The sequence below is a fragment of the Hoplias malabaricus genome, chromosome 7, assembly GCF_029633855.1.
Source record: "Hoplias malabaricus isolate fHopMal1 chromosome 7, fHopMal1.hap1, whole genome shotgun sequence".
Taxonomy (NCBI): domain Eukaryota; kingdom Metazoa; phylum Chordata; class Actinopteri; order Characiformes; family Erythrinidae; genus Hoplias; species Hoplias malabaricus.
In genome coordinates this window covers 8,942,312-9,086,490 of record NC_089806.1, presented here as the reverse complement: position 1 = coordinate 9,086,490, position 144,179 = coordinate 8,942,312, and the positions used below count along the sequence as shown (strand labels likewise).

Genomic DNA, 144,179 nt, shown 5'->3' with positions numbered 1-144,179 from the left:
AGTCACCCGGAGGAAACCCAGGCGGACACAGGGAGAACACACCACACTCCTCACAGTCACCCGGAGGAAACCCAGGCAGACACAGGGAGAACACACCAAACTCCTCACAGACAGTCACCCGGAGGAAACCCACACAGACACAGGGAGAACACACCACACTCCTCACAGACAGTCACCCGGAGGAAACCCACACAGACACAGGAAGAACACAACACACTCCTCACAGACAGTCACCCGGAGGAAACCCACGCAGACACAGGGAGAACACACCACACTCCTCACAGACAGTCACCCGGAGGAAACCCACGCAGACACAGGGAGAACACACCACACTCCTCACAGACAGTCACCCGGAGGAAACCCACGCAGACACAGGGAGAACACACCACACTCCTCACAGACAGTCACCCGGAGGAAACCCATGCAGACACAGGGAGAACACACCACACTCCTCACAGACAGTCACCCGGAGGAAACCCACGCAGACACAGGGAGAACACACCACACTCCTCACAGACAGTCACCCGGAGGAAACCCACGCAGACACAGGGAGAACACACCACACTCCTCACAGACAGTCACCTGGAGGAAACCCACGCAGACACAGGGAGAACACACCACACTCCTCACAGACAGTCACCCGGAGGAAACCCACGCAGACACAGGGAGAACACACCACACTCCTCACAGACAGTCACCCGGAGGAAACCCACGCAGACACAGGGAGAACACACCACACTCCTCACAGACAGTCACCCGGAGGAAACCCACGCAGACACAGGGAGAACCCACCACACTCATCACAGACAGTCACCCGGAGGAAACCCACGCAGACACAGGGAGAACACACCACACTCCTCACAGACAGTCACCCGGAGGAAACCCACGCAGACACAGGGAGAACACACCACACTCCTCACAGACAGTCACCCGGAGGAAACCCACGCAGACACAGGGAGAACACACCACACTCCTCACAGACAGTCACCCGGAGGAAACCCACGCAGACACAGGGAGAACACACCACACTCCTCACAGACAGTCACCCGGAGGAAACCCACGCAGACACAGGGAGAACACACCACACTCCTCACAGACAGTCACCCGGAGGAAACCCACGCAGACACAGGGAGAACACACCACACTCCTCACAGACAGTCACCCGGAGGAAACCCACGCAGACACAGAGAGAACACACCACACTCCTCACAGATAGTCACCCGGAGCAAACCCACGCAGACACAGGGAGAACACACCACACTCCTCACAGACAGTCACCCGGAGGAAACCCACGCAGACACAGGGAGAACACACCACACTCATCACAGACAGTCACCCGGAGGAAACCCACGCAGACACAGGGAGAACACACCACACTCCTCACAGACAGTCACCCGGAGGAAACCCACGCAGACACAGGGAGAACACACCACACTCCTCACAGACAGTCACCCGGAGGAAACCCACGCAGACACAGGGAGAACACACCACACTCCTCACAGACAGTCACCCGGAGGAAACCCACGCAGACACAGGGAGAACACACCACACTCCTCACAGACAGTCACCCGGAGGAAACCCACGCAGACACAGGGAGAACACACCACACTCCTCACAGACAGTCACCCGGAGGAAACCCACGCAGACACAGGGAGAACCCACCACACTCCTCACAGACAGTCACCCGGAGGAAACCCACGCAGACACAGGGAGAACACACCACACTCCTCACAGACAGTCACCCGGAGGAAACCCACGCAGACACAGGGAGAACCCACCACACTCCTCACAGACAGTCACCCGGAGGAAACCCACGCAGACACAGGGACAACCCACCACACTCCTCACAGACAGTCACCCGGAGGAAACCCACGCAGACACAGGGAGAACCCACCACACTCCTCACAGACAGTCACCCGGAGGAAACCCACGCAGACACAGGGAGAACCCACCACACTCCTCACAGACAGTCACCCGGAGGAAACCCATGCAGACACAGGGAGAACCCACCACACTCCTCACAGACAGTCACCCGGAGGAAACCCACGCAGACACAGGGAGAACACACCACACTCCTCACAGACAGTCCCCCGGAGCGGATTCGAACCCACAACCTCCAGGCCCCTGGAGCTGTGTGACTGTGACACTACCTGCTACATTTGCAGTTTTTCCAGCTTTGTCTCTCTGAAGCAAGTCTTTCCTCTTGCAGGCACCTCAAAACCGGTCAACTGGCACAAGCCGGTCTATGAGCTGGACACTGACCCAGAGAACAACGGCTTTATTAATGAAGACTTCATCGTTTGGATGCGCACGGCTGCCTTGCCCACATTCAGGAAGCTCTACCGCATTATTCAAAAGAAGAACAACATGACGCCCACGTTGCCCAGGGGCAACTACACGCTGGAAGTCACTTACAGTATCCTTTCAGTATAACGTTCACATGGACAGCTGTGTTGTTCTTTTGGGTGTGTTGTAGTTAGTGAAGAATGTTACCGTGGTGTTGCGCAAAAACATATAAGTGTGTATCTGGAGCATGTAGTCGACTCCCACAGGTACTGATTTAAAACATATTTATTATAGTCAGAACAAAGCCTTAATACCTTAAATATTTCCACCACCTCCAGCTTACACTCTGCCAAAACGTCTGGACGAACACAACGTTAGAAACAGCCCAAATTACCTACAATTCATTAACTTGCGCTAAAAGTAAAACTGCTTTTTTTGTAGATGCGAGTTGCTGTTATTTCTTCCTAACGGTCACATCGCAGATTATCCCGTGAACAGCTTTGACGGCCGTAAGCGGATGATCCTGAGCACCATCTCGTGGATGGGAGGGAAGAACCCTTTCCTCGGCATCGCTTACATCACCGTGGGCTCCGTGTGCTTCGTCCTCGGAGTGGTGCTGCTCTTCATCCATCACAAATACGGCAACCGCAACAACAGCTCTGACATTCCCAACTAACTCCTCTCTTCCACACGCGCGGTGAATCCACTGCTTACCGCCTGAGCTCATCTCTGTGTGTGGTGTTTGTGTGTGAATCGTGAGCTTGTCATCACCCAGAAAACTGGTGACGACCTGATTATTTATTTTTCAAGATTATACGGATGCTCTGGCTTGAGATATGTTTTATTCTGTTGTCTCTTTGTTCTCTCTGTGTCTTTCAGGCGGTGTCAGTCGTGTTTATTAAGGCAGTGCTGTAACTTCAGTGTATATATTTGAATGCAGGCGAGCGTAGCCTTGTACAGATCTCCGCTTTAGAATTGCATTTGAACTGGATGAATGTATGTGAGCTTTATTTAACTGACTCTTACTTCTTGCTGCCTAAAGGAAGCAACGTAAAACACATGTAGAGCTTTCAGAAAAGGTCATGTGTTCTATTATGAAATTGGTAGGGCCAGTTTTCCAGTCTGATGGGAAAGGGAAATACCATTAATGAAAAAAACAAAACAAAACACCCTGTGTTTGATGCAAAGCACTGAGTAGCACCCCCTTATGGAACAGGTCGAGTGAGTGAGTGAGTGAGTGAGTGAGTGAGTGAGTGAGTGAGTGAGTGAGTGAGTGAGTGAGTGAGTGAGTGAGTGAGTGAGTGAGTGAGTGAGTGAGTGAGTGAGTGAGTGAGTGAGTGAGTGAGTGAGTGAGTGAGTGAGTGAGTGAGTGAGTGAGTGAGTGAGTGAGTGAGTGAGTGAGTGAGTGAGTGAGTGAGTGAGTGAGTGAGTGAGTGAGTGAGTGAGTGAGTGAGTGAGTGAGTGAGTGAGTGAGTGAGTGAGTGAGTGAGTGAGTGAGTGAGTGAGTGAGTGAGTGAGTGAGTGAGTGAGTGAGTGAGTGAGTGAGTGAGTGAGTGAGTGAGTGTTCGTTCTTCTAGAGGTGCTCTGTATTTAAAAATAGCCTCATTCGATGTTTCAGTACAAACAAAATAATCACAAGTAAATTGATGTGAAACTTTTAACTGCAGAGAAACTCGCTAAAGAGCAAAATGTGGGGGTTAAATTAGGACATTTTTCACTACTGCTATTATATGTAATGTTTATATTGGTAAACATAAATATGTTTTCCTTGGATTCGGTTTATCCTCAAATAAATAAAAACCTTATCAAACCCCAGGTTATATATTTGTAAATTGTATTAAATAATTATCTGAGAGTTAGCTTATAGAGGCATTAGACACCACCCACTGTGAACAACTCGGACTCAGTAAGGTCCTCGTGAACAGAGCATTTCACTCCAAACCACATCAGTGATTTGTTTTAGTGATTTAATTATGCAGACATTTTTAGCAATCGGTGGATTACCTCTTTAATCCTAAAGCTGGACAAAAACAATAGTCCAGGACTAGGTTTAACACACATCCAGAACGTTTGCCCCTAAAGGTTTTAATAGGATGGTGATGGGATTATTTTTTACAAGAACTCTTGCAGCTTGCTGTTGTCCACGGACTGACATTCGACGAAGCCCGATTACTCAGTTAACCAAATAACTCAAGCCAAAGGTCATTCTGTCCAATAGGAGGAGAGGAAATGATTATTTCTGTTGAACTGTGCAGCCTTGTCTCAGATGTTGGAGTCTGCACACAGCTTGTGTTATTGTAAAGCACCACATGACTTTCAGGTTTGTTTTTCCTGTTTCGTTTTCAGTACCGTTTTGGGGGATTTGATGTGGTTTTAGGGTTTTATCTGTGTCTCAGCTTGTTTTCCTAACGTTGATGTGTCTAACTGTTACTTGCACTTTAGACTTGCCATAGATTTTAAAAGTCATTGATTTGTTTTCTTTTACAGAGGTGTTTGTCTTTTGTTTCTGAAGATGTGAAATAAAGAAATAGAGCCAAATCTGCTTTTGTGGTTTTTGGTTTGTGTGAAGTCTGCACTGGAGGTGAACATCAGTACAATAGGATCCACTGATGTAAATGTGTTTAGTTAATTTATTGCTTTTGACCAAAAAAAATGTAAATAATACCTTAAGCTCATCACTAATGGTGTGGGTTTTTGTGGGGACTTCCATGGCTTTGTGGACAGTGTGTGTTTTATTGACTTCTCTGCCATCCACATCTGTCTTGTATGACACAACATGAAGAGGAGAATCAGGCAACAGCAACAACACATTGTTCATTCATTCATTCATTCATTATCTGTAACCCTTATCCAGTTCAGGGTCGTGGTGGGTCCAGAGCCTACCTGGAATCATTGGGCGTAAGGCAGGAACACACCCTGGAGGGGGCGCCAGTCCTTCACAGAGCAACATAGACACTCACACACACACCTACGGACACTTTTGAGTCATCAATCCACCTACCAACGTGTTTTTGGACTGTGGGAGGAAACCCACACAGACACAGGGAGAACACACCAAACTCCTCACAGACAGTCACCCGGAGGAAACCAACACAGACACAGGAAGAACACACCACACTCCTCACAGACATTCACCCGGAGGAAACCAACACAGACACAGAGAGAACACACCACACTCCTCACAGACATTCACCCGGAGGAAACCAACACAGACACAGGGAGAACACACCAAACTCCTCACAGACAGTCACCTGGAGGAAACCCACACAGACACAGGGAGAACACACCACACTCCTCACAGACAGTCACCCGGAGGAAACCAACACAGACACAGGGAGAACACACCAAACTCTTCACAGACAGTCACCCGAAGGAAACCCACACAGACACAGGGAGAACACACCACACTCCACACAGACAGTCACCCGGAGGAAACCTACGCAGACACAGGGAGAACACACCAAACTCTTCACAGACAGTCACCCGGAGGAAACCCACACAGACACAGGGAGAACACACCAAACTCCTCACAGACAGTCACCCGGAGGAAACCCACACAGACACAGGGAGAACACACCAAACTCCTCACAGACAGTCACCCGGAGGAAACCCACACAGACACAGGGAGAACACACCACACTCCTCACAGACAGTCACCCGGAGGAAACCCACACAGACACAGGGAGAACACACCACACTCTTCACAGACAGTCACCCGGAGAAAACTCACACAGACACAGGGAGAACACACCAAACTCCACACAGACAGTCACCCGGAGGAAACCTACGCAGACACAGGGAGAACACACCAAACTCTTCACAGACAGTCACCCGGAGGAAACCCACACAGACACAGGGAGAACACACCAAACTCCTCACAGACAGTCACCCGGAGGAAACCCACACAGACACAGGGAGAACACACCACACTCCTCACAGACAGTCACCCGGAGGAAACCCACACAGACACAGGGAGAACACACCACACTCTTCACAGACAGTCACCCGGAGAAAACCCACACAGACACAGGGAGAACACACCAAACTCCTCACAGACAGTCACCCGGAGGAAACCCACACAGACACAGGGAGAACACACCACACTCCTCACAGACAGTCACCCGGAGGAAACCCACACAGACACAGGGAGAACACACCACACTCTTCACAGACAGTCACCCGGAGGAAACCCACACAGACACAGGGAGAACACACCACACTCCTCACAGACACAGGGAGAACACACCACACTCCTCACAGACAGTCACCTGGAGGAAACCCACACAGACACAGGGAGAACACACCACACTCCTCACAGACAGTCACCCGGAGGAAACCCACACAGACACAGGGAGAACACACCACACTCCTCACAGACAGTCACCTGGAGGAAACCCACACAGACACGGGGAGAACACACCACACTCCTCACAGACAGTCACCTGGAGGAAACCCACACAGACACAGGGAGAACACACCACACTCCTCACAGACAGTCACCCGGAGGAAACCCACACAGACACAGGGAGAACACACCACACTCCTCACAGACAGTCACCTGGAGGAAACCCACACAGACACGGGGAGAACACACCACACTCCTCACAGACAGTCACCTGGAGGAAACCCACACAGACACAGGGAGAACACACCACACTCCTCACAGACAGTCACCCGGAGGAAACCCACACAGACACAGGGAGAACACACCACACTCCTCACAGACAGTCACCCGGAGGAAACCCACACAGACACAGGGAGAACACACCACACTCCTCACAGACAGTCACCTGGAGGAAACCCACACAGACACGGGGAGAACACACCACACTCCTTACAGAGAGTCACCCGGAGCGGGACTAGAGCTGTGTGACTGCGAACTGTATTTCTTTAAATACTCTGACTTTATTCTTGGCATTATACTGACTTTTTTCCGGTTTTGGTCTCAGAATCATTTCGGCTTTATTTCTGCCCTAATTCTCTGAATTTTTGTTCTAAATGCTGTGGCCCTAAAACTCCTTCGCAGTAAGACACTCCTACCCTCTTGTAGATGTAAAGAACAGTAGCTCATCTGTTGCTGCTCAATTTGTGTTAGTCATTAGTGATGGGAATTTCGGCTCTTTTTGGGGAGCCGGCTCTTTTGACTCGGCTCTTCATAAAGAGCCGGCTCTTTCTGCTCCTAAATGGCTCTTTGTTTTACCACTTATTTCCACTGGTACAGAACAATATTACCTACATTTTACATGACTATATGGACAAAATATTATTGTTCAATATTAAAAATAATAAATAGTGTGGCAATGGCCAATTGTTTTTATGGCTGTCTCGTAATAACTCACTGATTGCACTCACACATTCAATTGTATAAATAACTGGATTTTTATTTAAACACCTTAATAAAAAATCACTTGTAAACTCTGAAATACAGCCAATGGAACCCAAAAAGGTAGGTATTACAAAATAGCTCATTAAATTAAATAATCATCCATTTCTTGGTAATAAAATAAACAAATACTCTGCAAAGTGCACAACAGCAGCATTCAACGGTAAAACAACCACAACTGTCAACAAACATTTAACTGATTTAACATTTTCTTAAACTATTTTCTGGAAGGCAGATTGGCATTCAGGAAAACCAAGTGTCTCAGCTCGGAGGGGTTGATCCGGTTTCTTCTCTCTGTCCTTATCTGCCCAGTTTTTGAAAATACTGCTTCTTTTCCTTTCGGTCATTTCTCTCCCTCCGGTTCTCCCTTTTCACGTTCCTCCTGCTTGCCACCCACCCCTCCCCTCCCTGCTTTGTGGTATAACCCTTCGCTGATTGGTACCTTTGCTTGTTGTTCTCTGATTGGTTGAATGACAAGCCTTAGAAAAAATGGCTCGGTCTTAGACGGGAGCCGGCTCTCATCGTTCACTTACAAGAGCCGGCTCTTTGAACCGGTTCGTTCGCGACCGACACATCACTAGTAAGAAGCAGTACCCAGACAGCGAGCATATATCGGTCCAATGGCATAAAAAGGCTGGCACACCACTGACTGCTGGTCCACCATCGGACCACTCAGATTACTGTCCTGTACAGGATAGAACTCATTTTTAATCTCCTCAAACAGATTTTACATTCACAGAGACTTTTATTCTGGAAAACAAACTAATACAAATATCACCAACAACTATGACAGATATAATAATGAGTATAAGCCTGATATAAAATGATTAAATGATAAAAATGTTGACACTGTGCTGATTAAAATGATTTACTAATCTTATTTATAAAGAATAACAAAAAGAGGAAGGAAAAAATATAAATTGGACTGTGAATGGAAAAGTGCTAAAATGTGGCATTTTGTCTAAAATTCTGTTTAATCCCCAGCGGTCCGCCCAGAAAATGCTGTGAAAAACACTAGTGGACCTCCAACTTTGCCCTCAGTCGGTCAACAGTGGTTCGCCATCTCCTTGCCCTCAGGCCAAACACACATTGGTAGATGGATTGGCAACTCAACAGTGTCCATAAGTGTGTGTGTGTGTGTGTGTGTGTGTGTGTGTGTGTGTGTGTGTGTGTGTGTATTGCACTGTGAAGGACTGGCGCCCCCTCCAGAGTGTGTTCCCACCTTGTGCCCAGGCTTCAGACGGACCTCGACCCTAAGCTGGATAAACTGCAACACACTCACAAAAAAAAAACAGTTGGGGTTTAAGCAAAATAAGACTAAATGTTGAAATTCTTCTGGATGATTCCACAATTGGCATTTTAATTATTAAAAAGTGATGTCATCAAGACTGAGTAAAGAAGGATCATCCACCAAAGTCTTAGTGACCTTGTGGGATCTTGCACAGATACATTTTCTTTAGAAAGTCTATCAGTACGTCCCAAAATTGTTGGGACAGCCCTCTTTTTTGCAGAGCATTTTCATTTTATCCCTGTTATATTTTCCTATTTTATGAGGGATTTGCATGCATCAAAAATAATTTAAAACATGCTTTTATTTATAGATTATATATTTAAACAATAATAATTATAAAGTGTGTGTGTGTGATTTAATAATTCTCCCGGGTACGTTACCTCACAGTGTTCACTCTTTTGTTGTTCTAAAGTAAACAGGTCAAAGTCAATTGACCCATAAAAAAAATAAAAAAATAAATAAATAAAGCTGACAAGGTCTTTTCTGAGAACCCATAGTGTTTTACTGAGTGCAGTTGTATGTGTGGACAGAGTTAATTCAATACACTGCTGTCAAGAAACCTTCAGTGCACCCTTACACTTCACAAGTTAATTACCACCACCTTCACTGTGAAGATAAACAGTTAAAAATATTTGTCCTCTAGTATTTGAATGTTATTTCACCACTGCTGGTCTTACACTGCAGGTAGTGTCTCTGCCATACAGCTCCAGGGTCTCAGGGTCCTGGGTGGGATCCTCTCCTGGGATCACTGTGAGGAGTGTGGTGTGTTGTCCCTGTGTCTGTATGGGTTTCCTCTGCATGCTACGGTATCTTCAGTCCAAACATACCTTGAAAGGTGGAGTGATATGCAGAACACAGACCTAAATTTGTTTTGTTTAACTGGGTTTTGAGCAGATTTCATTTAGAGCATAACTAGTTCTTTTTAGGGCGGCACAGTGGCGCAGCAGGTAGTGTCACACAGCTCCAGGGACCTAGAGGTTGTGGGTTCGATTCCCGCTCTGGGTGACTGTCTGTGAGGAGTGTGGTGTGTTCTCCCTGTGTCCGCGTGGGTTTCCTCCGGGTGCTCCGGTTTCCTCCCACAGTCCAAAAACACACGTTGCAGGTGGATTGGCGATTCGAAAGTGTCCGTAGGTGTGAATGTGTGTGTGTCTGTGTTGCCCTGTGAAGGACTGGCGCCCCCTCCAGGGTGTATTCCCGCCTTGCGCCCGATGATTCCAGGTAGGCTCTGGACCCCCCGCGACCCTAAATTGGATAAGCGGTTACAGATAATGGATGGATAGTTCTTTTTAATGAGCAGGATTAGTCCTCTTTAACTGAATTTAAGGTATTATTATTCTCGTTTTAACTGAATAAAGAACAGAATCAGGCCTGATTCTATTTCACCATTTGGCACTACCCCTCTGATTTTGTTTAGAGTGTCTCAAATCTTATTGGGATAGAGGGGTATGACCTAGTTAGGGCTACACAGCTCTGGAGATTTTTCAGAAAAGAATGCTTCAGTTGGAGAATGCCTTGTGAGTCATAGACAAAGTAGCTGCTCAGGTGATCAAGCAAACTTACAAATTGAAGTATTTTCCACATTTAAAAATTTGATTACATTGTATTATCTTAGTCTTGGTAGTTAGCTGTACATTTCCAATTCTGTCTTAAATAGTGAAGCAGTTGCATTCTTGCGCATGAAGCTACTGCAACATTTAAGGTAGAACTGTGAGATTGGAGCAAATACCAGTCACAAAAGAAAAAAAAAACCTGAATTCATTTTCATATCACAGAGTGGGGGGAGTGAATTGCTACACTACAATTTTTACACTTCATCACCAGGACTTATGTTATTTTATTTTACACAGTTCTATAATGAAAGACTACAGATATCCCCCCTCTCCTACCTCACTTCTACCCTACCTTTTTTCCAGAGAGTTTACAGAGCACTGTCAGCAGCCTGCTACTGAAACACTGTTGTTTTTTTTTATTTGTTTTCTGATGAATTACCAGGTACATGAAGTGTTATAACATTTTGTAGATTTTAACCACTGTACCTTGTTACTCAGTTTCAAGGGTCGAGTGGCACTCAAACAAGAGGCAGAGGTATAAATGAAGCAATAGATTTGGGCGTTAGTCCTGTTTAACCAGATAAAGAAATAAATGATTCCTGTTTAACCTGGATATAAAATAATAAACAATTAAATTTAAAGAACTGAATTTATAATTGAATTTGTCCTGTTTAACAGGATTTAAAACAGAATATGTTCAGTTACGTTTGTTCAAGTTCAAGTTCAAGAGTTTATTGTCATTTCAGCAGTATACAGTGTGTACAGTACACAGTGAAACGAAATAGCGTTCCTCCAGGACCAAGGTGCTACATAAAACAACACACAACATTAAAGTGCAAAGCTAGTGCAAACATAAAACAGTGCACACACATCAGGGGAAGTTTTCCCATTTAATACATGATTATAGGGTATTATTATATAATGTTTAATGTTGTTTCTCAAAGAGTAATGTGCTACTGAGAGATGCATCTGACTCGTATTGTGTCTCATTTCAAACATTAGATTACAACCCCATTTCCAGAAAAGTTGAAACACTAGACAAAATATAAATATTAACAGAATACAATAATGTGCAACTGATTTAAACCCTTTATTTGATTGAAAATAGAACAAAGACATAATGTTTTTCAACTTAAAATAGTAAAGAACTTGGGGATTTCTTCATGTCTGACACATGAAATCATTAAAAGATTCAGAGAATCCAGAGAAATCTCTAAATGAAAGGGACAAGGCCCAAAACCAGTATTAGCTGGCTGTGGCCTTTGGACCTTCAGACAGCACTGAACTAAAAACAGACAGATTTCTGTAGTGGAAATCACTGAATGAGCTCAGCAACACTTCTGAATTCACTTCTTGATTTTTCTTAGACATTTTACTATTGTTTGAATCTGACTTTGTCATTCTAGAGTACATTCTTTTTACAGATTTGCACTAATAATTAAAAAATAAAAATTGAAATAGAACTCAAGATTGAATTTATAATATTTTGAGAAAATAAAAGCACTGGGGACCACACAGTGGCATCTTGTTCTGCTTGAATATATACACTGTGTTTTACAGTAGGGAGCGTGAAGTGCAGAGAAACCTGATACTCGCTGTAAGGCACAGAGGGAATCTCCAAACAAAAAACACCAGAAACAATTTTACTGAGATTTATTCACAAAAACAAACCAGTGGAAAGTTTTATAAATGTCATAAAGGACAGAAAAGAAAATAATAAAGAGAATATCTATAGTTTTATGTAATTAAAAACTAGTAGTTCAGTTACTTTATTCTTGAAATATTTACTGATTCTCAAAAGATTTTGAGATTTAAAAAAAGTGTTACATGAATTTCAAATATTTAAATATTTTTTTTGTTATAAAACTGTGTGTTTTAAAACAAACTTACATTATTCTTCGTTATTTTAATAATGTTCAGTTTCCAAAAGCAGGGAGGGAGTCAGTTCCATGTACATATTTATATTCAATTGCCTAAGAAAAAAACAGCATCCACCGTGATGTGCAAGGCTAACAATGTTTTTTTTTTCTTTAAAAAAGTGTTAGGGAACTGAACCAAGAAATGTATCTGTGATTAAGATCTTTACTGAATAAATACCAGAACATTCAGGATCTAGTCAATGTGTGTAATTTTGGTCATTATGAGATTAATCTTATATTGACTAGTTTTAAATTACTGCATGCAGCACAATATAAACATTTAAAATCTTCAGGGATTAATTCTGATCTTGTTATTCTCAAAGAAAGGAGAAAGTCAAATCATCTTAAAGTTATAGAATAACTGGCTTTAAATGGATAAAATAATTGAAATCAAGTAAAACTGTCTAGAAATAGGTTCAGTGAGTTTATGATGTTCAACCAGCAATCTCAGAATCACAGATTTAAGATCATTATTTAACATTCATAGAGTATTCCCAGTAAACAAGGAACGTCCCTGGACGTTCAAAATAGTTCTAAAAGTAGTCTGTCCGTCAAGGACATATTTTAAACGTCAATGGACGTCCAAAATCCATCTTAATAAGTTAGTTAAGTGGTGACCAATCGATAACGTCAGTGGATGTCCAAAACGCGTTTTATACAAGTCATTTATTTCGGGACCAATTAATAACGTCAATGGACATCCAAAATACGTCCAATAGTCGTCTTTTCAATGTCTGTGTTTGGACGTCTTTTCAACTTTCATTTTCAACCTTAAGAGAACGTTGATTAGACGGCCGTCATTACATTATTTCAACGTTGAATCAACGGCTAATTGTTTACTGGGTTGGACATAACTTTAAATTCTGACTGACAGCAGGCATGAAAGTTTTGATTGAATTTATTGGTAAATCAACTGTGGGCCCAGTGCTTTTTTATTGTTGTTGTAAATTAATTTCTGTAGTGGTTCCATGTCTGTTTTTACTGATTTTGGAAAAAACAATATTCTCTATGTCTCTATTTTACTGGTGTTTTACTGATTTGGGTGGAGTTTAGAGTCTCTACAGGGTGGGGTTGTTGATCTTGCCCATGAAGAGGATGCTCTTGGTGCTATCCTCCACAATAAACACCAGGAAAGGTCTGTTGAGTTTAACTAATGGTGGCCTAGACTTGATCGTTATCTCGGTGGTTGTGTAATCAGCTGCTTCAGTTCCCTTCTCATCCACTTCAAGAACAGCTTGATGGAGGACCTGTGTGGAGAGAGGGATGACAATTTATTTCCTGTCCTAAAGATCCAGATATAAGGTCATGAATATTTTCCTAAATTCCTGAATTTGTTCAGTCAGCCGACTTTGTAAACAAGGAAAAGTAATGCACTCTGTGTCCAAAGGTTTCTAACATGAGAGGGGACAATCAAATAAAAGCACTTTAAAGTGTATCCTGTGCTGGACTTGTGTAATGTGGCCTCTTTTTTTTGGTGCTGGTTAGTAACTTGGCTGAAGAATTCTGTGTAAATATTTCAAGAATTAGGGACTGGTTAATCCCACAGTATAAAGAATTGCAGCAGTCTATTCTACAGGAAATTAATGCAGGAATGGTTTTCTCCATGCCAGAAAAACACTGAGAAATGGTGGATGTTATTGTTTCTGCACAGAACTCATTTTGAGACTGAACTAGGAACTACACAAATATGAAGGTGACACAGAAGAAATATTGAGCAGAAACTACACATATATTAAGACACAACTGCATAGATATTAAGCTTATTTTATGTGGTAATGAGAAAAAATATAATATACAGACACTATTTGTAAGGACAGTTCTAACAGTGTTGAAGAGGGAACTGCAGATTCATGGATTTACCTTGGAAACCTTCAGTTTGGTCTCCTCACTGATCCCAGAGAAGTCTGCAGTGTCTGAGAATGCACTGACCATTCCCATTTCCCTCAGAGTCTCAGTGAGACAATTAGAGGAGGAGATGGAGAACTTGGGCATGAAGAGAAACAGATCGCTAGAGAAGAGGAAAGACATTTTCAACATGAGAGAAATGTTTATGCAAAATTTTGGGCTTTTTTATAATTCTTCAACATACTTCATACATGTCATTGACTCGAGACAGATGGATACATGAATACAAATAAGGTGGAGACGGGGTGGAGGTGGGAGTGAATTTGTCAGACACAGAAAAAACGTGAGTTTGCAGGGTATAATCGGGCTGAAGGGAGGAGACTGGGCTTAGTCCTACCCCCCAAAATTATGTTATTGTCAGGATCACTGGGCAGAGGTGGACGCACACGCTAAAACACACTGACTTTTATTTACAAAATATAACAACAGAAAGAGACTCTAGCATAACAGACAGAAAAGAAAGACTGAAACAGAGAGACTTGGACAGAAGGACAATACATGGAGTGAACTAAACTGAGATACAGATACAGACAAACCTGGACTGAGAACTAAACAGACAGAAAAAGCTAAGCAGACTAACCTTGACACAGAGAGCTAAACAGAGATCTAAACCTGAACACGGAGAACTAAACAGACTGAATGGTACTGACAGACAACGAGAGACACAAGGAAAGAAACAGGCAGAGAACAAACCCAAGGGCGGGACAGACAGACTGGGACATGGGAACAAGGGAACTTAAATACATAACACAGACAAGACACACCTGTGACAGATAACGAGGGGGATGGATTACAAATAACACTGACAAGGAGGAGGAACAAAGGTGGGACTTGGGCAGAGACATGCACAGTAACAAACATGTACATGTAATGTGCTAAGAGAGCACATGGCGGGGAAAACAGACACGACAGGACAAGGGCGTGACAGTTATTATATAACTTCAAATGTAAATAATTCCAGGGTAAACCAAGCAATATCAAATAGATTTAGTTAATGAATTGAAGTGATTCAAATATACTCACAGTAAGAATTTTGTCATAAACATAAAGAATATGTAACAAATTGATTTTTGACGAGACAAACAGACTAAGGAATGAAACAACAACGGTGAAACTGCAGAGACAGAAAGACTAGACTGAGCAACATGATGATAGGCAACGAGAAACGATGACAAAGGAAACGAATGACAGGAAACGAGTAACAGCAGAGACAGACAGACTAGTCCGGGAAACATGATAACAGAGGAAACACCGGAGACAGACAGATTTGGTAGTAATATAAATTAGGAAACGAATGAAGAGCAAACCAATAACAGTGGAAACGAATTACCGTTAAGAGGAAGAGAGACAAGAGAACTTAAATACACGACGCAGACAAGAGACACCTGGAACAGATAACGAAGGGGCAGGATTACAAATAACACTGACGAGGACACTGACGAGGAGGAAGAATAAAAGCAGGACAAGGGTGAAGACACGAACAATAACAAACAGAGCCATGTGTTAAGAGAGCACATGGCGGGGAAAACAGACACGACAGGACAAGGGCGTGACACATAGTTTGCTGTGTTTACTTCTTTTGATTTCAAAGTACAACATATGATTTTGTTATTTTTTTTTCTTCAAAAGTTCCAGTTCTGTGATAACAGGAACTTACCTACTATACAGTTTGCTGTGCCATTTCTGGAGATGGTCTTTGCAAATGTGTTTCTCCAACTCTTCCATTTTTCCCTCTTTGGGAAGAACGATCATCATGGAGGTGTTGCCTTTGTAGGGAAGCATGATGACCCAGGTATAGTTGCCATAATCATAGTAGTGGTCATAGTATCCATGTCTCCTCATCATATCCACAGGTACCACAGTGTCTTTATCCACATGAAAGTCAGCTTTGTGGATTCCTTCCACATGAAAAGGCTTTTCCCATTTACCTTATATGAAAAATGGAATTCAGACTTTGTTTATCATTGTACATTAATTACAGTTAAAGTATATTACACACATTTGGTGTAATAGAAGACTACCATACCTTTGAAGTAGATGTAGTTGATGAGCAGCATCACTGTGTCCTGGTCCAGGGTCTTAATCATGTCAGTGATCATATCCTTGGTCTTTTTGGCGATGTACTTGTTGAATTCCTGCACAGCGACATCAGGCTTGGAATAGTCCACAGCGAAGGCCTCTCCTTGGTAGAAATGCTGAGTGTCCTTCAGAAACTTGTCCAGAGGTTTGAAGCCTTCACGGATGGCTAATGCACTTCCTGCCTCCAGCTGCATGGCGTCCTGGCTGTGTCCCAGCATGTGGAGTAAGTGCTCAAAACCTTCATTGACTTGATCAGATGTGAGATTACTGTAACCCAGAGAGCTGAAAATCTGGGAGTGGGTGTCACCCTTGGCTCCCAGAGCCAGCATGGACAGAGCCAAGGAGATGCACAGTGGAGAGAAGAAGATGTTCTTGCCTTTGGATTCGGGATCTGCCGCTAGCTTCTTGTAGAGGGAGAAGGCAAAGTCTGCGTTGTGGGGCGAGAGTTTGTGGCACAGGTCGTCTCCTCCCTCATGGCTGGGGTGAGGTTCATCCTTTCCATGGTGGAGATGTTTATCATGATCTGATGGTTCATCATGTTTATGGTCATCTGCTGAAACCACCATCAGCTGGAGGACAACCAGGAAGAATATATTTACCCACATTTTATCACCTGCAGAGGAAACAGAAAGAGGTTTGCTCATATTTAGCCTCTGAACAGAGTGCCACAGGAAAGTCATTTACAGTATGATGCTCCTATCACTTAGAACAGAGGGAGACTTAATCCTGTGTATGTCGATGTGTGGGAAAAAGGGGAGCAAGCTTTCAAGGGGTGGTGTTGAAAGCTGTTGAGATAATTTTCCATAATCTCCATCTGTGGAGGAATTTCCGTGATCCAGGGGAAAAGTAGAAGCCAGAAGAGCGCGAGTGGGTTGCTGAGTGTTTTAAACATGTTATGTTACACACAGCACTGCTTTAATGTTTTAATATAGATATGTAAATATATGTAAAATATACTATATTTTAAAGGTTACTTCAGTCATGGATTAATAGTTTTCCTGCTGATGCTGGGAATTGAACCAGCAACCTTCCAGCCTCATTGTCAAAATAGATTGGAGTCAAGGGAGTATCAGGCTTTAGCAACACGCAGTTTTAAAACAGTGTTCCAATGTAGGCTCTATTCTTTGTGCAGCAGTGAGTTTGGGCAGATACTACATGTATCACTATCATTAGTATTAACACTTCCATTATCATTTACTTAACAAACAGTGGTCCTTTTTATGTCTCGGCACTACCACAGAGGGGTCAAATGCAACAAAGCAATTACCCCTCAATAAAGGTATTTCTTTTTCTTCTCTTTTTATCCCTATGTCACTGGAAGTCCAACTTCCTTATGGAGAGACAACAAGCAGTGCAGATAGGCAAACATGTCTCAAACATGAGTTCCCAGTTTGTGTTCAGAACCCCTCCTGCTGTATTCACTGTACACTTACGTGTTTCATCATTGTGTGGCATTGGCTCAGCCCGATTCGACTTGATGTCGTTTTTCCTGGTTGTTTCCACTATAACTCCCCTATGAAATGTAGCCAGTGACATTGCAAAATGGGAACCACAGGCTTTGAAAACCACAGCAGCAATGGATTTGTGTTTTCACATGTTCATTTGAAAAAGAAAAAAAAACATGGCTCCACACCCCAGTTCTCAGAGATCAGCAGAGAGTTTTCCCTTGTTTTATGTCTGATTCTCACTGGAGGAGATTAAACTCTTGGAGAACTGATGTCAGTGTAATAACCTCCTTAACAGATGTGCTGATAGTGGACTGCAGTAAGAAGCAGTAGAGGAACCATCGACCTGTGGATATCGGCGGAGAAGTAGTGGAAAGTGTACCCAGTTTAAACTACACTAGAATTTACATCTTTTGACAATAACAACATCTTTTTAAACACTGGCTTATATCGGTAACTCAACACACAAAAAGTTGAAAAAAAAATACAAATGGTAAATTTTCAGTTTTCAGATTAATGTAAAAAATATTGAAGAAACAATTTACAAGAAAAAAGTTAGTGTTCTACAGAATAGCAGTCCACACCTAAGCTTTTATTAAATAAATTAGATGCTGAAACATTTTTAGGAGATTGAATAGCTGTAAATTCTGGAACTTTTGTATATTTTAATTATTATAACTTTTGTAATTTGTAATAAGTAACATTTTATAGCACTATTTTAAAGTAAAACACAGTTCCTTACCCTCTGTGCAGGAGAGTTGGGCACTGAGTATCAAGAGACAAATCAATGTTGTTTTAAAACATTAACTAATACCCGTCCTCCAATCCTATGCTTCTATCAGTTGTTGATGAATGAGGGCCTTTGCCTCTATTTTGGGCTTAAAATTTTAGTCTGATGAACAGAGTGTTCTCCTTTTAATCTAAACCCTAGACGACTGTTTTTATTATAAACATATATTCATTCTAAATTGTATTTTAATGCTGTTTTTTGATGATTGGACGGAAGCTCACTTCACTTCATAAAACGACTCTTCCAAAGTAATGACAATAAAAATATATAAATATAATTTTTTTACATTTTCGGGACATTTCAGGACATATTTTTTGGACAAGTACAGAAGTCTTAGAATTTGTGAGCAAGGAGAGTGAGTATTTGTGCCAAACATGAGAGCAGTGTGGGGCGGCACGGTGGTGCAGCAGGTAGTGTTGCAGTCACACAGCTCCAGGGACTGTCTGTGAGGAGTGTGGTGTGTTCTCCCTGTGTCCGCGTGGTGCTCCGGTTTCCTCCCACAGTCCAAAAACACACGTTGGTAGGTGGATTGGCGACTCAAAAAGTGTCCGTGAGTGAATGTGTGTGTGTGTCTGTGTTGCCCTGTGAAGGACTGGCGCCCCCTCCAGGGTGTATTCCCGCCTTGCGCCCAATGATTCCAGGTAGGCTCTGGACCCACCGCGACCCTGAATTGGATAAGGGTTACAGATAATGAATGAATGAATGAATGAATGAATGAGAGCAGTGTGAGTCAGTTTAAATTTCACTGTTTCTGAATGAAAGGCTGCAAAGAATTCAGGTCATTCACCAAGTACAGTTCAAAATGTTGTGAAAAGCTTCAGGGAGTAAGTGGAAATCCCAGTTTGTAAAAGCCAGCAGGGAAAAGCCAACATTTCAGGTTGTATTTGGGGAAAAAGATTTTAGTGCCATCATCCACACTGTTACTAACGAAAGACTAGCATCTGTGATGGCACGGTGGTGCGTCAGTTCGCATACTATGAGTTATTAATATGTGAAAGATACATTTATGTGGAGGCTTGTTTTTATTGGAGTGGTATCTGCTGCCATAAAGAGGGAATCCTTTCACAAGAACACCATGTGACTTTCACCAGAGTTTGGACAACAACCACAAAAAAATCTAACTTCCTTTTTCAAAGATTATTAAGATTATTATAATGCAAGACCTTGTAGTCTATAAAGTAGTCCTTAGGGTGTTAATTTCTGTAACACTTAAAGGAAGTTCTTTCTATTCTGTAGCGTACATTTTTAATTTTAATGTTCAACGATTCTGTTGCTCCGGTTTCCTCCCGCGGTCCGGGAACACACGTTGGTAGGTGGATTGGCGACTCAAAAGTGTCCATAGGTGTGAGTGAATGTGTGTGTTGCCCTGTGAAGGACTGGCGCCCCCTCCAGGGTGTATTCCCGCCTTGCGCCCAATGATTCCAGGTAGGCTCTGGACCCCCCGCGACCCAGAATTGGATAAGCGGTTACAGATAATGGATGGATGGATTCTGTTGCATGCAGCCATGAAAAGACTTCCGATGCTGAGACAGATACCAGAAGGTTTAGATGCCTATAACTTTGTGAACATCTTGGGGAAAAACCAGGAGCAATGCCATCGTCTTTTTGTGATTGTCAACGTGGAGAAGGTCGACTAACTTGTTTCACAAGAGTTCTTTGTTACAATGGCAGTAAAATTTGGGCAGGATTATTTAGCAGTGATCGCTCACTAAAACATGAATGAAACACAACCAAGAACAACCTTTTGTGTTTTTGTTAACTGTGTTTTTCACTATTTTATTATTCAAGATGCTGATCCTGAAGGCCAAGAGAAGTTGACTGTCCCTGAGGTGCTGCAGTGGTTTACAGGACAATCTCACAGGCACCTGCTTCTGTCAGAGCGAGGAAGATTTAGAACAGTGTTCCGTATTGACCTTTATTGCCTAGACCGCATGCCACGCCATACTGTGTGCTATTCACTTGTGAGTGCATGTACAAACACCATTACTTTCCCTACAGCTTATCTCAGCAGTTTGGATGAATTTCAGGAAAATGTGTTGATTTCAATAACATATGGTGCAGGATTCTACAGGATCTGACTTCACATTCTAGCTTTTAGAAAAGCAGTTAATATCAGGGATGTAAGCCCTATTCTCTTCGATTGTATTCATGTAGGTAAAACAACTGTATGGCACCACTGTTAAACTTAACCAGTGTTTAAGCCCTCTATATTATTTCAACAATTCAGTAAGGTACACTAACCATTTGTGGTATCATTGAAAGCTAAACCCTGGTCCTGGACGCCCACTGCATATTTTGTTTCTCCAGCCCATCCATAAACTCTTTCTGAAGTGAAATGGGTGTATTTGGTTCCACAAAACACCATATGTGCAGGACAGTGGGCTTCCAGAAACGGTTGAGAAGCCCTGACTTCTCAGTTCTAACACTGTTTTTAGCCTTTGTTTTTTTTTTAAATATTCCGCCTCTGTAGATTCATTCATTCATTATCTGTAACCGCTTTCCCAATTCAGGGTCGCGGTGGGTCCAGAGCCTACCTGGAATCATTGGGCGCAAGGTGGGGAATACACCCTGGAGGGGGCGCCAGTCCTTCACAGGGCAACACAGACAGACACACACATACGGACACTTTGGAGTCACCAATCCACCTACCAACGTGTGTTTTTGGACCGTGGGAGGAAACCGGAGCACCTGGAGGAAACCCACGCGGACACAGTGAGAACACACCAACTCCTCACAGACAGTCACCCGGAGCGGGAATCGAACCCACAACCTCCAGGCCCCTGGAGCTGTTTGACTGCGACACTGTGTTTTGGATGCAGCCCATTTCCCAGAGTTGGTTGGGGGTTAGGTTTTGCTCGGTGCGAAGAGGATGGTTGTCCCAGGCCACAGAAAAACTTTCTAGTTCTGCTTGGAGCCGGGGCAAGAAGACATACTGTGCAGCAAATAGGTGACTGCTGTCAGCTGGATCCAGCAATCTCTCTTCCTCCAGACTGTGGAGTACATTGTAGTAAGTACTAGTGACAGCCACCCACAGGTCTCTCCACAGGCGCTCTATTCGGTGTAACACACACATATAGGTAAGGCTGGAATTGATTTGGAGCTTAAATTCTGTTAGCTGATTTCAGAGATGTCTGACAATATCAATGCAAATAATAAAACAATTATTGACTTTTTGTGTCTAAATGTGTATTATATAAATTGCTTTATATGCTACAGTTTATACTTGGGTGCCTTGTGGACTTTTATGTATAAGCCTGACATGAAGCTGCCTCTCCCACAGCCACGGCCCATAAACATCCATCTAGCTATATCCACATTTTCCCAACCTTGGTCTGCTCTGACCCTAATAACACAAACATTGAATAAGTTACTACACAGTTCTGTTCTTGGATATTTACATCTGACAACTCCAAATAACCTTTAGTAAGGTCACACAGGTTATGTGAAGGCTCGAGCTGCTGTATAGATTTCCATGAGCACAGTTGGTAGCTAGAATAAGGCCTGAGTTCAGATATTCTCCAGGTCTGAGAATTTGTTAAATTATCTCAGGTCCAGAGAAGGTGGTGGTGTTTCTGCATCTTGTTCATTTTTAGTCTCTTTTTTCGCATAGTAGAGTTGAACACACCTTCGTGATCAATAAAGTATCTAAACTTCAAAGTGTAGAATACCTAATGTAACTTCAGATGAACACTGTCGCATTCTAAATATTTCACAAATCTATTTCTCAAAACAAATCTGCAGCCAATATTCACTTACATCAGCTATGTATTGTCAAAGGATTTTTAAAAATTTAATTTATAGTTTATAAACTAAAGTAGGTTTTTTTTTTTAATTAAGGTATGTTGTCCCATAGGGCGGCACGGTGGTGGAGCAGGTAGTGTCACAGTCACACAGCTCCAGGAACCTGGAGGTTGTGGGTTTGATTCCCGCTCCGGGTGACTGTCTGTGAGGAGTGTGGTGTGTTCTCCCTGTGTCTGTGTGGGTTTCCTCCGGGTGACTGTCTGTGAGGAGTTGGTGTGTTCTCTCTGTGTCCATGTGGGTTTCCTTCGGGTGCTCCTGTTTCCTCCCACAGTCCAAAAACACACGTTGGTAGGTGGATTGGCGACTCAAAAGTGTCCGTAGGTGTGAGTGTGTGAGTGAATGTGTGTGTGTGTGTCTGTGTTGCCCTGTGAAGGACTGGCGCCCCCTCCAGGGTGTATTCCTGCCTTGTGCCCAATGATTCCAGGTAGGCTCTGGACCCACCGCGACACCGGCCTTGGATAAGCGGTTACAGATAATGAATGAATGAATGAATGTTGTGCCATTCTCTTAACACATTTACAAAGGTTGGGCGACACTATTTTATTCTATGCAGTGCAGTGCATAAACCAATCACAAACCTATTTGCAACACCATGATTCTCCACTGACTGAAGAAAAAACCCTAGGCAGTGGATGCCTTATTGTGTGTCGCTGCTCCTAGGCACAAGATCTAAATGAACAGAACATAGTTAAAGCAAATATTTAAAATGTGGTTAACAATGTGCTTGTTAGTACACAGTCAAGTCAGAATATTATGAACACACCTTGTATCTATACCCTTTGTGGATGTTACTGGCTCCACAGATCATAGGAGCACTTTGTAGTTATACGATATCAGACTGTAGCATGTCTGTTTCTCTGTATATGTTTATTAATTTTACCCTGTTCAATGGTAAGGACCCCCATAGGACCACTACAGCTGGCAGAGACCCTGCCATGGTCGAAGTGTGTAACCAACTATGTAGATGTGTCCACTAGGGTGGACAGTGAATGGGCACAAAAAGGGGATTAATAAATTATGTAGAGAAAGGCAGACTACAGCCTGATATTGCAGAACTACACAGTGCATCTATATGATCTGTGCAGATGATAACATCCACAAAGAGTAGTTTTACAAAGAATGCTCACAGTAATGTGACTATTGTAATTGTGCTGTTTAATTGTTCTTGTTCCATTTCTTTATTGCAGTGTTTCTTGATCCTGGTTCTGGGGAGCCTCTGCCCTGCACATCTTTTTCTGCTTCCAACACACCTGATTCAACTAATCAGCTCAATAACCAATCCTTTCAGAGCTGCAGTTGTTGTGTTAAAGAGGGCAATACACTACAACGAGCAGGGCAAGGGGTCCCAAGGACCAGGATTAAGAAACACTGGTTCAACAGCTTTAAGATATTTGCCAAAAAAACCTAATTTGTAAAGAGGATCGATCGAATTTGACTGCAACTGTGTTGCAACTACGTAAAGTAGAGGGTGCCCTGGACTACAGATGAAAAACAATGCTCTTAGACATGTTACATATTAAGAAAGTAAAATTTGTGAGAAGCCATTTATAGCTCCAAATATGAACAGTCCATATATGTAAAAAGAGCGAAATGGTCATGGCTTATGTGTGGTGTGTTGTGTTACAAACCGGTTTCTAAGAAAGTTGGGACACTAAACAAATTGTGAATAAAAACTGAATGCAATGATGAGGAGGCGCCAACATCTATTATTTTATTCAGAATAGAACACAAATCACAGATCAAAAGTTTAAACTGAGAGAATGTATCATTTTAAGGGAAAAATATGTTGATTCAAAATTTCATGGCATCAACAAATCCCAAAAAAGTTGGGACAAGGCCATTTTTTACCACTGTGTGGCATCCCACCTTCTTCTTACAACACTCAACAGACGTCTGGGGACAGAGGAGACCAGTTTCTCAAGTTTAGAAATAGGAATGCTCTCCCATTCATGTCTAATACAGGCCTCTAACTGTTCAATCGTCTTGGGCCTTCTTTGTCGCACCTTCCTCTTTATGATGCTCCAAATGTTCTCTACAGGTGAAAGATCTGGACTGCAGGCTGCCATTTCAGTACCCGGATCCTTCTCCTACGTAGCCATGATGTTGTGATTGCTGCAGAATGTGGTCTGGCATTATCTTGTTGAAAAATGCAGGGTCTTCCCTGAAAGAGATGACGTCTAGATGGGAGCATATGTTGTTCTAGAACCTGAACATAGTTCTCTGCATTAATGGTGCCTTTCCAGACATGCAAGCTGCCCATGCCACAAGCACTCATGCAACCCCATACCATCAGTGATGCAGGCTTCTGAACGGAGCGTTGATAACAACTTGGGTTATCCTTGTCCTCTCTGGTCCGGATGACATGGCGTCCCAGTGTTCCATAAAGAACTTCAAATCGTGACTCATCTGACCACAGAACAGTCTTCCATTTTGCCACACTCCATTTTAAAAGACCCCTGGCCCAGTGCAAACGTCTGAGCTTGTGGAGCTTGCTTAGAAATGGCTTCCTCTTTGCACTGTAGAGTTTCAGCTGGCGACGGTGGATGGCACGGCGGATTGTGTTCACTGACAATGCTTTCTGGAAGTATTCCTGAGCCCATTCTGTTATTTCCTTGACAGTGGCGTCCCTGTTTGAAGTGCAGTGACGTTTAAGGGCCCGGAGATCACGAGCATCCAGTAGAGTTTTACGGCCTTGACCCTTACGCACAGCAATTGTTCCAGATTCTCTGAATCTTTTGATGACCTTATGCACGGCTGATGATGAGAACTTAAAAATCGTTGCTATTTTACGCTGGGTAACACCATTCTGGTATCGCTGCACTATCTTTCTGCGCAACAATGGTGGAATTGGTGATCCTCTTACCATCTTGGCTTCAGAGAGACACTGACACTCTGAGAAGCTCTTTTTATACACAATCATGTTGTCAATTGACCTAATTAGTGTTAATTGGTCTTCCAGCTGTTCGTTATATGCTCAATTTCCTTTTTCCAGCCACTTATTGCTACTTGTCCCAACTTTTTTGGGATTTGTTGGGATTTGTTGACACTGTGAAATTTTGAATCAACATATTTTTCCTTTAAAATGTTACATTTACTCAGATTAAACTTTTGATCTGTCATCTATGTTCTATTACGAATAAAATATTGACATTTGCCATCTCCACATCATTGCTTTCAGTTTTTATTCACAATTTGTTTAGTGTCCCAACTTTTTTGGAATCTGGTTTGTACAATATAATCTTTATATTAATTTTTTTAATTACAATTTTTATTTTATAATATTTACATTTATGTTCTTTGATGGATTTACTTGCTATGTACTAAATAATATTTAGTGGGAGCGTAAAAGTAATTTCATGTATGTAATAAAACATAACTGTTGTAACTTTTAGCTGGATCCACTTCAGTACAGATACATTCTTGGGATCATCAATGTGAACTGTCACTGGACACTGATGGTAATGTTTTATGGCAGTTTGAATTAAATTCTAATAGCATTCTTAATGAACTGTCATAGCTTGTTCATGCAGTAGTTCATTCATTAATTAATTCATTATCTGTAACTGCTTATCCAGTTAATTTTTTTTATTTATTCTGTCAAACATTTTTTCAAGTTATGTTTATATAAGATTATTAATTTCAAAACTAATTTTAACATGTTAAAGGTTGTGATCCCATCACAGAAGAAGGTTCTCTACCAAGATCCACTAGGAGAGAATACTGCCAAGCTAAAGAAGTGTCAAGAGGTCACAAGGTAAATCTAGTACTGGTGATGCTCTGTGAAAATGGGAGTGTTTAATGTTTTTCTACATTTCAACTTAGTAATTTCTAATTGAATATATTTCAGATCATTTATAAGACAAAAGGGCCTGAACGTGTCCAGTTGGGAATGCAACTCTGTTTCACATCCATGCCAAAAGGACAGCACTTCCTGTGGGCCCTTTGTATTGAAAGTTAGTATTACTGGACATGTGAAATGTAATGGTTTCTAATTCAGATTACAAATTCAAACTTGTTATATATTTGATTTAAAAGCAAATTTTTTTGTCTAGGTGTCTCGCAGCATGAGAGTAATTTTCTCATTTACAATAAAAATGGGCAAAGTCATATATTTTTTTGTTTACTTTCAGTTTGCTGAATGAAGAGAAGCCTGTTAACTTCTGCACAACTGTGAAAGGCTTGGAAGAGTTAAGGAAGGAAATAGCGACTGCTCTTCTTCAGAGTACTGGTTGGTGAATCTATTTAAGCATGAAATATGCAGTTATTTTACTTCTTTAAGTGGCCCATGTTCTGCATTTTTGTATTGTATACTCTTTTATTTTATAATCCACTTGAAATGGTTGTGCTGTTTTATAAACTATTAATTTTTACATGACCATTTCATAAACCATCACTATCCTTTAAAAGTAAGCACAATGTTTTTTATCAAAGCAATATTTGTAAATGGCCCCAGGCTGAAACATTTCTAATAGCTGGCGTTCATGATATCACAAAAACAAGTAACACACAACAGTCTGATTAGTTTACTTTTGCAGATTAGTTTCAATATATAGACATTTTGACAATTTTAATAAATTAACCTACTACATATAATTTCATTTAAAACAAAATTACGAGAATTAATTTACTCATAATATGGGCCCTTTAATTTTGTTTTGGAGCCACACTGAATTATATAGCCGCTGAAAGTTTAATCATATTCTTTTTCACAAAACACTTTCAACATCACTTGTCATGGTGTTTTACTAGATGACCTAAATGATTTGTATCACTTCTGTGGGGAGAGGGAAAACACCCAAGAAAACACTGACTGGGTAATTACAATTATTTCATCTTAATCTTTTTGTTATTTTATTTACAAAAGTGTACAATATAATAAAATATAATTCTGATATTAGCTTATTATTCTAACGACCAACAGCCATAATGTGAAACTTTAATATATTTGTATTTAAACATTCAGATTGGATGTGAGCGATGCCCACGATGGTATCACGTGAGCTGTGTAAGAATGCCTGCAGTGGACACAGACTACATCTGCGATGCTTGCCACATACACTGAACATAATTGACTGTTAAAGAGTTGTAAATAGTTATGATTACTTGTGTGTATTTTATGAAACATTTTATTCTTTCTTTGTTTTTTATTTGGAGTTTTTAATTGGATTTATTTATATATATTATATGTTATTGGGGGGTAATTGGAGGGATAAATGTTAAAAGTTGTAATATATAATGTATTCAGTAAAGAGGACAATATAATTTCTAAAAGAAATGTATGGTTTTGTTGTTATTTGTATAATAAATATCTTTCTGGTATAGCTGCAGTTCTAAGCAAAATGAAATTAAAGGTGGGGTTTAGCATAGACTGTGCCAAGCTTGGATAGATGAATTCATTGGGCACCCCTGGCTAAACTGTGCGTAATTTATTTTTAAAAAAGTTACACATCCTCTACTGTAACAATACTTCTGCCCCTGCTGATGCACAAATATTGAATATTTTGTGAATTTAACATATGACTAAATGTAGTAATAATATTGAGAGAAATGCACTCCCTCTAAAACAAATCACCTCATTACACAATTACCCCATCTACACACCAAAGCATGTCACCAAAGTAATTTTTATGTGTATTAGGCCTTACAGCTCGTTACTTGTTACACCTACAGCTGGCAGGTGTAACAATAGCATTGCCAAAATAGTACTCCGCCTTCAAAAATCCCCCTATATAAGCTACAGTAAAATCCATTTGAGGGTAACTTCTACACACCATGACATTTCACCAAAACAAATTGGAAGTGTATCAGGCCTTACATTCCAGAGATAAGAGGGGAGTATTATTTCGGCAGGTGTAATGATAGCATTGCCAAAATAGTACTCCCCCTTGAGATATCCCCCCTATATAAGCTACAAAATGCATTCAGTAATATGGACATTTAACATATGTGGGGCTTTACACACCACACACAGAAAAACATATTTGGAACCCAGTTACATGCAACCGTGTTAACAGGATAGAAAAAGAGCATAGTTAAACCAGCAATTTCACCAGCAAAACCTAAATGAAGCAGTTTACCCGAGCATTTATTTCATGCTGATCTAAACTGACGTTTTTAACCAGGGGTTTGAGGGTTTAATCTGAAGACTGTGCTTAAATATATACTTTCTTTCCTTTGACAGATTCTTGTTTAGGTAGTGCAATGCTTTTTGGGTTACTGGTCTCATAATGAAATGTGTATAACCCAGCTCAGTAAGCACAGTTGATTTGCTATAACACAGCTATTGTCTGAGAATATTTTTTCATTCATTCATTCATTATCTGTAACCCTTATCCAGTTCAGGGTCGCGGTGGGTCCAGAGCCTACCTGGAATCATTGGGCACAAGGCGGGAATACACCCTGGAGGGGGCGCCAGTCCTTCACAGGGCGAGAATATTTTTTATATAGTTTAATGATTTCTTTTTAAAAGCTCTGAATATTACAGGATGTTAGACAATGATGAGAGATTCCCTTGGTGGTTGGACAAGGTTGTGTAAAAAATAGGTTGAGTGTAAAAATAAATAAATAAATAAAAATGAAACTAGTGCTTGATGCCACTGTTTTCTGTGAGTGAAAATAAAAGATTAACAATTTTTTTTTATAAACAGAAATAACAGGAATCGCGAGCGTAACCCGTTAAGTCCGTGTACTGCTGCGTGGGCCGCGTGCACGCGAAGGGGAGTCGGATTCTGGCAGGGAGTCTGTTTTCGGCACAACACCTGTTCTTTTGGCTCGGCTCTTCATGAATGGCTAAATGGCTCTCCCAAATGGCTCTGTTTTACCACTTATTTCCACTGGTACAGAAGAATATTACCTACATTTTACATGACTATATGGACAAAATATTATTGTTCAATATTAAAAATAATAAATAGTGTGGCAATGGCCAATTGTTTTTATGTCTGTCTCGTAATAACTCACTGATTGCACTCACACATTCAATTGTATAAATAACTGGATTTTTATTTAAACACCTTAATAAAACATCACTTGTGAACTCTGAAATACAGCCAATGGAACCCAAAAGTAGGTATTACAAAATAGCTTATTAAATTAAATAATCATCCATTTCTGGGTAATAAAATAAACAAATACTCTGCAAAGTGCAAAACAGCAGCATTCAACGGTAAAACAACCACAACTGTCAACAAACATTTAACTGATTTAATATTTTCTTCGACTATTTTTTGGAAGGCAGATTGGCATTCAGGAAAACCAAGTGTCTCAGCTCGGAGGGGTTGATCCGGTTTCTTCTCTCTGTTATTATCTCCCCAGTTTTTGAAAATACTGCTTCTTTTCCTTTCGGTCATTTCTCTCCCTCCGGTTCTCCCTTTTCACGTTCCTCCTGCTTGCCACCCACCCCTCCCCTCCCTGCTTGGTGGTATAACCCTTCGCTGATTGGTACCTTTGCTTGTTGTTCTCTGATTGGTTGAATGACAAGCCTTAGAAAAAAATGGCTCGGTCTTAGACGGGAGCCGGCTCTCATCGTTCACTTACAAGAGCCGGCTCTTTGAACCGGTTCGTTCGCGACCGACACATCACTATTAGTCATGCCTTAGCCCTCTAGTCCTCCAATACTGCTGTTGTCTGATCCGCTTGTGCTAGCACCACACACATTAACATACCACCACCACGTCTGTGTCATTGAGAATGATCCGGCACCCAAATCATACCTGCCCTATGGGGGTCCTAAGCACAGAAGAATGGAATGAAAGGGGACAAACAAAGTATACATAGCAACAGATGGACTAGCTCTGTGTTCAGAGGAGGTGATAAAATCGACATTTTTATGTTATGGATGATTGGTGTGTATATTATTGGGAACTGGCTTCCATATAAAATGTGTTTTCACATAGTTTGGGCGCAGGAGTCATTATTTTAACATGACATACCTAGTGCACTAGTTAGGGCGTAGGGACTATGGGATATTTTGAGACTTCCCCCTTTGTTTAATACTGTAAGTTCACCTCCAGACCTGGAGGGGGCAGCAGAGGAGTGATAACGGCTGAACCAGAGAGAGGCTCATTGCGGTGTCCTTGGTCTGAGAGAGAGAGAGGAGGATGAAGGCTCATTTGACGGTGAGAAAACCAACAGTAAACGTCTCTGAGTGTCTTTATTATAACACTAGCCTATGATTAGCTCTTCTCGCAGTGTGTACTGAGTCTGAGAGCAGGGGTTGTTTACGGAGAGGGTGCATTTTTACCGGTTTAATGTGTGTCAGGCCTTAAAGGACAGACCGAGCAGGAGGAGGAAATTCACTCTCGCCTTATCAGTCAGATATAGCACAGTCTTACATCATTTTAAAGGCGCTGTAAAGGAATCTGTTTCACTTTCTAACTACTTAATGACTGTAAAATGGGAAGAACATGGTAAGATAGTTGTTTTATCAAAGACATCAGCACAGGTGCAGTCTGGACGTGAGGAAATCTGTTCATAAAACCACGCTCTGTGTCTGAAACTCTGTAAATGTTGTTGTGGTTCGCCTGCTGGAGGTGACCTTGACCAGTGAACTATTGGTTGGGATTTAGGGACTGTGACCTTTGGGAGGTGAGCTGCAATGACCCAGACAGGTACTCTAGTGAAATACCTTGTGTAACTTTAAATCAGGTTTCATAAAGTAAACAGGTTGGCCTCAATAAGTAATGTGCGCTCATACTTCATTGCTTTTTATTTATCCATCCACCCATTATCTGTAACCCTTATCCAATTCAGGGTTACGGTGGGTACCTACCTGGAATCATTGGGCGCAAGGCGGGAATACACCCTGGAGGGGGTGCCAGTCCTTCACAGGGCGGAAACTCACGCAGACACAGCGAGAACACACCACACTCCTCACAGACAGTCACCTGGAGGAAACTCACGCAGACACAGGGAGAACACACCACACTCCTCACAGACAGTCACCCGGAGGAAACACACGCAGACACAGGGAGAACACACCACTCTCCTCACAGACAGTCACCTGGAGGAAACCCACGCAGACACAGGGAGAATATCAAACAGACCATTGGTGGTGTACATCAAATTCACTTAGTGAAGTCCTATTTCAGGGGCAGGAATATTATTATCCATTTCAAACGCCTACAATCACAACCTGTCACAGCTTGATAGTGGACATTCATTAATTAATTCATTCATTATCTGTAACCCTTATCCAGTTCAGGGTCGCGGTGGGTCCAGAGCCTACCTGGAATTATTGGGTGCAAGGCAGGAATACACCCTGGAGGGGGCGCCAGTCCTTCACAGGGCAACACACACAAACACTCACACATTCACTTTTGAGTCGCCAATCCACCTAGCAACGTGTGTTTTTGAACTGTGGGAGGAAACCGGAGCTGATGGTGGACAGTTTTCCCAAAATGATAATGAGGAGGATGGTGATCATCCTTTGGACAAATCTGTTTTCATGATGTTTATTGTGTTGGGCGTATTACTGGGTTAATAATAGTGTAGCGTTTACTCGTGCAAGGAACAAACCTACTTTTTACTTTGGTTCCCTATTTCTTTTATGTGTTTTATGAAGTTATGTGTGTTCATGTACCAGTCTGTTTAATAATTGAATATATATCTCTCCCTCTCAAGCTTCAGCCTTGTATTTTAGACCAGAATGAATAAAACACACTTCTGTTCTTGTGCTGAGAGGTTCTGGATGCTCTAGAGATATTCCAGTGCACTGCAGGGAGTGTAATTGGGTTTTAAAAAGTAGTGTGTGTGTGTTTGCGTGTTGTCAGGCGCTGCAGGTGCTGGCTCGGCGGACCCTCACCACCTCCACTCTCCGCCAAGTGGAGAACAAAGTTCCACAGAAACAAAAGCTGTTCCAGGTACGTGTAGCGTATTACTTCCTCCTAATTCATAGTTTACAGCCTTTCAGATTTGAAAGTGTTTAAAAGCAGAACCACCAGGATTTTATCCATTTATGAGCTCCCCACCTTTTTAAAAAAGACCTGCTTTGTTGTTTCCTCATTCCATTTGAACTGAAAGCATTGGCTCTGGCGCAGTTTCACTCTGTGCGTGCCAGTCGCAGGTGTTAGAAACGTTCTCTGTGGCCAGTTCAGCAGGAGATGTGTTCCTGATAGGCCTGTCCAGCAGCTTTGAGGCAGGCAGTGTGTTGGACTGAACTGTGTATATTCTGCTTTGAGGATGCAGCTCACTGTCAACCTGTGGCTTGATCCACACTTAAGGGTCACCCACCAGAATCCCATTTACACACATTAATAACCTCCAGGACCAAGGTGCTGCACAGAACAACAAACTACAAAATACAACGTAAAGTGCACGTGTGCAGTAGCATGTGAAATGATGCAAGAAGATTTACAATAAATAACACTGAGACAGTACTATAAATACGCTAGTCAATTTTCAAGACAATATTCTCGGTACTTAAATCTCAGAACGTCTTACGTTTAGCACAATCATCGTAAGGTTACAGACTCAGTATTGTCATGACCAAAAGAAGCTTGGTAATTATCCGTAATTATTTTGCTAGCACTTATATAACTGCAGTTTGCCAATATCAACTGTTAAAGGGGACGTCTACGATTGTGGGGAAATGCTGTTCTCTAGTTTGTTTACATTCAGAAGCTCTGCATTATCCGTCCGTTTGTTTGAGGAGTAAAAACGACTGTTTGGGAGTGGATGAAGTGTAACATGTCTAAGTTTGTAATCACTGTTTGAATTACCACAGAACCTCATTTGATACTGGATTTTAGTTTTTGTAGCACTTTAGCAATTAGCTTTCCTTCCCGAATTTAGAGTCAGATCCGTCTACAGCAAAAAATAAGTCGATATTACTGACCTATGGAGCAGGACTAAAGCATTATCCTCATCTCAGTTCATGCTTTTCAACATTTGGTGTTTTACTCATTGTCTAAAATCCTCCAAAACGGTGCTTTTTCAGCTGTGAGCACAGAGAGAATGCCTAGCATTCTGGACAAAGGCACTTGGGATTTATTATTTATTTTATTTTTAAACCTAGTTACAGACATTGGGACTTCATAAACACGTTAGATCAATTTCGAGAGCAGCAAATGGTGAGGAAATATCCTATGCATCTTATAAAAAGTCAGGATTGGCCAAACCATACATCAGTCTGACTCTACTTCCTAATGGACGTCTATACAGTTGACATTTGTCTCATTTTTCCTTTTCCATTGTTTTTGCAATCAGACTGTTCCTGATTATTCCATTGCTGTCCTTTAAACCTAACTTTGAATTAAAATTTCAGGTCAAACGTTCAAGGCTTTCTCAAAGTCACCTGCTACTTGATTAATAGCAGCTGGGGAACTGACCAAAACACTTCCCGATGTACTAGGAAGTGTCCTTCCTTTGACATTTGGACAGTCCCCGATCGCTAAATGCATGTCATCAAATCAAATGGCTTATCAGTAATGTAGGGTTCATTATGCGCTGTTAGAAGACCCTATGTGTGTGTGTTTGTGTGTTCACTTCATACTCAGGTCTATTACACTTGAACTGAGTCCGACACATAGCTGGACAGATAAGTATTTCTTGTCTGAACAAGGCATTAATCAACTAACCTGAGCATGGTGTGTTTACCTGTGAGTCTAATGGCTCGGATTAATCTAGCACAAGCAGCAGAAGTACAATCTAGTGATGCACCGATGTGGTACCACCCGATCAGTCCTGTACTGACCTTGAGATTGACTGGGGTTTACAGGTTCTTATTAACAGGGGACATTTTTTGAGGTGGGTGGGGGTGGGGGGTGTATTATGAGGTGGTTCTTTGGTCAAAAACTCTGTTCTTTTGAAGTATCTTTTCTGGAAAAGTATGATAATAGATGTTGAAACATTGATGGGATTTCCATTCCCATACTAAAGATTTGTGAGACCATGTTGAAAGTTTAGTTCCCTCCAGTCCTAATTTGGCATTGAGCATGTGATCCCTGCATTTCAGAGATCATTGGAGCTGTGTATGCAGAATTGAACGTTTGTGTCCAGAATAGGAACATCTTCAAGTAGCTGTATTCATTGAATAAGATGGTGTTAAAAACCTTTGGACATGCAGATCGGTGCATCACTAGTAGCATCACCTGGCTTTAAACACAGCGTAAAAATATCTACTTCACGCTTCTAGTTGTCTTTGAAGTAGGCTACACATCTTCTAAATTTACCATTGGTAGAAATGCTATTACAATGATGGTGATGGAGAAAAAAGCACCTCATTGCTGTCTTTTTCTTTTTCTTCTTGGGTTAAAACTGTTTGCTCTACAGGCGGATAATGGCATTCCAGTTCATTTGAAGGGTGGAGCTGGCGATGCTGTCCTGTATCGTGCCACAATGGGCCTCACTATCATGGGTAAATACTGACAACCTACTTTTAGATAGAACCCTGTCTATGGCTCTGTGTGGAGAGTATATCACCAAAAGACTTGAGGGTTTTGACACTCCTGACCAGTAAACACTGAGTGACTACAGGTGCATCATTACACTTTTAAGGCATACTATTTATATGCTGAATATTAAAGGTGTACTGTGAAATGTAGTCGATCTACGACATGATGAATATAAAATGTGAGACAGAGATTCTGTGGCAAAGTACACGAGTTACTAAGTTAGCTCTTTTAAATATCAGATCTCTCACAAACAAATCATAATTAATGATTTATTACAGCAAATGGGCTTGGTTTTTATCATTTTAACTGAGACTTGGCTAAACGAATGTAGTGCTGCAACTGTCTTAATGGAGTCGGCGCCTCCAAACTTTCATTTTTTTAAATGTATCTAGTGCCAGTAGAAAAGGTGGAGGCCTAGTTGCTCTGTTCCATGGTTCTTTTCAGTGCAAGCAGTTATCATTTGGTGACTTCACAACATTCGAGTACCTCTGTGTAGTTCTGAAAGGGACACCACAGATGTTACTTGTAACTGTCTACAGGCCTCGGAAGTACAGAACATACAGAGATGCTGTCTTTTATTTCTACTGATGTACTGCGGATGTAGCGTTGTCAGATCACTACTGTGTGTTCTTTGATATGTGGGCCTCACCAGTCATCACGGGCAGAAGGGTTTGTGTCAAGAAAAGGATTATAAAAGACTGCACAGCTACACTCTTCATGGTTAAAATGTGCACTACACCATGTGAACAATCCGACTCTGATGATCTGCTGAATAGTTTTATTTAAAAAAATCGTAAATGTTATGGGTGAGATTGCGCCAGTTAAAGTGAAGGCTATGTCTTGCAAACAGAAAGCACCATGGAGAAATGCTTCTGTTATTCAAATCCCAAAGAGGGAATGTCGCAAGGCAGAATGCAGATGGCGTAAAACAAGTCTTCATATTCACAAAGAAATCTGCAAAGATAGGCTACGTGAATACAACGCGACAATATGCAAAACACGACAATCCTATTTCTCTAGCATCATCAACAACAACACTAACAACAGCAAAATCCTCTTCACCGTGGTCCACAGACTTACTAACTCACCTACACCAATGGCCCCTGAATTTGTATCAACTGAGAAATGTAATGAGTTCGCATTCTTTTTTAACACTAAAATCCAGAATATCAGACGAGTGATTAGTACATCTTTATCCAACAATGAGTCTGTACCCTCTCCATCACCTCATAAAGACTCCTTAGTTAAAATGTCAGAGTTCAGTACTGTTAATAATGAAATTAATTGAGTTAGACACCGTTGGTCATCGCAAACCATCCACTTGCAGTCTTGACACACTAACAACCAAATTTTTTTAAAGAGTGTGTTTCACAGTATACCAAATTCCAGTCTTTGTTCCGGTCTAGTCACAGCACTGAGACTGCACTAATCAAGGTCATTAATGACATTCGCTTAAATACAGAGTCTGGAAAGGTATCTCTTCTATTACCTCTTGACCTCACTGCTGCTTTTGGTACCACTGACCATAAGATTCTTATAGATAGACTCGCAAACTGGGTTGGACTCTCAGGAACAGTCCTGAAATAGCTTGTTTCATACCTGCAAGGCAGGAACTACTTTGTAGACATAGAAAATAATACTTCGGAGAAAATGCCTGTGGTGTCCCCCAGGGTTATGTTTTTGGTCCACTTTTGTTTAATTTATATATGCTTCCTCTTGGCCAGATTCTACAGGACTATGGGCCTTTCCTATCACAGCTATGCAGATGATACTCAGATTTACATGACCCTGTCCCCAAATGACTCTGGCCCAGTTGACTCATTAAGCAAGTGCCTTGAACACATTAATAACAGGATGGGACACAACTTTCTGCAGCTGAATACAGATAAAACGGAGATTATTCTATTTGGGAACAGCAATGAGAGACAAAGATTGGCTACGTATCTGGAATCGAGAACCCTCAAATGTCTCTTAAAGAATTGGCTCTTAACATTGGTGTATTAATGGACTCAGATCTCAGTTTAAATCTCGTATTAAAACACTTACTAGATCAGCATTTTTCCATTTTAAGAACATCAGTGAGATTAGAGATTTTCTGACTAAACCAGACCTGGAGAAACTTATCCATGCTTTTATTGATTACTTTAATGGCCTCTTAACTGGACGTCCCAAAAAAAAAAACATAAAACAGCTTCAGTTTATTCAAAATACAGCTGCCAGAGTTCTCACTCGGAGCAAAAGAAGAGATCACGTCCCGTCCCGTCCCCCCCATCCTCAAATAGTCTGTTACAGAATAGATTTTAAGGTGTTATTACTGGTCTACAAATGTCTTAATGGGGTAGGACCAGCGTATTTATCAGATCTGCTACAGAGATATGAGCCGAGCAGAGCTCTCAGATCTTTAGGAACTAGTGCATTAGTCCTGCCTCTGGTCAAAACTAAACATGGAGAGGCAGCGTTTAGCTCCTGTGCCGCTCTTAAATGGAACCAGCCGACTGAGAATATTAGAAGAGCCCCGACTTTAGACACTTTAAAGCCTTTAAACATTCCTATTTAAACAGCTTTCAGCTCAGTTTAACATACTCTGCAGTTTTTTTAGTTATTTTCTTTTATTGTATCATTTTAATCGTTTGAATCATTTTTATCACGTACACTTTATGTATTTCCTTTTAATTGTTTTAATGCACTTCTATGATTTTTATTCTTGCTTTTAACTTTTTTTTTTTTTTTCCCTATAAACGCTTTGAATTTCTCTTGTATGAAAGGTGCTCTATAAATAAACATTCCTTGTCTTGCCTACTAACGTTTTAAAGTGTTTTTTTTTTAATGTATAACACGTAAATCAAAATTCAAACATTATCCCACTCAATGACTATTGTAATTTTTAATACTAAGCAAAAGTTACCATAAAATGACAAAATAGCAGGAGAATGTAGGCAGCGTATATAATTTGTAATTTCAAATTCTTTAAAAAGCTTTATGTTCAAGTAATAAACACTTTGGGGGCAAATGTCTTTGAGCAAATTTTGTTTTCTCGAATGTAAAATCATGTGTATTTGAATTTACTTTAAAAAAACAACCACAGGTGTCACCTGATCAGCAATGTCCAAATCTTTCATATGACTGTACATACAGCCCTGCTGTTGTTGGTTCGGCTGTTATTAGTAAAACATTAAACTCCTACGTTAGATTGTTCTTACCCCAGTTTTTCTACACACTGCTGATTTCGTCTGTTTGTCTGTGTCTCACAGGAGCCTTGATCGTACTGTATGAGCTGGGCAAGGCGGCACTCCCAAGGAAGAAGGAATAATTCATACTTCTGGATTTAATTCTGACTAAATGTCCATGTACAAGTTGTAAGGAGTATAAGGATGTATTTTCATGGAGTATATTTATTCTTTTCATAATGGGACCAATCTACATGCAGTGTAGCGGTGGACAATAAACTCTGCCTCCCATGACACTTTGCCCTTTGTGTGTCTTCATGGAAATTGGTGCGAAATCCTGTTCTATGAGTTGACATCTTCAAAATATTTATCTTCTCCAGTGTTCATCGTGTATTTCTCTTAGTTAAACTCAATGTCATAGCAGTATTTTATTTAAAATGCCACCTGTAGATTGGGCAACAATATTGAGAGAATAATTAAGATAAATATAAAAAAATACCAAACTAATCCTGTGGAACAGCACTCACCCAGGTGTAAAATATTTACAGTAGCTGTAGGGTTAACCGTTTGGTAAAGTTAATATAATCATTTTTTAGACTTGCTTTCTCTACAGTTGTTTTAGACGGGAACCAATAACACACATTTGGTTTATTGACTACAAAACCACCCATAAACATGTGTTCTGACGTTCGTTCATCCATAGTTTGTAACCCCATATTTCTGATCTGGGTCATGGCGGTCAGAAGCCTGCTGGGCACTGTGTTCATAACCCTTTTCTGTGGTTACTCTCTGTGACTGCTTTAAGAAATTAAAATGTGTTAACAGGAATATTTCCTATGGATGGACACAGTAAAGCTTCAATTCTATTACAACTGAATATGCTTCAAATCTTCACTGGTATTTCTTCTTTTCATATAGACTTCACTATTTTCATCAGTTAATGTTTTCTCAAGGAAAGTTATGAAAAAGTACTGGAGCAATGTCCAGGGTGTGTCCCTGCCTTGCGTTCAGACCCACTGCAACTCTGAACTGGTTTCGGATAACGAATGAGAATGTATTTTCACACAGTATGGCTGATGGCCTAAGAGAAGAAAACAAGCTGCAGATCACTAACTTTTGTAAGTTGTGTAAGTGTGGGGAAAATGGAATAGAATTAATACAGGTAGCTAACTTATTTTCATCTCCATATATTCTTATTTTCAGCATATATCGGTCCACTGGCATAAAAAAGCTGGCACACAACTGACTGTAGACCACTGCTGGTCCACCATCGGACCACTCAGATTACTGTCCTGTACAGGATATAACTCATTTATAATCTCAAACAGATTTTACATTCACAGGGACTTTTATTCTGAAAAAACTAATACAAATATTACCAACAACTATGAGAGATATAATAATGAGTATAAGACTGATATAAAATGATTATGCTGAAAAGGTTGACACTGTGCTGGATTAAAATGATTTACTAATCAATAACAAAAGAACCCAATGAAGGGAAAAAATGTAAGTTGGACTGTGAATGGAAAAGGGCTAAAATCTAGCTTTTTTTGTCTAAAATTCTGTTTAATCACCAGCGGTCCGCCCAGAAAACGCTGTGTAAAACACTAGTGGACCTCCAACTTTGCCCTCAGTGGGTCAACAGTGGTCCGCCGTCTCCTTGCTATCAGGGCTGTTTTGTGACAAAGTGAATCTAAAGAAGATATTTCAAAAATATTAAATTATTGTTACTCCAGGTGTGATTCTATTTTATACTTAAATTCTTTCTCTCTCTCTCTCTCTCTATATATATATATATATATATATAAGTGTATATATATATATATATATATAAGTGTAAGCAAATATGGCTAACTGTTTTTGGTCTGCAGCACTCGCTTCAAATTTAAACTTCAACGGTCACCTGAACGCCTCTGACTGATCGCAGTTAGTGATGTGTCGGTCGCGAACGAACCGATTCAAAGAACCGGCTCTTGTAAGTGAACGATGAGAGCCGGTTCCCGTCTAAGACCGAGCCATTTTTTCTAAGGCTTATCATTCAACCAATCAGAGAACAACAAGCAAGCACCAACCCTCCGACCCTCCGAGCTGAGACACTTGGTTTTCCTGAATGCCAATCTGCCTTCCAGAAAATAGATTAAGAATATGTTAAATCAGTTAAATGTTTGTTGACGGTTGTGGTTGTTTTAATCACCACCGTTGAATGCTGCTGTTGTGCACTTTGCAGAGTATTTATTTATTTTATTTCCCAGAAATGGATGATTATTTAAATTAATAAGCTGTTTTGTAATACCTACCTTTTTGGGTTCCATTGGCTGTATTTCAGAGTTTACAAGTGATTTTTAATTAAGGTGTTTAAATAAAAATCCAGTTATTTATACAATTGAATGTGTGAGTGCAATCAGTGAGTTATTACAAGACAGACATAAAAACAATTGGCCATTGCCACACTATTTATTATTTTTAATATTGAACAATAATATTTTGTCCATATAGTCATGTAAAATGTAGGTAATATTGTTCTGTACCAGTGGAAATAAGTGGTAAAACAAAGAGCCATTTAGGAGCCGAAAGAGCCGGCTCTTTATGAAGAGCCGAGTCAAAAGAGCCGGCTCCCCAAAAAGAGCCGAAATTCCCATCACTAATCGCAGTTCTTCCGATGAGTCCTCTTATTTAGTCTGTCTGAAAAAAATGTAATAAGGATTAAGAATTTTTAACATAATAATCAATGTAACTTTCATAGTTAAAATATTTTAGTCGAGGTTGCTTGTAGTCTTCCTCGTAGCCTCACGGTCATCGTTTAAATCCAATATATTTGGAAGGTATTTCACAGAAAATTCACCTTTACCTTTATTTAGTATCACTGTGTTTGGGTCTATGAATGTAGCGATAGTTAGTCCACGCACGGCCACCCCTCTGTCCCCTCCCTGCAGAAAGTCTATTGACAGGATTGTTTCTTTAGGTTTATGATGAAACCTCGCTGTCTCTGCAGTTTCAAAGCAGAAATGCCCACGTTGTTAGCTAACTAGATAAAACATGTTGTTCATTGAATGGTGTATGTAATTTAAAACTGAATGGTATGTGGTACTTATTTTTGTTTAACTGTTAAGGGTGTTTTGATAGGTTTGGATAGGGTGACCAGACGTCCTCTTTTCGCCGGGCATGTCCTCTTTTCGGGACCGGGATTCCAACACTCCATGATTTTGCCGTTCACAGTTTTTCCCCTGTCCCAATTCTTATAATAAGCCCTAATCCCACTCTTGAAGTGTGCACTTCGATGACGTTGTTGTAGGTGAGCAACGAGGGCGTGTCGGGATCAAGTGTTCAAGGGGTCGGAGCTCAGAGCAGAAATGAGACACACTTCGCCGCGCGCACCTCCTTGGGCTTACATCACTTTCAGACGAGCTCCGCTCCACATCAGTGTTTTACTGGAGCCTCGAACAGAAATGTGTTGAAGGTTGTTAAGGTAATTTATCATAGTCTCTTCTTCCTATTTGGAAGCGTTTCTGTGTCACAAAAAAACTGAAAGTCGTCACTTCTGTCCCTATAACGACACAAATACACGGACACACCTGACCGTTACTGACCTTCTGAGGTAATCCAGTTACATCTGCGCAGCTTTTCTGTTTAACATTAACTTTAGTCGTGACAGGGGAGAGACTGATTTATAGTTCTCACATACAGCACGTTTTATCAGCCAGGCTTTATAAAATATAAGTATTTTTACATAAATGTCTGGATCCCAGCGAAGCTCTGATTATTTATCAAGTCTGTACCTACCTTTGGTTGATACAATGAGGTGATTGCCTCATTGGGACCTGAAGGTTGTGGGTTCGATTCCCGCTCCGGGTGACTGTCTGTGAGGAGTGTGGTGTGTTCTCCCTGTGTCTGTGTGGGTTTCCTCCGGGTGACTGTCTGTGAGGAGCGTGGTGTGTTCTCCCTGTGTCCGCGTGGGTTCCCTCCGAGTGACTGTCTGTGAGGAGTGTGGTGTGTTCTCCCTGTGTCTGCGTGGGTTTCCTCCGGGTGACTGTCTGTGAGGAGTGTGGTGTGTTCTCCCTGTGTCTGTGTGGGTTTCCTCCGGGTGACTGTCTGTGAGGAGTGTGGTGTGTTCTCCCTGTGTCCGCGTGGGTTTCCTCCTGGTGACTGTCTGTGAGGAGTGTGGTGTGTTCTCCCTGTGTCCGCGTGGGTTTCCTCCGGGTGACTGTCTGTGAGGAGTGTGGTGTGTTCTCCCTGTGTCCGTGTGGGTTTCCTCCGGGTTACTATCTGTGAGGAGTGTGGTGTGTTCTCCCAGTGTCTGCGTGGGTTTCCTCCTGGTGACTGTCTGTGAGGAGTGTGGTGTGTTCTCCCTGTGTCTGCGTGGGTTTCCTCCGGGTGACTGTCTGTGAGGAGTGTGGTGTGTTCTCCCTGTGTCCGCGTGGGTTTCCTCCGGGTGATTGTCTGTGAGGAGTGTGGTGTGTTCTCCCTGTGTCTGCGTGGGTTTCCTCCGGGTGACTTTCTGTGAGGAGTGTGGTGTGTTCTCCCTGTGTCCGCGTGGGTGTGTGAGTGAGTGTGTGTGTTGCCCTGTGAAGGACTGGCACCCCCTCCAGGGTGTATTCCCGCCTTGTGCCCAATGATTCCAGGTAGGCTCTGGACCCACCGCGACCCTGAACTGGATAAGCGGTATGAACAGAAAATAACAGGTTTTCAACGATAATAAACTGTTAAGAAATGACAAAAATACTACTTCATCATTTTTGCTCAGGGCCAAATGTTGAATGGAAAGGAATCTGTCCAAAAATGCATTTTTTTTATCGTGTTAAAGAGTTCATGTACTAAATTTCCAACCTGCCCCATGTGTCCTCTTTATTGAAACCTCAAATATGGTCACCCTAGGTTTGGATATATTTGCTCGTTTTTTCCAGACGGAGACTAAACAGGGTCCTGAATGAAGGTTTTCCATTATAAAGAATAAAAGTCAATGATTAATTTCATCCATGCCTCAGTCTATACACTTTGCTCCACGGTGCATTTCTCCGTGTGGTCGCCTGGGGGCGCCCTCTTCACATAAATGGACACATCCAGCTGTAATCTTCCACTGCGAGGGAGAGGAAAAAGGTTTGTATTTGATTTTTGATTCTCATTGAACTGTGATAGTTAAACCACTGATATCGACCAAGGACTAATTAATGTTCCATAAACACTCACAGAAAACGTTTATTTTAGTCAATCATTTTAAACAACAGAGTATATTTTTATATATTGAAGTAACACTCATTATTTTATATTCTTAAGCTGTTATTACTTCATTTTATTACTAAGATGTTTTCTATTCAAGGTTCTGATGATGTCTGGTTGTTGACTGCAGCTGTTTACAGCATTATCTTCCAATGACGACGTCCTTCCAGAGACGGTTCTTATAAGTGTTTTATAACCCAGTGTAACAATGATGTTTACAAATTTCCATTTCTGTGTGTGTGTGTGTGTGTGTGCAGTGAGGGTGTCTGCAATCTAGAATGACTCCAGCTTTTATTCCTCCAGATGACCTGCATGGGACTAACGCACACACGCAGATGACCATCACTCCAAAGGAATGCAGCTAAAGTTTCCAGAAGTGTATCCCCCCCCTACACACACACACCCCCTCCTTACTCCAGGCCGTTACAAAGCCTATCAATCCGTGGCAGCTCTCCACAAACCACTGGATGTCGTAAGAGCTCGCACTAGTGAAACAGGAGTTGGGGCACAGCCCCCTATTAAGTAGCAGATTGTGGCGAGATTCTGCCCATTTGGAAACAGGCTTCCTATCTGGGACGTCCCTGGACGAAACCCCCCCTGCTCCTCCTCCAGAAACCATCACACTGCAGCGGGGCATCTCTGAAGAAACCTGTGCTTTTTCACAGTAACCACTAAAGCAAGACAGACAAGGGCTGTTACATCAGGTCAGAATCCTCTTGATTTTGTGAGACTCTGTGATGAATTAGTGATTGTTCTTTTCTTTCTTTCTTTCTTTGGACGCGGTCTAGGATTTGGTAAGTGCCGACTTGAGGGTGATGTTCTGTGCAGTGTTAGAGCTAATACTTTAATAAGAGCTGATATTATGTTGGGGATCTCTAAAGCTCTTTTAAATACTGGTGCTGAATATTTATGAGTCTTTATTATTTGCCGGTTCCTGGGTATTATATCAGTATTGTGTTACAGGACATCAAATAAATGAATGAACGAAGGTGTGAATGTATTACGACACTCACATGGACTTGGACTACGTGTGTTGGAGTCATTTATGAGTTAATTTTGTGTGATTTTCCACTGGAACGGGAGCTTTTTAAAGTAATTTAACGGTGTGTAAGAGTGGAGATGAGGGGTATTGTAGGTAAAAGAGTTTTTATTAGTGATTTTACGTGTTGAACGAGACTCTTAACTCTGTTAATATCTATAAAAAGTCTTTAATAATGAGTTCCATGTGAAATGTGGGGTGTTATTGCCGGATTATTTTTATGGCGTCTCTTGAAGCCGAGTCGGAGGTGTTTGGGGTTTAATTTGGATTTCCAGAACATTCCTCTTGGATTTCTTATCCACGTTTGTAGCTCTGTTCCAGCTCCAGACTCACCTACGGCAGGGGGGATGCGGATCAGTCGCATCCAGGTGCGTCAGTAGCTGGAACAGAATTAAAAATGTGAACTAGATTAAGGTCTGTGAGGAGTGGGCTGAAGTTGATAGAGATATAATACAGTGTTTGAGAGAGAGAGAGAGAGAGAGAGAGTACACAGAAGAACAGTTAAAGAGAGAAAATGTCATGGAAAGGAGAGAGAGAGGAAGAAAGGAATTCATAGAAGAGAGGAGACAAAAAAATGTTGAGAAAATGCTGAAAAATGTGATGAGAGAGAGGGAAAATGCAGAGAATGGACTAAACTCAGTTAGAGATATTCAGAGAGAGAAGGTGAAGAGAGTGAGGCATTGGGAGGTAAGATTGAGACTAAGAAAGAGGGAGGAGAAAGAGAGGAGATTGTGAGACAGATTGGAGTTGTTGGGACTAATGCAGGAATAGAGTGAGGTAAAGGGAGATGGATGGGGAGTGGATTTCACCTGGTGGCTTGTGATTTTCAGTCTGTAATGGACCTAGTGCTGTTAATAACTGCATGTGTTTGTGTTACAGAACATTCATGCGCTGCTGAGACAGACAGACATTAATGATGAAGATGAGGGCGAAAGTGGTGTCTGCCTTCATCACTCTGACACTGCTGTCATCTCTCAAAGCTCAGAGTCAAGGTAAAGAAATACTTATTTATCTCTCTTTCTTCTCTCCTTTTCCCCTCTCTTTCACTTTTCTAAAATATCTCTTTTAATTCTTATCTTTTCTCTCCCCCTCCACTCCCCGTCCCCCACCCCCACCCCGTCTGTGTCTCTCTGTGTATCTCCAACACTCCTAAAGTCTCCTAAAGTTAGTTTTGATTATATTTCTCTCTTAATTTCTCTCTATTATCTTTTTTTAATTACCCTTTATTCCTTCCATATTTGTGTTCTCTCTCTCTCTCTCTCTCTCTCTCTCTCTCTCTCTCTCTCTCTCACTCTCTTGCTCTCTCTCTCTCTCTGTCTCTCTCGCTCTCGCTCTCTCTCTCTCACTCTCTTGCTCTCTGTCTCTCTCTCTCTCTCTCTCTCTCTCTTGCTCTCTCTCTCTCTCTCTTGCTCTCTCTCTCTCTCTCTCTGTCTCTCTCACTCTCTCTCTCTCTCTCTGTCTGTCTCTCTCTCTCTCTCTCTCTCTCTGTCTCTCTCTCTCTCTCTCTCTCTCTCTCTCTCTCGCTCTCTCTCTCTCTCTCTCTCTCTCTCTCTCTCTGTCTCTCTCTCGCTCTCTCTCTCTCTCTCTGTCTCTCTCTCTCTTTCTCTCTGTCTCTCTCTCTCTCTCTCTCTCTCTCTCTCTCTCTCTCTCTCTCTCTAAACTTCGAATCTTAAATTTGTAAAGATTTGTTTTATTTTTAATTCTATTTTAAAATCTGTAATCATTTTTTTATTCCGTTTTTGGCTGAACTTTCTTTCCCAATTATTATTTGTTACCAATTCAATTCCACCCCCTCTTTAAGTCTCACACACACCCTAAAGACACCTGAGACCAACCCACCACTTCCTTTTTGACTGCAGCTAATGCAGTGCCACTGAATAGCTTAAAGCCCTGGAGGAAAACACAAACTACCCTGATCTGCCACAGATCTGTGCGGAGATATAGGGACAGCCAGTGAGTTTCTTTAAGACTCCCATCCTGGGATAGACGAGGCGTCACCGGGGATCTCCTCATGACTGGGTCAGCCCACTTGGGAGCACTCTTTATTCTATTTGTCTGTGCATATATTATACATTATTCAGTACTTGTGTCCTGTTGAATGAGTCATGAATTATACCTTTAAGACTCTCTGTTGTGAGGGGACCAATAGCTAAGGCTTATTTAGAGAAGAAAACCATACAAGCTGCTGTACCACTCTGCTACCAGCGGCGGCGTTGGGAGTAATCTACATCCTGCAAACAGGGTTGTAGTGTTTCATCTTGGCCACTAGGTGGAGGGAGTTCAGTACTGAGATTGATTTTTTTTAAAGCAATGAAAGGAATGAATAATTCAGTGTTAGAACATTATAATAAAACCGATGAGCTCATACGAAGAGCTGTCTATGTCTATTTTTGTGACCAGCAATCATATAAATATATATATTCAGAGTAAAGGATTATATTCCACAGCCCAGGACAGGTAATCTATATCATGTGGCAGATTTTTTTTTTGTACTCTCTGAAAAGGAAGGAAAAAAAAAATGTAAAGCTACGACTGGACTTTATCACAGTTGAGCTTCAAAATGAAGCATTGCTGGTGTTCAGTGGAAAGCAGGATGGAACATTTTACCGCTTTCATCCACGATCACGGTCCGGAGGCCAACTTTCCCCTTCATCTTTCTCCGTTCTTATGGAGCAGACTGACAAAATATGAGTTTCACAAATCATGGGTTTTTCAAAGAATAAAGCACACTTCCAGCATTTCTGACGTCTCCCTGTGAACAAAGGAGTCCTTTTGGTAATAATCAGGAACATCTGATGTATATGTGATTATGATTCCTCGGTCTGAAGCGTTGATCAGGCCTAAGGATGATGATAGTTATAAAAAAACAGTTCCATTGGTGATGGAGAGAAAGCTTCATTAATCTTTCTTCTAGGAACGAGAAAACGTGAGATGACTTAGTGAGTCATAGTGAAATACTGTCTCAACATTGCCTCCTATGGGTTAATGTTCTTCTATAAGGCTAATTCTCCATAAACAGGGATGGGCATAGCTATAAAAATATCGAATAAAGTAGGTTAATGTTTGTTTATTTAATAATAGATATGGCATTTGAATATGGCATATGCGGACTACTATAAAAAAAAAAGATATGTAGATGTTGTAGATGATTCCTCATAGGTCCATCATTCACCCATTCACCCACTCACTCTCACACAGCTTTTAAATAGCCAATCCACCATCCAACATGTGTTTACTGACTGTGGGATGACACTGGAGCACCCGGAGGGAGCACACCGAGGAAGAAAACCCAACACTCCTCACAGACAATGACCCGAAACAGTGATTGGACCCACAACCTCCGGGCCGTGGAGCTGTGTGGCAGTGACCCTCCCTGCTGTGCCACTCACTGTGCCACCATGCCTCTCTGTTTGAATTATATTAATCTAAAAAAAGCCTGTACATGGTAAAAACAAAAGCCCATCCCTCGTATTAAATACGTAAGTGTTGCTCTAAAATCACCCGCGATGAATGGCCTGCACTAATCTAGACAGTGAGTAATAAGGTCGTGTGTGTACGAGGAGCTGAAAGCTAGGGGTTGAGGATTTTGGGGCCCAATTGGAATCAGAAATGGAAGCCAGCACCAGAGTTGAGTTGGTCAACCAGGTTGGTGGATTTTATTTTTAAAATGTCCCTGCCCTGGTCAAGCTTTGGCTTTGGTCACCATTTGACTAGAGCCATGGCTTCACAGAATATTTTATTGTGATATTCTTAACCTACATGCACATTCACAGGCACAGGAAAAACACACAGCTGTACTCTGCCAGATCTGAGTACAACAAAACAACATACCAAGAATATCACTTTGAAATATTTGGGAGTATGTTCTAAGTGTAGTTCGTCTTGTACATGGAACCTACAAGTTGTTGCAAACAACTTTTCATGTACATGTGCATTGGACAGGTCCTGCCACTGTCTGTCCAATGTGACCAACAACCCGCTCCACCTAGATCCTTTTTGTTTGTTTTCTGTGTGTTTCGTTTCGCACATCAGTCGCCTCGTGTGTATCTTCGTTTGAGTCGTGTTGTTCGATATAACTGTGGAAAAGAACGTACACGAGTGTCGCTACTGACCTCGTGTATTCTTTTATGAGGTTTGCAATGGATTGTCATTCTAGTTTAAAACTGTGAGCGATATAAACCGACATGCTGTTTTCAATTGACACCTGTCCATTGTACAATCAATTTCTCCATATGTTTCATTGGAAACAGTTATACAGCAGTTCACCACAGTACGTTCAGCTGTGTTGGACTGGCTGCTGTGACTGCATGCAAACTGTGAAATACTTGGCATTGTTCGGGTCTTTGTGGACCCCTCGTTTTGGTCTGTGTGTGTGTGTGCTTGAGTTAGTCTGTGGCCTGTCTGCGGCCAGACGGCTCAAACAGATGTCATTTTGATCCAAAATGGCGTCGCTTCTTGTTTTTTCTTGTCGTTACTCCTCCCCAACAATGAACTTGCCAACTTCGGAAATGAAGTGTTGATCGTTGGGACCTCTGTGTATTCTTATCTGAAATACATTCTGTTTTTAATTTGTTCTCGACATTGATTGAGCTACCTTTCTTTCAGCTGTAATGTCTCCGTCGGATTTGAGGTTTAAAATTTTAAATGAGAACACGGTACAGATGACATGGAAGCTGCCCCCCACGAGGATAGAGGGCTTTAGAATACAAGTGCTGTCAGATACTGGTGAGTGGTCGTTCACGTTGGGTTTCAGCTTTGATTTAACAACCAAGTAACTTCTGACAATCTATTTGAAAGATGATTCAAGTCCGACTACATCTCATTGTTCTTGGTTCTGCTCTCACCGTAGATGTAACTGTGAAAGAGTTTACACTCCCTGCCTCTGTGACAAGAACATCCATCACAGACTTAACCCCTGATGTGGATTATGTAGTAACCATACTTTCATATTCTGGATCAGAAGAGAGTTTACCCATATCGGGTCAGATTACAAGTAAGTTGTGTGTTGGACGACTGTGTTCTGTGTTCTGTTCTTTTCTTTTGTTTTTTTTTATTGCACTTAATTAATTTTTATTCTTTGTTTGCTCCTAGTTCAGTCGAGTGGCTCTGACGGGAGTCCCAGAAGGCCTCAAGTTTCAGATGCAGTCAGTAAGTGCATCTGTCTTTTGTCTTTCATCCTCTTTTCTCTCTTTCACCACATTTTATATTCATGGCTTCCCTCAGCCTCTAGGCTCTTTCCACTCATGTGTCACCATTAGAAATGCTCCACTCTGTTTCACTACTCTGTGAGTCTTGATTTCGTTGAGCTTGTTAGTTTGGCTTGATAAAGTGAGTCACTCAGCGTCTGAGTTGGTGGGCCCCTCATGCCTGGCCTGAATAAAGCCAAGGTCACTGAAAAAGTCCAGAGAAGTGGAAATTGTTATAGCGTCTCCCTTTATGAGAACAGTGCGCTCTCCTCCTCCTCCTCCTCCTCAACGGATTCTTCACTTTTCCTTTCCTTCTCGAGACAGAGGGGACACACCAGCAGCTCCCACACCGATTAGTCATGTCGGGTTTAGTTAACTGTGAGAGTTTTCTCCTAAATATACCTGATCGGTCAAGACAAGGTTAGCATAACGTACAGATACTTGTATACCATGCAATTCCTACTGTGCACACTGCATGCATAAATAATCAGACCTCAAACCATGTCAACTAAGTCCTGTAAGTGTATAGCTCAGAGCTAACACAGCAGGAACTGCGAAGCCTGAAATTTGTCCATTTTAAGCAAAGCTGTTTGAGATTACTTTACAGCTCAACACAAGTAAAATATGTGATGATTTTGGCAGGCGGCATGCACAGTGGTGGCCATTCAGTGTAACAGGCTTTAATTATGTTCTGCTTTACTCTCACAACTCCAAGGCCAAATATAAGTATCTAATCATCCACACCGAACATGTTTTGCCTCATTGGCAAACTTTGAGGAAAAGGGAAAATTTTTGTAAATTTGTATAACTTTTGCCAAGCTTTTACTGTAATCAACAGCACTGACCAATAAGAACCACTCAAATGGTTTAAGAAAATATGAGAAATTAGACTCCATTTGGAAGCATACTGTACTAAGAGTTAACAGGCGAGGTGATTAAATGCTTAGGAATTTTTTCCAAATGGTGTGAGTGAGTCTGTTTGGGTTAGTGGGGAGTGAGCTCAGCAAACGCTACAAGACACTGGAAGTAATAATTACTCATTTAATTAAATAAGATATTGCACAGGAGAGAAATTTTTCTTTGCACACCGTCACCTGGAGGCTTTACAGTTTGAAATATCCCACACTTTTGTTCTCCAGCGAGAGCGTTCAATAGAAAGCTATTAATTACCTTGTGTGAAGCGGCGTAGCTTGGCTGTGGAACACAAGCAACACAGGGGTTCTCAGTTTTATAGATGGAGAGTTGGGCTTTTTTATAAGCAGGAAACAGGTTGAAATTGTTCATGGTCTGCTGAATTTGCTTTTCCATATGAGCTCCAGGGCCCATTCTGGAAACGTCTTTATTCAAGTGATTCTTCTGAGACTCGTAACTCAGGATAACACACTTCCACTCAAGAGCGGCCATTTTGTGGTGATCAGTCTGAGTTGTTCTGCAAGGGTTGATTATAAGGGATATTATATGTGTAGCAAAAAAGGTAATACACAGTGCACATCCAACACACATCTGTTGTTTTTTGGGCATGGCGTTGATGGACAGATTTGTACCATAATGCAGTGTGGTGAAATGTGGTAAAGTCTTTGCTAACACCAGGTTTACAGGAACGTTTATGTTTTTTAATCTCCTTTGTGACAGCGTATTTACTTTCTGTAGTTACGATGGAAAGAACAGTTTAGAACAACAGAATAATATATATTTTCTTTGTTTAGCAGATGGTTTTTTACACGAATCGACATTGCCATGCACTCTTCAGGATATTGCTCCATATAAACCATGAGGTTTTAATGATTGCATTCGTTTTTCCTTCTTTAAATGTGACCAATAACCTGCTCTTTCCCAGAATGTCCAGCCAGCGCAGTGGCTGACCTTGTGTTCCTGGTGGATGGCTCTTGGAGCGTGGGACGTGAGAATTTCAAGCACATTCGCAGCTTCATGTCAGCTGTGGCTGGAGCCTTACACATTGGAGAGGACAAAAGCAGGGTGGGAGTAGTTCAGTACAGCACAGACACCCGCACAGAATTCACCCTCGATCAGTATCTCAGACGAGCAGAGATTCTCCGGGCCATCAACAACCTGCCTTACAAAGGAGGAAACACCATGACTGGTATTTAACACATGTTTACACACACACACACACACTTGTTTTTGTGTTACAATTGAACAAGGACTTTGAATTGAACTTAAGCCATATGTGTTTGTTTATTAGATTTCTGGTTAAATATGCTATTAAATATTAAACCAAGGCAAACATATTATACATGCAATACTCCAGAAAGAAACATTGCTGCCTATGTGCAGTTAACTAAAGATCACGTGGAGAAAGGAAAAACACAGTGTTTTCCAGCATAAGAACCTTATCCCATCTGTGAAACATGGTGATGGTAGTGTCGTGGTTGGGGCCTGTTTTGCTTCATCTGGATCACCATGTCTTGGCGTCATTTATGGAACAATAAATTCTGAACTATACCAGCGGACTCTAAAGGAAAATGTCTGGACATCGGTCCATGAAATGAATCCGGGTCATGTAGCTATACAACAAGCCTAAGCACACATGTCCTTCTACCACAGAATGGTTAAAGAGGAACAAACTTCATGTTTTGCAATGACCAACAAACGTCCTGAACTTGTATTCCAAGGGCAGCTCATGTGAGGATACCCACCAATGTCCCAGAGCTGTTCTGTAAGCCACAATGGGCTTAAAGTCCTCATAGCCCCTGTGCAGCATTGATTTTTTGTTTATTTTGTTTTTGTTTATTGGGGAATGATCCAACGTTACATGCATGTGTAGTGGCAAATGTATGAGAACATACCACACAAATATAAAATGTAAAATTGGATCATTCCTAAATAAATCAATAATCAAGGAGTAGGTTGTTGTCTCATTTGCTTAACTTGATATAATTTTATAACTAAAGTGTAAAAATATGATGATTTACTGGTTCATATTCACGCAGAAATATAATAACCTCTCATAGTTGTAGCATTTTTCTGTTTTCCCTACAGTGTCAGGCAATTTGTGCCTGTAAAATGCATGAGAACAGAAACAGCTCACTCATTTATGCAAAACCATGCGTGATATTTGATTTTAATTGCTCTTGAATATCCGCTGGGCCCTTGAGCCAATTACTCTGTCAAATCTGATGATGGTGAAGGAGTCACCTGCAGAGGAAATGTATTCCGTCTCATTTATGAAAGATTGATAAAAAAAGACTGAAGACTTCAGCAAAAAGTCAGATCAAATATACATTTTTTTTTATCATCCACACACAAGTGCACACGTGTACAAAGGCCTACGCACACAGTGTGATTTCTTTCTGTGCTATCAGGCAGATTGTGTTGTGTAATAGCAAGTCAGTTTTGGGCTGTCTCATTTGATCTCATGGCGACTCTCAGCCAAACGCTGAGCCAAAAGACACTCATAGCCTTAACCTCCCTCTACACAGATACTGCACTATCCACATGATTGTTGTGGCTTTCTTCAGACATGCGGTTCAAATCTGATTTGTAAGCCCATCTATATTGAGCAGTAAAGATTGTCTTCAGTTTGAACGACCATCAAAATGAATCAGTGTATGGAGTCATTTTTTTCTTGTGTTAAAATGTAGTATAAATTATGTGCATTATCGTTTATGTTTATAAGACATACTACTACTACTAATAATAATAATATTTCACACTTATATAGTGCCTAAGGTTTCTTTACAATGTTTGGGGGAAATAATACAAGTTTTAGAGAGTTTTTCTATATGTTTATTTGATGTTGTCTCTATAGGTGATGCCTTGGACTATCTGCACAAGAATATTTTCACTGAAACTGCTGGCGCCAGGAGCGGATTCCCCAGGGTTGTTGTGGTGATCACGGACGGAAAATCACAGGACCCAGTTGAGGGCTATGCTAAAAAACTGAGGAACAGTGGGGTTGAGATATTCACTTTGGGTAAGCCTCTTTTTTATAAAACGTCTCGGAGCATTAGGGAATTCCATGCTCCTCGGTACTCACACTTCACACTTTCCGCAAGGAATCGTGAAAACCTTGAGCAGTCAAAGACAAATCAAATGGTTATAGAAGAGTTTGTCCTCAGGACTATCATAGTTTCCTACATGAAAGGAAAAATAAGCTCCTTCCAAATGTTTTCCATTGACCTAACCTCCTTATTTCAAAAGGACTGAATGGCACACCATTAATCCAGCTGGATTTGCTTTGAAAAGTGGGAAATGATAAGCCGCTGCTTGGTTTCACGTGTTTATAGAGTACAACTAGTTTGAGGCGTTTGTTACAGCTGTGGAACCTGAAAGAAGTTAGTCACGTTTGATGGTTTTCACATGCCGTAAATTCAAAGTTCTTTACAAGAAGCACTTGAGAGTTACAGGTGTTGACGTTTAAAACATAAACGAGTAAACTCCTTGACTTTGGCAAAAGATCAGAATCAAGACAATTGTGTGTTTTTATTTTTTCCTGATTTTTATATGGCCCCATGTGCTATATGTTTAACATGTGTTTTTTCTTCCTTTGCCAATTAGGGATCAAAGAAGCGGATGAAGAAGAGTTAAAGCAAATGGCTTCCACGCCGTACAGTACACATATTTATACTGTGCCCAACTTTGATCTGATTAAGAATGTGCAGAAGTCCCTAACCACACAAGTGTGTGCTGGAATAGAAGACCAGCTAAGCTCTCTGGCCAGCGGCGACGAAGGTAAAAAAAGAGATTAAATCAGAAGAATCTCATGAACTTGTTGTTGTATTTCACTCAGTTGCATGTAGCTGGCTGTATGTAGTTCACAGAGTGGCACTTTCAATGTGTTATAAAAATCTAAACCACATACATTTTAAACAATGGTGATAGCTAGATTATATGTAAATTATGAAATAACTATATAGAACCTCAATGGACGATCACTAAAAGAATCAATGGACTCATGAATGTGTATTTTCATTCCCTTCTCACTGGTGCAGTGGTGGAGCCAGCCTCAAACCTCCAGGTAACAGAGATGGCCTCTAAATCCATGCGTGTCACGTGGGATGCGTCTCCAGGTGAAGTGACGGGTTATAAACTACAGCTGGTCCCAATGTTGGCAGGAAGCAAGAGGCAGGACCTTTATGTGGGTCCCACTCAAACCTTTGTGAACGTGAGAGATTTGACCCCAGACACTGAGTATGAAATCAGCCTGTTTGCCTTGAAGGGCCTGAACCCCAGCGAGCCAGTCATAGCCATGGAAAAGACCCAGCCTGTCAAAGTCTCAGTGGGTGAGTGCAGAGTATAACACATGTACATACCTTCCACTCGTGCAAAACTGACAGGCAGCACTGTTGATAGTGCTGTGATCTTTTCTTCTGAGAGATCTCAATAAACTCTTAAATGGATAGATGTATTTATTTTTTTTTTAATGCTTAAGAATAATTTGCAGTGCATGTCTGTTTGTAAAGGACATGCCGCATATCAAATGCTAAACCAATGCTTTGTCTTTCTAGAATGTTCTCTCGGTGTGGATGTCCAGGCCGACGTTGTCCTATTGGTCGATGGGTCGTACAGTATTGGCCTGGCCAATTTTGCAAAAGTGAGAGCTTTTCTAGAGGTGTTGGTCAATTCATTTGACATTGGGCCGAGGAAGGTTCAGATCAGCCTGGTGCAGTACAGCAGAGACCCACACACTGAGTTTTATCTGAACACACACAGTGATAACAGCGCAGTGGTTAAAGCTGTAAGGACGTTCCCATATAGAGGCGGTTCCACCAACACCGGCAGAGCCATGACCTATGTGAGGGAGAAAATCTTCATCCCGGCCCGAGGAGCTCGGCCCAACGTCCCGCGAGTGACGATCCTCATCACTGACGGAAAATCTTCAGATGCCTTCAAAGATCCGGCCACCAGACTGAGGAACAGTGATGTGGAGATATTTGCTGTTGGAGTGAAAGATGCTGTGAGGTCAGAACTGGAGGCTATTGCAAACCCACCTGTGGAAACCCATGTCTACACTGTGGATGACTTTGATGCCTTCGAGAGGATTTCCAAAGAACTCACACAGTCCATCTGTCTGCGCATTGAGCAGGAGCTCTTGAACATCATCAAGAGAAGTGAGTAGACCCTGTTTAGTTATGGTAGTGAAAGTCTGAATTCATCATAAGTTATTTTAGGGTCAGTTTCCTAGATCCAGATCAAGTCTAGACAGTAAGCCTTTTATGGTGGTGATTCATCATTGCTAGTTCAAATTAGTCCATAACTAGGCTTCATCCACGTCTGGGAAACCTGGTTAAACTTTCAGCCTGATACTAACCTGGCCCGAGGTCCACTTTCAGCATTCAGGATTTTCCTACTAGTTTATAGCATTTTACCTAATGCATTTTGATAAATTAGAAACAGTTGCATCCAAATACCAGCCATGTGTCAGAGTCTCTGAAACAGTGGCATAATTTATAGTATTTCAAAGCAAAAGTTTGACCATAGCTAAAGAAACATATGGTTAGCCCTCTGCTGTTATGCTTTTCTGTTCACATTTAAACTCAGACTAATAGAAACAGACAGGAATCTTTGAGCCATATGGTAATAATTATGCATGTCACAAAAAAGAATCTAAATATTCATCTCGTGTGCTTTTTTGTTCTTTCTGACTAGATAAAAATGTGGTACACACATGTAAAGACAAATGACTGGTGCATGTTGCAGTGTATTTGCCAAATCTTAGTCACTCTGTATTACAAAGCTAGAGAGTTATTCATCTATGCCAGCGTATTATGCAACTAGCAGACGTCTCTTCTCAACATTATATAAAGCTTATATAATGGTAATTTACGGTGAATGTAGCTTATTAAAAGGCTTATAGGAGGTGGTTACTTCTGACAGTTTGACTGAGGCCTCGTTTTGTGAATCGTCACTGTGTTCCAGGACTGATCCCACCCAAGTCCCTGAGCTTTTCTGAAATCACCTCCAGAAGCTTTCGGGCCTCGTGGGACACAGATGCGGTCAATGTCGAGTCCTATCTGGTCAAGTACAAGCCTGACACTGATCCAAATGCAAGCTACACCTCTGTTTCGGTACCAGGGAGCACCACCACAACAACGTTAGTGCATCTGACCCCACTGACCAAATATGAAGTCAATGTCTATGCCCAGTATGATAAAGGGGAGAGTTTTCCTCTCACCGGCTATGAGACTACACTAGAAGGTCAGTTCTTTTTTTTTTTTATAAATGTTTCCTTTGACTGTTTATGCTGTAGATGATTTAGGTGTTTAATGAGTAAAGATTCTGTAGCATTTGCAATGGAACCAATAAGCAAATCTGATTTGTGTATTTGGGACATGTTTAGAGAAAACCCTAACTCTGACTCAAAGCAATCAGATTATGTACAACAGCAGTATAAAATAAAGTCAATCATTTTGTGGTCAGATATATCATAGCTGTCCAATGAAAACAACAATTTTAGTTTACTCCATCTTTTGAACACAGCAGCTTCACATTTTTGTAAAAGCGATGTCATGAATGAACCAATAGAAATGCTCCAAAATGACGTAGAATAAAACCACTTTACATTGATTTAATGCCATTCTCCCACTCAAAAGTGTCTTTTCTTTGTCCTTTTTGCCACAGAACAAGGAACTGTACGTAACCTCCGGGTGTCTGAGGAAACCACAGACAGTTTTCGTGTGTCTTGGGCAGCCGCGCCAGGCCCTGTGGTCAGATATAGACTGACCTACGTTCCAGTGAGCGGTGACAGCCCTGCACTCGAGACAACCACAGTGGGCACTGAAACCAGCATCGTCCTCCAGCAGCTTTTTCCCCTCACCACCTACAGAGTGAGTGTGGCAGCAGAATACCCATCAGCCACTGGAGCGCAGATGCACATTGATGGCACCACTAAAGAAGGTGAGTGGCACAGTGGGATAGACGTGATGCGTATTTTCCCCTCGTAATCATTTTATGTGCCTGATGTCCCGCAGGTTAAAAAATTCCAGCCACAATGGCATATCATTAAACATTCAGGAAGCACCTCCAGCGTTTGGGGAATTTTCCCAGTGAGAGACACAAAGCACAAGGAGATACATGACTAACGTAGCTTTTAGATGGGAACTTATTTGTGTGTTTTTTGTTAATTGTACTATGATATTCAACTTTGCAATACTCATATTGCAGAAGGCTGTAAAATGCAAATATGACTGTGATCAATAATGATGCATTTTGTTGTGTGCTTTATATTGATCAAAAATAATAAGGGCCCGTGTTTAACCACATTACATTATTATTAATTCACTAACGTTAGTGTTCTCCCTGTGTCCGTGTGGGTTTCCTCCGGGTGCTCCGATTTCCTCCCACGGTCCAAAAACACAAGTTGGTAGGTGGATTGGCGATTCAAAAGTGAATGTGTGAGTGTGTGTTGCCCGGTGAAGGACTGGCGCCCCCTCCAGGGGGTGTTCCCGCCTTCACCCTCAGTGATTCCACGTGGTCTCTGGACTCACCGTGACCCTGAACTGGATAAGGGTCACAGATAATGAATGAATGCAAATTTAAATGCTATATTAGTATTTTGTTCATGCCATACAGCCCTAATTGCTGACAAAATGTGTCAATTAGCACAGTGTGTCTTTAAAACTTGGTCAGAGAAGTCAGCACTAGTTTTAACTCCAAGCGTGGGACGTTTGGCTGTGGTATGTTCACTGAGGGACATAACACACATGGGTTTAGATGTTCCTCTGTGGGAGGCTCCAGGTGATGAAACGTTACCCAGGAAATGATCACACTTGTTAACACGGGAGCCAGCTCTCAGGGGGAAGCAGACGGAAATAAACAATATTGATGTCCATTCTCCAAGGCAACAGAATTCCAAACAACTGCTATCACGGCCCGATGCAGCTAGTGTCTATGGTCCAGCTGCTCCTAACAGGGCGCTTTCACCAATACAGCTGTGATAATTTCAGCCTCTGTTAAAGGCAGCAGACGTATCCCAGGGTATGACTTCGCTGAACATTTTGTCCAACTCTCATTTCATAATGTTTAGACTTTCTCCATATTGTGTACAAGGGAAAAACGTTTTCAGCTTGCCTTTACTGATTCCTCAAGGTTTGAGAATTTTGACATGGATAAACACTTCTTCATTCTTCTATGTATTGTTTGCTCAAGAAATCATAAAACACTTTGGGAAACATTCTGATCGTATCTAACGGTAGAACAGTATTTGATTAGGTCCACTGACACCACTAAATACAAGAACCTGTGTTTGTGTCCAGCGGCACGTGACGCTGTCCATCAAAAACATATGTGAATTGGAAATCCAAGAATATTTAATCAAAGATTATCCTGTCCTCAGGTTTCTTGTTCTAATTATACCCAATAATGGACCAGTATTACAGTTTTTCGCCCTACGTTTTCTCTTTGGTGTTGGTTATTTGACCTCATGTACACTTGGTAACCACTTATCTTAGAGCATGAATGCAAACAAGTGCAGTTAACGCAATAGCAATGCTTATATGTGCTATGTTTGTGACTTGCAGCTATAGGCTCCCCTCGGAACCTGAGGGTGTTTGACGAGACACTGTCCTCCATGCGTGTTGCTTGGGAGGCAGCTCCAGGCAGAGTACAGCAGTATGTGGTGTCCTACCAGCCTTCAGATGGTGGAGAAATGATGGAGGTGCCAGTGAATGGACAGAACACTGAATCCCTGCTCAAAAACCTGCAGCCCGACACTGAATACCAGCTGTCTGTCAGAGCTCAATACTCCTCTGGTCTTGGTCAGCCACTGGAGGGTACTGGCAGCACTCTGGAAGGTGAGTGATGCATGTTCACAGTGTGTATATGTGGTTCCCCCCTAACCAAGATGAAATGTGGTGTACGGAGAATGGCAACTTTCCCTTTGTACAAGTTTGTGTCTAAAAGATTACACATGTCATCTGCACTTCCTTAAGGAGCGTTTGATGCTGTCAGTTCCAGAGACAAGATGCTTTCAACTTGAATAATTTCTTTTGGAACAATATTGTCTCACAGTTGCACTAATTTTCCTTTTTTTTTCCGAAGTATCAAGCACTGCTTGTTTTCGGTTTTTGAGGTGTTGACATTGTCTTAGACAGGAGTTCAAAACAAACTGAGCCATCTGGAGACTCCATGGCAGAGCCTGACCCTCAAGGCAAGCCTCTAGGGACTCAACATCAAAAACATAGCTGCGGGACCTCCTAAATGACATAACCAGAAACAAATATATAGCTGTTTGGTTTAGCCTTGGTGTTAACTTGGATGTCAGTGAACCGTGGTATCAGATTGAAGGTCAGATTTCAGAGTTGACAGACAGGGTCAAAAGGGGCAAGGGCCTGAGAGGTTGATTGGCAGTGGAGCTTATAGGCCATCTGCTATATTTAAAGCAAACAGTGGGTGTGAGGCCAACTGTGACAACAATTTCCTCCTTAGATCTGCAAAGATGTGTTTGTTTTCTAAAGTTTAATGCACTTCATTAATACTAAAAGCTATTGAAGCTAACTTGTTATTGGAAGCATGTAAACTACTCAACCGAACGACTGATTTCTGCCACTGTTGGGAGCGAGCCTCTGTTTTCTTTCAAGTGCGAGAGCCCAGGAGTGAGGAGCGTGGAGCAGAACTATTTTTGCTTCATTCCTTTCCATCTCTGTATTGTTTTTGCCTTGTTTACTCAGTGCTCTTATTTCTTTTTTCTAGTTGCGTGGTTTTGCTCTGTTTAGCCTTATTTTAGTTCCTGTCCTTAGACATAAGAAGATTACAGAAAACTGGGTTGTTATATTTCACAGTTTGTGAGCACTATTCATATTCGTACCTTTAATTAGAGAACATAATTGTAACTTATTCTATTATAATTGTAGATTTTTAAATTGTTTTTAAATTTAAAGAGTTCTCCGCCCCGTTTCATCTCCAGGACTTTTATTATGTTTTTTATATGACACACTTCTATAGTTCTATAGTGAAAATGTACAAATATTCCCATCTCCTTCTGGAGAAAAGAATGTAACGTACCTTTAGGGAACACAACTGGACTTTAACAGCACTGATGTATCTTTAAAGGGACATTTGCACTGTTTGTAGCTTTAGTGACTAATAATGTACCTCTACCGTACCTTTTTTTTGAGAGTGTAGGAGCTTCAGAACCCCTAATGCTAATGTGCTAATGAAATATTACTTTCACAACATGTTCCTGTTAAGTCCCTATTTTTATTTTAAATTAAAGTAGAGGAAAATAAGCCTCTAACTCTCAAACCTCGGAAGGGTTAACAGAAGATAAATCTCCCAAAAATACTGAAATGCATTTGTTTGGGCCATCCCTAGTCCTGGCTGATTGACTTCATTCGGTGTGAAGGAAGAATTTCTTGTGTAAATTATATTTTTTGCCAGATTGTTGCTTCAAGTGCTTTTGGTTTATCCTGACTGGAGGGAGGTTGTGTGTGTGTTCGGGGGGGCGTGGATGGGTAAAAGGCTATTTCTTGAACTTGTACTCATTGTCCTTGCTAGTGCTGCACCCACAGCTGAACTCTGGCTTGGGTGGAGTAGTGGGAATTTGGCCTGGCCTGGCCTTGCCTTGTGTAGAAATGTGCATGTGTGTGTGTGTGTGTGTGTGAGGTGATGGTAGTGGTGGTGAAAGGGGGATGGTTTGTGGTTATGAGTCATTTTCTCCTGGTGCGGCATTACCTTGTGAAGACTTGCTCGGAATGCAGCAGACCTGTCCTCCATCACCGTCTGATTGCACCGCTGCCGACAGTCTGGCCTTTCTCCTGCCTTAAACTGTTTGTTTAACTGCATGGAAGCGATTGGACCAGTGGCCATCGAATCCCTTTGATTATGACATATGTGTGATATTACCGCCTTCCTTCATCCATTGACAAACAGAGTAAGTGCTGGGCTGGGCGCTCTCACAGATGCTTACACAATCCAGTAAACATGCAGCTGCTGGAAGAGAGATACTTTAAAATGGCAACAGGAACGACTTGGTTTGCTTGAGAGATGCTTTCAAAAATCAGGCTTCCACGCCTTGCTGGGAGAAATAAGTTGAGGCTATGACGTACTTCAGCCCTCCCTAGCTGTTCGGATAATAGTGGTTGTTTTAGTGGGGATTTGACCTTTAACCCTAGAGCATTGTTAAGGTTCACTGAAAGAAGGACCAGAGGCATCCACACTGGAGAGGTGCAGGATACAAATATGTGCTAAGAGAATAACATTGGATCCATTAATGCTCTCTTGGCAACACACACTTATCAACTCCCTTAAGTACTTGCCCTGTGGAATAAGAGGCCTTATGTTGTTTTTTACTTCTGTCCTCACCTTGCTAAACATGGGAAAAGTCTGCCAAATCGCTCTGGAGAGACTGCAGAAATCACTTCAGGATCCCAGTTACAATAGGAGGAAGAAAAAGTCAAGTTTGTGGAGATGTTTGTGATGACCCTAATACTCATCCTTGTATGGGAACTTTCTTGAGCCGAAGGGTCATTTCGACAATGTACAATAACAGAGTAATGAAACAAATGACTTATATTATCTGTGCGGTGAAGACTGTGGTGTGAGCTACACCTGAACAAGTCTAAGTTTCTCTAGCAGTTTTCTGATATTAGTCTTTAACCTTAGGATTTGGTTGAAACACCAGTCTCGGGAGCTCAAAGCTACTAGGAGTCTAGAAGATTTTGCAGAGAAAAACCCTCACCAAATCATTGCTGATGGTTCTGGGTGATTTCTCTGAGCTTCGGGAGAAGATATGACTTGCTTTGGATGATAAGGAGTACATCATTTCACCAAGAAAATATCACTGAATTTCCTAAAAACCGAATCAGTCTCCAAAGACTCCTGACCATGGCCAAAACATTGTACATAGTCATTTTGTTCAACACCAACAAGACACCTCACATTGACACTGTGTGGTGAAACGGTTTCTGTTTTATTTGAATTTAAAATTTGGAGAGGAATGGAATCAAATCTAGAGAAATCTAGAGATGTTACTCTATTAGAAACTCAGAGGGCCAAAGCATATGGGATGTGTTACCTGTGGAACACTTCAAAGCAGAGAGAGAGAGAGATTTTTCCAAAGGGAAACCTGATTTTTTTTGACTACCTGTCTCACAAAGTGAAAAGGAGATTGGTGAAAAAATGTGATTGGAAATGGAAATTAGATCTCAATCAGTTTGATCAGAGAGGGCAATGGTGCGCTCAAGGTGGCTTCCCCCAACATTTATTGCATTTCTCAGAGCATTTAATGTGCCAAAGTTGGGCTTTACTCCCTGCCTTTTAACCCTAGGGATGTAATTAAAACAAATGCTGCATGCATTTTCAGCACATACACTTTCCTGTGGTCAGCTCATGGGGGTTGACCTCAAAAACGCATTATTGCTGCTGCTGCAAATAGTTCCAGAGGCTTAGCGTTGTGAGTTTGTGTGTGTGTGTGTGTGTGTTTGAGTTCCATAAAGTACTACAAGGGCAGCTTGACTTTTTAAAGCAAGCAGTGTCTGAAGTAGGTCACAGCGACCTTCCACAGATTTCAAGGTCATTTTGAACATCTTGTACAAAATACCTAAAGTACCACATGACTGGCAAAGACTAACAGATCATTTTAAGGGAGTAAATAGATTGGTAAAAGTGTTCACCATTTTCCATGTGTTTTATCAGCCATCATGTTTGTAGTGTCCTATGTTTGCTTCTTCAATTTTGTGCTGAAGCCACAAGGCTAATGCACCTAACCAGCCATGGAAACAGAAATAAAGAGAAATGTGTGTAAGTTTGATTTTTTGATTTTTAGGACATGTTGTTCTGCCTAAGTATGCAGTTACTAAAGACACAAAGAGGGAAACAGTGTGGGAAGTTGGCTTAGAAACGTGGTCTTGAAGGGTGTCTGAGAAGAGTGTCAAAGGGTTGGCCATGTTGATCAGTTTTGCCAAATGAAAAAAATGGCCACAGGATTACTGGCAGGAATGTGGCATAATTTATCCCTCTCTCTGCCTCCAAACCCACACTTTTGAAGCTTTGAAAGAGTGAAAAATGAAGTCTCTTTAAGCTGGCAGCTGTGCACTAGTCTGTGTGCGCTGCTGCTGCTGCATATGTGCAGTAAAAATAAGGAAATTAACATTACGCCAGAGCAGGAATGACGGCTACAGTGTAAAAATTGCATGATTATTTTTGGCCACTGTAGCTGGAAATATTGGGTTGGACATCAGATATAGCTTGCTTGCTGTTCTTTAATTAAACACATGCTTAAAGTAAATCTAGCTCCCATATTCCAGTTTGAAAAACAAAAAAAACTTTCTTCCATGTATTTTAAACTATAAAAGAAGTCACATCTTTGAGTTTAGTGGCGGACTCTTTCAGTTTCTGACCAGCACAGGCAAGAACTGGAGGAAAAATGAACTTCAAAAGAGAAGGCCTCCTCCTATACTAGCTCTACTGCCAGGCAAGTCCTTTAGCCACTTGTGCCGTCATGTGAGAACATATTGAATCTATTCAGCTAGTTAGCTCATTAGCAGCTGTGGCTGAATGGACGTTTCTGTAGGACACTCAGCATTTGTCATACTGGAGCTCTTTACCCATGAATCTGGAAAAGAAAACGTTGCTATTAAGTTGTGAGGAAGACGGCTAGTTTGAATGTGTATGTATTATAATTTAAGGAGGCATACACAGTTTTCTATCCATGTATAGGGTGACCAGATCTGGGGGGGGGGGGGGGCGGGAGACTACTGACGTGCAGTTTGACCAATTAAATGTTTACAGAGAAGGTTATCGACCAATAACGGTAGCTCTACAGTCAGACCGTCCAATCAGAATATTTTAGGCTACTTCACTACTCAAGCGAACCAATCGGAGTAGGGGAGGGCGGGACTAGTTTGTGAACAAGACGCTTCTCGAAGTTCTATGTAAGCTCTAGAAAAACAAAATGGCGGACGTTTGTGAAATTCTGCCTGGACATTTTTTGAAGTCTAAAAAAGAGGACATGTCCGGGTAAAAGAGGATGTCTTGTCACCTTATCCATGTAGGTATTTGTTCCAAATTGTATTAAGTAGAAACTCTCATTTTGTAAAGAAGGTTAAAGCCTTATAGCATGGTGAAATAATGACGTTACACAAGCATGAGTAAAAGTAATCACATTAAATAAGAGCATGTGTCAAATGCTGTATATGTAAATGGGCATATTTTATTCAGCCTCACAACTGGATCCACCATGATCTAAGCTACTTGGACTTTTATTGATAATCTCAGTACATTACCAGGTAGAACAGCATATTTTGTTTCTGAACTGATGTCATACATTGAGGCCACACACCCTGATATTTTCCGTCCATTACACCATATACTGGATATGTAGAGCAGATGTTTGAAGGAAAGGGAAAAAAAATCTGATAGACTTCTGTTTACAAAACCATATGGCAATGCGTCTGTAATCAGTGTGTATGTAAGTCTAGTACTGTATGCTAACAGTGTTGATCAGAACAGGGATTTTTCTGTGCAGGTACTTTGACCTAGCTATCATGTTTGTCTGACTTGTATAGAAACAAATACTTAATGGAATGTTTGTGTCCACAGCTCCCAAATGTAATTGATTTGACAACATGTGTTTGGTTTTAAAAGTTTGCTTGTTTGACATAGGCCTAATAGAATTCTGATAAAATAATATTTGCTTTAATATTTGTTTAGCTGTTTTGATTTTTCAGCTGCAACTAATGCATTTCTAATAAACCTCTAACTACTAACTGATTTGTGTGGCTGTGTTTTGTTTCCCTCTCTACAGAACTTGGGTCTCCCCGAGACCTGATAACCAGTGATGTGACGGACAGCAGCTTTATGGTGTCTTGGTCTGCAGCCCCAGGTCGAGTAAGGCAGTATCGTGTGCGCTGGAAGTCGCTGTTCAGCGACGAAGCTGGAGAGAAGGTGGTTCCAGGAGATGTGACTAGCACTCTGTTGGAGGGTTTGAACCCAGAGACACAGTACCACGTGTCTGTCTTCGCATCTTACGGCCTTGGGGAAGGAGAACCGCTAGTGGGAGAGGAGACCACCGACAGTATGTTTTATTTCACCTAAATAAAAATCACCTGAAATAGACTTGAATAAATGGAATGAGGAAGACGTTGAAATCACTGAGTATATAACAGTCGGCCTGCCATTCCTCATCATCGTTCAGTCTTTGCTGTATGAATTTGGGGTTGGAATCTCTGTGTGCTGTGGGGATTGTTCCTCAGTGGAAAATGTGAGATGATGGTTGTGGCCCTGTTGCTTGGGAGGAGGGGGATGGTAGTGTCACAGAAACGGAGTCAAAGAGTTTTAAAGCCATGCGTCTGTACACTGCAGCTTGTAATTTGGGCCTTATGTCTGAGATATAGTGGTCAACTAGTGTCAGCCACAGAGGCTTCGCCAACAAGTTGACAGAGAGCCTAATACATTTAGTGCATGGATCTGGCTTCACTGTCAAGATTCTCCTGCATTCTGATTGGCTCTGCATATCTACCTAAACACACTTCTGTGTAGCGTTTTGTACTGGCTCTGTTACTGGTCCAACGTGAAAGACTGCCTCCACATGTGATGCCAAAATAGCAGACGTCTGATTGGTCCTTTTCAATGTCAGTCAAATTTCTTTTCCTGCTGAAGAAGGCGGTTCTTAGCCTCTCCCTAGAGAGTCTGGCAACCCAACACTAGTGGTTAACAGACGTCTGCACACAAGATTCTTCTCCAAATCCACACAGACATAGGGGAACACAGCAGTGGAAACTTACATAAGCTTCAGAATTTAACACTATACAAATAGACTTTTTTAAGATGTCTTGTGGCTGTTTTATCTACCTTAGCATCTCTTTGGGGTTATTTCCTTTTGGGAAAAAAAAGTGCATCCCTGTGCGGTATGTACATTTGAGCAGAGTTGACCCTGTGATTAAGCATCCACAGGTTCACTCAGGTCAATCAGCATATTGCAAAGTTGGATTGCTGTAAGTTTTCCGTTCATAATAGTCCTCTCATTAAAGTCTTGTACTCTGAGTATTTTCTTGGGAGCAAGAGTAATTTGGATGAGATTGCCTCTGTTTTATTTGCAGTAAAGAAGATGAGCAAAATAGTAGTTTCTAGCCACGAAGAATAGGAAATTAGCTACTCATTGCAAATGTTTTTCTCCTCTAAACAAATAAACTCAAACTTCATGTGACATTTCATTTTAATTATGCTCTTATTTAACAGGAGAAATGTTGAGTTTATTGTTATTCCGGAAGTTGATATCAGTTTGCCTCCCTGGACATTTTCAGAGGAGCACAAATTTATTTTAATTAGCATAATGAAAACCATGCAATGTCAACGTGCTTCGAAAAACAAAAGGCATTGCCTTTGTCAAAACAGTACAGTCCTTTTCCCACAAAACTATAAATCAAGTGCATTTTGTCTACTTTTTTCTGTCTTCTCAAGCTTCTCCTGCAAAATTTCAAAGGAGTATATCATGAATTAGTAGAAGTAAACTTTGCGTTTGTCTACAAAGTCTTGTGCACACTGAAATATAAATCCAGTGTATTGCTCCTAATTTACAACTAATTTTCTTTTTATATTTTCCAGCTTCTGCTGCAGCCAAATCGCTGTCTGTGACCGATGAGACTGAAAGAACAATGAGAGTAACGTGGCAGGCTGCTCCAGGACGAGTGCTGAGCTACAGACTCACATACTCACCCCAATCAGGCGGCAGGGAACAGACAACCAAAGTGCCGTATAACACCACCACAGCTGTCCTGAAGCGACTGCAGCCCATGACCACATATGACATCACAGTCCAGCCCGTCTACAAACGTGGAGAAGGCAAAGCAAGGCAAGGAGTAGGAACAACACGTACGTTTGGCCCATAATTCAAAGCCCATTAGTCACAGATCTGTGCTAGTACTTTTGCTGTGTCAGGCTGCCATGTGTGTGTACCTGCCGATAAAGCCAGCGTCATATACATGGTCTTTTTGCACTGTAATTAACAGCAATATGTTATAGATTTATGACACATTGCAACTTTGAGAATTGGGGGAGTGGATTTAAAGCAATAAAAATATATTTAAAAAAATGTAAATTACAGTTTTCCCCACAATTTATTATCAGCCAAGATTTCTTTGATGTCTGAAGTTGAAGTTTGCACTGGAACAGTGAGGATGGTAGGAAAACAATTACCACTGTACAGTTTGCCTAAATCATCATATGCCTCAAATCAGTGGCTAATAATAAATTATAAAAAGTATGTTGTGGAGATAAAAACTTTAGTAGCAGGCACCTTGGAGCCCGGATTTCTCAAGGACATTTCTCAAGGACTCGGCACAGTTTGAGACAATTGTGTGATGGAAAATCGACATTCGGAACTTTTAACCGACATAATCTTGTCTATATCGATTATATACGTTTTTTTTTTTATTCGGTTATGTCCCCAATGTGTGTTCATGTGCTGTCCCTTTAAAGCCACGCTACCATGCTGTAGTCGAGTGATTCTGCCACATGGAAGCAACACAGAGGAGAACCTAGCAACTCCAGCAGCTCGTACCAAGCGTCTGTGGTTTGGACGTGTTTTGCTTTGACTTTAATTAAGACGACCCTGAACAAAAAGAAGTCAAATGTATTGAGAAAAAACAGTTTCAGCGACCAAAGCACAATCACACATCAAATATAAACAGCGCTCAGAAAACAACAGAGGAACGAGCTCCCAGCGCCATTAGAAAAAATATCCCAGCTTTAACACTGGAGCATATTTACAGAACACAGGCCTCGTCACTGAACTATGAGGCAAAAATACTCAAACAAAATAATCGTTCATTAATTGTAATCATAGTGAAATGTACAATTAATCGTGATATTGATTTGCACTCATATCGCCCAGCACTAGGTCGACTTTAACATGAAAGATGTCATGGCTGATTGACTTGTTTGGGGAGAGGGGAAAATTGCATTAATTCAATTTTTCACACGTCTATCATTTTTAGCTACTTTTTGTTTTGGGATCTGTGTAAGAGTCTGTTCTCCTGCTCATGAAGAACTTGCAGTGTTCAAGTGACTGTTGGCCATTGATCTGCACCATGATTGCAAATGTTGTCTCTGTTCTCATGCAGTGTCGCCTTACAAAGCGCCAAGAAACTTACAGACATCTGAACCAACTAAGACTAGTTTCCGTGTGACGTGGGACCCTTCACCTGGCGATGTTCGTGGATACAAGGTCACTTTTCACCCTTCTGGTAATGAGTTCAAACAGGGAGAGCTCCTTGTTGGCCCATATGACAACACCGTTGTTCTGGAAGAACTCAGGTAATGTGAAAAATCTCTGAGGAGTTTATTGTGGGAAATTTGAATCCAGTGTGAATCTATAATTTATATGGATTTACACTGACCGTATTAATTTTTGGAGTGATTATAATCCAGTGTAAATCTGCCGTTTTTACAGTCTGAGTGGATATATGAGAAGATATTTGAATGCAATGTGAATGTATAATGTGACAGAATGACAGAATAATTCAGAATTGAATCTATAGTGTGTACAGTCTGACAGAAAAGTTGTAGAGTGAAGTCCAAACATCGTTTGGGTTTCTAATACTGTTGTTGTATTTCTTTTTTTCCTTTTGTAGAGCAGGAACTAAGTACTCAGTGGCTGTGTTTGGAATGTTTGATGGAGGTCAAAGTGTGCCATTGGCTGGTGAGGAGAGGACCACCCTTAATGACCCACCTGAGCCTCCGACTGTGGACCCTCCTGGTAAAATCACTTTATCTGAGCTAAATGCAGGGATTTAGGAAAAAAAACCCAGCTGCATCCAACATGTTAGAGACTTTATACAAGCTTTATATAAACAGATAAACCCTAACTGGTATATTATGCACATTCAGACACTCAGATATTTTTGTGTGGGGACACACAGCTACTCAGTGTTATATACTGTTGCTGTGCAAAGAAAAGAAATGTATCTCCAAAACAGGAATTGGTACGGGAGAAGGAAAAAAAAAACCTTCTTAACTTTTAACGGTAGTCAATGGAGACAGATTTCATACCGAGTAAATTTGGAGCATTTCTATTGGTCCATTCATTATGAAAGGTGCTTTTAAAAGTACTATAATTAGGAGAGAAATATACATTTTTCATGAAATCTGTTCTTCTTCATATAGAAGAAGATGCTGAAGCCAATTGCACTCAACCATTTATCAATAAGTCGTTAGTTATTGCTCACAGGGTATAATTTATTTGAAATAATATGTGAATTTACACTGGTATGTGTCATACATGGAAATTAGTTTTAGTTAAAAAATTAATCGTCCAATAATACAACAAGGAACAATCACACAAGGGCACTGGCTGCATCTTTGGTTTTGCAATGTTCACAGTTATTAATGATGCTTAGATAACGATTGATAGAGGTTAATTAGCTATGCCTCATTCCATTTAGAATAACACGATAGTCCTAACTGTGCCACAGCAAACAACTAAACCTGAGGAACATACCGTCTGTATCTGGGGGGCAGAGAGAGAGAGAGAGAGAGAAAGAAATTCAGAGAGAGAGAGAGAGAATGAGAAATGCAGAGAGAGGGAGAGACAGGGCAAAGGGTGTAAGAAGAGGTATAATATGATAGAAATGAGAGATTAAATAATTAAAGAAATTGTGAGATTGAAAGGAACAGAGAGGAAGGAGAAGTGGGGGTGGGGGTATTTTGCTAGCTTCTTGCTGGTTCCTAGCCCTGCATGCAGCTAGGAAAATGTTATGGTTCTGTTATGAGAGCCTTGTGAGATGTTGACCCTGGGCATGAATTCCTCCTGTTATAAAGAGCAGCTATGTTGCCCTTATGCCCCATAATGTTCCAGTCTCATGGCTTGTCTCAAAGGTTGCCACAGTCATGAACAGATGAAGAACTGCAGCTGGGCTAAATCAGTGGAAACAGCCCCCTGCAGAAGTGATTTGGCATTTAGTGTTTAATGAACAACAAAGAAATATAGTGTGTTCTTCCTTTTTATTACTTCTTCTGGAGCTTTTTTTCTTTAAAACCACATTGAACAGAACGAGCAGAGAAGATGAGTGGATTTAGAGATATTAGCTTCATTACAATTTACATAAACTCAGGATCTAAATATAGAGGGATTTACCTGACACAAATAGCCAAAGCATTGATCTGCTGCATATCAGTGCAACTCTCTCCTTAAAAATAAGGGATGATTTAAAGTAGAACAATTGAGTGCATATTTAAAAAGAACAGAAATATAGTTACCCACAATCCTCACACAGCAAGCAGGCTTCTGTTTTTCCAATTGAATGTCGTGATGGATGATTCAGTGTCATATAAATTGTTTTCACTTTCAGAGACAGCAACTGGTCATAGACATTTCTGGTTCTCCAGTGAGTAGAGAAACAAAGCAAAAAGGTCTCGCGACACTTTGCAGGTGTCTGGAGCTGTGAGAAAAAGAAAGTATGAAGGAGGAAAGCACCATAATTCAGAAAGAGCTTTGCTCATTTTTCACTTTAGTCCCTCTTCTGTTGGGAGAGACAGGGGCTATGTCAACTCCAGCTAAAATGGCCTCCAGGGCTGGATGCCAGAGGAAAGTTTGGACACAGCAAACGGAGATGTAGGAGGGGAAGAAAGAAGACATACGTTTTTGTACAAAGTGTCAATGAGTTCTTCAAGAAATGAAATAAAAGAAAATTCTGATCAATGTGTGCTATATTTATTAATTGTGATCATGCGGGATGTTGATATTTTGCCAGTGACTACATATGTTTTGTCCTCTAGTTTTTCTTTTTCCTCTATCCATATTTCTTATTTTTTTTCCTCACACATTCTTCTTCTTGAACTCCGTCAGTCTTCTGATCTTCCCAAAGCTGTCACTTGAATTTGTCTGTCTGTGTGACTGATGTACCTTATCTTCTGCAGATGCTCAGTGTAAAACCTCAGCCAAGGCCGATATAGTCCTGCTGGTGGATGGATCTTGGAGTATTGGCCGCGTGAATTTCAAAACCATCCGGTCGTTCATTGGTCGTATGGTGGGCGTTTTCGACATTGGCCCTGACAAGGTTCAGATCGGTAAGAGCCCCTGGTCTTCTGTTTGCTTTGCTGCTTTCTTAGTGCTTTGGCACACAGATCCAACATTCCCAACAAACAACAAAACACTGATGATTGTGGTCAGAATTCACAACCCAGAAAATGAGAGAGGACATTCAGTAATCCTGATTACAGGCGAAAACTGGACAACAGTGGGAATGTACTATTCTAGATTACCAGGCAGGTATGGTACCCCAGCCCAGTGTTAGGGTTGTTTGGTGGCGAATGTTGGGTGGTGTGCACTGGGCTTGAAACCAATGGTGAAAGAATGGATTTATGGCAAACACAATAACACTTCTGGACCCCAGATGTGAGAGCTCTGGACTGGGCCCCAAATTGAGTTATTACCTGGAACATGTAGTGGTCTTTCCCATAAATGTGAGAAGAAATTAAATCTCTGCCTTGTCCTCAGGGTTGGCTCAGTACAGTGGAGACCCCAGGACTGAGTGGCATCTCAATGCTCATCGAACCCGTACATCCCTGCTGGAAGCTGTGGCCAACCTACCTTATAAAGGCGGAAACACCATGACAGGTATCACATCTTACTTTACCTTAGCCATAGGTGACAGTGGAATGCCTTGAGTTAAATTTGAGCGAGTTCTTGTGAGTTCATTACATCTTTAAACAATGAAAAAGAACAGCTGGTGTGCTATTATTACAAGGTTTTCCTGAGAGAGACATAGACATTTTGCATGTTGTATATTTGGCCAGCTTTATCTTATTGGATCTACTCCGCAATTAATTAATCTTTCTTCACTAAACACTCACTTTTATTGTTTAACTTTTGCTCAGGTTGTTTTTCTTTCCTCTTATTCTCTGCTCCTCAATAGGTCTGGCCTTGAACTACATACTGCAGAACAATTTCAAACCAAATGTGGGTCTCAGGCCTGACTCCCGTAAGATTGGTGTCCTCATTACTGATGGAAAATCTCAAGATGATATTATAACCAGCTCCCAGAACCTCCGGGTTGAGGGCATCGAATTGTACGCCATTGGTGGGTAGTTTATGAACACAGTTTAATATCTTTTAAGTTTATATTAAATACACGTTTGTGAAACAATCCCTATACAGTTAGCATCATGAAAATGATATGAATAAAGCATCTTTTATTCCTTAAAAGCATGGTGCATTGCCACACAGAGTAGTAGAGAGTCTGTAGAGATTTCTGCAGTGTCATTAACAACTTGTAATGGTTTAAGGCATAATTTAGCCATGCATTTTGAACAGAGCTAATGGTCGTACGTGTAGCTCCATGTCTCGGTTGATCTGGTCGTCTGATTTCTAGGTGTGAAAAATGCTGATGAAAACGAGTTGAGGTCCATCGCTTCTGACCCAGATGAAATTCACATGTACAACGTCAATGACTTCTCCTTCCTGTTGGACATCGTGGACGATCTCACTGTCAACCTCTGTAACAGTGTCAAAGGACCAGGTAACCTCTACACACGACACCTTTAATGCTTTCCTTATCTAACAGCTGTCTGTAGGACATTGCCTTTATCCCCCTTTAACTTTTGTTCCCCTTTAACTAATTAAAAGTTTTTCCTGGCAAAGTAAATTGGATCAGCATGTGGAACTGGAGCTCTCTGTGTCTTTCTGTGATCTCCATACTGCCTTTTTTTGTTTGACACATGAGAAGCCGTACATATCAGAATAGAAATCAGAGCAGAGAAACACTAATATGAAATAACATGTATGTTATATTGCTTATGCTTTTTGGTCAAAAAAGTCTTTTGTGAAACAGAAATCGCAAATATTTTAGTTTGTTATTTTTACGTTAATTTTACAAAAATAATTAACCAGCAGCATTAACAGAACCAGCAGAAATGGTCACGTATTTCTTTTAAAAGTTTAAGGCATGGTTTAAAGCAGAAGCCTTTTGCCAAACGCCACAGGCTGTACAATATTTGATGTTGACTTTGTTTTGGAATGCCAGATTTTATTGGATTATGCAGGCAAAGCAGAAGCTGGGAATGATCATCTTCTGCATTATTAAATTCAGACTATAAGAAGAGGCAAAGGTTATTAATTAGAGTTGCATGGTTTGGCTAAGGTGAACTCCTTAAATGGTTGCCAGCCATTGTAGATATTGCTTCTCGAGGATTTTTGCCAATTTCCTACATTTTTTTAAAAATAGATTTCGCTGAAAGCATAGCATTGTCATACCTCTGTGATGGAAACTGTGGATGGAGCTGGGATCTTCTCTGGAGGATAACACTGATCTAGCACAAAGTAAAGGGTGACAGTGTGTCCCGAAGCAGGTCCTCCCTGAAAACCTCTGATATATGATTCACTTAAACTTTTTAAGACACTAAAATGCCTGAGGCAGACCTGTGGCTCACATATTTCTTAGTTTAAGAGCTATTTGACACACCAGCTCACATTTTTTATTGCCCCTGAACCAGGAGGAGGCCCAGGGACTCCAACAGACTTAGAGACTTCAGAGGTGACCCACTACTCTTTCAGGGCCACCTGGCAGCCTCCTGATGAGCCTGTGGAGAGGTATCGAATTGAGTATGTCCCCGTGGCTGGAGGCAGAACCGAAACGGTGAGATTTATACACCAACTGTAACACAGTTTTTAATGGCATGATTACATTTCTAATTACTTAGTTATACATTGAATTACACAACACTTTTGTTTGATGGACTAATGTGAGACTTCATTCCTGTTTTTTTTAATTAGTTTGCATTAAAATACTTTTTTTTTTTTTTACAAAGTAAACAATAAACTTTCATAAAATTGACAGTAACTTATTATCTCTTACTTAGATATACAAATGCTGTATATAATGAAAGTCACAATTACATATACATTACATATCTCAACTTGTTTCAGTGGGGTCCAAATGAGACCTAAATAAAAGTTGGGACCTAGAAGGGATTCAGATAAACTCTTCAAGAGAAAATGAACCACGGATATGAATAGCTTATACTTTGCTTGTGGTATAGCCACATTTAGATTTACAATGGCTGTTCTTTCGTGGCGGCACGGTGACGCAGCAAGTTAGTATCGCAGTCACACAGCTCCAGGGACCTGGAGGTTGTGGGTTCGATTCCCACTCTGGGTGACTGTCTGTGAGGAGTGTGGTGTGTTCTCCCTGTGTCCGCGTGGGTTTCCTCCCACAGTCGTTGGTAGGTGGATTGGCGACTCAAAAGTGTCCGTAGGTGTGAGTGAATGTGTAGGTAGGCTCTGGACCCACTGCGAACCTGAACTGGATAAGCGGTTACAGATAATGAATGAATGAATTAATGAATGGCTGTTCTTTCCACCATATACATAGGTTGAAAGTGCTTTGTTTCCATAGCCTAGTTTTCCATAGGCCCATGAGAGAAATTGTAGAATGTTGGGTTGCCAGTTAAATCTTACATAAGTAGGTAACTTTTCCACTTTACTGACTCTTTTACAGTGGAAACAGTCTGTGTTACATAACAGTTTAATATCATACTGCATACAAGAGGTCTAAAAGTACTGTATATAAAATATCAGTCTTTCCAGAGTGGAAATTATTTTTTCAGTTTAAAAAGTTCTTAACAGCCTTAATCCATGAGGTACTGGTTTCGGACATCCCGTTGTTATCTCTTCCCCATCCTCTTTCGTCCGTTATTCAGATGCAGCCTAAGGTTGACAGGTTTATTTATGTTGATTATGTGCAGGTGTTCGTGGATGGAGAGGAGAACACTGTGGTGCTGAAGAGCCTGACCCCCAACACTGAGTATATGGTCAATGTCTACTCTGTGATCGGAGAGGAAAGCAGTGATCCTCTCAAAGGCACAGAGACCACCTGTAAGTTACGCAAACGTTTGCCCCTCCTTCAACCTCTGATATCCCCCACTCATCCCTCGCTCTCTCTCATTTACATTAAATAAACTCTGAGATCATTTCCTGAGCTTCAGGGCTCTGCAGACTCTGAGCAACATGTCTTTTTGGAAATCAAAGCAAGGTTTGGATTAGTGGACAGTTACTGACCATATGCCTGTAGCTGACTCGTGATTTCTCTCCATTTGAGAGGAACATTTATGAACAGATTTCTCTTTGGGAAATATTACAATAATCACAATCTTTATTGAGAGGACAGCGTGTGAACACTTGTTTCAAATATTATAGACGTGTTAATAAAACAGTTTTGTTGTTACAAACAGATGCACATGTACATAGTGTAAAACTAATTGCTTCTATAATTTTTATATACAATATTTATGGATTTTTTTTAACTAATTGTTAGTTTCAGTTGCAGTCATTTTAATTAGAATTTCAATCACTTTAATTCACAGCCACAATTAACTGGAAAATGGTCGAGCGGCTGAAATCATTTACTAGCATCCAAATTTGTGTTGTCCGTCTGATTATGATCCGATAAATGTTTTTATTGCCCTCACTCATTTTATGGTTTGTGCAAGTCCTTTAGAGTATCTCAGCTATAATGTTTATGATGAACATTACAAGACCTTTCTTTGCATCATAAAATGTCTTCAGCCACTTGACCATTTGCTTAGGTCATTGTGGCTTTCTTTATTGACACGTTAAGCTAACACTCCAGCTTGGATCATCGTTCTCCTGAGCCACCACTGCTTGTAATATGTGGCTGTGTTTCTCTCCGCTCGTATGTTAAGGCCTGGGGAAGTGTGTGATGTGGGCTTGACGGCTGGTCACAGTTTTCTCCGCTGATGTCTATTAAGATGTGGTTCCAAGCCTCATCACACAGTGTTAAAATAATAGACTGGGATTATGAGGCTGAACATTGTAACCTTAATTTGCAGCTTTATTCAGAACAGTGTTGCCTTCAGTGAGGATCGGTGTCTAATATGAATGTCCAGGTTTATGCTGCCAGTGTGTCTTTATCCCGTTCACTCCCTCTTTTGTTCTTACAACGTTTTTGGCACTGGTCCCGACATTATTAATTTTTTAACTGATTCATTTTTATTGGTTCAGTCGATTTTATGTGAGAAAAATGTACAGAACTAAAACTGCAGACATCTGCAATATCAAGGATCAGACACACTTCTAAACTTCCACTACTTTTAACAGCTTCATTTGTCAAGTTATCTTACCTTGTGCAGCAATGTCTATCTGATATATGGAGAGTGTCCTCCTTTCGAATTGAACCATATCGGTCTGCTTGCAGCACTCAAGGGATGAAATTATTATATGAAACATGTGTCCTGCATGGATTGAGTTACTGGACTAGCAAATTAACAATGTGGATCACTTCATCAGACATCAAAACTTGCGGAAAATTAAATCTGAAACATACCATGAAATTCAGTCCTGTCATTTTGTGTTAAAATCATTTAATCCACCATTTTGTGGGTGATGATACATGTGTTTTAATCTTCTGCCTTACACGCTTTTTTGTTCTCTTTAAGATTTCATGATGGTTTAATTTTGGAAGGAAATGGTCCATACTAACAAACCGGGGCGAGATAGTTAGCCTCATATCTACAGCTAATTACACCTTATACGTGTTTTGTTGTAGCTGCTTGTGTATATAATTTATTGCATCATTAATTTAAAACTACGTAATGACTTATATGTACATTTGACTTATATCCTGTAAAAACATGTTTGAGCCTCAGTCCTCCACATGGACGGTCGTTTCTAGTTGAGAGAACGCTGTGTGCATTTGGCTGCCTCTTCTCGCTAGTGTGTGTGTGTGGATTGAATGCTGAATGGAGTGGAGTTCTGTGTGGTGTTGAGAACATAATGTGGTTGGGTGTTTAGAAAAGTTCTGTTTAAGTATTTATATATATATATAAATTAAATAAATAATTAAACGTAATTGTAATATTTTGGTAATAAAAGCTTCTAGATAAGCACAGTTATGTCTAATGCTGATCTAGTCTAATGCTGGCTAGGGCTGTGCTCACTGCTTCCTGGTGTTCACTAGTGTGTGTGTGTAAATGTGTGTTTTACTACACGGATTGGGTTAAATACTGAGAACAAATTCCTCTGTGTGCAGGCACAGTGACCAATAAAATGACTCTAATTCTAATCATTCAATGGGGCTCTCAAGGTACGCAGAGCAACAGATCTGTAGATGTAGAACTACTATGTGCACCTCTGTGGCCAGTGGAGCGGGTACAAAGGAAAGTGAATGTAGACCAAGGGAATTGATAACTGTCCAATTAAGGCATAGAAGCATTTATAGTTCAGGTATAGTGCAGAGGTTCTTCTGTAGCATCGTTGTCAGCTATGGATAGTACAGTTGTCTGGTTATGCAATTGTATCACCTAGGGTTTCCATTGTTTCCACAGTGCCACTGCCTGGAGTCAAGAGAATGACTGTGTATGATGAGGCTATGACCAGTATGCGGGTGAAATGGGAGCATGCAGCTCATGCCAGTGGCTACATGCTGCTGTACAGTGCTATCAACGCCACAGTGCCCAGCGTGGAGAAAGAGGTGAGCAGCCATGAGCCAAATCCAAATGCTCACTCAGCCTTTCCACCACTTTACGAGGCCTTGAGTGTGTGTAGATCAGGGCTTCTGCCAATGGCCCCTCACACACTCCAGATGGCAAAACGCAGCGATTGCAGAAAAAGCAGGAAGCTCTGCTTTTTACAGTGCTGTTCAGGCAAGGTCTACAAAAAGCAGACTTTCTGGACTTGAGAAGGTAATGGCAAGGATTAGATCATGTTGGCTGAACAACGCCCTATTTCCCCCCTGAAGTCATTGAGATGATATGAAGCAAATACAATTTGAACAGATGCTCCATTTTTTTCACTTCTCCTTCTGTGGGCTGTAGGGTTAGCGCTGCCAGAAATAGCCCCCAAAGTGAAGTCCGTCATTGCAGAGCCGACATACCCCAGGAAACAACCAGTGTGTGTGGGTTTATGCTTTGGACCAGGTGTTCAACAAACGTCTGCCTGACAAGTCCTGTCTGGTCCTGCCTTTCCCTGCTAACATCTCTTTCTCTCTCACTCTCCCCACCACCCACCCACCTCACGCAGATGCGAGTTGGGGCAGATGTGAACGATGTCCAGCTGGTGGAACTGATCCCGAACACGGCCTACACACTCTCCTTGTTTGCCCTACATGGGGATGCAACTAGCGATCCTCTCATTGACCAGGGAGTCACCTGTATGTCAGCCTTCACTTCCATCCAAATGACTTCAATGTTTCCATCGATCAGATTCTGAGGACTTATACGCTTGTCCAATACTCTTGTCTCTCTTTTTTTTTCTCTCTGTCTTTCTCAGTACCCCTGCCTCCTTCTGGTAAGTTGCAGATCCGTGAGGTGACCCACAGCTCCATGCGTTTAAATTGGGACGCTGCTCCGGGAAATGTCAGAAAGTACACGATCACCTACAAGCCTGAGGCGGGAGATCTCATAGAGGTATTCCGTACTTGACTTTTGCTCTCCTTTCTTTAGGAAACAATTAGAAAAACAATTACTTTTATTACCAGAAGTAGGTATGAGTTCACAAATCTCATGTGTCAGAACCCCTTTGCTTAAGTTGCCTAAGGGAATGGCCCTGGCATAATACTGCAAGTGTCTGATTAGACATCTCAACATTCATAAAGGATATCAGGGTAGGAAAGAGGCCTTCTCTCTTTAGCCAATCTATGTGGAGAATGATAAGTGACAAAGAACAGCTTTAAATTGTTTGGCTTAGGAGACAGAAAAGCCGGTGCTTATCCTGACTGAGAGAAGAGATCAGTCATGGATTTAAAAAGGGCCAACAACACACAAACAAACTGCCCTCTGTTGTTTGAGTACATGTGGATTTATCCAGCCTTGAGGCCAAGAAAAAAAATAAGATACATCTGAGACTGAAGGCACCAACCTGGGAAATTCTCCCAAGATACATTCAATAGTCTTAACCTGTGCCTGGCTTGGTTTGGATCTGAGTCTTGATCTTATACATACAAGTTACTGCACACAGGTTATCTATGGATATGTTTCATGTAAATGACTTGTTAGTGCAATATAGATACGGCTGTGTGTTTACTTTTCGGAAATTGTATTTGTCGATTGAATGTCATTGGTGATTATCTTTGGGGAAGGGTTGGAAAGATCCAGCTTTCGGTTTTTCCATTGTGTAGAAAGGCTGTATAATGTGGTGACTTGATTCACCGAACAGAGGACCATTCTTCTAAACAAACACCCTGATTGACCAAACTGACATTTCAATCACAACTATTCTGTGCGCATACTTTGACGAAGTTTTTCCAAGGACTTTATTTATGGGCTTGTTTTTCAGGGCCCTTTCATAACTTTGTCCGTTTTCCATTGTGTTGTCCCAAGGTGATTTTGCTCGCACTTGAGGCCCTGAAGAGCAAAAAAAAAAAAATAGTTTAGCTTGTGTAATTTATTTTAATTGATTTGGTTGATGTTTCATCAACAGCTTGAAGTTCCGGGTCATATTACTACTCATCCCCTCACTGGTCTACGTTCTCAAACTGAATATGACGTTGCTGTGACTCCTGTATATGACGAGGGTCCAGGAAACCCAATGATTGGCAGTGAAATCACAGGTGGGCTTTGAGTTTGAGAGTCTGTGCTTTCAGCATTTTGGTTTTTCAGGGTTTTTTTATGTTAAAAAACAAGACAAAAAAGGACAGTTTGCACAGCAATAACACTCCATCACATTATAATCAGAACACAGTGTTTTAACAAAATCATACTAAAGTGGCTTTGGTTATGAGACATTTCAGCACCTTTGTCAGCCGTACTTTCTAAATGTACCCCATGTGTTTGACCACTCCACCTCCAGGCGCTGCATGTGTTTATATTTCATTTATCAATCGTTGCATGGGGCAACCAACTTTTATGAATGCCAGATGATTCTGTTATTTTCACCCTGTCACACACAACCACTTCCCTTTGCACTAAACACACCAGCGTTCCCAAACACGGCATGTTGGAACAGACTGGAAAACCCGGGTCGGCAATGGACGGCAGTTCACTTAGAATTCGACTTAGAATTGCAGAGATGTCTCGAGTCTCCCTGCCTGGACGCTTCTAATCATGTGTATGACCTGCTCACACACACAGATGTGGTTCCAGCTCCGAAGAATCTGAGGTTTTCTGAAGTGACACAGACATCATTCAGAGCCACATGGGAACACGGAGCCCCAGATGTGGCCCTCTATCGAATTGGTTGGGTCAAGAAAGGAGACACCGACTTCCAATATGTGAGTTTATCTGAGCTGTGGACCAATAAACCATCAGCTGGAATTGTGCTAATTGCATACATAAAAAGTTATGTAACTTCACAAAGACTTGGTTATTTTTGTTCTAGCAGTGTGCTGTAATTAAACAGACAAACCCATGGCTTTGTCTGCTGTTTATTATCAAACATACTTGCCATTTAGGGTATGTTCAGACTTGTAAGTTTTGGTTTTATTAAAAAGAACCCTTGTGCAATTGCTCAGTTAGCGTGGTTAGTTAGAGTAAGTGTGAACACTCTCTTTCATACTCTAGTGCGCATCAAACAAGGTGCCAGAGACTGCCTAAACAAGTGGGTCTCAGTCCGTTTTTAAACAAACTGGTGTGGGTCGTTTCAAGGATGAATGCAACACAAACCAAAGGCATGCACAAGATTTGAAGTCTCGGGATGTAACTATATTCGCTCCGCAAATGTTTTTAAAAACAATGTGCAAAAGGACAAACTTCCTTCTGCTGCAGTTTTGACACCTTTCATCCATTTTACCACCACTCTCTGTGTGTTTAAAGTTGGTAAATATAGCAAAAATGCACACAGCCCTTATGCAGTGTATCATTTCCTTGTTTGGTCCAGACCAAGGGAACTGAACTACAAGTCTGAACACACCCTTAGTGTGTGATGAGTGTTTTTCTAAATGTAACTGGGATTTCTGTGGGCTCTCTGAAGTCTATCCTGACCAATGAGGAAACTACTCATGTCCTGACTAACCTGGAACCAGACACTCTGTATGATGTTACTGTCACAGCCATTTACCCAGATGAGTCAGAGAGCGAGGATCTGATGGGCAGCCAGCGCACATGTAAGACATGCGTACACACACACACATACACACACACACACAAACACAATACAAATAACGTCAAATCTATTCAAAATATCTGTTCATTGAGCAAAGTGAAATAATGTATTGTTCTCTTGAAATCTTTTTCTAGTGTCAAAGATGTTTACACCTGGTATGTTGTTTCAAACAAGAGGAAGTATTGCCATTGTGTTACCTGTAATGGTAATGCTAATGGTGGTGATGAAAGTGTTGATGAAAACACACTTTAAGAAATTGCATGTGCATTTCAGAATTCATTGCTGCAAATGCTTAAAAAAGTGTGGTCATAGACTTGCAGTCAACCATCCACCAGAAACCCCCTCCATCGACCATTCGTCATTCATGTCATTTGTCATTTTGTCCTTCATGTATCAGTGCTCATTAATGTCATTTGTCATCGGTGTTATTTATTGCTGGTGTCATAGTCTGTCATTACATGGTGTCCTGTCATTACATATGCATGTGCATAAATAACCTGCCCGGCTGCACGGTGTTCGAATCGTGAAATTCATCGTGTCTTCATCATAAATATTCTCCATTCAGCTTCAAGGACTGATTAATAAAACCTGCTACCAGTTTTCATTAAGCTTAGCAGGGCCTAATATATAACCACCCAAAAATGTAGTTGTTAAATGCACTACGCTGTGGCTAACTTCAACTTGTATCTGCTACCAGCCCCCACCGGACCGCCGCAAAACCTGCAAGTGTTCAACGCTACCACCACCACGCTGACTGTGAAATGGGATCATGCCCCAGGCCCTGTACAGAACTACAAAATCAACTTCCAGCCAGTGGCTGGTGGAAAATCTTTGTCTGTAAGTTTGACTGCACCCAGAAACCTCATCCACCACCGAAAGCCCTGCTCAATGCCTTGCAAATCTTTACAACCAGGAGGTAATGGGCCTGTTTAACAGACTCGATTATGCCCAGCGGAACTTTCCACATTAGAAACATGAAATATGGTTTTTACGAACGTTTGGGTCCTTATGTTATTAATTAGAGTAGGAAAACCTCTGGAAAGCTGGAAGTGAGACAAGAACAGCTAATTGTTATGGCTTGATTCTTCAGCCCCATAAGGTCTTTTCTATACCTTTCAATAACCTCTGGAAAACACACACACACACAAGTTCATTGAGGAATTTGAGGTAATTGTTACACTTGGTATGATTAGGCCAGCTGTCTCAGGGCTGTTAACCGTACAAAACTTGAACAAAAACGCTTTTGGCACTTAATTGGTCTGCTCACTGCAGTTCGTAAATCTCCAAGAAACTGGAAGTAAATCAGCCATTTGCTTGTTTCAGGATATTTCTCAGAGTTAACATGCAGCTAGATGAGGAGTAGATAAATGCTCAGAGCTTTTTGGTCTGGAGTGGCTTGTGTGTCTTCAAGCACTAGACTAGAAAATTCTGACAGTATTGGGTTAAATAAATACGTATAATCTGCACACAGACAAACATAAACATTTCCCCTGACAGGGCTTTAGTAACAGCTGGAGAATTACGTTACAGACTCATTACACAATAATTGGCAATTATGTACACTTCACAGGGAAATGAAGTAAATGACAAACCATTTGTCTTCTCTCACGTCATTAGCTTAATATTTAGATTATGACACTGTCTCACGGCCTGTTTGTTAAGTCAGTCAATATCTGCCAGACATTCTTCAGTGATAACTTAATTGAGATGACTTATGGATATTGCTTTGGAAGGAGCCTCTGGGAATTTTCTGCATTGATATAACTGCAAAAGATGTATTTGTCTGAAGTTATTTGACTTTACTTGAGAGGCTTCGACAGAATCCAACACACATTCAATCAAAGTCCGAGGCTAATGACCTTTCAAAATAACAAACTTTGACATTGGGAGTTAGAAAGGTTTCATAGCTCATTAGTATCATCCTGATGTATTTTGTTGATTTTAATCTTGAAAGGAACAAAATGTAGTCATTGATAACCATCGAGGATTCACTTTTAAATATGTTTGACCTGCTTAGGGAAATACTGGCCGTAATTACCTCTTATAAATCCTACAGCGCTTCGGATTTGTGCACAACACGCTAAAAACAGACTTTGTGACCTTTACAGATAGAGCATTGTTAAAATGAAAAAAATAAAAACAGACAACGGCACATGATAATGTGTTGGTTTGTCTATTCGTTTCAGACACAAGTCAGAATTATGCATTCATATTGCTTTTATAGACAAACGGGATTTATATAAACGGTTAACATCACAAAGACTGTAAACAATAAAAGAAACTAACAGAAATCTACATTCTGAAGGGAGCATTATGGCTCATGCTAATCCTAGCCATTTGTGGCAGTCTTAGTATACCCAGCTTTATTTGTTTATTGCAGTCTCACTGCACTGTGTTTTAAAATCCACTACTAAAGTGGTTCTAATTGGACTGCCAAAGCATCTACAGAGTTCATGAGTGAAAAATATTGGAACGTTTTGGCCTGGCAACTTCAGCCCATCATTCACATGCTACATCAGATCCAGTGAAATCAGGAACACGAACACTTCAGCACAAATAAAAAGTCAAACGGATTGTAGCTAAAGCTTGGAAAAGCAGTTCAATGGAAAATCATGGGAACATTGTGATACCAGTGAATCACTGGATGTGTGCAATTACAGGGAGGTCACCCTCTGGGCATGAAAAGTGCCATGTTTAATTTCCAAACCTAAAGTGAATACCCAAAATGCTTGTACTTATGACAGACCCAAATTTGAAAGAAAACTCATTGTACTAAAAATCCTTATTTTGAAAGCAGCTTTTTTAATCCAAATTCTTCCTAGAAGTCTTATAATAACTTATAAAATCTATAGTTGGCCATCTTAATAAAGAGTTTAGTTGAGTTACTGGAGTTTTTAATACAGGTACAGGCTGTGTGAAACAGACTTTAGCTGCCTTTAAAGTTCTTTTGGCAGGCCGAGTTATTTACACCGTAAAAGCAAAGGACATCGCTCTGACCCTTGGGAAATCCTCTCTTTGGTTCTTTATGACTGAGGAGGGAACTCTAATGGGTTGGCTAAGAATATTGCTGCTCAGCTGCAAGTTTAAAAGAATTCCTCTGCTTTTCAGGGAAACCATGCTTTGTACACAGTATCCATAAAAGTCAGGACTAATATAGGATCTGAGAGATTGCACTGGGCATGTTTAGCTAACACTGCGATGCCGAGGTTGAGGATTTGGAATCATTTCAGAGGAGTTACTCAGAAAGGAGATTGACAGCGTAGTTGAAGTAGTGTTACATGTCAGCTAACAGTTACACCAATAACGTGAGTGGCCGTTAAACCTCTGAGAGGTAATTGCACTTGTTAGTTCAAACCAAACAAAAGTGACCGAATACTGACATCTGTTTCAAACAGACCCAGGTTGGAGGAAAGAAGAACAGCGTTGTTCTTCAGAAGCTCACTCCTGACACTCCTTATTCCATTACTGTTGCTGCTGTCTATCGCAGCGGAGAAAGCAAGGACATTTCTGGCCAAGGAAAAACAAGTAAGTGACTCTGAAAGAAACTTCCCAGGGTGGTATTTGTTGGACGTTCCTTGACTTTTGGCCATCCCTTCGTTCAAAATGATGTCAGAGGGGGATATAATTTCAGCTGTAAAGCGATGAAAGAGTCAGACTACATTATCTAAACGCTGGTAATTGTGTCCTCACAGAGCCATTAGGAGGAGTGAGAAACCTCCAGGTTCTTAATCCCACCATGACTACTCTGAATGTGCGGTGGGAGCCAGCAGAGGGAAAAGTGAAGGAGTACAAAGTCGTTTATGTTCCTGCAGACGGTGGTGCTGAGAGCACGGTAGGACTGGCAGGACTGTGTGTGTGTCATAGCTGTGATATCTGCGATAGCTGTATGAATGGCAATGATTAATAAATAAGTTATCAGATGCTAGACTGACTTAAATTATGCTCTGACTCAACAGGAGCAGGTGTCAGGCACTACCACGAACACAGTCCTGAGAGGCCTGGAGTCAGACACACTCTACACTGTCACTGTCTACCCTGTGTATGCTGAGGGGGATGGAAGGAGAATGTCAGAAAATGGAAAAACAAGTTAGTCTTATTTTCTTAGAGTAATACCTCTGCCAAAAAGTCTGATTTATTTATGTACTCCAAAGGATAAAGCTGAGGATTTTTTATAATAAGGAAAATTGTTCTGTGTGCTATAGGGCCCCTGGGTGGAGTGAAGAATCTAAGGGTTACTGACCCCACCATGACCTCACTGAACGTCAACTGGGAACCTGCTGATGGAGCAGTGCGCCAGTATAAAGTTTTCTACGTCCCTACAGCTGGAGGCACTGAAGACATGGTGGGGCTCATTCAAGCTCACTTTTCTTTCTGTATTGATATTTACGATATTTATAAATTTCAACTTCTCATTTTTAACTCTTTCCAAATGATCAAAAGGTCAATTTCTGTGTGGTCCATAACTAGGGATTGTTCTTGGGGAGGAAGCACTGCAGATCCTTTTTTCAGTCTTGATATGGGACGTACAAAAAGCCATTTGTGAAACTGTGTGTAGTTGGCTGATTCACTCAGAAATACAGCTTATTTAGTCGTTGTTGTTCAGTAGAAGCCTCAGTGGTTCTGTCTGTATGGGAGATTATTCTTGGGAGCAAACAAGAATAATGGTTACCCTAATTAAACATCTTTTTCTTATACTAAAATAGGAACAAGTTCCAGGTGGCACAAACAGTATTGTGTTGAGGAACCTTCAGCCGGACACTCTTTACACCGTGTCCTTGGTGCCAGTTTACCCAGCTACTGAGGGTAGACGCCAAACAGAGAATGGAAAAACCTGTGAGTTTCAAATCCAGCCACCATTTTAACTCATCATTTTATGTCAGTTGTTCCACATCTCTGCAATTTGTATCAAATAAATATTATTTCTTTGTGTTTGATCAGAAATCTTGTGGTAAACACAAAACTTAAGAGTATAACCTTATAAACTTGAGTGTACGCTTATGTTAGACTTATTAAAGTAGTTTATTTGGCCACGTATCAATGTTTTCTGTCATCGTTTCAACACAGAATTGCAGTATTTATGTTTTTGACGGCTAGGCTTTTGACAACAGCTTTTGCGATCACTGTTTCTTGACAAATCTCTTTATCTTTTCAGTGCCTCTTGGTGGTGTGAGGAACCTACACATCACTGATGCCACCTTCACCACTCTCACAGCGGCCTGGGATGCCGCGGATGGGAATGTTCAGGGCTACAAAGTCATCTACGTTCCCACGGATGGGGGACCTGAGCTCACGGTAAAGTTTCTAACCTCTGTAGCTCTCCGCTCTTGATACACACAGGTGGTGGTGACAGTTACAAACATAATTCAAGTGTTTAGGGTAGGGCCCTTATGAAAGACGAAAAAAAATCAAAAGGAACGGTTATTTATTGAATTAGGTCTTGTCTCAGATACATGAGAAGCTCTGTGAGATCTTACAGATTGCTAGCAAAGCAACTTTGACATGCCACTGTTCAGGACGAACTGGAGCAAACTGAGGGTGAACAGCATACAATCCCCAATATTTATTCAGTATTAAATTGTTTTCATTTGCCTTTGGGAAAAAAAAAAAGATCCTCATATGAGTGTTTTGTACCTATTTAGAATTGGCAGGCTTATGCCATTAGGTGGGAGTTATAGCTAATCCTAAGGATGAGAGAAATGGATTGGGATAATACTTAAATGTTGTAGCACACGGTGAGTCTTGGAAATGTCCAGAATGAGGATTTCCAGGTTTGGAAAATCAGATCAGATCAGTAGAAATCATGTGTTGTGGTGTCTCATGTTCCTCTTCACAGGAACAAGTATCTGAGAGCACAACAGCGCTGTTAATGAAGAACTTGAAGCCAGACACTCAGTATACGGTTACGGTGTTGCCAGTTTACGCTGAAGGAGATGGGCCACGGCTCTCTGAGAAGGGGAGGACAAGTGAGTACTTATGAGAGAATCCAACGTCAGTATCGATAATCAGTCTTACTGCCATAGCTGCTTTTTAACAATGAAATGGATGCACACTGCTTTCAACTGAAAAACTGTGTTCACCATTAACTGATTCATAAAAGCTATAACAAACCATTTGTTCACAAAAACATTTATGAAATACATGTAGCTGCCAAAAACCAGCATTCATGTTTGTATTATATAAACTCATTGACATTTTAATGACCCAAAAGCTGCATGTTCATCTTTTCTTAACCGCTACTATTTAATTTCATTTTGAAATGATAAACTTCCCAAATTACGTAAAACATATAAATAAACACACGTTTAAATATATATAACACATTATTTCCCAATCTGCAATTTGGGCAGCAGCTAAAAGATTGTTGCTCATTTGTTGTTTGCAGAACCTTTGGGTAGCGTGAGGAACCTGCAAGTTACAGACCCAACCATAAGCACTCTGAATGTTCGCTGGGACCCAGCTGAGGGCACTGTGAGAGAATACATTGTCATCTATGTCCCAGCAGCTGGTGGAGAACAAGATGTGGTAAGGAATCATGTCACTCCTTGTTTCCTGGTCTAAAGTACATTTTAGAAAAATCAGCTGGGTTTTTTTTAATCTGTGATTCTATTGTGTGTGAACAGGAACAAGTCTCTGGGTCCACCACATACACTGTTCTGAAGAACCTGGAGCCTGATACTCCGTACACTGTCACTGTGGTGCCTGTTTACCATGAGATGGAGGGCAAGGCTCTGTCAGAAAATGGAAGGACAAGTAGGTCAAGTTTGGGACTGAATAACCGAGAGTCACTGACTTTTTCAGCTGCATACTTTTCACATTGGCCTTCAGCTATGGAACTAAATAAATACACATGCAGGTTTTTTTTTTTTATCTTAACAAAATAAATCCTTAAATTTTATTGGATATCTGTACATCTAGTGACTTCACAGCCGTTCTACAGAGTGAAATATGCATTGCAGGCATTTTAAACTTTCCAAATATTGGTTTTGAATTGGATTCTGATTGTGGCACCCTAGCAGTAGTCAAGTTTCAGGATTCTATTGTAACAGAACTTTGTTCTGTTATCTAGAACCGTTGGGTGGAGTTCAGAATCTGAAGGTAACGGACCCAACCACCAGCACCCTGAACGTACGCTGGGATCATGCGGCTGGAAATCCTCGTCACTACAAGGTCTTTTATGTACCGCAACCAGGAACAGATGAGAAAATGGTATGAACCTGATTAGTTTTCTTCTGATAGTTTTTATCTAATTCTTCATTTTTGATTGTTGGCTATTTTTTAAAGAAACAATAAGCATCTTCATGTGATTTTTCTCTTAGTTGATAAGAGCAGTGCATGTTCCAGCATCAGATTTTAAAGCTTTAAAGTTATAATGTTACATAACTGGTTTATGTCAAGACGTTTTGTCTCTCCCAACCGTGTTCCTTTTTTTTTTGTGTCTTAACATGTAAACAGGAACAAGTTTCTGGCAGCACTACCACAACTGTCTTACGTAATCTAAATCCCAACACTGTGTACAAAGTCACATTGCTGCCCATATATGAAAAAGATGTGGAGGGCAAACGTCAATCGGAAAATGGAAAGACTAGTGAGTCCAAAAGGCATCTTGCCTCACAGATTTATACGGAAAGTCTTGTCTGAATGCAGATGGCTCACAAATGCCTGTGTTTCATACAGAACCTCTGGGTACAGTCAAGAACCTTCAGGTGACAGATCCAACCGTAAACTCCTTGAGGGTGCGTTGGGACCCGGCCGACGGAGATGTTCGTCAGTATAACATTTTCTACGTACCTGCTGCAGGAGGCACTGAGAGCGCGGTATGGAAACCAGCCACGGCTTACCTCTGGCTCTGACCAGTAAAAGCTTTTTAAGGAGATTAGTGGATCATGTAGTGGATGAGTTCAATCAGTGTATTAGTCTCTGATGTAGACTACAGACACTGGGGATTTGGAAATCTGTACCTGCTAACATATAATATTAGAATTGGCATTGCTCCATAACTAAACTATTTTATTGCAAGTTTGGCTTTTACAATATATTTTTATTTTTGCCTTTTTTTTTCCTACAGACCCAAGTGTCTGGAGTATCAACAAACACAGTTTTGAGGAACCTGCAGCCAAACACAGAGTACAAGGTCTCTGTGGTGCCAGTATATCCTGATATGGAGGGGAAGAGACAGTCAGCAAATGGAAAAACAAGTGTGTAAAAATCAAGCCAATGTGTTTGTAGTGCATTTCAAATATACTATTACAAATACCAGGTGCCTGTCAGATGTCTGGAGAGTGTTTTACAATGACAGTACGTTAGCATATTTTCCTCATCAGATATCAGTGAGATTAACGATATGACATTAAACAATATACAGTTTTGAGAAACCTTTAAAAAACCTGCTCTTCATGCCAAAAAAGATTTGATAATTAAGTAATCCATTAATTCAGTCTTCTCATGTAACTATTTTATACTTTGTAGTGACCAGAGCCCAGACAAAATTGTTGAGCACAAGCCAGAAAAAAGACACTGGACAGGGCATCAGTGTATCGCAAATTTTGTTTAGGTTTTGTGCAGTATTTTAGAGCTCCACATGACATAAGACACTTCGATTACTTGTTTGAACTCAACTTTTACAAAAAAAATAACATATTCCCAAACCTTTGTTGGTAATGCTCGTTATTTATTTACCACCATAGTGTTGATGCTTCATTGTCTTGTTGTTGACAGAGCCTTTGGGTGGGGTCAGGAGCCTCCAGGTGAGCGATCCTACCACCAGTTCACTGCGTGTGCGCTGGGAGCCTGCTGAAGGGAATGTACGCCAGTACAGACTGTTTTACGTCCCTGCTTCTGGAGGTGCTGAAGACATGGTGAGATATGGGGACATCTCTCTGCTTTTTTTATTGTTCAACCCGCTGTTTATTTAGTGGTTTCTTGAACAGTGTTTTTTTCTGTTTGCGTAGCTGTTATGAGATGGATTACAGTTATCTTTACATAACTTGTTCATGGTGGGTTTTTCACCAACAACAGGAGCAAGTGTCTGGAGGAACCACAAACACTGTTCTGAGAAACCTTCTGTCTGATACGGTCTACACTGTAACGGTGGCTCCAGTCTATCCTGAGGGAGAGGGCCTTCGGCTTTCAGAGAAAGGAAAGACGCGTGAGTGCACTTGAAGGAACGCTAGTCCCTCAGTTCTGTTTTCAATCAATCTTGGATGATTTTTTAAAAATGGATTCGGTTTGGGAATCTGTGTACCATCCAAATAAAAAAAAAAAAGACCAGCATGTTGAGAGATTAGTGGCTTATCTCAGTGTGGTTTTCAGGGTTTGAGGTTGAGTCTGATCAAACTTGCTCATTAGTCTGTTTTGGCTCTGATTGCATGCCATGCTTACTCAGCAGATGGATGATTTTCACTGGAGTGTGAATGCTGCACAGCATATGGCATGAAAAGACTCCCCAGTTCTCTTCCCCTCCCTGCCGAACGATTCTAAAACCAACAAGAAACTATACGTTAATATAGATTTCACTTCCCGAGTCTGTTTTTTCAATTACTGCATAGTAATTTATGGCGACGTATAATCTCCTGACGATAAATCATAGCAACTTTCGCCAAGTTCTCATCATGTATTCAAGCAGTCATAGTGTAAATTTGTAAGCTCAATTTACAGTACACAATATATACATTGGCAGTGAAACAACACCCACTTCTGTTCACAGTCCCAACGCACAAACGGTTGGTTTCATTTTGTACTCATACATTGCTGTGGAATGTAACAAAATGCGAGAGACAGAGAGGGATTGTTCTAACAGCAAGTTTTAGGCGGTTTGGAGTTTCTCTGCTGATCTGTTAAACAAAAGGCCACATCTGCTACAGTTTTGAGTTTAGTTTTAGCATGATGCCTGTACCCCCAACTCCGTGTCTCCCACAATGCATGCCTTTGAAACCGCTGTGCTTCTGTTGACTGCTGAGCTCTGCATTCATTTCTTAACTTTATAGAGCCACCCTCTGTTTAAAACTAGACCAATACACGCCCAAGCTTTTTGTTTAAATTCTTAGCTTGGGATCAGTGTCTTTGCCTTAAAGGACTACTACATCCTGCACTCTTTCTTTCCTGTTGTTTTACAGTTCCTCGTACCCCACCGAGGAACATCCAGGTTTACAACCCCAGCCCCAACAGCCTGAATGTACGCTGGGAACCAGCCACAGGCCAGGTGCAGCAGTACAAGGTCATCTATTCACCACTTACTGGAGTCCGGCCATCTGAGTTTGTAAGTCTCACTCTGTCTGTCCTTGTCTCACTCCTTATTAATGGTTTTTGTGATGCAATCATGAATGGATCCACAAAAGATAAAAAACATGAGCTAGTGTAATACTAACACTACCCAATTTCCCAGTTGACTGGTATAAATGAGCTAGCTAATTACAGTCAAAACTTGGGCCTAACCAACATTAGCATGCTAATTAATGTTTGCTAATAAAAATAAGTAGATTATTTTTAGGGCAAGATCCCGAGTTGTGTTGATAATACAAAGTCAGATATGTTTTAATGATATTTGATTCATTCGTTGAGTCATTGGCAACCCATGAACTCCTGCTCAGTAAAGAAAATCACAAAATAAATTAAACATATTGTATTCTAATACTTTGTTACTGTACACACCATATTTGGACATTTTTACATTCTAATGCTAGTGTAGTAGACATATTCACTTGTGTAAAATGGCCTGAGGTGGATATGAGTGGCTGGAGAAACAGCAATAGTCCCTGAGATGAAGATGTGGAGGAAGGAGGTGTGCACATCCACTTAAAACAGAAATCCGCTCAATCCATCCCACTCACTCAGAACAAATGCCTTTGTAATAATCCATGCTCTGTTCTGCTTATTCTCTCATGGCTCTGAAAAGTTAAACAGTCATAGACTAGCATTTTATTGGTCTCACAGATGTTCCGTAATTGCGAGGCTGATTGTTAATAATGCGGAAATCCTGCGTTTTGTGGTTATGGCCTTTAACATAACGTACACAGATTCCCGTATTGGATCTTGGATTAGGGAGGGTAAATTTACAACGACAGGGTAAATGTTCCTCCTAAATGAGGCTTTGATTCACAGGAACATAACCCAGGGCACATCTGTATGAGATGTTGATGAACGTTGTATGAGGTTTATTGGGGGATAATGAGGCTGGATTTTAGAGCACTGATGAATTGAAGGCAGGCTGCTGGTAATTTTAAGTCAAGATATTATTCTTGATGTGAATAAAATGACTTCATCATTTCAAATGTGTGAGGAAGTCATTGAAGTAAAGAAAAACCTGGCCAGATCTCTTTGCTTGTCCACCTTGATTGTTACTACTTAACCACTTACTGCTTTCTGATGTCTTTGTGGCTCGCAGAAGAGCTGCATTGGGGTTTTCTCGGTTTCCACCTGAGAGAGATCATCAGACCCACTTTCCTCATGCTCTATTTACTATAAGTGCATTTCAAATCTAGTGCAGAGTTCAGGACTCTCACTGGTCTAATACGCACCTGCATTCCCAATGATGTAATACTCCAACGGTATACAGATCAGATGCGATAATCCTCCAGTATTTTGACAGGTAAAAAATGGGATTGCCCACAGCCATTTAACACTGGCTTGGGATGTGTTTAGACAAGAGGTGGACCCTCTGTCCGCTCTCTCAAATGGCAGCAAGCTCCAGGCATTTACACAGAGGAGAAAGTATTTATTTAGCATTTAACCCACGAGAGCTTTTTGTTTGCATTACGTGCCTATTTGGAAATGTTATCTCGCTGCACTAATCTAAACAGGGGTTTAACAGTGATGTCATTATGTATATTTGTGCTGCCAGATTAGTGAAAGGTGAAGAGCTGATTGACTAAAGTAGGACATGATTTTGAACCATGCTCATCTGCATGTTGTCTGGATGATAATACTCTGCGCAGGTTTTGGTTCCAGGCAACATCAACAGTGCATTCCTGGACCAGCTCATCCCTGACACTCCATACTCTGTGAATGTCCTGGCAGTGTACGCAGATGGAGAGGGACAGCAAGTCAAAGGAAATGGAAAAACATGTGAGCTAAATCTTTACCCTCACACTAGTTACAATGAACGTAAACACGCCGACTAACACTTATGAGGACACACAGGAATGCATGACGGAATTACAGATTTGTCACAAGCCCTTAAGGCTTGTATATGTAAGTGTCAGGGATGCGAGTAATGATTAATATATTGGATGTGGTTTGGTCAGTAACCAACATGCGTTCTGCAGAATCTTTTAAGTTGTTTCTGTTATAGATAAGATTTATTTACACTTTTATTCTTTGTAAACGCTGGCTAACTCTTAGACCTCCTAACTGAATATGAATACACTGTTAACATTGAGTAACATGGCTGTTTCAGTGCCTCGGGCTGGGCCCAGAAACATGCGTGTGTTTGATGCCACTACCAGCACTCTAAGTATTGGTTGGGATCATGCCGAAGGTCCGGTGCAGCAGTACAGGATTTCATATGCCCCAACATCTGGAGACCCCATTACTGAGTTTGTGAGTATTTGCTTATAATATATCAGTGTTTTTGTATTTGGTTTTATTTCACGACACTAACGTCAATTACGCGTCACTACAGTGGGAGTGTGAGTAGAGGCCATTTATTACTGGGTGATCTGACCAGCTGGAATCATCTCACGCTTGCTCTGGTAGCAGCTCTTCAAGGGCTACATTTAAAGCAGAGTTAAACTGATTCCTTTTCTTATTGATTGTTGAGGGAAATCATTACTAAGTTTGAACCAGGAGTGCTCTCGGAATCCACGTCATTCTCTACCAGTTTTCCTCTTTCCGTAACGTAAGCCTAGAGCTTTGAGCTTTGAGCTTGGATATTACTTACTACATGGATCTGTTTCACATAATTGTTCTTTTTTACCCCTCATTATGTGAAAACATGAATCTATATATCTGCTGATTTTATTTACAGACTGTTGTTCCTGGAAACAGAAACAACGCCATCCTCCAAAATCTGCTTCCCGACACCCCCTACAACATCACAGTGCAGGCAATATACGCAGACGGAGCGGGAGGTTTCCTGATTGGAAATGGAAAAACACGTAAGTGGAGAACAAAACATTAGTTACATATATATATATATGTTCTTCACACCTACATTTGATCTGTTCCTGTTTAAATAGGGATCTATGAGTGTCTAAGCATTGTAATCTGTATAACCAAATATTTTCCATGTGTGTGTGTTTTATATGTATTCCTGACAGATTTTAAAGTCAGTTATTGGTAGGGCACAGCTTATTCTTTGACTGGTAGCTGACAGTCTGAGTTAGTTTTCCGCTGTATATATTTTGGCATTGCTCCTGGCAGCTAGCATGGGCTAAGCTCCAGAAATGCTGTCTGTTGAGCTACCCACTACCCAACCACCTCAGCAAAACCGCAGCAAAAATAAACCCAAATAAATGTGCATATTAGTCATAATGGCAGCATAAACACAGGACAGGAAAATCAGGAGGGGGGGTATTCAGTAGCGGCACAGGCCTTGACATACCAGTAATCATTGCCTTAGCCCTTTGGAAGGCAGTAATGCTTTAGGTTACTTTCACTGGGGGGAACCGGTTGTGTTTTGACATGCCGCTATGTTTTGCTAACAGTCGGTTTGCTGGAGCCCCAGAACCTGCGTATCTCTGATGAGTGGTACACCCGCTTTCGTGTGGCCTGGGACCCTGCTCCAGCTCCAGTGATGGGATACAAACTTGTCTACCAGCCTACAGGTGTGTGATTTCAGCTTTCAGCTCAGTTCATTCATGAATTAGTTTTAATACGTTATATTTATATATTAAAAAAATAGGTTCTTCTTTTTAAAAGTAAAATTATAAATGGAGGAGATATATATATCTGTTATTTGTAATCATCAACTCTGTTCATACCTAATTATACACCCTATTGTGTTATTTACAAACGTTGTAACATTTGTTGCTTAGATAAGGATGAGTCCTTGGAAGTCTTTGTTGGCGATGTTACCTCCTACACTCTACACAACCTGCTCCCTGGTACAACATATGATGTGAAAGTGTATGCTCAGTACGATGCTGGACTGAGTGGAGCTCTCACAGGGCAAGGAACAACATGTATGCTTTTGATCCTTATTTTCATATATTGTATTATGTTACTCAAACCCTTAAAGTAGACATCTATTCTATTATCTATAGCTAGATAGTTTAAAGTGTATTACTGTATAATTATTATATATTGCATGTATACATGTATCCAGATCTGTTTTTACAACTGGAAAACGGCTTTTGTTCATGTGGCCTGCTCTAAATACTTTCAGTGAATTCAGATCCTGGTTCCAGTATTAGGCCGACATTCTTAAAGCACATTTATGCGGCATTTACACTAAAATTCATTCATGTCTCATCCTGAATACACTTGAATTGTACTAGTCAACTAGTACTTTGGTGTGGAGTATGATGTTCAAACCTTGACTATATAATTTTCTTCCTCCTGCGCAGTATACCTCAACGTGACCAATGTGGAAACATACAACATCGATCACGATAAATTCTGCATCAAGTGGACGCCTCACCGGGCCGCGACCTCCTACAGGATCAAACTGAACCCTCTAGATCGTGAGTCACACAGCCTAATCCTACATGGGTTGAGGCATTCAGAATCATTTAAATTCTCTCATTTCCCTTTGTTTGTATAAATGGATGAAGTTGTTTTAATCATTGCTATAGAAACCCGAGCAGTCCCTTGGCGTGTGTTTTTCTGGTATGACAACACGTCACTGACCAAGTCTAGACCCACTGTTTATCTTAAGCATTTTTTCTCCACTTCTCTGTAGCTGATCACTTAACATTGAATGCACTTCGATCACTATCTTTTGACTGACTACAGTAAATAAGAACGTTTTAATTGTGTCTTTTTTTCTTAAATTCATCTGGTTTATATCCGCACGTAGATTAAGGATGGCCGTAAAAGACAGGATGTTGGAGTATCTATAAGTGTTCATGGTAGTTATTATCCTGACAGACAGGGTCCCTTTCGCCAAGTTTCCGAGAAGTAAACAACGTGATAGCGGTTCCACTGGGACACAACAAAACATGCCAAGAGGGCTGCGAGAAAGAGGAAATTAGTTCACCACAAAGGTCTTGGATTAATAAAGAATGGACAGGGTCTTAATCAGCTGTTGGTTGGTAATGAGGTTGAAACGTTATTCAAAAGGGAAGGGTTAGGATAACTTTCTTAGGAAAACATGTGGCATCAGATGTGCACCAGAGTAGTTTAAGGCAGCATTTAACTATTGATTAGTGTCAACAGGAAATATAGGGTAGTATTCCTAAATGGGAATATGTAAACTATTATTTCACTGGTACATGGGAAATTGTGGTTATGATTATTAATTTAACACTGGGAAGACATTAATATAATACAATAATAAATCTAGGCAATTATATGGGTCCTTATTATTAATTTGACAAATTGATGTTAATCCAGTGATCAGAAAACCTCAAAATATTTGAAGCAGCTAACTTTAGCGCTAGCATTTTTTTTAGCTTGTTTTATGCACACTCCTCTTCCTGTAATCTCAATTTGTTAAAATTAATTTAATAAAAAAGTATCCATGGCTTGGTAAAAGTTAAATCAATAATTTGATATTGAATTTTGTAATTTACCCCAGCTCTTCCATTTGTCTGAACCATGCTTAGTTCTTTTATCAATTTGCTTGTTGCAGCGGCAGCCAAAGGGCAGCAGGAAATCACCATTACAGCAGCTCAGAGTCATTATTGCTTTGAAGGCCTGAGTCCAGACTCGCTGTACAGTGCCACCGTCTTTGTACAAACCCCGAACTTGGAGGGTCCTGGAGTCAGCACTAAAGAGCGCACACGTAAGCCTTGCTTTGTACCAACATTAGCTAATCTAAGTGATTGTTGACATGCTGGTGGATGCTTACTAAATTGCTGTGTCTCTTACAGTGGTCAAGCCAACACCAGCACCGACACTGCCACCAACTCCACCACCACCACCCACCATTCCTCCTGGCTGGGCAGGTAAAAGCTTTCCCAAATTCCAGATGGAAATATATGCTATATACTCTATTAGATTCTTTGTTGTGGAGCCCCACACTGTTCAGTCTGTAATATAACATAAGGAACTGAAACAAACTCAAGAGTATATGATCATAGCTCTTACCGTTACTGCACTCTGCACTACAGTCTGTGGACACATCTGATTAGGGCCATACTATCTACATCTTTGAATCACTCACTGTGTTAGTCCCTGGGATATTCTGAGATATGTGACTACTACTTTTTTGCCTTTAAACCATTGGCAAGAAATGCACTACAGTAAGTTACTTTGATATTTAACACATCTAGAGGGAATAGATTTATCTACAATCCTGCAAAAACAACATTAAAGGATCTTGGACAAATTTTGGTCGAATCAATTTTAATTTTATTATATGCTGGACAGCAGACACAATTGAATAAAAGTGGAACTCTACTAAACCTGGATGAATGCCAATTCTACGTTGGACTCCTTTAAAGATCACTTTCTTCATTGAATCAGAGTCCGTCCAGAGTTTAGCCGTGGTGTCCACATGCTGAAAGCCATGGCTTTTTCTTTTTTTTTGTGTAAGGTCAATTCGAATTCAGGTGCTGAGTGAGACCAGAGAAAAAAATGACCTTGGAAGATCACAGAGCTTTGCACAATCTGAAAATGTGTTTGTTGGAGAGACTGTCAGGGAAGCTAAAGATGCTGAACTAAGCTGCAGTGCATCAGGCAAACATTATCTTAAAATTTTGCCAAGCTCTCATTTTGAGTGAAAAAAAAAAGCCATTAACTTCAGCTCTTTCCCAGTCTTTCTGGACACCAAATGTTCCCCCTGCTTTTGTTTATTTTTGCAGGAAAGTGTGATCAATTAAAGCAGTAATTATAATGTATAGATTCATTATGTCAATTGTTTTGTTTGTGTAACTCTGAAGGTCATTTTACCCCCACATTTGTTGACTGCCTGCCTCTCATTAGAAGCCCATTCTCTGTGCTGTTGTTCAAGGAGAAGCCTGAGGGGGAAGTCATGGCACTCAAATCTGTTGTTTTTCTGCCTCAGTCTGCAAAGGTGCCAAGGCAGATGTGGTGTTTCTCATCGATGGTTCATGGAGTATAGGTGAAGAAAGCTTCAACAAAGTGCTGCAGTTTGTTTTCAACATCATGGGAGCCTTTGATGTCATTGGCCCATCAGGAATGCAGGTATGAGGCCCTGGTGAATTTATCATGACCTCTTCCACTTGGAAACATTTACAAAGAACCTTCAAGGGAGAAGCTGCAACTAAATAATTTTTGCACAGGTTTAACCTGGAATGTGTTGGATAACCTTTCACATTTATTTAATCCTTAGATATTTAGAGTTTTATTGGTGTTCAAATGTCTTAATAAACAGTTTCTATAATTTTTAATTTGTTTGCTGTATCAAAACATGACATGACTCTTGTGTTAAGGATTTTTTTTAATATTCATTTTTAAATTTATATTCAAAGTCAAAACATTATAAAGTATTTCCACTTTTACATTTATAAGTATGACATTGTTTGACATTTTACAATCTGCCGTTTCCACGCAGAATAAATAGTAGCAAAATCATTTAAATTATAACATGCGAGAGGTTATTAAGTTGGAATTCATGATGGTTTCCCTGTGTTTGTGGAAACAGGTATCATTTGTGCAGTACAGTGATGATGCCAAGACAGAGTACAAGCTGAATACTTACAATGACAAAGGTTCTGCACTGGCGGCCACTCAAGTAATCAACTACAAAGGAGGAAACACAAAGACAGGTGTAGTATATCACACAAACATCAAGACACTTTTCTTGCATATACACTATATACTTACTTTCATATAAATCACTTCTGTATCTACATATAAGTGGTGTTTTATTGTTTGTTTGTTTCTGAAATGGGTCCCTATTTGGTCAATGCCAATTCCACCCATTAGTTGGTCTCACCCAATACAATTATTCTATCAAGATGAGAGAGGAAAAACATGTGCGAAAAACCAGCCACTGCTTGTACAAGCATCTCAACATGCTTGGAATAGTTGTGTTGTGTTAGATAACAGACACCCTCATTGACAGCTGCACCGTGTGGAAACAGTCAATTGACGGAAAAAAACATAGTTTAAGATCTTTTAAAGCACCTTTTAGAAAATATCAAGGTGTTGTTGCACCATTGGGTCAGAAAGATGCCCAAACTTTCAGGGGGAAAAAAATCCATGGTCTGTAGTATCCTTTAGTTAATAAAAATGTACTTTATTAGAGCTGAAAGTTTATCAGTGACTGGAATCAGTTCTTATTTATAATCTCAAAAGTGAAGTACTAAATATTTGTGTCTGTGTGTTTGGTGTCCAGGCATTGCTCTGAAACACGTACACGAAAAGGTGGTTACTTCAGATAGCGGAATGAGGAGGAACGTCCCCAAGGTTGTGGTTGCGGTTACAGATGGCCGCTCTCAGGACGAAGTGAAGAAAAACGCAGCCAAGCTGCAACATGCTGGTAAGGCACTCAGGTTTTTGTGTTGTTTTTTTTTGATAAGAAAACACAGATCTTTCCACAGGGAGAATTTGGGTTCATGTCATTTGATCAACAACAAAACACTAGTCACTTTCATCAGAAGTCATCAGCTCTTCAACCATAGCTTAGTTTGCAGACTACCAAGTCCCCACTAGATCATACCTCTTAGTTAACACAAACAGGAATAGAATGAACAGTTAGCAGCGCTCCAAGAAGTTTCAGTTTTTCAAATGTTTACTTAAATTTTCATATCATATATACAACCACAATTTCCAAAAAAGTTGGGACGCTGTGTGAAATCTAAACAAATGTAAATAAAAATATAATGCAATGATATTCAAGTCTCTTAGACCTATATTTTATTCACAACCGAACATTGAACACGCATCAGATGAAAGTGAGACATTTTACCATTTCATGAAAAATCTTAACTCATTTAGGACTTGGTAGAAAATGTTGTACCAGGTCGACTAAGTCACATGACTGGGTATAAAAAGAACATTTCAGAAAGGCAAAGTATCTCAGAAGCAAAGATGGAAGGAGGCTCACCAATCTGTGAGAAACTGTGTCTAAAAATGTTTAAAAAGTTTCAGAAAAACGTTCCTCAGCGTACAGATGCAAAGACTTTGAATATCTCACCATCTACCGTACACAATACCATCAAACAATTCAGAGAATCTGCAGAAACCCCTGTGTGCAATGGACAAGTCTGATGATCGTGATCTTCAGGCCCTCAAGCAGCATGCAATAAAAACTAAAAGCTTGATTCTGTACTGGAAATCACTGCATGGGCTCAAGAACATTTCAAGAAATCATCCACTTGCAATCCACAAATGCAAGTTAAATTTGTATAATGCAAAGAAGAAGCCAAATGTCAACACAGTCCACAAATGCCACCATCTTCTCTGGGCCAAAGCTCATTTAGAAAGGAACTGAAAATGGAAAACTGTTCTGTGGTCAGAGGAATCAAAAAAATTGAAATACTTTTTGGAAACCAAGTACGCCCTGTCCTGCAGACACGAGTGGAGGGAGCGTCCAGCATCTCTGATTGTATGTGGTTGCATTAGTGCCAATGGAAAGGCACTATCAATGCTGTATATAAAAGTTTTAGAACAACACATACACCCATCCAGACAATGTCTCGTTCAGGGAAGGCGTTGCATGTTTCAGCAAGACAGAGCTAAACTACATACTGCATCTATCATAACAACATGGTATCGCAGAGGAAGATTCTGGGTGCTGAAATCTAACTGCAGTGCAGACCTTTCACCAACAGAAACCATTTGGCACGTCATGAAACAAAAAAAATACACCCAGAAGAGTTGAGCAGCTAGAATCCTACAGCAGACAAGAATGGGACAACATTCCTCTCCCAAAACTACAATAATTGGTCTCCTCCCATCCTAGACGTGTACAGACTGTTGTTAAAAGGAGAGGGGATGGTACACAGTGCAAGACATGGCCCTGACATGACCCTTTAGAGATGTGTTGCACCGTCAAAAGTAAATGAGTTAATATTTTGTCATGACATGGTCAAATGTTTCACGTTTAACACCTGATATGGTTCTGTGTTCTCTTGTGAATACAGAAGTACAGATCTATAATATGTGCAAATCATTGCTTTCTGATTTTATAGACATTTATTTACATACACTTTTTTTGGAATGGAACATAGACTTAGATGCATTTTCTCATTTCAGGTTTTAGTGTGTTTGTGATTGGTGTGGCTGATGTGGATTTTGCCGAGCTCCAGAACATCGGAAGCAAGCCAAGTGACCGGCACATATTTGTTGTGGATGATTTTGACGCCTTTGCCACAATCCAAGAGAATCTGGTGACCTTCATCTGTGAGACTGCATCATCCTGTAAGTGAAGACCATACAGTTGGTTACAGTTTGTCAAATGGAAATGAGGGCATGCTATTTAAAGTGTTATGTGGTGGCATTTCAAATTCATAGCATTGTTTGTAGCTCACAGGTGATTTATAAGATCACTTTTATCATGGTGGATGAATTACAATGGTGCAATCCAATAAGAGTCAGTGAAATGTTTAATATATAGTTCGAACTATTTACAATCGAGACACTTTTAATGACATCAGAATTGACCTGGAAATATATATATCATTACACCCATAGTGTTAATTATAATCTGTGTTTTAAGAGCTCTGTCTTTTCACAGCTTGTCCTTTGATCTTCGTGAATGGCTTCACATCACCAGGTAAACACCGTGTAAACCTTTTCTTACATTCAATAAACTGTGCGTACTTTAGCGGCCCATATGTTATGCAGTGTATAACTGCATAACTTGTATACAAAATTAATTTCAGAGTATTTATATCTGAGGCAAAGTCTCAGAAAACATTATTAAGAGATCAGTAATTTACTGGATTTACAAAACTATAGAAAATCACTTCTGAATTAGCCTCATAACTTAATCTCAACCCAAAACCTACACCAAACCCTAAATCTGGACATAGTCTGATAGAGCTACCATAGAGTTCCCCAGGTAATTAGTTAATACATTGAGCGCTAGAAGATCATACTTAGAGCACTGTTCAAAGAATACACTGAGACATCTATGTGTCCTCTCAGGTTTCAGAATGCTGGAGGCTTTCAATCTTACTGAAAAGTTGTATGCTGCTACAAACGGAGTGTCCATGGAGCCGGGTTCTTTCAACAGCTACACAGCCTACAGGCTGCACAAAGATGCATTCCTCAACCAGCCCTCAGTGTAAGTCCTCCTCTCTGGCCCTGCATTTAAAGCAGTAGTATGTATGTCAATAAATGAAATGCACAGTTGTGTAGTGATGGCTGGTGGATAGTTATTATTTTTAGTTTTTATTTTTCCTGTACACTCACTTACACCATAACTTTAACAAGACCCAGTAGAACTGAGCAGAAATGCTTGACAGAATCTGGCCAAACTTGCCTCACGCAACATTGATTTGTATACAATACTTTTATCTAATTTTTTGCAATCTTTTCTTTTGCGTGTCCTTAGTTGACCATGGAATTAGGCTAATTGCAGGATAGTAATACTAATTTAAATGGATATAAAACACACAGAGGATCTGCATCCATTGCAGCAGTTATGGAAATACAACCCTGCCTCTGCAATTTGTATGGCATCTGAATGTGGATTGATGTGTAAATACAATTTGTTTTGCAATTAGAAAACTACGGAGCTAAACACTAAGGTTTTGTTTCTGTGGTCTTGACATGATTTGTCTTGCCTGGCCTTTCTTACCCAGAGAGTTAGATCCCACTGTCACCTAAGCCAAGGTACAGCTCGCTGTAAACTCCCTTGCCGTGGGCTATTCTGACAAGTCATGACATTTGTAAAAGAATATGCCCTGCCCTGGAGCTGTGCTTTCCTGAAGGTGGAAATTTTAGGCTTCTGTTCAGCCACATGTTCCAAAAAGCATTATAACCCACGGTACTATGATCTTTTTACCATACACACTCCAGCATCAGTTATATCCAGTTTCTCTGACATGCCAGATTTGATTTCAAACCCCCACTGGGAACCCTTCCACAGAGTGCCTTTAGCTTAATGTGAAAACAGGCTCCTAGCAGCTTAGGTCTTATCAGATGTCAGAAAAAAATGTATTTTCACTGCATTCTGCAAAATTTAACTCTGCTTTTGTGTTCAACAGAGACGTCCATCCTTATGGTCTGCCTGCAGCTTACACCATCATCTTGATGTTCAGACTTCTTCCTGACTCACCAAAAGAGGCCTTTGATATCTGGCAGGTCTCAGACAAGAACCACAAACCTGAGGTCGGCGTCACCATTGACCGTAAGTCTGACCACAACACCTCAGACCGAGTAGTTCTGAAGAGCGGGCCTCTACAGGCCATGACTCCAAAGAGATCTAGTGTTATTCACCTTATTTATTTTACTGATTATCGGTTTACGTAAAAGTTTTTTGTGATTTAGTCCTACTTCCATCACTGTAAGTGTTACCTAATGGACTCTGTGCTTTAAGTCTCTAGCACTTCTCAGTAAGTCTTGGCCTCCTGATCCTCCTCGGTCCAAGCTCCTGCTGTTTCTGAGTGTAATGTTGTTTGTGGTGCTGCATTTCAGGGCTGTTTGGCTGATAAGTGTTTTTGTGCTGTTTCTGGTTTGAGGGGCTTCGCGTGACACTGAGTCTAATAAGGAGTTGGAGGCTTATCTGACGCTGTCTTTCTCCCTCTCTCTCTTTCTCTCTTTCTTTCTTTCTCCGTGCAGCCTCCAGCCAGACTGTAGCATTTTACAACAAGGACACACGGGGAGAGATCCAGAAGGCCACATTTGACAATCATCAAGTGAAAAAAATCTTCCATGGAAGCTTCCACAAGGTAAACACTGCCGTGTGTTTTCCCTCTGTAAGCCTATGGTGACCTGTAATTGGATACACAAAGTAATGCCTAGACAGGCTAGGGTGTACCACATCAATCAAAAGTGTTTGCATTCTGCATTCACTGACCTGAGGACATGGAGTTTTAGAATGGCAATCATTCCAGATGTTACGATCGCAGGTTACTCAGAGTAATGTCTGTTCTTCAGATGACTACAGATGGCTTTTCTCTAATGTGTAATTTAAATCATTATCATGAGTCAAATGCTGTTGTGAAAGAGATTTTTGATAACCCTTAAGAAGTGGTACAGGGAGATATTGGGAATCTCGGTATAACAGCATTTTTTAAAATATACAGATCTTTATTTAATTATTAAAAGTGAATGAATTCATGCCGAGCAACGTCTTGCAAGAAATAGTTTAGCCTTCTTTGATTGAACACCTTTATTCTTCTTAATAGAACAACGAAAGCAGACTTTGCCCAGTCTGGTTAACCTCAGAAAACATGTTTCTAAGAACCTCATGAGTTTTTAAGCAGTTCTTTCCCAACAGTATAATTAGGAAACAAAACAACACCTGGTAAATGACATTGCAATGTATTTATCTAAGTTTACCTTCAGGACCTCTAAAATTACTGCTCTGTCGACTATTATACATCAGCCAGGGCTGGTTTAGAGTAGAACAGGAGAGTTGGCACTGCTCCTTTTGGCTCTGGTCCTGAAAGGGCTTGCTTTACACAACAGCTTGGACAAGTGCTGCAAGCCTTAGGGATGTTTTAGTCACAAATTCATAACTCCTGTGCATAAATGAATTTGAAACTACCAGTACAACAATGCAATAATCACTTGCTAAGGATGTGTCACTGAATTCCAGAGGTTTGTTGTATTGGCCTGCACCCATTTTGGAAGAACTTCAGCAACTGTCCACACAGTTTGGATCACAGAAGTGTGTGTAATTCCTCAATGGGGCAAAAATGTTTATCAGTCAAACTCATTTGAATCATATTCATAAGAGCAAGTAATGCAGAGTGAAATTAGTTATTTGGCTAATTTCAGATAGTGAAAGTATCACTGTAGACAAATATAAAATAACTTGAGCTGAATTACATGACACAAAGTTTTATGGAGTGTTTAGTGCCTGGTGTATAAGGTCTATCCAGAGTCTTTTATAAGGGGATATTATGGGCTAGATCTTGTGTCTGCAATTGTAGCTGATTTAGAAAATGAAAGAAGCCATTGTGATGTTTGATTTCTAACAAAAATAAAGAAGCGTACACTTTTATACAGTAGTTTGTGGTCAGCACGACTAGACAACAGTTACTTATACCAGCTTCTTCAGGGTAAGATGGTACAAAACTAGTGAGTTCTCAGGCCTTCACAAGAATCTATATGTGAATCTGGGGAGAGTTGTAATAACACGGGAAAGTTGTTCACTGGCGTTAGGGATGGAAAATGTTGCTGCATTAACCATTAAACAATTACATCGGGAATCCAGGAAAATGGCAGGCGAAACGAGGGGGAAGTTTTTTGTTGTATGTGTCTACACTCCCCCACCCCCAGCTCCATATCTGTCTCGCTGTCTGTACTACATCCTGGCTTGCTCAGGCTTCAGGCTGTACGAAGTAGCAAACTGTTGGCAGGATGATGTGTTGTGTTTACTAAAAGGCTGTGTAGCTTAATTTGTTGTGGTTTAACTTCCTTATTCTCTGGTATGTGAACTGTATGCACCTGCCAGGGCCAACTCCAGGAGCCACTTTGTAACCCAGATGGGCCAACACCTTGCTTAGAAAACTAACATTTTCCTTCGTTTCCTCCTAATGTAGTTGATTAGCCAAGGCATGTTTAGTGTTTTAAGTTTTTCGATTTTTCCAAATCAAGAGTCTAACGTACCTTTACCTCATCGTATACTTTACTTACACAGTATTGAAATGTTAGGTCATTTCGAGTTGATAATATGTCATGTGTAAAAATGTCCCAATGTACAGTCAAAGTTCAGGCTGTTGTTTTGAGCTGCTACATGCTTTTTTTCTATATTAATATACCACAGTATTTAATAACAGTAATTGTTGTTGAGGCTGTGCAACAAGAGGCAAGTGGGGATGGATGCTAAATGGCAGTGTACCATAACTGCAGACTAAAGAAACAAATGTTGATCACACAACTGATTTGGCTGATAATGTACATCTGAGGTAACAGTTCATTTAGGGAACTTTGAGTTAGAGTGTTCAGGAAAGTGAATGAAGGACAGCACCTGATGAAATTAAAATTATTTGTGCATTCTTATCAGTCACAGATTTACTCAGAGGTGAGTGGGAATGTTTAAACTGTCGATCATGCTTCAAGTCTCTCTAGAGAAAAAGTTCAAATGATTCTGAAGACGTAAACGGTAAATGGTATGAGTGCTTTAGTTGTTCACCGTTACTTATGAAGTCTGTGAAAGTCAGCTGTTAAAATGCTGCCAGTGCATGCTGGATAAACAAACATGATTTAAATGATCTAGCTCTGGCCTATGCATTCACTCCCTCTTTTGATTAATGCACTCTGGCTTTCGATATGAAAGTGTTCAGTGAGTTTTATGCATCCTCAGTTTTTAAAACCAAGTTTTGATTTACTGTTTGTTTGTCTCCAAGAGCCAGAGGAGCACATTCAGCTGTTCTTTCGGACATGTTAATAGCAAAAGAACCAAAGGGCTTAAAGATGAGTGGAACAGATATCCATCAGCAGCTGAATATTTTAGATTCTCCAGAAGCCTCCTTGGCAGATTGAAACTTACTCGACTGTGACCGATCTGTCTTTGGTTTAGAATACTACTGGATATCAGCATGCCCACATTTTCACTGTTAAACTTGACCATAGAGGAGATTTGTGAACATCCCTAAAGTAGTGCATTTCAGTTATTCACCTAATCCTGTGTCAAGCAAAATAGTGTTTAAGCATCCAGTTAGTTTAAGCATGTTTTTACTGGATGGGTAGATGATTCCTCTGTATGGACAATGCTGACGCAAGCCCAACTCTAGATACACCCCTGGATGCATCAAGTCCTAAATGCAAGTGAGTGAGCAAGAATAAATAAAAACAGAACACTCTTGTTATAATCAAGAAAGTGCGAACCAATGAAGCTTGGTGCCACTCTGTCACTTTGATAAACAGCACTGGATAAAACCCTTATCCAGTTCAGGGTCGCGGTGGGTCTGGAGGCTACCTGAAATCATTGGGCGCAAGGCAGGAATACACCCTAGAGCGGGTCCTTCACAGGGCAACACACACACTCACACCTACGGACACTTTTTGAGTCGCCAGTCCACCTACCAACGTGTGTTTTTGTACTGTGGGAGGAAACCGGAGCACCCGGAGGAAACCCACGCAGACACAGGGAGAACACACCACACTCCTCACAGACAGTCACCCGGAGGAAACCCACGCAGACACAGGCAGAGAACACACCACACTCCTCACAGACAGTCACCTGGAGGAAACCCACGCAGACACAGGGAGAACACACCACACTCCTCACAGACAGTCACCCGGAGGAAACCCACGCAGACACAGGGAGAACACACCACACTCCTCACAGACAGTCACCCAGAGGAAACCCACACAGACACAGGGAGAACACACCACACTCCTCACAGACAGTCACCCGGAGGAAACCCACGCAGACACAGGGAGAACACACCACACTCCTCACAGACAGTCACCCAGAGGAAACCCACACAGACACAGGGAGAACACACCACACTCCTCACAGACAGTCACCCGGAGGAAACCCACACAGACACAGGGAGAACACTCCTCACAGACAGTCACCCGGAGGAAACCCACACAGACACAGGTAGAACACACCACACTTCTCACAGACAGTCACCCGGAGGAAACCCACACAGACACAGGGAGAACACACCACACTCCTCACAGACAGTCACCCGGAGTGGGACTCGAACCCACAACCTCCAGGTCCCTGGAGCTGTGTGACTGCGAGAATTGGAGCAATTCTATTGGTTCATGCTTCATTAAGTTTTACCGCAGGGTGAAGCACAGCTGCTTTGCTCGATGATATTGCAAACTTAAAATCCACAAAAATGGAGATACTTGTTTTTAATTGGACAGCGACGATAGGTAAAAAAAAGTCTTGTTTCTGTTTGGTTAGTAGTTGATTTACATTCTCGTGTGAACCCTATGTGGCTCTGTTGTGTCACTGACTCGCATCAACTGCATTTAGAACATGTTTTTCTCATATCACAATAGCGTGATATGGGGAAGCCAACAGAAGATGGCACGGCGTCACTATTTCATTATTCTTTACTTATCCTCAATTCAAACATTGAGCTTTCAGCTCCTTGATAGTGAAATGATTTCTAATGTCTTTGCTGCTTATTCTTTTGCTAATCATTACCACAGTGCTGCCTTGTGTACTGCTAATATCACAGAAGGCCATGATATGCAAATAAGCTCTGTAATCATTTTCTTTTTATTGTGCTGGTAGAATTCTTAACAATCCCAGATATTTCAGCAGTACAATACAAAAGACACTGTGAGAAAGATAAGATTCAGTCTAGGTGCTGAATGCAGTCCAATTTATAAACTACTTGAGAACACATGTGGAAGTGCGTCCCGGATGATGTCATGCTCCATTTGTCATGTCGGCTTGAGGTGGAAATGAAGCAGAGCTGGATGAACGGGGTCGGAACGTCTGCTGAGTAAGGTTTCTCACAGACTCACTGACTCTCCCTCGGAGACAGTAGGCTCTTCCCATTATGTCCAATCTAGTCTTTCTCTCGTCATCCACTCAGTGCTCTCTCTCACTTCACCTCATTTACCCTTTGTTCCCACATGAGGAGTCTCTGTTATTGCCTGCAGACTCTGTCTGAAATCCACAGCCATCGCAGTCCAAACAGTGGTCACTTTAACTCAACCATCCACTGCCAGGGATGTTCACCAGAATCCTCTACTCATGCCAAGTGCTTAAGATCACACTGTTTTTGTGAACGGCCACTGTAGCTGCCAAAAAGTGAACAGGATCGCAGTGCTGCTGCTGCTGAAATTATGTACAAAGATGGAAGGGGAGAGAGTGTGCTTCATAATCATCATCTTCGTCATCATAAGCTGTGCTGACCTGGGAATTACCATAGCTGGGTTTATGTTGATGTGGTGGAATGCAGTTCTGGACTGTACTGTTCTAGGACAATCTTGAAAGGAATTGTTTTGGCAAATAATCAAATTTGCTTTTTTATTTTTTACACTTCCTCCAAATTTGGGCAGTGGAGCTAGAGGTTTGGCGTCTGAAGCGTTCTCTATTAGTTTCGCAGTGAAGCTCTGAGGCTAATCTATAGTGCATTTGGTCTGTACTTTCAGGTCTTTATATCCAATTGTAAAAATATGAACTATTCCTTTAAAGAAAGAAAAGAAACGATGAACAATGGAGATGTTGGCAGATAAAAGAAAAAGCTGGTGTAAGCATTCTGAGTAACTTTCAGTAAGGTTTTAAGACTGGGAGGATTCTGGAAGAGAATTCAACATCAATTTTCTGATGCATTTTACAGGTGTTGTATTATTATTATTGTATCACAATGTGCACTCTGCTTTTCGAGTGTGCATGCTCTTGTCAACTGACACACTTATGAGTGAATCTATCAGTAATTAAAAACATCATTTAAAGACAGCAAATCTTCAGGCCCTTTAGTTGCTTCAGTGCATTTTAAGTTAGTTTCCAATTAAGGGTCAAAGGATCAGATGACTTCTGAGTTATGCAAGATGCCATAATGGATTGCTGTCTCTACACAGGGATAGTATCATAGATCAGTTTAAGGATGCCGGTTATCTTAACCTTACACAATTCTCCTATTTTATTTCCTCTCCAGCTCCACATCCTCGTCTCCTCCAAGAGTGTCAAACTGAATGTGGACTGCAAAGAGGTGGCTGAGAAGGAAATTAAGGAAGCTGGAAATACGTCTTCAGATGGCTATCACGTACTAGGCAAAATGTCCAAATCCATTGGCTCTAAAGGACAGTCAGCAACAGTAAGTACAAGGCTGTAGTACAACTCCAGACAGTGTTTATATCAGCCATTTTCTGGTTTAGCTTACAGCATCGTAGACCCAGATGGACTTTACTGCTGTGATGTCTGTGTCAATTATCTGATGTTTTTTTGTTTATTGCTGCATTCTCTTTTTAATAACTTTAAATGCAAACTTCCATCAAAGACACATTTAGCAACCTCTTTTATTTTGTGGTGCACAGTTCCAGATCCAGATGTTCGATATTATCTGTAGCCTGGGCTGGACGAGTCGGGACAGATGTTGCGACCTACCCGCTTTGGTAAGAAGCACCTAAAAGGAGCTCTAAAAACAGCTGTTCATCTCTCTAAAACACTTATCTGCATCTTAATGCAAAGTCAGTTTTATGTTCATGTCAAAAATCCCTGGGTGGTCTTCCTCAAGCTCCACTGCTGTCTCCTTGTGTATGACGTGAGTCTGACTGTGTATTAACATCCTGTCAGCCATGTGTTTTTAACCCTTGCTTTTTCAAGTGAACCCCATTGAACTAACACTCCAGACATGTGCACAACAATGACTAATCTTTGCTGAAGGACATGCTGACTTAATCAGTACATGTGTAGAAGAACGGAACAGCTACAAGAACATCTGCTGTTGTACAGTTGGACGCAGCAGGTCCTTTATTGTGTTATTCTCACGGCCATTAACACCAATACACGAAAAACGTTTTACTGATTTAAAATATATATAAAGTTTTTGTCTTTTGTTGTTTTATGCAGTGCATATTTTTGGCATAATATCTACCAGACGTTTTATCATGCCACCAAATGTTTGCATGGGACTCATTGGATGAATTGCTTTGAATCAAGCAGCATTCTTTGTAAGAATAAAGTGAAGGGTGACATGCAGGATGTGCATCTATGAAAGGACAGCTGTGCCTTGACCACTTGAATCACAGTTTGTGAGTTGTTGCTTTTGAAGGCACACCAGATGCTTTTGGTTGTGATTAGCGGACCCTGACACTTGAAGGACAAGAACAGAGTTTGAACAGCCCAGCTTCGGCTTCAAAACACAGTTGCACAGTCAAGTAGAGTGTCACCGATTTGCTCTTTTACTACTTATTTCTTTCTTGATTTGTTGTTTTTCTTCTTAAGAGTGATGTGGCTCAGTAGTGTATCCTAGTACCCTATTACAAAAGGGAAACTGCCTTAAGTGGGCTCATGACAGCATAGGAAAAGGCCAACGTCTAGCAGCACCACATCAATCAAACCCCAGTGCCACCCTGTCAAAAGGCTGTCAGCAAAAACTCTGTCTGCACATCACAAGGTTTGTGCTTAATCCAGTCCTGTGTGCACTGCGGGCAGCGGTGCCATCATCTGTAAAAGGCTTTGCTCTGTTTTTTGTTTAGATGAAATGCTCTGACTATCATTTTCCCATGTCTACACCAAATCCCTTCCGAATCCCCAGAACATTCCTTCTCTTCATTTGAGATGAATTCTGCAGTTGATGTATACAAGTAGATCATTTCCCATTACATCAATTCCCATTAAAAACGGCAAACCAGTCAGTGTTAAATTAAGACTTACTCTACCCTTTTTGCTAGCATTAAATATAAAAGCTTTTTGGCCGATACCCTACGCCGTTTGTCAAAATCTTTTGTTCACAGAGTCTGGGACAGGTAATTTTTTTTAAACTCAGAGAATACTTTTCGAAAGCTGATGGAATCTGAGGAGTCATCATCATATTATTGGAGAAGCGTAAATTAAATGTCTGAAGTAGCCACTTTTTTTTGAGTTGATCTTTAAAAGTTTACATTGAAAACTTTCCAACTCGAGAAAGTCAATGAGTCAGTCCTGGTGTTGTGTCTGTGTAGATAAGATTTCCCCTTGAGGCCACAGAGGGAGTCATGCTCTTTCCAGACTCTCAATCATCTTCATTTTCCATTCTCTCTCTTCACTCTTCATATTCCAGAGAGATGAGGCCAAGTGTCCATCGCTTCCCAATGCCTGCACATGCAGTTTAGACAGCTCAGGACCTCCTGGACCAATGGGGCCTATGGTAAGAAACCTTTGTGCTCCTTTAAGGACAGTTATTTGTAATAACCATGAAGTATTTGCTCACTTTTATTCAATTACTATGTACATTGTGTAGTTAAGTGTGTGTGAAATGGTGGGTCTTTATACAGGCCTTACACAGATGGAAGAGTTAACCATCTAAACTTCTTGAAAGGTAGACAGAATTGAGATTGACGGGTACCAATTCTCTAAATTGCTTTGGGTTTATCAACTCTCACAGACAAGCTGTCCATTAGCTGCATACCATGATGGAGAGTGCAGTAATTCCACAAATGCTTTGCTGAAAGAAGCATTGTACTTACTTACCTTGCGCACAAGTCAACATTCATTCAGGGACGGTCACGAACAGTTCACGTGTAGTGTGTAGACAGATGATTAGTTGTAAAAGCAGATAGCTCAAGCGTGCTCTCTGTAATTTGTCTAAACACTTTCTTTTTCTAGGGTGCACCTGGTAGCAAAGGGCCTCGGGGTGAAAAAGGAGAGTCTGGCCCATCTGTGAGTGTCATGTATTCTTGATTTTCTTGTTTTTTTCTCAGTTTAGTCTCAGTATGGATGGGTATGGACTGTGAAGAGAGTTGGCCTCACGGTTATGTGAGGTGTGGTAGTCATTATCAGAGTTAATTAAGACTTCTGTGGGTTTTTATAAAAGAGATTTAGTATATTAAGTGTATTAATACATTTAAAAAGTGATTTTGTTGGGTAATGTTTAAACGTTCCCCTGTAAAACATATATAAACATGCATCTACAGAGAAGCCAAAGACAATGTCCACTATAATGGAATCTAACCTAATGTAATATTAATGTCTGATTCTTTTCTTATGTGCATTTGTAGGGTCCGGTTGGACCTCGTGGTGATTTGGGACCACCTGGTCCACTGGGTCTTCCAGGACCTCAGGGCCCCAGTGGACGCTCCATTCCTGGAGAGGCTGTAAGTCCCCTTCCTCAGTTTTCTTACTTAATATCTCCTTTCCCGCTCCACCGTCTCTGCGCTCGGCCAGTTCTCAGTAGCCAGCCGTAAATCTCCGCACGCCTCTGCGCACCGAACAGGGATTACTCTGACCATTTATTATCCCAAGAACTGTAGTTGCACAGTTATTATGGCAGCAGGTTCAGCATTTTGCATTCTTGCATGTCTGAGGATATTTGCCCTCAATATCCAGAGACGTTTTAAAGCTTCTTATCCTAAATTAAGCTGCATAAATATCAATAGAGCTCCTTCCCTCGCTCCTTTCAGCCACTTTCTCTTCTTTATCTGGCCTTTTTTAGTTGGATGATGCAAAGGAATTGTTCAAATATCCACTGCAAATCCTGGCCTGCTGGCTTGATTGATGTGTCAGGTCTCCAGCAGCATGAGAGTACATCCTCCTCCTCCTCTAAAGTTCGAAAAACTTGCATTAGTTTGTTTTTAATATAAACTTTTTTCTTCTTCTCTTTGTTTTTTTCCACAGGGCCGTCCAGGACCGAAAGGCGATCCTGGTGATGCTGGACTACCTGGGCAGAAAGTGAGTGCTCTTTTGGCTCAGAGAGCTTTTTGTGGCTTGGAAAGGAGAGCAAGGGGATAATTCTTATTGTGCAGGCCCATGCTACTACTCTGGAAGTGTTCCATATGGCAGAGCTCAGATCGTATCTGTGCAGGGGAGGCGAAAAGGGAGGCAGAAGCGAACAACAGGCTTAGATCGTGAGCTGTTATTTTAACGGAGTTGAAATGCAGATTAGTTGAGCACAATATTAATTGTTGTAATGTGTCTGGCTTGGTGCTTTCCTGCAGTTTTTGTTGGGTAGTTATAATTTACAACATGTGTGGGCCTAGTGAATTAATTAATGACTTTGATGGCTGCTCACTGCCATGCTGATAAGTCAATATTTAATAAATAAATGCGTGTAAATTCCGCAGTGGCCTCGCTGAAAGACTAAGCGTGACTTTGCCGTTGGCTTCATGGTTCGAGTGATTGTTACATCACTGAGGAAAGATGAAGAACATGAGTCATTGCGCTATGAATGTATCACTACTATGTTCATGGACAAGAACACTCAGCTAAAGTCTCTTTAATGTGGAATGCCCTGGGGGCCTGATGGAGGTAGATTCCTTGTTTAATATTTAGTTGATTCCCATTGATTAGCAATGTTTTAGATCGTGTCCTGAATGCACAAAGCCAGTGAGTTACAAGAGGTAAACAGAGGGAAACAAAACATTTCTTCACATCGGTTTTAGAGAGACATTGTTTTTGTTGCACAACTCTATATATATTCTGTAGCAGGAGAAGAAACAGATACAGATACTGGAGCCACTTTAAAATCACAAGCTTAATGACCAGCATTGGGAATTGCTTTGCAGGTGAGCGTACTGGAGCAGATGCTATAGCCACATGCGTTTAATGACTTACAGAGTTTGCAGTCCAGGTTTATAATAGCCAGTAAAATGGATCTGGAATATATTATGTTGCCTGTAAATCTTATGCCAAAGCATCAAAGACGAGATGGGATTGATGAGGGGAGGGTACAAAAAGCGGGGAAAGAAAAGAGCAGAGGCCTCTTAAAAGCAAATCAGAAATAAAGATTTATTGTTTTAAACATGGAAGGAAAATGATGGTGTGACAAACTGGTTTGAGTTGCTTGCTCAAAGTTAGCAGAGTTGTGTTATTGCTGTCTAGTGTTAGAGGGGATGCAGTGTCTGGCTCTAACTCTCTGGCTCTTCTCTCTCGCTTTTTCTCTCTCTTAGGGTCCACCTGGCCCGGCTGGTAATGTTGGCCCTATGGGACCTGCTGGTGTGAGGGTGAGTGCTGCTGAGTGCAGTAAATTACAGTGCATCAGTGGATCAGCAAAGAAGTCTGGATTTAATTGTGTGCACGCGTGTGTGTGTGTTTGTGTGTGTGTTTGTGTGTGTGTGTGTGTGTGTGTGTGTGTGTGTGCACTCAATACAGGGACCTCCAGGAAAGGAAGGCACGGCCGGACCGAGAGGACCACAAGGACCAATGGTGTGTTTACACAGATTCAGAATCAGAATATACTTCATTGACTCAGTATTTTCGTACAACTTTCATGACACAATGGCTCACAATAACTTTTTTATTCGTCTATCTGCATTCATTCTTAGACATTAACTTGTTGGTTCCATGTTGGTGTCAAGAAGTGAAGAGCCCGTGTCTCTAGTGGCGGGTTTTTTTGTAGCTTTTTTCTTTTCCACACATTTGTATCTACAGTGCAGTGAAACAGTGCAGTGAAACATTGAAATACAGCGATGCACAACTGTTACAGTGTGCAATGTTGGAGATCAGAAGACGCATCACCGAGAACCAACCATCAGTAATTGTCATTCCAGTCTGATGTGTTCATGGCATGTGCCACACCTTTCCCACCTTAAAGATCTCGTCGTATTAGTACGTTATAAGTTAGGGTAGTAAAACTAATACGCTATTATTAGGTACAGGGATTATTTGAATTGTTTTATTAATAACAAAACGTTTGTTTTTTATTCTACAACAAATCTGTAAATGAAGATGCTCCAATTCAATAAATAATTGATTGATTAATATTCAGAAAACCTAGCACCAAATTGGATACAAGAGAGCTGTGTCTGGAGTATTGTATTGTGAAGGAAGTGTGGTTCTGTTGAGTACTTTTTCAATGTCGATGGCACCGTGAGTTTATTACCAGCAGTAACTCGTTTTTAAAAGTGGTTTAAAAAGTACGACTGAACTGGGTTCGTTAACAGTAGACACCAGATCTTTTAAACCCACGTAAACAAAAGGTAATATGAAATAATAGTGTGATGGACACATCAGCGACTTGTTACTGTACAGTGTACGCAGTTACTACAGATTTCTTACGGTTTACAGTCTATAATTATTCTTCTATACGTCTGTATTTGGTTGGTAAATTATACATACGAGTGACGGTGTAATTTATCGCAATTTCCATAACGTATAGTAATGTTGGTCACTCAAGTCTGTGTCTCAGAGTGACTTTTTGTTTTGTTTAGGGACCACCTGGACCTCCTGGAATGCAAGGAGCATCAGGAACTCCTGGAAAGCCTGGAGATAACGGTATTCCTGTAAGTATACACTGACTTTAAAAAACAGGGCTATGTTAACACAAATGATTACTGAACTGGATGTTACCCTCTGCTAGCAAAGCATTGCATAGATTTGTACGACTGTGACACGCAGTGATGAAATCAGTCACATTCCAGCAAAGCATAACATTACGCTGTCAAACGTCTATGTGAAATACAACAGTCCCTTCAGCCTTGTTCACTCCGAAAGAGAGACAGCAGGCACAACACAAACATTTAATTAAGACTCACACACTATGGCAAAAAAAACAACAATAGCCCTTTGAGCCTTTGATAAGTAAATGGTGAAATTTAATGGTGTGGTTGGGACATAAATATGATTAAGAGGAAATTTAGGGGTTAGCAGGATTTGATGGGTTTAATGTGGTGGAATGTATGTAAAACTATGGATATGACTTTCATATTCACAGGGACCCTCTGGGCTGAAGGGAGACAAGGGCGAAAGAGTGAGTGATGGCTTTAGTAATTGCTCTCATTTCATTTTAATTACAAGAGAGTATTTTCAGAGAGGAGCAAAATTTATTTCTTATGTTATTCCTTTCAGGGCGACCTTGCCTCTCAGGGCATGATGCGTTCCATTGCCAGACAAGTCTGCGAGCAGTTAGTCAACAGTAAGCTTTATTTACTTTGATGCATGCTTGCTTTGTCATGTCCAACCACAAAGCCAAGCAGACCATGCCATTAGAAGTATATTCATCTTAGGGAATATGTAAATTGTAATTTCACAGTCATTTATTTGCTCACCCTTTCTTGTAGTAATTGTTTTGTGTTGGCTGATGTGCTTCTCAAGGTCAGATGGGTAGATTCAGTGACATGTTGAACCAGATCCCCAACGACATACGCAGCAACAGCCCCGGACCCGCAGGCCCCCCAGGACCACCTGGTCATCAAGGTCCTCGTGGAGAACCTGGTCGGATCGGACGAAATGGCTTACCCGGAGGCCCGGGATTACCAGGTCGACAGGGAGAAATAGGTATGATTTTCTCTCTTCATTTACATTTCCAAATGCCACCTTAACAAACGTGGCTTGAGTCTGACGTCTATTGATAATGTTATCTGGCTTTGGAGATGTGTACATTAACAGGTAAAATGGCTACCGCATTAGCCATACCAAACCTTGCTTTGGGTCACTGTCTGTGAGGAGTGGGCTGTGTTCTCCCTGTGTCTGTGTGGATTTCCTCCCACTGTTCACACACATGTGTTAGTAGGTGGATTGGTTGTTCAAATATTTCCTCAGTGATGGTTAAAATTGGGTTGTATGATATCCTACGTTATTAAAGCACGTATGATGAGTTGTTATAGAAACGCGGTGCCGAGCTGTGCATCTTGAATGCCTGTACAAAAAGCCACCTTGTGCTAATTCGATCTTTAGACCACATGGTTGGATATTAAAGTAATAGTAATGTAATTACCAGTGAGTCTACAACAGACGTAATCACTGAAGTACTGACGCAGCCCCATGTTCCTCCATACATTAGATTTTATGTATTGTACTGTCACAACGCTCACAGATAGAAGAAATCAAACGTAAGTGAATTTGTAGGTGCACAGCCCCAGAGTCAGCGCAGCATAACCTCGAAGAATAAAGTGGTGTCAGGGACGTGTCCACGCATTACTTAGGAGTCTCTACGGTTCTCCTTTCTTCAAGATCTCTCATTCCAGACTTACCACAGGACTCCAATCAGCGCATTTTACACACGCACATGTGGTTATTTCTGGGGCTTCTTTTTTGTTGTGTGTTCTGCTGAGGGTTGTCTTTGTTCTCATGGTGTTTTTTTGTGAATGTGCACTTGTTTAATTCAGGCCCAGCTGGAGAGAAGGGTGAGAGAGGAAGTCCTGGAGTTGGAGAAAGAGGACAGAGAGGCTTGCCTGGACCACCTGGTAGGATTTTTTTCTTTTTCTCAGACACACACACACACACCCTCACTCACACGCGTTCCTGATTTGTTCACGTCATTTCAAATATCTGTCAGCAGTTTTCACAGGTCTTTCCTGTTCTAGTTTTTTGATAATGTGAACTGACAGAAAGTGAAAGCTTTGGGTCACAAGCAGGAGCTTGTTTTTTTTTTTCCCCTTCCTGGGACTTTTGAATCGGTCAATTTCTGGTTGTCGTTTAGCCCAGACAGATTTATTTCACATCCCGACTGAGGTTTCACAGTTACATAATAAAAACTGGAAAAAAAACCAAAACGACTTGCCTAACACTTTTCCCCTTCCAGGTTGAAACCTCCTCCTCTCAGTCTCTGTGCTGATGCTGACACGAGCAGCTCTCTCTCCGCCTCAGCCATAGATTTAAGCAGCAATGTCAGTTCTGTTTTCTGAATATCGCTTCCCTCCGTTTTCATCAGGCCCTCAAGGTGAGTCCAGAATGGGCCCCCCAGGTTCTACTGGACCTCAAGGTCCTCGTGGCCCTCCTGGTCGTAACGGTGTCCCAGGAGCCAGAGGCCCACCTGGCCCTGCAGGATACTGTGACTCCTCTCAGTGCGTAGGTATCCCCTACAATGGACCAGGATACAGAGGTACGTACACTTCCTCATAGAAGGGCCTGCTGCATGACATAAAAAACACCGCTAATAACATTCACGGCATGATTTAGCATAATGCATGGATATACAGCTACCTGATAGTTACAACAGTAGTCGACTGGCGACAGCAGACGTAGAGAATTGTTTTGGCATGTTGTTTAACATGTTGTAACATAGTAAACGTCCATCAGGTATACACGGGGAAAAATGCTATTTTGAAAAGGAAAAAAGAAAGCATCTAACGTGTAGCCAATGTATCTAATATTTCTCTGTGAGAGCTGGAGCTTCCTGTAAGAACATCCCTTGTTTAAGGACATTTATCTGCTGGGAAATATGTATATACACTGCACTGAACAGTCGTGCTACGTTCCTACAGGAATCTCATAAAGAGAAGTACTAAATATATGGCCTACGTTCTTTAACAAGCCAAAATATCATATTTTTACCATGTATGCAAAGCCTGATGATGTAGTTTGGGAAGCTCACTGAACTCTAACACCCTCTCTGACCTGTTACAGGTTCATAAACATTCTAAAGCGCCTGTGCTGCTTTTCACGCTGAACTCGTGAGAAAGGCCTGATTCTGAGCTTTGTGCTCCTCGCACATGTCGATGAGTTCTATGAGGATAACCACCAAGGAAATGATTAACGAACACTATTGAAAACAGTATTAAAAAAAAAAAAAAAGAGAAACACACAAGTACAACAAAGAACAAAAAAATAACTTGCGGACCGGTACTAACAACAGTTCACAGCAACTTACACCGCCAAAGCAACGGATGATGGCATCAACGTAGTGGCCTGTTTGCATCTTGAAGCCCAAACGGCAGACAGGCAGGTGGAGGAGCATGATGCAAAACAAACACAACAACAGCAGCAGCAACAACAGCAACACTTACTAACCGAGAGGATTTGTAGTCAAGATGACAGTCATTTAACCTGTTAACTCTTCAGTTTTGTTTTTGTAAATAAACTAATTGTGCCTTGTAAATGAACCCAAATCCACTAAAATTAGTTTTTAACACCGATAGTGAGCTTGTGCATTGTATCCTGCTGTTTGCTGAATGCCAACACGAATGCCTCTTTTTATACTATGTGCCTTACATGATGTACCCTCAGATTTTGCTCAGGGTTGATTTGAAGCATGTGCCTTATTTTTTGTACAAGCTAGTAATCCTAGGTTTGTTTAAAACAGAAATATCACTCCGTGTGCACAGTAGCACTGTTGGACATTCACGAATGACCCTTGATTATCTCTAGATCAAATTGGTTTCTCACAACCAGCTGTAGCTCAGCTGTGTACCACAATCATTCACATCACAGCCCTGTTTTAACTGGATTCGTTTTACCAGAGGAGGTTCTGCCATTTAAATCTGTACCAGTGTTGTCACTGATTCAATCCTGAATGAATCTACAGTGTGTGTGTAGTCTTTAAAGCCTGACAGATCAATTTAATCTGGTGTGAATCATGACATTTTGATAGCTGGTAGTAATATCAGCTCGGTAAATGGTCCTGGACTGAATCTGAAGCTCTCAGTAAAAAATAATCCAGCTCACACTAACGGAACCACAAATCTTACTAATAAATACGCAATGTTCTGTGGGGGGACACTGGTATGACGTTCCAGACTCTCCTGCAGCAACTGTCCTTCCAAAAGCCTTACAAATTAGCGTACAGTGCCTCCTCTGAGAAAACTAATCCAGCTACAATACAGTCGTAATATTCTCGGCTTAACCGAACCTTCCCGTGTCTCAGTGTAGCATCAAAGACGCTGGGGAAAAGTAGAAAGTGTTGAGCTGTTTACTCACTCTTTCTATCAGCGTCCTCTAATTTACAAAAGCCTTTTTTTTTTCTCCTTCCCGTGGTTTCAGATTAGTGGTTGTGGCATTACAGCACTGACAGATGTAACACAATGCTCTTTTTTGCTCGTTTTTTGCTTTTGTTGACTTTGAGTGTAATGTTACTCCCAATGCTCAACTGGCCACAACCATATTTCCAAGCAGAGCTGCATCCAAGTGAGCCCCAACAGCACGTAGTCCCTGAGGAAGACTACGAGCTTTCACCCAGCGAACGTCGCAAGAGATCACTGTCCAGAAGACAATTCAAATGGATTCAATCATAAGTTGTATTTCTTTTCAAAACTGTTTTTCACAAATGCCACTTTGAAGATTTATGAACACTTGATACGACAGAGGTAATGCATATCTCTTCTCTTACACTTTAGAGTGCGTGTGGGTTTCGCAGGGTAGATTGGGAGTGTGACCAAATCCAGATTTCTTTTTTTTTTCGCTCTCTGTCTTCACCCCTCGTTTGCTTGTAAATGATCCGCTTCATTAAACACTCACCCCATCAGAGTCACTCATGTGTCACTTCCCAAACTCGCCAAACCCCAGCGGAGTCGCTGGTAGTCGCACGCTCGCCACCGGACGGCCGTTACACTCACCGACACTTTAGAAATTTACAATCATCCACGCTTCGTTCATCACGGCTCATGACGGCCCTGTCCTACACACTTCTTCTCATCATATGTCATTCATTCATTCATTTTATCAGCCTTCGTCGCCTGAGAAATGTTCGTTTTTGTCATTGTCCGCAGTATGGTAACACATGGCCTCCATTACTTTATCTTAAAGCAAACATTTATCAGTTTTTTTAATATCAACTCACAGCTGATTTTACCGAAAGTGGAATTGCATGTCTGTGGTGTATATTTAGTACGCTTATTTGTCTGTTCTTCACTTTTTTTGTTTGTTTTTTTTAAATCAGAATATAGTTGTTGTCATTGTTGTTGTATCAGTATCAAACGCAGTTGGCATTTGTGTGCAAGACTATGGATATAGTATTGCTGCTTCATGTTTTAAACTGCAAATTGTGAATTCCACAGCCTTATTTTCTTATTTATTTCTGAAACAGAGGAGGCATTTTTCAATAAAACTACTGAAAATATAACATGGTGTCACTTGTGTGTGTTTGAGTCTTTGTGTGTTGATACACTCCACTGAAAACACGGGTGAACACAATAACCTGGCTTCAGTGGCCCCCTGTTGGAGTTTATATTGGGATTATAATCATGGGGGAAGCGAACAGTTTGTTACTGAAATCGAAGCTGGAAGCGCAGGAATTTGAGAGACTCAGACCAGGGCCAAATTGTGATGGTCCAAATATTTTGGTCAGAACATCTCCAAAAGGTCAGGTTTTGAAGACTAGTCTGTACTGATCACACAAAGGCTATGCTTTCTCCGATGAACACACACAGAGTAGTCACAGACCATTCAGAGAGCCCCTGCTGACCCCTTGTCCAATGCGGTAAATGCCTAGATTGGGCACATGAGCAGCCGACCTGGAGTCTGTGTTTGCCAGTAACCTAGATGCACAATGGGAAGAAGGCGAGCCAAGGAAGGCAGTGATGATCTAGACAATGTTCTGGATCACTGGAAAACAAGCATTCATGTAATATACCACCTCCCTAATAATCCCCTAATGGCAGCGGCCTCTCAGCAGGATAATGCTCCCTGTAACACTGCAAACATTGTTCAACAGTCTTTTGAAGAGCATGACTAAGAGTTCAAGGTGTAGACTCAGCCTCCATACTCCTCTGATCTCAGTCCGATTACGCCTCTGTGGGCTGGAGAAACAAGTCTGATCCATGAAGGCCCCACCTGACAGCTTACAGGTCTTAAAGGATCTACCGCTAACCTCTTGGTGCCAAAATACCACAGGGAACATTTCGAGGTCTGATCGGCGCGTACTATTGCTTTCACAAAAGTTAAAAAAGAAAAAACTAATAAAGCAGAACGGATTGTTCTGAACCTGTTGGAGATGAGTTTTCACATCAGTGTTGGGATCTGGAGCCCCCCCCTGTCCCACAGAGTGTAAAACCAGACCACCCAGTCGTAGTCTGAAATCACAGGATAAAATGAGTCATTCTGATTTTCCTCTGCATCTTACGTAGAGTTCAGACACTTCCCGTCTTCTCGTCCGAGTCTCTCCAATCACAGCACGTGACCTGCGTTTATGTGAAAGCACAGTGAGCGCGGAAAAGTGGGAGCTCTGATTAAAAAGGGAGAAGAAAGAGAACAGGGTGAAACCGGCTGAAATCCAGAGCTTCTGCTCCTCGCGCCTGGGCTCTCGTGCTGAACTGAGCTGTGGCTTATTATCATTTAAAGGACCAGGAGCTGAAACCGGATGTTCTGAACAAGGCTGTTAAGACAGGGGGGAGATCTCTGATGTGGGGTTTGATCCTTGTGGTATTTTCACCAAAGTATATCACAGGCCCCCGAACTGTATTGATCTGTGTAGGAGTTTTTACTGGCTCTGTTCTGAGAGGACCCTGAATGTGGAATAAAGATTCTAAACATGTACTGTGTCTCTTAGCGGATCTAAAACCCGTCTATGAGCTTTTTGGCTGATTTATGACTAAACCAGTTACATAACAGCCTCACTTAGGTTTAGTTAAAACACATGAACCTCTCTAGAGAATATGAGCACATTCCTGTGGCAGAGATCCTCCCTGAGATTTAGAGAATCTCCTCGTGAGTTTGAGGAGTCTATCCTCGTTTTACCGCTATACACAACGGGGCCGAAAGGATCCAGACACCTCTGTGCATGAGCGGCTTCGGTGACTTTAAAGTGCACCCACTGTGTACACAGATGTTCTGCTGTGCATGCTGCGCTCGGATAATTTCAGATAGAAAAGCATGAAGTGAAATGGAACACTGGAGCAGCGGCACATGAGCTTAAAGTCTCTGAGTCCAGTGAGTCTGTTAGAGGGGGGTTAAGGGTGCAGCTGCAGACCTGTGGTTTCTGGAATGATGGAGCTCCATCCAAAACTGTGGGAGGAGCCAGAGGAGAGAGTGATCCAGAGCTAAACATGGGACATCAGTTCCTGACTTCATTAATGTTTTTGTGGCTAAATGCCATCAAATCCTCATCAATATGTTCCTACAGTTAATGTAAAGGGAAGCTGGTACTGCAGTAAACAAGGGCTGTTTCTCAATTTTAAGAACACAAAGAATGGGCTTGTATTTGAGAAGTCATCTTCCACGATCAAATCCATAAAGACAAGGTGTCCTTACGTTCTCGTGTTCTTGCTTGACGCCATCTTCCACTCCTAAAGTTATGTGGCGATACTCAGAAACACACGCCACGAATGGTTAAAGTATCCGTGTATTGTTTGTGCTCTGCCCAAAAACTTACGATTCATCACTCCTCACAGACAGTCACCTGGAGGAAACCCACACAGACACGGAGAACACACCACACTCCTCACAGACAGTCACCCGGAGGAAACCCACGCAGACACAGGGAGAACACACCACACTCCTCACAGACAGTCACCCGGAGGAAACCCACGCAGACACAGGGAGAACACACCACACTCCTCACAGACAGTCACCCAGAGGAAACCCACGCAGACACAGGGAGAACACACCACACTCCTCACAGACGGTCACCCAGAGGAAACCCACGCAGACACAGGGAGAACACACCACACTCCTCACAGACAGTCACCCGGAGGAAACCCACGCAGACACAGTGAGAACACACCACACTCCTCACAGTCACCTGGAGGAAACCCACACAGACACAGGGAGAACCCACCACACTCCTCACAGACAGTCACCCAGAGGAAACCCACGCAGACACAGGGAAAACACACCACACTCCTCACAGACAGTCACCCAGAGGAAACCCACGCAGACACAGTGAGAACACACCACACTCCTCACAGTCACCCGGAGGAAACCCATGCAGACACAGAGAGAACACGCCACACTCCTCACAGAAAGTCACCCGGAGGAAACCCACGCAGACACAGGGAGAACACACCACCCTCCTCACAGACAGTCACCCGGAGGAAACCCACGCAGACACAGGGAGAACACACCACACTCCTCACAGACAGTCACCCGGAGGAAACCCACGCAGACACAGGGAGAACACACCACACTCCTCACAGACAGTCACCCGGAGGAAACCCACGCAGACACAGGGAGAACACACCACACTCCTCACAGACAGTCACCCGGAGGAAACCCACGCGGACACATTGAGAACACACCACACTCCTCACAGACAGTCACCCGGAGGAAACCCACACAGACACAGAGAGAACACACCACACTCCTCAAGACAGTCACCCAGAGGAAACCCACGCAGACACAGGGAGAACACACCACACTCCTCACAGTCACTCGGAGGAAACCCACGCAGACACAGGGAGAACACACCACACTCCTCACAGACAGTCAACCTGAGGAAACCCACGCAGACACAGGGAGAACACACCACACTCCTCACAGACAGTCACCCGGAGGAAACCCACGCAGACACAGGGAGAACACACCACACTCCTCACAGACAGTCACCCGGGGGAAACCCACGCAGACACAGTGAGAACACACCACACTCCTCACAGACAGTCACCCAGAGGAAACCCATGCAGACACAGGGAGAACACACCACACTCCTCACAGACAGTCACCCAGAGGAAACCCATGCAGACACAGGGAGAACACACTACACTCCTCACAGACAGTGACCCGGAGGAAACCCACGCAGACACAGGGAGAACACAATACACTCCTCACAGACAGTCACCCAGAGGAAACCCATGCAGACACAGGGAGAACACACCACATTCTTCACGATTCATCAGTTCGTACTTTCAGCTACAGACGCTCCACCCACAGGTTGATTGAAAAACTGATACTTTCAGGTACTGGTTCATACAAAAGCAATTCAAAGTGTGTTAAAGAAGAAACAGTTACATTAAAAGCAAAAAAAAATCGTAAAAGTCCAATAAAACAGTTAAAATATTGCAGTAAAGAGGAAATACATAAAAGAGTAAAAGAAAACCTGATAAAAATGAGTAAAACAGCTACATAATAATGATTTGTATTGAGTATAACCTACAGACTGCCTCCTTCTAACCGTCAGGTCAAAACATGACAAACTCCCATCAAAATCCCCCAAACCGTCGAGAACTAGGACAGAAACCTGCCCCGTTATAAAATGAAAAGCCCCTGTGTGTTTTCCACGCTGGTCACAGAGGTGTCAGCAGTTCTCTGGGTCAGACAGACAGACAGGTTCTGATCAGGGAAATCCAGGCTATGACCTGCAGCAGAGCCCTCACTGTATTCACTGGCCCTGTGGTGGTTAGTGCAACACACACACACTCTGTAGAACTCCAGGCCTTTTGAGCATAGATGGTTCAACACCTTCATGGGGACCTTCAATCTCAAATATCATCTTTCTCAGACACGCGCTTTGCCAATTAAATTAAACCCCTTTGTGATGTGCTTCTCTTCACTTGTGTTTAGGGTTTAGTGAGGCCTGAGCATGTCTTATTCACTATTTCTCAATACGCATTCTTGTGGGCTCTTACGTTCTCGTGTTCTTGCTTGATGTTATCCTCCAATACCCGGGTTAGGTTCCGGTATTCACCACACAAACACAGAGAACAGTACAGCCATTTTTGTCCTTTATTATATGCCCTAGGAAGGGCATAGTGAACAAGAACACATTTTGAAACATGATATGGGACGGGAACAAAGCAGCTAAACACCGTCACCTAGAACTTCCTAATGCTCTGCTCACACCAGCCGACACACACCCAGCCCAAACAACACACAAGCACACAACACAGCAAATAACACCAACACTGTATTAAACCCCCAGAAGAACCGCTAAACGGTTGGTGTGCAGCCGCTAAGGAGCTCCGCCGTGAGCCCCAGCTCCTCCCCGACCACACTTTCCGTAAAACCGTTAGTTGGTGCAAAACAAATTATAGACAGGTACTTCTAGACTTCTGATTGGCTGATACAAAAAGTGATTAACGGTATCTCCGCCTACTCGCTACACCTTTTTGTTCTCGGGGCTGCACACACACACTTGTTTCCTGAAGGTGAATAAGTTCATTCATTCATTCATTCATTATCTGTAACCTTTATCCAGTTCAGGGTCACGGTGGGTCCAGAGCCTACCTGGAGTCATTGGGCGCAAGGTGATAACACAGCCTAGAGGGGGCACCAGTCCTTCACAGGGCAACGCACACACTCACACATTCACTCACACCTACGGACACTTTTGAATCTCCAATCCACCTACCAACGTGTGTTTTTGGACTGTGGGAGGAAACCGGAGCACCCGGAGGAAACCCACACAGACACAGGGAGAACACACCACACTCCTCACAGACAGTCACCCGGAGGAAACCCACGCAGACACAGGGAGAACACACCACACTCCTCACAGACAGTCACCCGGAGGAAACCCACGCAGACAGACAGAGAACACACCACACTCCTCACAGACAGTCACCCGGAGGGAACCCACGCAGACACAGGGAGAACACACCACACTCCTCACAGACAGTCACCCGGAGGAAACCCACGCAGACAGAGAGAACACACCACACTCCTCACAGACAGTCACCCGGAGGAAACCCACGCAGACAGAGAGAGAACACACCACACTCCTCACAGACAGTCACCCAGAGGGAACCCACGCAGACACAGGGAGAACACACCACACTCCTCACAGACAGTCACCCGGAGGAAACCCACGCAGACACAGGGAGAACACACCACACTCCTCACAGACAGTCACCCAGAGGAAACCCACGCAGACACAGGGAGAACACATCACACTCCTCACAGACAGTCACCCGGAAGAAACCCACGCAGACACAGGGAGAACACACCACACTCCTCACAGACAGTCACCCGGAGGAAACCCATGCAGACACAGGGAGAACACACCACACTCCTCACAGACAGTCACCCGGAAGAAACCCACGCAGACACAGGGAGAACACACCACACTCCTCACAGACAGTCACCCGGAGGAAACCCACACAGACACAAGGAGAAAACACCACACTCCTCACAGACAGTCACCCGGAGGAAACCCACACAGACACAGGGAGAACACACCACAATCCTCACAGACAGTCACCCGGAGGAAACCTACGCAGACACAGAGAGAACACACCACACTCCTCACAGACAGTCACCCGGAAGAAACCCACGCAGACACAGGGAGAACACACCACACTCCTCACAGACAGTCACCCGGAGGAAACCCATGCAGACACAGGGAGAACACACCACACTCCTCACAGACAGTCACCCGGAAGAAACCCATGCAGACACAGGGAGAACACACCACACTCCTCACAGACAGTCACCCAGAGAAAACCCACACAGACACAGGGAGAACACACCACACTCCTCACAGACAGTCACCCGGAGGAAACCCACACAGACACAGGGAGAACACACCACAATCCTCACAGACAGTCACCCGGAGGAAACCTACGCAGACACAGAGAGAACACACCACACTCCTCACAGACAGTCACCCGGAGGAAACCCACGCAGACACAGGGAGAACACACCACACTCCTCACAGACAGTCACCCGGAGCAAACCCACGCAGACACAGTGAGAACACACCACACTCCTCACAGACAGTCACCTGGAGGAAACCCACACAGACACAGGGAGAACACACCACACTCCTCACAGACAGTCACCTGGAGGAAACCCACACAGACACAGGGAGAACACACCACACTCCTCACAGACAGTCACCCGGAGCGAGACTTTAACCCACAACTTCTAGGTCTCTGGAGCTGTGTGACTGACACACTACCTGCTGCGCCACCGTGCCACCCTAGTAAATAAGTAATTATAAAAAAGATAATTTTATAAGAAAAAGCCTTGGTTCTGAAAGTTAATACTGGTCTGATCCTTTATATTAAGGTGTAACCTGAATGTACTCTGTAGTCAGTGAGTGGGTAAAACTGGGGATGAAGTGACATCATACTCTGCCTTCATACATTGTTTATACTTTTCACTAGAAATATTTTTGTTTATATTTCCTACACATTACGAGTGAACAAACTGGCTCTTTATAATATTTCCTTGCCTTTATTCACATCCTCACAGACACAGCGCATTGAATCCTCCCCTTCATTCAGCGAGGTCTGGGTCTCTGCCGTGCTGAATATTCCAGCATTAAGCTGTAACCCGCATCTGAATAATGGACAGTGTTGCCAGATTGCACAGATTTAAGTTGGATTTGGCAGGGGAAAGTATGCTTTGGTGGGTGGAAAACTTCAGGGCTGGTTTGTCATGAATTTGACAGGTTTTTTTATGATGTATAAACAATTAATAAACTGCATTGTAGCTAAAAAATTGAACCATACCCTGCTCCCTCCCTCACAGCACAAAACCACTGCAGTTGTCCCCGCTGAACCCACCTCCCCACTGCACAGATTTTTATGTTTGTTTTTTCCTATGTCTTTCTTTTTCCCCCAACCCCTGTGTACAGTGTACAGTATATTTAAGTAGTGCTGCTGTGGACAGGTGACATCACTGAGATTTACTCTTCCCAGAGCTGCGCCTTTGAAGCTGTCCTGTGATCTGGACATGCCCCGAGGAGGAATGTAGAGTGGTCTTTTGTGGGGAACAGGAATCTAAAACTTACCATCAGAGACGATCTGCAAAAGCAAGGAGTCATAGAGTTTAAGCTCTTAAAGGGACACTAGGTAAGATTTGGAGTTTTTGCTCCTGGTTTTGTGATTTATTTTTACAGCACTGACCTGAAATCAGTGGGGAGGAAATAAAGGGATGGTTTCTTACCCTCCTCCAAGTGTTGCATAGTGCAGTTTCTGTAGTGCTGAGCCCACAGTAGCAAAGGCAGAGGCTTAATTCTCCCTGTTACAGCTCAGTGAAGAATCACAATGATTTCAAAGCTGTAGTTTTAAGGTAAAAATATTACTCAGTGTTGCTATAAAGTCATATTCCAGACAAAATCTTATGTCCACTCTGATTAAAAGCTGTATGTTTCTCTGGAAATCACGTGCCTCAAGCCATGTGTGTGTGTGTGTGTGTTTCACATTTTACCTGGTCCTCTAAAAACATTTTTAAAACAACAATGAGCCTGTTGTACCCAGCTATAAACTAAAGCAGCACTGTAAACTGTTAGTATATAACTAACTAATAGAGTTGTAGAGCCCTGAGACTGAACTGCCAGGGCCCTGGAGGCGTGTGGGACCAAGGGGGTGTTTAAAGATCCCAAAGTGACAATTATACACACTCAGCAAAACAAAAAACAAATGAACATTACACCTAGCAGCAACCAGCCAGCACTTCCACAATATAATACCACTCCTCTCACAGCAAACATGCAACTGGGGCCAGCTGACAACTCGAGGAATCACAGACAGAAGAAGAATCTCTCGATATCTTCAACTTTATTGGATTGTGCTGTTAGTTACTTATTCATTCATTCATTCATTATCTGTAACCCTTATCCAATACAGGATCCAAAGCCTACCTGGAATCATTGGGCGCAAGAGGGGAATACACCCTGGAGGGGGCGCCAGTCCTTCACAGGGCAACACACACACACTCACACATTCACTCACACCTATGGACACTTTTGAGTCGCCAATCCACCTACCAATGTGTGTTTTTGGACTGTGGGAGGAAACCGGAGCACCCGGAGTAAACCCATGCAGACACGGAGAACACACCACACTCCTCACAGACAGTCACCTGGAGGAAACCCACGCAGACACAGGGAGAACACACCACACTCCTCACAGACAGTCACCCGGAGGAAACCCATGCAGACACAGGAAGAACACACCACACTCCTCACAGACAGTCACCCGGAGGAAACCCACGCAGACACAGGGAGAACACACCACACTCCTCACAGACAGTCACCTGGAGGAAACCCACACAGACACAGGGAGAACACACCACACTTCTCACAGACAGTCACCCGGAGGAAACCCACACAGACACAGGGAGAACACACCACACTTCTCACAGACAGTCACCCGGAGCGGGAATCGAACCCACAACCTGCAACACTTCCTGTTGCACCACCGTGCCACTAGTATAGTTATATTAAACAAAGAAATAAGCAAGTTTGCTTTCAGTTTACTGATATAATAAAGAGAGTCATACTTGGTTTATACTGACAGATACACAGATCATTTTAATATATTTGGTGTATGCTTGTACATAGTCTTTTGACTGAGATTAACTTAAGAAATATAATGAAATAATCTTTATAAATAAAGTGTAAATTCGGCTTGTAATTTGGGGTGGAGCAGGTGAGAGTACACATCAGTGGAACTAAACTTGATGTACACAATTAACGTGACCAGACGTCCTCTTTTACCCGGACATGTCCACTTTTTAAGATTCAAAAAAATGTCCGGCCAGAATTTCACAAACGTCCGGGATTTTGTTTTTCTAGAGCTTACATAGAACTTCGAGTAGTTTCGTTCACAAACTAGTCCCGCCCTCCCCTACTCCGATTGGTTCACTTGAGTGAGAAGGGGGCGTAGTGAAGTATCTGATTGGACGGTCTGACTGTAGAGCTACCGTTATTGGTCGATAACCTTCTCTGTAAACATTTAATTGGTCAGTCTGCACGTCAGTAGTCCTTGTTTACATCAGGCAAAGCTCATGTACCTACCCTCATCTCGAGCAGCTATGCCGAAACGTAAATGTAAGTTCTCGGATGAATTAAAAAAGAAACTCCCATGTTTTGTGTAGCAAATAAAGGTGTAAAGGACCTAAAAACACACATAGCCCCCCCCCCACGAGACGTGTCCTCTTTTTCACCATCTCAGATCTGGTCGCCCTATACACATGATTTCATGTCTAAAACATAAACTTCTAAAAAAAACAGAGCGTTGTTATTTTCCCACAGAAGAGCTGTAAAGAGGGCAGTTTTCTTGTGAGTAACAGCATTAAACAAACACACTAACTTTCTGGACTCTGCAGGTGAATCTTCAGGTTACGTTTAGAGTTAGCTTTAAGTTTACAGTTAGGGACATTTTAAGGTTGTTTTTTTCACTCTGGGTTTCCTGATATTCACAGCACACAATGTATGGGAATCTTCTTTTATGTCAAATGCAAATGTTTTCACCATGACCCCATGTTGGGTTTGAGAGTACGGTAACAGGCTTATTTCAGATTGTAGTCTGTTACAATTATAAGTGGGATACAAGTATATAACCAGCTAAACGACCCTAGATAGTTTAGCTTTGATGCAGACCAAAATAAAACGTAGGTGTAAACTCGATGTGTGCTCAAAGTTTACTACCAATATACCTACATTATACTTCAAATATACTTTTATAAACACCAGCAGGGGCCCATTTAGTCTGATGAAAGTGCACTTACAAGTTCACTACTAGTACACTGACATTAGTTTATTACTACACTCTCAGAAAAAAGGTATGTTAGAGGTACATTATTGTTCAATAAAAGTACAGACAGTGTAAAAGTACATTTAAAGGTACAGCAGTGGTGTTAAAGTGCAGTTTTGTTCTCTAAAGGTACATTAGATTCTCTTCTGTAAAATAAAACAACATAATAAAAGTCCTGGAGATGAAAAAGGGGAGTGTGAAATCCACACAACTTTAAAATCCACAATTATACTAGAAATTGGTACGATTATGTTCCCTAATTAAAGAATTAAAGAAACAGGAAGTCTATTCCCTCTTTACATTTCTGTGAAAGTTTGATGACAGCCACAAGTGCATAGAGGTCAGATACTGATGGTGAATGATTGGTTCTGGATCACAGACCCCACTCCAACTCATCCCAAAGGCACTGGATGGAGATCAATCACTCCAGAGAACGCAATGCCACAGCCCCCCCTAGAAGGTAGATCAGTGTTGCTGGGTGAACTGGGGCTCTGTCTCTGCACTGGTGGCGTATAGTAGGATTTTAATGCTATAGATTTACAGTAAACGTACAGTACTGTACTCTGTCTGTTTTTTACAGGATTTTATATACAATGTAGGTGCCCCCGATCTTTTTTCCAGGCAGAGTACGTTCAGACTGGAGACAACATGTGTTCATCACTGCTTCTAATACCAAGCAAAGTGCAATAGAAGATCTCCCCCCTTGTCTCTTCAGGCCTTCAGCAGAACTATAAACTCACAGCATGTCCCCTGCCAAGCGTTACCTCATGGAAAGACTGGAGGAGGCAGTGATTCGGGGCTCTGGCTGTGACGGCCATTTTCTCAACAGGAGGTGCTCCTCAAGGAGCTGCTCGGTTTCCTCCTCGCTGCGCTAATCTGTGGGCTCTGCGCAATGGCCACAAGGCTCCTCCCGCTCACCGCCGCCAATTCTGTTCCAGAAAAGTGAGAGGAGATTGGGAGTGGACAACAATCTCAATCTATTCAAACAGGAGTGTGCCTTGAGTCATGCAGAGAGCCTCTGAAATCAAGCCGATTCATGGCACAAGGAGCTGGAGACAGTCGAAGTAGAGTCTTTGAAAAAAAAAAAAAAAAAAACAAAGAAAAAACTGCGACTATTTGGATTCAAAAGGCAGTAAATTCTGTCAGGTCCTGTCTGGCCCGGCCAGGTGGAGAAGTCATTACTAGTGTGTGTTGGACTGGCAGAGACCACCATTCTAAAAACACTGCCTTTTTACAGTGAAGGTTGAGTAAAACTATTGTAGAAACCTCTGCAGACTAGTTTGTTAAATATGGCCTATGTTCCCAGGGTTCCCTACGTTCTCCAGTTCTACACATGGGCTCTACAAAGGTTGTGAACATAGGACCTTGGTGTCAAGAACGCGGAGTCGGACTGATGGAGGCGGACGCACACGCTACAACACAAAGACTTTTATTTACAACAAGGATGTCAAACAAAGACTGACTAGGGAAACGATGACGGAGGGACAGCGGAGACAGAGGCTAGAAAATGACAAGACATAGGTAAAGAAACAATATAATACTAGGAATTGGAACGAGGAAATGACAGAGACAGACAGACCAGACTAAGCAACATGAAGCAACACAACATGACTTCGGAAAGGCATCAACAAGACTGGGAATTTAGAACGAATGACCGATACGAGGAAGAGCGACAAGGCGACCTAAATACCTAACACAGACAAGACACACCTGAAACAGATAATGGGGAGGACGGACAAGGAGGCGGAACAAAGGCGGGACATGGGCGGAGACATGGACAATAACAAACAGAGCCATGTGCTGAGAGAGCACATGGCAGGGAAAACAGACATGACAGGACGAGGGCGTGACACTTGGACACATTAATTGTTTTATGTTGATTTGTCTTGATTTGTTGATTTCAGCACTGTGTAAAGTAGAGCTACAAAAGAGAGGTTTCTTGATAAAAGTGGCCACGGAGAGTAAACGCAGCTTTAATCTTTAATAAATCTCAGATTTTCATTAACAACTGACATCACTACGCTTTCCGTCAATGGCTGTAAATACTGTATTTTACTCGTCTGTACTCAGCAGGTTCATACAGTTTGTCTGTCTTCATCGTTTAGAGCTACACTGCTAACAAGCCACATTTCGCTTACATGTGGAGTCCTTCTCTTCACTGCCAGTAACGAATGAGGCGAACGCTGTCTTTAAATGATGATGGTGTCTGGCTGAGCTGTGGTCACAGTGGCTGGGGGCTCTGAGACACCAAGAGTTTTCCTGAGCCCTGGATACTTCAGCATTCACAAGCAGGGAGTGTGTTTAGATTAATGGAGCCTTGACCTTAGGCCAAAGACGAATGCTGCAAAGGTCAGCAGCAGCCACATGTATCATTTCATTCATTAGTGGAGTGAGGCTTTAGGATTTGTTGGAGACTTTGGAAAATACATTTTTTACTGAAATGTACTAATTAGCGGCTGATTTGTTGCTATTTCTGACTAAGGCTGAAGAGGCTAAGGAAACCGATTTCTTTTCCCAGCATCATCAAGTAATTCTAAAGGTCTGTTGTTGCAGCATGTGACCAAACATGTTACACAAACCAATTATAGCCTTGTCACCGCTGAGAAGTAACGACACGCAAATCAGAACAAGCAGTTTTTAGGCTAGCACTCAACATCTTCAATACATTACCACTAATCCCAGCACCACGTGACTACATTCTGTAGAAGAAAACAGCTCAAACTATAGCAATTAATTGTCTTGTCTCAGCAAAAAGCCCAACTCCAGCCAGACTCTGGCGTGTCTTAATTTGGGTCCATCAGAACTCCAGCCAAGGCCCAGCACGCATCCTCAAGCCGTAAATCTGCACAGTACAAGCAATTAAAGCGAAAAGCTGAGGGAGAGTGTGACCATCAGGCCCAACATCTGCAGTACAACAGCAGCACTTAAGCGCCACAGGATTGGAGCAGTCATTAGGTCCCTCAGCGCTGGATCACTTTTACTGAGCACCGCTCAACAACTTGCATAAGCGCCGTTATTGTTTCTGTTTCATAACAGTTCCCTCTGAGCTCAGTGAGATCAGATACCATTAAAAAGCAGACAGTAAGAAGGTAGGAGGGAACTCTCAGTCCCTGCAAAATATAGAGGGGCTACGGAGGCCCTAAAGGGACATGGGAGTTATTTTTAATAAGACATTGCCACAAGTAATATATTATTTTTTGGCTTTGAATTTTCCAATGTGACACGACGACTACCATGTCACCTTAGGGGCTCTGTAAACATCAGGGGGGAATTCCAGAGAGCAGGATTTCTCAGTCAGCCAATTAACTTAAGCCCAAATTTAAGGACTGACCAATAAGAATCTTCCTCAGCTCTTGACGTTGATCCTGTTTTGTGGAGATACTTTATGAGCAAACGTTTGTGGAGAGCTGCTTGCTCTGTGTGTCTTTTGGACTCGAGGGTATTCACATTAACAGACTCCACTCTTCTATAAAGTCTCAGAGTCTTGGAGTTGGAACATTTGCTGTGAAGGTTTGATGGCATTCGGCCACAGCTCAACAGTCACGACAGTCCTCCATCTGGCACAACATAACCGTACTCCATTTTGGAATGAACTATAGTTAAACATTTCAGTTTGGATCTATGTTTTGTAAATGCTTCAAACAAATGTCAGAAAGAACACCTTGTATTTCATTGGTTTAACATTGAGCAATGTTATTGGACATTGTAGCTTGCCTAACAAACACTGCAGAAGCTCCGCCCCCATGGTGAGTTTTCACTGAGGAACGTAGCATGGAGGAACGAGAGGAGTCAATGTCTTCCTTGTTTCAGAGTGATGTCTTCCATTCTAGGGTCGGGGAAATGGCCACTCTACCTCTAGTCAGCGTTTAGCATTGGGCATGATGACCTTAGACTCATGTGCAAATGCTCTAGAGCATCTGGTTAAATTCGTCAGTGTGTTTTAATTGAGCTGTGTTTGGCTTTTAAACACCTGTGTCCAAAAGGAGCGTACATTAAAGCGGCCAAAATCGTTTGGCCGTAGAGTGTACCATAATGTTACATAATGTGATATAACAACAGACACTGTTTTGGAAAAAGCGCTTGTCTTCACGGCCTCCGGTCTCACTCCATGAGAAATGAGTGGTATGTCTGAGGGAAATAGGTTGGGTAACCTCTGTAATGAAAATGGTTTTGGCATTCTCCTTTCAAAACCTGTTTGCCAGTTCTCTCTGCTTTTCATTTCCACTTGTCTTTCGCAACCCGCGTCTCTAAGATTCCACCAGCCCTTCAGTGACCTGGACGCCATTCAGTGATCGATTGAAAACCAATAAAAACACATTCTGACTAAAAAGAACGAACGAACAAATGAAAAATTAAATAAATAAACATCTACCTATTCAGCTGAAGCGTGTGGAATAATGCGAGGGTGGTCTGACTTTTCCAGTCGGCAGTAAATCATCTAAGCACCATTAGTGCTCCATTGTGTTTTGGGAGTCTTCGTTTAGTGTGCGTCAGGAATTCTGCCCTGTGATGGAAAACGTGCCTGTGTGAGAATCTTCTGGAAAACTGGAAGCAAAGTGCGTTCTAATTTGGTCAGACTATTGTCCAGACTGTGACCCTGGGGTGGAGTGTGTGAATGTTTTCAATGTCACAAGAACTGGAGGAAAGGACCAGACCCAGTGCGGAGGATAATAAACCCCAGGGATAACAGACATTCTGCAGGAAAACAGCACCAGTGACAAACAGCTGACAAACGTAATTCACCAGATCTGGAAAAGGTTTCCAAAGCCTTTGATATATTTGAACGTTCTGTGATGCTGGTGTTATTAAAACCAACAGACACATAAACAAGAAGCAAGGTTTAGGGAGCACTCCAAACACTTGTAAAAAGTTTACCGCAGGTGCATGGAGCATAATCCGAATCAAAATTAAGATAGAAATGCTGCCTGCAAATGACAAGAATAATGAGATATCCTCTTGCAAAAATTCCTTGCTTTATTGCACAGTGATTTATTCCAAAGCAGCCAGACTCTCACTCGTGACGATATCAGGAAGCTGAACTGTTTACTCAGCTTGGATCTGGCTTCTTATATTTTATACTTTGCATCATGGAATAAATTAAAGAAATTTTGGTAGAGTTTGCTTTTTCTTCCACATACAGCGCCAGCAACACTTCTCTTCTTAACTGTGAACCAACAACAAGAGCCCTTAACCGCCGAGGAGTCTGTTTTCTTTGAAGTGTTTATCCTCACTTCTGCTTTAATGATGTCATTTCGTAAAGAATGCGATGGAACAAATTCCAAGATGATTGCAAAGAAGAAAACATTTTTGAAGGTGTCACCTTAATGTTCAGAGATGAGTTTACAGGTTTAATCAATGACCAAAGGAAGACTGTGTGTGTGTCTGTCTGTCTGTCTGTGTGTGTTTGATTAGCCACTAATAAATAACAGCTTTGGATGTCAGCAACTCAAAACATGTTCGGGTCAGTTACTCCGCAGATCCCCACTGCAGCAGGCCTTCCTCCTCATTACAGGAAATGTTCCTTTCTATTGATTACAGACTTAACATGTCTTTCTGTTTTTTTCAAATTGAAAAAGTGTTTGGAATGAGATATCATCCGCCACATCAAAGGATTCCTGTAAGTAAACAAATGACCAGCTCAATCTCTTCATTGAGAGCATGTGTGTGTCTGTTAGAACTGGCGTGAGACAAGAGTGGACAGCGCAGCGGAATGAAAAACATCCGACTGGCTATTCCCAAATTCACACTCCAGAATAGTCTGCTCTTTCCTCTGTGTCCCAGTTTAAAACCCGAAGGCCAATCATTGTACAACCAGGTTTCAGGAAGAAAGGATTGTTGATCAGATGCGATTAAAAAAATCTGATTGGTTCATTCTCTTAACCTTTAATCTAAGATTAAATCTGAGATCCCCAATGTTGTCACTGAGCAGCTTGACGGATCCATCGTAGAGCTGTTTATAGGTATTTTAGAGAGAATATGAGGTCATTTCCCCAGGAAGTCCATGGTTATTTCAGCAAGACTATGCATAATGAATGTGTCTGACTGACATCCCTACAGTCCAGGCCTGTCCTCCATGGACATGGGCACATCATGAAGTGGAGGATCAGGCAGATGTGACCACAGACTGCTGAGCAGATGAAGTCTTGTATCAGGCGAGAATGGGCAACAACTGTATTCAAAACATTCATTCATTCATTCATTCATTCATTATCTGAAACCCTTATCCAGTTCAGGGTCACGGTGGGTCCAGAGCCTACCTGGAATCATTGGGCAGAAGGCAGGGAATACACCCTGGAGGGGGCGCCAGTCCTTCACAGGGCAACACAGACACACATACATTCACTCACACCTACGGACACTTTGCCATCACCAATCCACCTACCAAAGTGTGTTTTTGGACCGTGGGAGGAAACCGGAGCACCCGGAGGAAACCCACGCGGACACAGGGAGAACACACCAACTCCTCATAGACAGTCACCCGAAGTGGGAATCAAACCCACAACCTCCAGGCCCCTGGAGCTGTGTGACTGCAACACTACCTGCTGCACCACCGTGCCGCCCCTATTCGAAAACAGTGTAATTAAATGAAAGGATAGGTGATGAACACAGTGGTAATCCTGCTTCTGTCCCAACTCTTTTGGAGTGTGTTGGAATTGTCAAATTCTTTATTTCATTTTATCAAACCACAGTCAAGTCATTAACTCCGGACATGTTTGTGTTGTTGTTGTTAAATAAGGCTTCAGGAGAATGAACACAACACAGACCCTTTTTTTATTGCATTTTTTTTCCAAAATATCCCAACATCTTTTGAAACAGATTTGTGTTGTTTTCTCATTTGGAAACAACTTCACTCTGTAATCCTTATGCTGTGTGAAGGGCAGAACATGCAAAACAGGTGAAACAACTTAGCATGCTAAACATGCTAACTGCTAATGCTAGAGGTGAAGTTTATTGTGGTTATTAGAGCAAACCATACAGTTCCAGCCATATATTTTAAAACTGTAGGTTTATAAAGTGCCACTAAAGGGGAAGCTAAAGGGGCAGGGCCATGCAAAGCAGCTCTTGTCATGCGCCAGACTCCTCTGCTACGGGACATTAACTCTGTTTATAGTTGTTTTTGTAGCTTTGTTGTGGTAGTTCAGTTCTAGTTGTTATTTGGTGTGATTTTATGCACGAGGATAGAGTTTTTGTTGTTGTTGTTGTTTTTTGTCGCGGTAATCCACAATGTTTGTAAGTTTTATCCCATTGTTACGAGTGATCTCAATGGGTGCATCTCAAATTTGGCCTTTGAGACACAAGTATGTACTAGATATGCGACATCATAGAAATAATTTAAAAAAAACACTGCTGTTTTATAATCTCAGGACCTTGCAGTTATCTTCTATACAATATCAGCGGTACCAGTCATGCTGGAGTACTTCTATGTGTTAGTTTACTGCCAGGTGTGCTAAAGATAAATCCTCGTCACCTCTGTGCCCTGTGACTTGGCTCGTTGTCCTCTCCTCATAAGGGCACAGCTGGAGATAACTACATCCAGCTCCACACACTTTCCAATTGCAGGAACCCTGCCGTCACCCCAAGGCTGTTTAGACTTCAACATGCCATTTTCACCCGGGCAAGTGCAGAGAGGACACGGTGCTTCAAGCACAGACTTTTAGCCTGAAGAACAGTACAAGAAAGGATCAGGCTGCTTCTGGTAGCATTATAAAGCTTCTGTTTTTGTTCACCGAGGGTCTGATTGTGACAGGCTTTTAATGCAAAGCTGAAACAGAGACGCAGCCACACACGTTGTTTTCCAGGGCTCAGATAATGAGAATCGTCACACTGTAGGCCTGTTTAAAGAAGATTGAGCAACTTTACAAATTTACAGCAGCTTTCAGAGCTTCTGAAACCACCATCATCACATCAGTAAAGTCAAAGCAGCCAAAATAGGGGGGTATTCCTTCAAAATATGTGATGTCACAAACATGTGCTCCGTTAGGCCCATCTATACTCACTGTTCACATGATAAAACATCACACTGCCATCTCAGCAGCTCCACTTTCACTGAATCCCATTGAATGGAAGAATGTTCCCGCGACTGTTTAGAGAATCATAATAATGAATAGCAGAAATACTATGATTAAAGCATCAGATATGAGTTATTCTTTTATGTGTCAGAAAAACATAAACAGCAGAAAATATACGGTCACTGTTTAATTAAAAACATGCATCCCTCAAAATAGTAATAGTCTGAATGTGAAAGTATTTTATTCCAAATAATTTCTGACCATTTAAATGGGTCCATTCGTCATCACATGTTCACACAGTGTAGAGGACTGCTGCCGTGTTCAGATGATGTAGAAAACAAAAAATCGACAAAAAATGGAGACGCGTGTTTTTAATCAGACTGTGACAATATACAGATGTCAATAAACTCTTAGAGGATTAATATAATATCAAACTGTTCAGTAATTACTGTGATTAACACCTCTAACGTCTTCTCAGAAATATTTCCAAAATAAAAAGAATGACTTTTACTAAATTTAGAATGAAAGAAAATGTCTGTGACTGGGAAATGGCAGTTCTCTCTTGTTTGTTTACATTCAGAAGCTTAGTATCTTTTAAGGTGGAATGAGATAATGACTGTTGTTGAAAGTTAACTTGTCTCTAAGCCTTTATACACTGTTTGAATTACCACAGACACTCATTTGTAACTCGAGTTGTTTAGTTTATAGCGCTTTCGGTGTGCGTTTACTTTCATGTGGTTCACACTCTCCACCTATGGAGAAGGGATAAAGCAAAATCCTCATTTCAGTTCATGACTTTCAATGTCTGGAGGGACCTTTGTCGTTTTTCTGCCATGAGTGGAGAGAGAGGAATCTTAGCAGGTCTGACTTAGCCACTCATTTACTGACATTGGGGCTTCGTTAAATAGGTTTCCAGTGCAGAAACATCCTGGAGAGCAAATGGTGAGGAAACATAAAAGTGTTTTTTTGATTAAACACTGATTAATAAAGGTCATTCTATTACTTTTTTCACAGTACTGAATATGGTAGCACTTTACTGATTTAAATGGACAATGACAGTAGACACAATATGGACATAATAATGTGGTCCGTGAGTGTGTACCTTTGATCCAGAAATATTAAAAATGATGTAAATAGAAGCTTCATCAGCTTCCTCGTTTTTATCATCAGTTAGGTAGTAGCAGTCTTTTCTTTGCTTTACAAGTTTATTCATGCATATGCTAAGAATGGCGAATGTACATATTTATTTCTGTGTGTGTGTGTGTGTGTGTGTGTGTGTGTGATAACTAGCAGAATTAAGCACCACCTGTGTCCTTTTTTACAAGTGTGAACTCGGTATTCACTGGCCTTTGGAGGTTGGAAATCCACATTATGAATTGTCTCCAAGGCATCGTTACCCGCTGACTATTAGCCAGTCAGATTTGAGAGTATGGACATTTGTTGAGGTGCACACATACACACACTCCCACACACACACACAGGGCCAGCTGGGAGTATGCTCTTTGTAATGTGGGAAGGGATTCATAGCTAGAATTTCATAAGCCCTTGTTTCACAAAAAAAAAAAAAAAAACTTAAGTTTTTCTACTGATGGATTTCCTAGAGGAGCGTATTCATTGCTCAAAAATGGGGAACGCCTCAAAACTCTGCTCAGTGCGGGTATAAAAGGGCCTTTATGTGTGTGTTTCTCTTTCTGGAAGGCTGTTCAAGAGCTGTGTGACTCTGTGAATCATCCGAAACTGGGCCGAGAGTCAGTTACCATGCCAACCGGCTCCGCGTCAACAACACCGCTGGTCGTCACGGCCACAGGATGGACCTGACACCCTGGAGAAGTTGAACTTCCTGGTGTGTGTGTGAGCAAACTTTTTCCAAATGAGACACAGACTGTTGCCTCCAAATGATCCTAGACCCTCTGGAATGAGGTCAGTCTCTGTGAGGGAAGCAGACTTTCCACATTAACGTCCTATCAATATGATCACCTAGATGAGCTGTGTTTGTCCGGGATGCAGAGGCCTGCTCAGACTTCTGGAGGGTGAAGGGTTGAGGGGATTTAAAAGGGCCTTTTGTGGGAGGGCACTTCTGTAGGGATTTGCTTCCTTTTTAAATCCATAAAAGTCTGATACCTTTACTGCAAAACACAGCAACACCCACACACTGAGAAGTGTAAGTTTATGATACTGAGTATTATGCGCTTTTTTTTTTATGCGTTTTTACACCATAATCTAAACAAAGTGCTGTGTCAGTCCACATCTGCGTTAGCTCTGGGTCATGGGAAATAGAACCGGTAAAATCAAGACACCCCTCATTTCTGCTCTTCAGGGGAGGTTTTACCCTTGTGAAAAAGTGCATATTTAAATTGTGATTATGTGTGTTATTATGGAACCAATAATTAGCACAAAATCTCTACTCATATTATTTGTATTCTAGTATATTTAGAATGTGTATTCTGAGTATTGGGCGGCACGGTGGTGCAGCAGGTAGTGTCGCAGTCACACAGCTCCAGGGACGTGGAGGTTGTGGGTTCGAGTCCTGCACCGGGTGACTGTCTGTGAGGAGTGTGGTGTGTTCTCCCTGTGTCTGTGTGGGTTTCCTCCGGGTGACTCTCTGTGAGGAGTGTGGTGTGTTCTCCCTGTGTCTGCGTGGGTTTCCTCCGGGTGACTGTCTGTGAGGAGTGTAGTGTGTTCTCCCTGTGTCTGCGTGGGTTTCCTCCGGGTGACTGTCTGTGAGAAGTGTGGTGTGTTCTCCCCGTGTCTGCGTGGGTTTCCTCCGGGTGATTGTCTGTGAGGAGTGTGGTGTGTTCTCCCTGTGTCTGTGTGGGTTTCCTTCGGGTGACTGTCTGTGAGGAGTGTTCTCTCTGTGTCTGCGTGGGTTTCCTCCGGGTGACTGTCTGTGAGGAGTGTGGTGTGTTCTCTCTGTGTCTGTGTGGGTTTCCTCCGGGTGCTCCGGTTTCCTCCCACAGTCCAAAAACACATGTTGGTAGGTGGATTGGTGACTCAAAAGTGTCTGTAGGTGTGACTGAATGTGTGTGTGTCCCTATGACTTTAACAACACTAAGCAAATAAATATATTTAAATTGCATTAGAAGAGTGACAAAAATTAACATATGATTTGTAAACTCAGTATATATAGAGGGCACGCCCACTCAGGGAGGGTTTCCTTTGGTTTGGGCCATTTTCCTCATGTTGTGAATGTAAAGCATCAGTCAATGATTTGAATATCATCTCATTTAATGCTTTTTTTTGCTTTATTTTCTACATTGTAAAAGAATATGGAAGACATTAAAACTATGAAGGAACACATATGGAATGATGTAGTAAACAAAAGTGTTAACAAACCAGAATATGTTTTATACTTTAGATTCTTCATAGTAGCCCCCTGTTGCTTTGATGACAGCTTTGAACACTCTCTGCGTTCTCTCAGTCAGCTTCATGAGGTCGTCACCTGGAAGGGTTTTCAGTGAACAGCTGTGACTTCATTGAGAGTTAATTTGTGGAACTGCTCCCTTCTTAATGTGTGTGAGACCATAACTTGGGTTGTGCAGAGGTAGGGGCTGGTACACAGTTCTATGCAGTGAACAGCCCTATTCCACCAACGACTAATGACGAGACGTGTCCAAATTTTACATATTAGCAGTGATTTTGTACAAAATGGTGGTTCCAAAATAACTTAAGCACATTGGCACTACTTAAGCATACTTTCTATTTTCACAAGTGTACACTGGATGTTGGAACATGACTGCGTAGTGGGGCTCTCTCTGGAGAGATGGAGCTCCATCCAATGGTGATGCAGAAGTAATCATCCACCATCAAATGTTTATGAATTCACTGCAATGACCTGCAGCACAGGGGGACTATCCCATTATGGACCTGCTTCATTTGGCCACAGTGAACTGATATACACTGAGAACACTCACTTTCTCATGGGGACTGTTTCAGTACTGTTTTGTAGGAACCCAAGTTCAAA

The 144,179-nt window shown here is 41.6% G+C and overlaps 4 protein-coding genes across 7 annotated transcripts in view; 3 read left to right on the top strand and 1 right to left on the bottom strand.

Annotated features, from left to right (window-relative positions):
- LOC136702288 (cell cycle control protein 50A-like) overlaps window positions 1-3,660 on the top strand; it is a 7,114-nt gene extending 3,454 nt beyond the window's left edge. Inside the window, exons 6-7 of the mRNA XM_066677284.1 lie at window positions 2,210-2,416; window positions 2,769-3,660. Of these exons, the coding sequence (XP_066533381.1) occupies window positions 2,210-2,416; window positions 2,769-2,962 (401 nt within the window). The 3' untranslated portion in view covers window positions 2,963-3,660. The remainder of the gene's footprint in view (window positions 1-2,209; window positions 2,417-2,768) is intronic.
- Window positions 3,661-11,349: 7,689 nt separating this feature from the next.
- Window positions 11,350-18,618, bottom strand: LOC136701985 (alpha-1-antitrypsin homolog). Its single transcript, XM_066676791.1, has 5 exons — window positions 18,601-18,618; window positions 16,361-17,026; window positions 15,992-16,262; window positions 14,290-14,437; window positions 11,350-13,676 (listed from the first exon to the last, which is right to left on the bottom strand). Exons 2-5 carry the CDS (start codon window positions 17,016-17,018, stop codon window positions 13,488-13,490), a joined length of 1,266 nt encoding a protein of 421 aa, XP_066532888.1. The 5' UTR covers window positions 17,019-17,026; window positions 18,601-18,618; the 3' UTR covers window positions 11,350-13,487.
- An 11,448-nt stretch (window positions 18,619-30,066) lies between these two features.
- cox7a2b (cytochrome c oxidase subunit 7A2b) lies at window positions 30,067-39,808 on the top strand. The gene is made up of 5 exons (XM_066677653.1): window positions 30,067-30,257; window positions 30,462-30,566; window positions 32,220-32,309; window positions 34,720-34,804; window positions 38,093-39,808. Exons 2-5 carry the CDS (start codon window positions 30,549-30,551, stop codon window positions 38,149-38,151), a joined length of 252 nt encoding a protein of 83 aa, XP_066533750.1. The 5' UTR covers window positions 30,067-30,257; window positions 30,462-30,548; the 3' UTR covers window positions 38,152-39,808.
- A 3,994-nt stretch (window positions 39,809-43,802) lies between these two features.
- Window positions 43,803-121,898, top strand: col12a1b (collagen, type XII, alpha 1b). Of its 4 annotated transcripts, none has more exons than XM_066678001.1 (78): window positions 43,803-43,929; window positions 45,144-45,256; window positions 48,870-48,989; window positions 49,114-49,257; window positions 49,356-49,412; window positions 51,288-51,551; window positions 53,220-53,384; window positions 53,969-54,142; window positions 54,403-54,693; window positions 54,919-55,521; window positions 56,330-56,608; window positions 57,032-57,307; window positions 58,930-59,202; window positions 65,154-65,423; window positions 66,953-67,219; window positions 68,470-68,662; window positions 68,980-69,104; window positions 71,264-71,413; window positions 71,844-71,963; window positions 72,262-72,426; window positions 72,718-72,864; window positions 73,838-73,980; window positions 75,089-75,218; window positions 77,687-77,832; window positions 78,381-78,510; window positions 78,630-78,766; window positions 79,779-79,908; window positions 80,429-80,568; window positions 81,267-81,399; window positions 81,533-81,553; window positions 82,096-82,235; window positions 84,794-84,923; window positions 85,091-85,230; window positions 85,355-85,484; window positions 85,601-85,740; window positions 86,102-86,231; window positions 86,551-86,690; window positions 87,232-87,361; window positions 87,781-87,920; window positions 88,019-88,148; window positions 88,465-88,604; window positions 88,851-88,983; window positions 89,073-89,212; window positions 89,464-89,593; window positions 90,114-90,253; window positions 90,414-90,543; window positions 91,511-91,653; window positions 93,329-93,458; window positions 93,790-93,932; window positions 94,360-94,489; window positions 95,039-95,158; window positions 95,369-95,515; window positions 95,900-96,016; window positions 97,126-97,278; window positions 97,367-97,441; window positions 98,503-98,642; window positions 99,103-99,226; window positions 99,799-99,942; window positions 101,661-101,825; window positions 102,142-102,180; window positions 102,555-102,693; window positions 103,619-103,761; window positions 104,193-104,302; window positions 110,159-110,317; window positions 110,538-110,615; window positions 112,265-112,351; window positions 112,810-112,863; window positions 113,202-113,297; window positions 113,818-113,871; window positions 115,089-115,142; window positions 115,291-115,344; window positions 116,349-116,420; window positions 116,852-116,887; window positions 116,986-117,052; window positions 117,232-117,414; window positions 118,245-118,322; window positions 118,790-118,960; window positions 120,970-121,898. In XM_066678001.1, exons 2-78 carry the CDS (start codon window positions 45,178-45,180, stop codon window positions 121,086-121,088), a joined length of 10,959 nt encoding a protein of 3,652 aa, XP_066534098.1. In that variant the 5' UTR covers window positions 43,803-43,929; window positions 45,144-45,177; the 3' UTR covers window positions 121,089-121,898. The 4 variants fall into 4 exon arrangements, with proteins under 4 accessions (XP_066534098.1, XP_066534100.1, XP_066534099.1 ...); XM_066678003.1 differs by having other exon boundaries at window positions 119,485-121,069; XM_066678002.1 differs by lacking the exon at window positions 81,533-81,553.
- The last annotated feature ends 22,281 nt before the right edge of the window (window positions 121,899-144,179 follow it).

Excerpts from the sequence above, each read along its gene's own strand:
- LOC136701985 (XM_066676791.1), bottom strand. The coding sequence starts at position 17,018 with ATGTGGGTAAATATATTCTTCCTGGTTGTCCTCCAGCTGATGGTGGTT. Across the intron at positions 16,263-16,360 it reads CAACTACATCTACTTCAAAG|GTAAATGGGAAAAGCCTTTT; the intron begins GTATGGTAGTCT and ends TTTTCATATAAG. Across the intron at positions 13,677-14,289 it reads CCAAACTGAAGGTTTCCAAG|GTCCTCCATCAAGCTGTTCT; the intron begins GTAAATCCATGA and ends CTCTCCACACAG.
- cox7a2b (XM_066677653.1), top strand. Across the intron at positions 32,310-34,719 it reads AGAAACAAAAGCTGTTCCAG|GCGGATAATGGCATTCCAGT; the intron begins GTACGTGTAGCG and ends TTTGCTCTACAG. Across the intron at positions 34,805-38,092 it reads AATGGGCCTCACTATCATGG|GAGCCTTGATCGTACTGTAT; the intron begins GTAAATACTGAC and ends TGTGTCTCACAG.
- col12a1b (XM_066678001.1), top strand. The coding sequence starts at position 45,178 with ATGATGAAGATGAGGGCGAAAGTGGTGTCTGCCTTCATCACTCTGACA. Across the intron at positions 54,694-54,918 it reads GCCTGTCAAAGTCTCAGTGG|AATGTTCTCTCGGTGTGGAT; the intron begins GTGAGTGCAGAG and ends TTGTCTTTCTAG. Across the intron at positions 80,569-81,266 it reads GAGACACCGACTTCCAATAT|TCTATCCTGACCAATGAGGA; the intron begins GTGAGTTTATCT and ends GGCTCTCTGAAG.